This window comes from Homarus americanus, unplaced genomic scaffold, assembly GCF_018991925.1.
Source record: "Homarus americanus isolate GMGI-L3 unplaced genomic scaffold, GMGI_Hamer_2.0 scaffold31037, whole genome shotgun sequence".
Classification (NCBI taxonomy): Eukaryota; Metazoa; Arthropoda; class Malacostraca; order Decapoda; family Nephropidae; genus Homarus; species Homarus americanus.
In genome coordinates this window covers 6837325-6981503 of record NW_024722227.1, presented here as the reverse complement: position 1 = coordinate 6981503, position 144179 = coordinate 6837325, and the positions used below count along the sequence as shown (strand labels likewise).

The 144179-nt window shown below is 41.0% G+C and overlaps 2 protein-coding genes across 6 annotated transcripts in view; both read right to left on the bottom strand.

Moving 5' to 3' along the window:
• LOC121862344 (pancreatic triacylglycerol lipase-like) overlaps positions 1–54479 on the bottom strand; it is a 70205-nt gene extending 15726 nt beyond the window's left edge. The window contains exons 1-10 of one of the 5 annotated variants that reach the window (XM_042360568.1): positions 54409–54479; positions 53596–53743; positions 41250–41328; positions 37536–37681; positions 32350–32598; positions 26233–26357; positions 25937–26045; positions 15284–15452; positions 6454–6554; positions 3553–4231 (exon numbers count right to left, since the gene is read on the bottom strand). In XM_042360568.1, the coding sequence (XP_042216502.1) occupies positions 4035–4231; positions 6454–6554; positions 15284–15452; positions 25937–26045; positions 26233–26357; positions 32350–32598; positions 37536–37681; positions 41250–41328; positions 53596–53740 (1320 nt within the window). In that variant the 5' untranslated portion in view covers positions 53741–53743; positions 54409–54479 and the 3' untranslated portion in view covers positions 3553–4034. The other 4 variants (XM_042360569.1, XM_042360565.1, XM_042360566.1 and 1 more) reach the window with 4 other exon arrangements.
• Positions 54480–76198: 21719 nt separating this feature from the next.
• Positions 76199–133297, bottom strand: LOC121862343. Its single transcript, XM_042360564.1, has 5 exons — positions 132620–133297; positions 108312–108507; positions 84959–85003; positions 84048–84204; positions 76199–81252 (listed from the first exon to the last, which is right to left on the bottom strand). Exons 1-5 carry the CDS (start codon positions 132812–132814, stop codon positions 81201–81203), a joined length of 645 nt encoding a protein of 214 aa, XP_042216498.1. The 5' UTR covers positions 132815–133297; the 3' UTR covers positions 76199–81200.
• Positions 133298–144179: the final 10882 nt, after the last annotated feature.

The window sequence follows — 144179 nt, the reverse complement described above, 5'->3', positions numbered from 1 at the left end:
CATACAGTAGAGTGGTGATAGTTGTACAGATATTCACACTTGAACTGTTAAAAATACCTGATGGTGTAAAGCATTTAATAAACAGAATGTACATGTTATTTCCAAGGTTATGTGGGTTACTTTATAGGTGCCAGTTTTCATTACAATTAGTGATACAGTATGACTTAGAAATGGCAAGAGTCTTGAGTGACATAGAAGATATGATGCAGAAAAGGTCGTGTGACAGAAAAAAATCCTTGAAACTAACAACTGCATACAACTATCACATTTTACAAAGCATTCATGTTAGTGTAAATCTACATGACCACACTTTTCATTTCACATGTATTGCCATGGATAATAAATACTGCTTTCCTCAAGAGAATCATAGTACTACAATGTACAGGTCCAACTGGAGATTGGTCCTCTGGAGGCTGTGCCATCACAGAAGAAAAGGAAAAGAAAGATGCCAGGCAGTACATTTCTAATTGAAAGCTAATAAAAGCCAGCTGATAAGTTTTGTTCTGACATTTAACCCTTGAGAGAACAGGGGTTTCTCTTTGACGAATAAAATACCTAAGTGTGCCACTGCCTTCTAACGGGTGACTAAGAGGCACAAAACTGCTTGCTTATATATATATATATATATATATATATATATATATATATATATATATATATATATATATATATATATATATATATATATATATATATATATATATATATATATATATATATGTATAATGTATATACAGTCTATATGCTATACAAATAATTCCTATTTATATATAAATAATGAATATTTATAATAATATTAAACGAACAAATGATAATTTATATATTTCGGCTCACAAGAGCGTCAGGCGCCATATTGGTTCATTGTGTAGTCAGTGCACCACTGAACTTGTTGAAATTTCGTCTTTTGATGTGGAAATTCGTGTTATTTTTATAACTATTTTGTTATACAAGTGTACAATTGTAACAATGAATCGTCAAAAGCGAGTGAGAAAGCTAATAACCCTTGAAACTAAGAAAGAAATTATAAATAAACAGACAAAGTGCCTGTAAGACAGTCACCAAAGAGGGCTAGGAAGGATGACTCCTCTCCTTCCACCTCTTCTCCATAATTCTCTCCTCCCCCCTCCCCCTCTGCCTCCTGTCCTGCATGCTGAACAACACTAAGGTAAGATAAAGTACCGTATTTTTTACAATTTCCACAGAAATTTTTCAGTGTTAAGTGGTTGTATTTGGGGGCCTGGAACGGATTAATCCTATAACGAACGAGGTTCTAGAACCAATTAGATTCGTTATAGCATACCCCACTGTGTATATATATATATATATATATATATATATATATATATATATATATATATATATATATATATATATATATATATATATATATATATATATATATATATATATATATATATATATATAAAATTCATGTCTTTGGCCTAAAAACAGTGACCCATTGGAATTTTTAGACAAGCTTAATAATATTGTCCCTAATATCACATTCAAAATTGAAAGAGAAATAAATGAATCCCTTCCATTTCTTGATATGCTTATCATGAGAAATGGCCAAAACTATAAATTTAAGGTATATAGAAAGCCCACACAGGTAGACAGTTTCATTCACTTTTTATCGAATCACCTTGAGTCTACCAAAATGTCAGTTTTTTCTGCTATGTTCCTAAGATGTCTGCGTATTTGTGACTCTGAATTTATTGACGATGAATTTAAACACATTCGTTCTATTGCACAGAAACTTGGGTACCCTTCTGTGTTTGTTGATCGTTGCTTTAAAAGGGCTAAAAAATCCTTTCATTCCTCTCAAACCAGACAAGTTCCTACACTTAAGAATATTTTGACTCTGCCCTATCGTAATGAATTTGTCCCGTTAGTTCGGTCCCTCAAGCTTCTAAATATTAATGTTGTTTTCAAGTATGACTCAACCATTACCAATATGTTAATAAGGAATAGCCCAAGTTTGAATGTAAATGGAAGTGTTTATTGTATTCCATGTAGCAAATGTAATTGTAATTATGTAGGTCAGACAGGAAAAACACTGCAGCTCAGAATCAAACAACATAAGTATAATATCAGAACTGCATCTGAAAGCAGTGCCTTGTTCGTTCATGTTAGGAATAATAATCACCCCATTGCTTGGGAAAAAAGCTTAGAAGTATTCAAATCATCTTGTGTCACAGAAAGACTTCTGGTTGAAGCTAGTTTGATTAAGGAATTAAAATCAATAAACCTTAGTGATGGTCAGTTCAAAACTGATAATATGTTACATAAATTTATTTGTCAGTGGCCCAAGGTTAAAAATGCTTTGAAAACCTTTGATCTTGATGTATGATAGTTATTTTGTGGGTCCCTTTTTTCTGACCTGACCTGTCTAGTCACGTCACCACCCTTCTCTTAAGCTCCTCTACGTGTGTGTTGGTGTGGGGATTAGTGGATGTCATCATTATGACCTGACCTTATGTTTTTAGGTCACCCTGTATATTTAAGCCTCTCTCTGTCCATGTAATCCAGTTGCCTCTGAAGATGTCTTGAATAAAGACGAAAGCTAAGGTACTCCGTTGTTTCCATTTTCCCGTGTGATTTTATCAAGATTTATCTTATACATTGTGATATATATATATATATATATATATATATATATATATATATATATATATATATATATATATATATATATATATATATATATATATATATATATATATATATATATATATATATATATATATATATATATATATATATATACAGTGGGGGTATGCTATAACGAACGGATCCTACTACGAATATTCCTATAACGAACGGTTTTACCTATAAAATTGAGAATGCTATAACGAACGCAACTCCTACAACGAACGCGGATGAATACGGGACTATTTCGCCTGGCGCATGAATATTGTTGTACCGCGACCCACAACAAGAGCGTCAGGCGCCATCTTTGTCTCATTGTGTAGCCAGTGCACCACTGTTATTGTTGAAATTTCGTCTTTTGGTGTGGAAATTCGCGTTATTTGTATAACTATTTTGTTATACAAGTATACAATTGTAAGAAAGAGTCATCCAAAGCGAGTGAGAAGGCTAATAACCCTTGAAACTAAGAAAGAAAATATAAAGAAACGTGAGAATGGAAGAAGCATTGAGAAACTTAGTGATGAATATGGGATGGCTAAATCGACTATATGTACGATTTTGAAGAATAAAGAAGAGTTAAAAACTGTGCAAGTGGCGAAGGGAATCTTCAGACTTAGCAAAGCAAGGTGCAATGTGATTTAAGAGATGGAAAATTTACTCTTAGTGTGGATAAAGGAGAAAGAAATGGCAGGTGGTAATATTAGTGAACCTATAATTTGTGAGAAGGCCAGACAATTGTTTGAGGACCTTAAAGCCAAGACTCCCAGTGGAAGTGATAGTGATGTGCCAGTGTTTAGGGGTACCTGCATGCTGAATAACACTAAGGTAAGATAAAGTACCGTATTTTTTACATTTTCCACAGAATTTTTTCAGTGTTAAGTGGTTGTATTTGGGGGCCTGGAACGGATTAATCCTATAACGAACGAATGCTATAACGAACGAGGTTCTGGAACCAATTACGTTCGTTATAGCATACCCCACTGTATATATATATATATATATATATACATATATAGTATAAGACATCTCTATTAGTTCATGAAATAAAGATTATAAGCTGCAGATGCCTAAAGCTCTTAATGTTGGTGGCTGATTAAAATGGTTTAAGGAATGACCACCATCAGACAGAATGGCTGTAAAGGAATGGGTGTCACAGGCAGAAGAACTGACCTACAGTAAATGAGTCTTACTTTTATCCTCTTTGCCACTGATCGGCACGTTAGCCGCTTGGGCGGTCAGTCACGTTTCTGTTACAGTGGCACTGTTGGTAAGTACTGGGCATGCACCGGCTCCTGAATGTATTTGAACCTGCTCCAGTGCTGATCAAGTCTGGTCTTGAAACAGCTCACACTCGGTTCAAATACAATGTAGTGTAGTAAGAAAGTTCAAGTAATAACTTGTTTGTGTTCTTCAGTCAGAAGCTGTGTCGATTTCGATTCTGCAAATCTTTGCCAGGTAACTGCTTCCATTCCAAATGCTGTTCTCACTGTTGTCAGGACTTGTACACCAAAGTACTGTTGTACTATGGCCAACACTACCAGAAGTATCATAAGAGCCAATAATATTGACACTAGTATCAAACCTGTGGGAGAAAAGCAACATTCAATAATAAAGATTACTATACTACTGTAAATATATCCCCATCCTCTCAAAAGAGCAAAATCCCATACTTCAAATCAATTTGTAAAACAAATACCCCCGGTAATCAAAAGGGAGATTTGATCCTTATTAGACATTGTTTTGCTAATATTATCAATTAGAACAATGATTTTGTGTATGTAAGAGAGATAATAGTGTTTTGTGTATATAGGTATCCCTTATTTAACATTAATTCACTTAAGATTCATTCAATTTAGCACCCAAAATTTTTTTGAAACCCTTTCCCACTTAACATTAGGTCAAAATTCGGTTAATCGATAGTTTGATTCACTGGGTAGGGGGAAAACTGGGGATTAGGTGGCCTGTGAGATGGCATGAAACTATAAAAGTTGTGAAAAATCATTACCATACTCTAATGTGGCTTAGAAATAAAGAAAATATAATATTGTACTGCATAAAACTATAAAATAAGAAAAATAAAGAGCATGGTTGTGTATATGTGTGAAGTGTGTGGAGGTAGTAAGATGTAACTGCACCGCCGACTCGCCACCCAGAAGCGGTCTCCTTCCCTCGATGTGACATCACAGCATAGACGCAGCACAGCACGGCAGCAGCCACACACGTCTATGAGTCAGCTGGCTAACTTAACTGCCCAGCTGAACTGTGTGGCATTGCCCAGAGGATGGTTTGAGTGTGGAAAGAGCTATTTTTTGTACATAAAATATGTCCTACAGTATCAATTTCTTTTACTTGTCACAGCAATATTGTTTATTTTTGACATATGCAATTTAAAATTTGTTAAAATTAGGCTTACCCTGTGCTCGCTAAATTGTTTAATTCTGAAAAACATCATTTATATGGAAGTCTGGTACTATATTAATAAATAAATTGTTTAACTTTGAAACCATTTACAACCTCATTTATTATTATATTATTATTAGGGAGTACTGTACAGTACTGTGCTCAGTGTTTACTGTTCTGCTGTTTGAACCTGTTATTCGTCCTCTGTGCTTTGCTGTTATCCCTCATTTTGTGATGCTTTTGCTTAACGTTAGGGTTTTCAGGAACGCAACCCCATAATCAAATGAGGGATATCTGTACAAGAGACTGTACTGAGGTATGTGTGCATGACAAACAGTAGAATGGTGTATGTATATATGGCAGTAAATTGGTGTGTGAGTGTGTGAACCCACGGGACAATACATATGATATAATGATAAGTTTCCACGATTTAAATATTTACCAATACAACAGGAAAGGCAGGAAGTTGGTTCTCTATAAAGGTTAAAATAATGATACTAATCAACAGCTCTTACAGTCATCCAACCAAACCCCCAAAATGTCTACTGCAAAGACATACCACTTTACACACATGTCAATATTTTTAGATCATTCACTGACAGTAAGTTACATTGGTAGAATAGAGCACAAGTATGCATGATGTTTCATCATCTTGTATAAAGATACAAGGCAAGTTTACAGGGCAACTAGCAATTTGCTGGTCTAAAGGACATTATTTTATCAGAAAAATTTGACATGGGACTTGCCCACCATCAGCCAACATGCCATATACTGTAGTTACAATGTGTCAATAAGGAAGATATCAATGTAAAAGGAAAAAGCTATCACTAACTGATATTTAGAGACTTTCCCTGTCTTGCCCACTGACAGAATTAAAAACAGTGCCTGCAAAGCACTTGAAAACCGACTAAAATCACCAATATTCTGTGTCAATAATCCACTGAACAAACCACATATCAGATGGGCACTCAAAATGTTCAATGTGTGCCACTTTTCATGTGATTATTAAATTTAATAAAATATATGTGTGAGAACAGTATAATCAAAGGAAGTTCATTTTCTGTCTTGCTAACTGGTAGCATTAAAATACAATCTCTGCCAAATTTCCATAACTCTCCTTGGCAAGTTTTATTTTAGCCAGGATTTTTCATGCATCTAGGAACCCTGCTAGTATAGTGGTGTAAGTATGAAATAGAGAACAGGGCATGTATGGGAAACAGAACAATTTGTAGCTAAAACATCCAATTGTATAATATGAGCATGAAATAGTGTATGTAAGACAAAAGTCCAGCTGCGTGTGTAATAGGCACATTATAAGAGGTAGTGTACAGTACTACATTGGTGTCAGGAGAATACAAGACAGTAATATGAGATTTGATGTGGTTGATGTAATAGGATTCATACCAATAATCTGGAGCGTAGAGAAGGAACCAGCAGAACACTTTTGGTCCAAGAGAGCATAGGGAGCTGTGATGCTGGTGTTGAGGTAGAAATCTCCCGGGACACTGTAAAGTAATATGAAAGCATTTATAGTTATAAGACTGGTAACAAAATCAAGATACTGTACTGTATACAAAGTACAACCTCTAAACTATGTGAACCCTTGGAACAACTGTAACTGGGTGGTGAACTTGTTAATTTTAAGAGCTCATGTGATTTATGAAATAGCGGTAATGGATGCCAAGACTGTGAACTCAAAAAATCTGGTATGGCAACCACACACATTAACAAAGATGTGAATATTTTCATAAATCTATTTTTTAAATCTTCCATGGAGGGTATTACAAGTTACATTAAATGTCAGTTCTTCCAACATGCTTTTTTTTTCATTTGGTAAAAATATGTTTAGTACAGTAATATCTCCGTTAGCCAGAATCCCTCAAACCCAGAAATCTCCAATCGCCGGGATTGAAATTTGCTCGGAAAACCATTCCCAAACCGGGAATTTTCCAAAAAACTTCCAGCTTTAGGAACAAATTTTCTGAGGTTGAAAATCGAGAGAATTTTCTGAAAATGTCTTGAATAAAGTTGAAAGTTTAAATATTTTTTGGGGGGACCTGACCTGACTCAATGTCAGGTGGAGGTAGGGTGGGGGATTAGTGGTCTCATATTACTGACCTTCTGATGGAATGTCAGGTCACCCTTTCTTGGCTGGGGGATTAGTGGGTCTCATGACCTGAAGATGTCTTGAATAAACACAAAAGCTAAAGTATTTTTAGGTAGATTGTGATATGTATACAGTAAGTATAAATGAGCAAAGTTGTATCCCTTCAACATAACATCACATAACATTTTAAAATATGGAGTGAGAAAGCAGAAAGGTGTGGGTGATTAAAGAGATGGAGTGGAAAGGAGTGATAACATACACCAGTGTTGCCAAGCGATAAGCTCCTCAACAGCTGATCTTTTAATTTGCCTCTATGCAGTCACACAACAAGACTCTCACTGGATGCTTGATGTCTTAATTCCTCTGTGTGTGTGTGTGTGTGTGTGTGTGTGTGTGTGTGTAATAATAATAATAATAATAATAATAATAATAATAATAATAATAATTAACGGTTTATTGAAAGAGCATGGCAGCCGGAAGGCTGAAAATATACAATTACATAATCGGGGAATGGTTCTCTTGATTTACAAATGATGTACAAGTAACATAAGTAATACAAATATGATATATAATAATTAGGTGTTGATAATTTTTACAATGGTTGGGACTGGGCTGTTCTTGTAGCAATCAGTTCGTACTCGTATGGGCTGGATGCGGTTGGGCAGGTGTGTGGCCACGTGGCCAGGACAGTAGCTTGGGGCAATGCAGGTGTGCTCCATCCTTCAGGTTAGGTCAGGTGAAGCCATGAGGTCAGGTCAGGTTAGGTCAGATCCAGCCACAATCAGTATTGCTGTGTTTTTGTGCTTTTCCTTTGAGTTGAAATTGCCACTTTTGTATATCACTTGTGGGTTGATCGTCAATATTTGCACTGTACTGTTGGTGTGAGGATGTTGATAAATCCAGATGGGAAGGCCCGACAGACCGGGCTGGCAGCTGTCTCCATGATCAAGAGACCACGGCCGCGTTAGCGGGCAGCGCCGACTACACACGTCCTTACCCTATGAATGCTGAGAGAAGTGTGTGTGTGTGTTTTGAGCTTGTCAATCACATTGTAGGATTTGAAGAAGTTGATGAAGAGTTTGTTCAGGAGTCAAGTGGTGAGGTGACATGCCAAGACACTTACACAGCACACACATTAACAGCACTACCAAACCATTGTCTTATAACATTTTACTTTATAATTTCTATTTTAAAATTAATTGATACATGATGGCTTGACAGGACTACTTTTGCACTTAGACAACTGATCAATGAATAAACCAGGGCATATGGAGACTCATTATACACTAGTGATGTCATGAAGCTTCGTAACTGCAACCACAACTGCTGAGCAACCACATAAATTATCACGTGTACTCAAATATACAGTACTGTACTAAGCTAATTACTTAAATTATTATGTTTGGTGCAAAATAAGGAATGGTTATACTCAAATTAATTGCTATCTTACAAGGATTCCAACAATACAAGTTATATTCTCCTAAGTTAAGTCAATGGCATTTTATAAGCGAAAAAATAACCCCCTGCCTTTCATAATCCTTGAGTAAGCGTTAATTTCCCCTCCAGGTTGTCGACACCCCACCTCCCAGCCAGAGGGAGAAGGGTTCATTGGGGGTAAAAGTGACTGCACCACCCCTCCTCCCCCAAAGGGTCACCTCACTGTTTGTCTACTGTACTGACTCATTCATGATACAATATTGTTTATTTGTTTTTCATTAATTAGTAAAGATACGTTACTGTAATAATCTGTGCTTATTAATACCTGTACCCTTCATATACAATACAGTACAGTACTATGTATATACCTCAGGTAAAAAATGTCATTCAAGACATCTTCAGGTCATAAGACCCACTAATCCCCCACCCAACACTGGGTGACCGGACACTGCATCAGGTTAGGTTATAATGTGACCCAATAATCTCCCACCCAACCTTCATCACAAGTGTTAAGATGTGATTTGTTATGTATTATAGTCAGCTGAGTGAAGTGTCTGCCTATTCTAGGCCAAAGATGACAGGATCTACAATATATACAGTACACAAGAACACTTGCCAACAGTGCGTAACAGAGACGTGACCGATCGCCCAAGTGAATAACGAGCTGATCAGTGGAAAAAAGAGGATAAAAGTAACACAGCTCTGTTCACCCCACTATCATATTGAGCTTTTTTTTCTGTAATATATTTATTTAGCCAAACGTTTAGATAAAGTATTCAGGATCATTTTGATAAAAAAATGGTGTCTTAACAAAATTAGAACTGATTTTTTTATAAAAGAATAGAATTCCCATCATTATATCATATCAAAATATTTTGTTAAAGGAAGTTGTATTGGAAATGTCTCGAGAGAAATTATTAAGCATCATTTTGGTATCAAATGCATCTCCTTATCACAATTAGCTACTCTTGAGAGAGAGACTGCACGACCCTCACCCCCCAAAAAGTTACACACACACACACACACACACACCTTTAGATAAATTTCAGTGATCCCTCGGTTAACGAGCGCCTTGGTTAACGATTTACCTTCCATAAGATTCTTAACTTCGGTTAACGTGCAATCCCGCGATTAACGAGTTTTTTACGAGCCGACTTCAACATGTTTTCGCTTGCATTTGGCGGCCCACCAGCTGTAGTATTAGTCCGCCAATACAGTAATCAGTTTTAGGGCTTAAATTCCTTACTATTTTAGTAAATATCAAGAAGTTTATACTATTCAATAACTTTAAAAGTTTAATATTAACTTTTTTAGTCATTTTATCAATTATTGAACATAATTGAAGGTAAAGAAACTAGTTTCTGGCGTGCCATCCAGCCTGTTAACACACCAGTGGAGGTAACATCTTGCTTGAGACTCTCTTCAACTAAATGCTTTTTTTCTGTGTTTCCAAGCAAATTATTGGTCATTTTGAAATTTATATATAGTGCAGTGTTGATTTAAAGAAAATAATCTTGAATTACACCAAGACAACTAAAATTTAATGGGTGAAATGGTGCCATGGGGTGACTTCTCTTCCACCCCAATGCCTTCTCTTCTCCCTTCTCCTCCACCCCCATTCTAATTCCCATCATCATCATCATCATCATTCAGGAGCCTTCTACATACACACCTCAAAGTAAGTGTACTTTTCTACTTCTTTTGTTGAATTTAGGCAATTTTCGGTGAGCTGGAACCAATTACCCAAAAACCCATTGAAACAATGGTTTCGGTTAACGAATTTTTTGGTTAACGAGCAACCTGCTGGAACGGATTGTGCTCGTTAACCGAGGGACCACTGTACTCTGGATTTTTATAGTAAAGAAATGGAGTTTCTAACTTAATTAGAACTGCATTTACAGACTACGGTAGTTTAGACTCAAGGAAAACATCCCCAGCATGCAGAAATATTCTTGGGAAGTGGGCTAGTGCCTGTAAGATGTCTAGTTTAGACACTCGGAAACTTTTTCCAATAACCGGAAAAGATTCCAGGGATAAGGAATTTTTCTGGGTTTGAGAGAGTCGTCTCGTTACTCGGAAATCTCTCATCCCCGGAAGTGCTCTCCACCAATTGTTCCGGCTAACGGGGATATCACTTATTAGTCTTATCACAAACTATGGCAACTGCATAATGGTGGCCCCTCACCTGCTTCTAGTGTGTCACCATCAACTGCTGCTGAGTGACAGGACAGAGCAGATATGGTCTTGCAATGATTATTTTTTTTAGTTTGGTTTTTCTAATGGTAATCCCTTAAGTCATTGTGAATAATGAATTTGTGAATTTGGGGCAATTTTGCCCATAAAAATTAATGTATTTAGGGGGGATGCATTCCCAACCGACAACTTTCACCACATATTTTTTTATATACTGTACTGTATACTCAATATACTTGTAATGCAATAAAATAAATATATTATCATAAAAACAATAGAAAAAAAAACACTGCACAAACACATTTTATTAATGAAGCACCTTTAATAAAGTTAAAATAAACATAGAATACTGATTCACCATGTGTGTAAAAAATTCACTTACTGCAAGCATAGACCGATACCAATGTTTGATAATTGCAAAGCTTTGTGATTGTGTGTGTATAAAATGTATGTGTAAAATCTGTATGTATGTATGTATGTATGTGTGTGTGAGTGAGTGAATGGGAGGCATTACGGAAACTTTTGGGATACTCTATCAACGCTACCACACAATGCAACCGATCAAGGCAGACAGAGCTCTTTTGTGTAGCCCGGCGTATGAACAGACAGTAAAAACACCTAACTGCACAGCCTACTCCTGCAGCTTGAGCCACCAAGCACCAGATGCCACACACCTCCACTACATGTTCCTCATTTTGCTTTTGTAGATATATTCCACCACTCCTCAAAGGTTAAATATCATCATACATACAAAACAAAATCCAATATGATGCTGATCCAAACCTTGATGTAATACAGTGTTCAAAGTCCTTCAACATTGCTGACTGCATTACTTATATTCAAGAGGGAACGGATGCAATCCAGCCTGAATCGGCCATTGCATATTGGTGAACCCTTTGGAGTGACCGTGAATAATTTCAAGGGTTTCCCAACCATTGATAATGAAGCGAGACATGTGGGTGGCGAATGTTTCTTTGATATCGTCGAGGGAAGAAATTGAGGATTTAATCAAAAGACACCGAGAAACCCTGACTAATGAAGAGTTAGAAAAACTGATAAAATCATTTACAGAAGAAGAAGGAGACGACAATGAAGAGGAAGAGCCAGCAAGTTGGAATCTTAAAAAATTTTCTGAAGTTTTCCAAACAACAAAACACTTAAAAGATTTACCATATTTGCCGGCGTATAAGACGCCCCACCACATAAGACGCACCCCTAATTTACTAGGATATTTTGTGGAATATTTTTTTTTTTTTAGTATGTTTCACCAAACATTTATTGAAAGTGATTTTAAAGCGGTTTTGTAGGAGAAAACATGATTTTGTGCATGTAAATGCAGCATACAATATACACTGGAATCAAGTAGGAAATCATAAATAGTAACTGTAAAGGCCTTAGTTAAGGACGTTCAGGTGACGGGCAAGTCGAAGGGAATGATTGAAACCCGTCTTTTGACGCATTCAATATTTATTGATGTGGTCAAAACCTGCAGACAACAAGGCGTTCATTAGTATTACATGGTAATCTATCTGATACATAATTAGTTAGTCTCACACAATTTATCTTAATTATAATTGCTTATTCAGCATAATGACATGATACAAAGTTCATAACTCTATTAATCTTAGCTACACTTCATTCCGCGTTGTCTTACTGCTCCAGATAAGGCAGGAACGAGTGGGCATAATTAGTCCACAATATTTCAGTACTGAGGGGTATGTCATCACTTTGGCTGTACTGTACTTACAAGTGCGGGTCAATGCGAACCAGTATGGTGTTCCAAGGGAAGATAGTTCTGTGTAAATTGTTTCAGTACAAAACTCGGCCAGGATTGGGAGTTGTTGTTCACCACTGCTAGCAGAGTGTTGATCCTCACAGCATCACTTGAGGGGGCAGTCTCCTAGAGTCCAGGCGGCCACGCCGCCTTTTAAACCATACATTAGCAGAGTCATGATCTCTTCGCCGTAAACACTGCCCACCCCCTAATCTTTGTTCGGGTAAGGCAGCAAAAGCGTCAGCACTGACACTAGTGTTGACGCCAGCGATGAAAACACTCCTGGCGATGCCAGCACTTACGCCAGTGGTGATGACACTCACGGGGGCAAACACCGCCCCCCTCCCCCCCACATCTGTCGAGGTAACAGGTCGCGTGGTGAGAGGGGGGGGGCATCACTCGAGAGGGCGATCTGTGTCATGAGATCCATGACACCCTCTCAGCGCTCACGCCAGTGGTGATGACACTCCCGGTGGTAAACACCGCCCCCCCCAGTCGCTACATCTGGTGTGGTAACAGGCCGCGTGTGGGGTGGGGGAGGCACGTGGTTGTTGACACCAACGATTAATGCCAGCGGCGATATCAGTAACATTATACTAACCCAACTCTACTTCTGATCAGACCAGCTGTGTGGCTTATTTATATTTTGGTCAAGAGAATTACCGGCAGGATGTGAAACTCGTATATTTGGCTGCGATGTTTTGTGTTGCCGTGATCTGCAACCAGGGTGTAGCACCATCGTTATTGTTTTGGGGTTATCGACACATTGCAAATGGCCGACTTTCTAGGGGCAATTTTCATTTAGATAAAAAACAAATGTTTCTTAAAGGTAACACAGTCCTTAAATAATGTAAGACATGTGTCTGGTGTGGGTTACGTATGCTAGGGAAGAAGGTACAGTGAGATGTTGTGAGCTTCCCTCTGCCGTTAAGCCAATATAAGCCATTATTTATGTCTTTGGCAAATTTGCCTTAAGTTTGTGATAATAGATTGTGATAATTTGACTTGTTTTTCAGAATTTCATTATTAGTAATATTATTAGTAATACAATTTTTGTGCTTAGTGGACTACTGCTCGTCCCAGACTCCCTAGCTAGGCACCTCCGCCTATGGCACTCGGCCTCCCATCCGTAATACGGGCGCATTAGACGCAGGGTAATTTGTGATACATTTTTAGGGGAAAAAACAAGTTGTACACGCCAGCAAATACGGTTAATTTGGACTATGATCCATCTATGGAGCATAGCCTCAAGATTACAAGTTCTTCAACAAATGTTTTAATCCCATAACAAGAAATGCTTCAGCAGCTTAAGAAACAACGGCGACAGTTGCCGATCCCAATGTTTTTTAAGAAAGCACCACTGCCAGAGCCACTCCCTTCACCCACAACTCTCTCTCTGTCACCCAAGCTTCACCCTGTCTCTCCTGCTGCAGCATTTCCTTCTCCTGGATCAACCTCAAGCCCTGACGACCCCCCAATAATGCTGTTGGGGGATGAGGAAGACGGATGAGGAAGACAATCATCAGAGTGCATACAGTACAGCACCTATCATCATCTCATCATTCATTATATGGGCGCTGTACTAATCATCATTGTCAATATATTGTAGCAAGAAGATCCTGGATGAATGGGGAGTGTTCAGATTTATGCTTACAGCAGAGGTGGTTGTGTGGTGGCATTTAAAGTGAAATAGGCCTAACCAGCCATTGCCAGAGGCACTAATGACAAACTTCTCACTGCTCCCACACTTATGATCACCTTCCACACAAAATACACTCCCATGCTCTTCATATTTCTTATTTTATAGTTCTGTTATATTTTCTTTATTTCTAAGTCACATTAGAGTACTGTATTGAAATTATTTTCCACAACTTCATAGTTTCATTATATGTAACAATGGCAACATGCATTACCCTCTCCCTCCCTCCCTAAGACAGGGCTGTATGGGTACCCCTCTCACTCTCTCCCCCATTCCCCACTCATCCTCTACTTTCCCCTCATCCTCCATTTACTCTTCTCTTTCCACCTTCTCCTTCATTCTCACTCTCCCCATTTCCTCTTCCTCCCTCGCCACTCCCACTACCTCCCTTCTTCCTCTTCCTTCCTCCCTGATCTCTACCTCTCTCTCACTCCCATGTATCTCCCCATTCCCCTCTACCCTTCTCCTCTATTTCCCCTCTTTTCTCCCCATCTCACTCCCAATTCTCTCTCCTTGTTTTACCTAATTTTTCTTCCATCTCCTCTCCCTCACCTCCCTACCTGGTTCTCTCCTCTCCCTTCCCCCACCCTCACACATAACCATGCTCCTCATTTTTTCTTATTTTATATATATTTTCTTTATTTGTAAACCACATTACAGGTACATATAACCATGTACTTTAGGAGTGATTTAAGGGACTTTCAAGGGTAATTTTGACTATACACATTTTTGCCTTTACATGCCCTCTAAGAAACATACCCCCCGCGTAAAATGTGACACGAATGTATCATCACATGAGACACATCAGAATATAAGGGTTAAAATATGTTTCCTTAAAATTTTTTTGAATGGAAGCCTAATTTTTTGGGTATGACAAGTTGATTCATAAAAAAATAGAAAGAAAAAGTGAACTTGACATAAACTTAGCTGTTTTGGTGAACTTGAGGTTCCCCTGTACACAGAAATTGTTCCATGAAAACCAATACAAAAAATCCAACACTGGAAAAAAATAAAGCAAACTTACTTGGGATTGACATTGTAACCCATATACTGTGGTGGGTGGCTGCACTCACAAATGTTGTACCATTTCCAGGAACTACACGGCCGTGCCAAAAAATGAGTTGTGGATGTAGGGTATGAAATACTCTCGGTATAGAAGACGTATGCCATCCCATGGTCACAGCTGCTCCCATCTGGAATAAAACATACAAAGCTGAAGACAAATGGTATGCACACTAGCAGAGCAAGAGCTCTTATCAACCTTTAACTTTGAAATTTGTTCCTCATACGGTACTCTCTTCTGAGAACATGTGTGTCAGTGCTGTGTCAAACCGTTTTTCCTGAAATGTAGGGAGATTGTTCACATCTTCTTTTGTGAATACGGAGGAAAAGAATTTGTTTAATGCCTCTGTTGTGCCCTGAACCAAGTCTGTGCAACTACCGTCTTCAAGTCTCTGATCTGATACGCCCACACGTCTTTAAATTCGACTTTGGGTAACGGTAGAAAACTTTTGGGGTTGACTTGCCCTTGTTTGCAATCCGTCTCTGAAGCTCTTTTCCAGCCCTTCTACACTCTGACTTTGCTTGGTTCCTGGACCTGGCATACATCCTTCTGTCCTGTTCATCATTAGTCTTGAGTCAAGACTCTTGACCCACCTCTTGAATTTCTTCTTAACTGTGTCAACCGCTGCATAATTCATGTGTAGTTGTTTCCTTGTTTACCAGCAAGTCAGGCAAGTGAAGACCCCTCATCTCCTCTCTCATCCTGTCATAATTGCCACTGTAATATTTGAACCTTGGCTTGCTCTTAACATGAACCAAGTAAGAGTTAATTCTGAAGGACAATGTCACATGATGGCTGGTGCCAATGGGAGCTAGAGGTTCCAGCTTGACCACTATACCCTCCTCGTTAGTTTGGACCTTTGTTTCCCCCTGTATTGAGTCAGATCTTTAACATTTTGAAATAGAAAATTTTCTCTCAGTCTCTACAAAAAGAGCAGCAGGATTAAATATATTTAGTTCATTGGGTGTAATTTCATTCCTCCAGTTGATGTGCCACAGTTGAAGTCCACCATGACAAGGAAAAAGGCTTTAGTTTGGGAACTATAGATACATCCAACAACGTATGATGATAATGTTAAAAGACATGTAACTTGGGGCTGCTAAGGGTGGTTTTGCTTAACCGATCAGGGCAAGGGGGAAATGAGGACGTGGCTTCCCTGTACTTTTCAACAAGCAACAAACTTGGTGTATCTTACCACACAAGCTGAGGGAGAAGAATTCCTTTATTTCATTCAAGATTCATTACTCATGCAACACATGTCAGAACCCATCAGAGGAAACAACATTCTGGATTTAGTCTTGACAACTGAGGAGGCAATGGTGGACAAGGTCCACGACTGGGAGAGACTAACTTCAACCAGTGACCACTACATACTAAGATGGAATACAATCTTTGATAGTTTGGAAAAAGTTGTAGAGAAATACATGTACTGTACTATACCTTCAACCATGAATATTACCAGCTCATGATGGACAAACTACAGATAATTAACTGGACTGAAATCATTAAAGAGGAATCAGACATAGATGAACCGATGCAAGACCATGGAAATCCTTGAAATAACAGTAGAGGAATGTATACACCAGAAAACAAGGAACAGAGGGAATAAGACTAGGTGGACGAATCACAAATCTAGATTATCCAGAATCCTCGAGTATCTAGATCAATGATTCTTAAAAATTTTCAATGTCCTTATTCACCCTTGAGTCACATCACAAAGTTTCATTCACCCTCTCATTATTTGTTATTTCCCTTTTTCCTTTCTCTGTATATACTTTTACTTTTTTTACTTTACCTCTTCGTCACTGATCGGCTCATTAGCCACTTGGGCGGTTGATCACGTCTTTGTTATGCGCTGTTGGCAAGTACTGGGCATGCACTGGCTCCTGAATGTACCTGAACCTGATTCAGTGTTGGTCAAGTCTGGTCTTGAAAGAGCTCACACTCGGTGTCGACGCAACACTTTCTGGTAGATTGTTCCAAGAGTTCACAACTCTCACTCCGAAAAAGTTTGCCCTCACAGTTTTCTGAACTTGTGGTTTCTTTAACCTTGAGCTGTGACCCTTAAGTGTTTCTTTTTAATTACCACCTGAAGAGAACTGAAAACAAAGAATGACAAGCATCACACATACCAGTGAACATTTAGTTTCTTGGGCCTTCATGGCATTTGATTTGCATTCAGGAAATTCAGGCAGTGCAACCCAATAGCTTTCATAGAAGTACGTTTCAAAACATGCTTTTTGGGTGAACTCATAGTGAAGCTCCATCAACACCTCTGTGATCTCCCTGACGTCAGCTCACTTGATGTAACTGTTGATGAAAGGATTAACAATCCACATCTGATTCTGCATGGCCTGAGCATCCTTCTGAAGAAAACATCTCAAAATTGGTAGAGAGGAACTGCAGATAGTCATAAATAACTTCCCACAGTAATTACTCCAGATCAGGTTGTTTTTCTTCCCACTGACTCTCTTGGGGAAGTTTTTAAAAAAAGAGAGAAATTGGAAAAAATTTCTTTTTGAATGCAAGCATGCCACATGGAAATTTTCACTTTCAGGACTTCTGTTTACCCAAGAACGTTAAAAAGTCACCTCCTTTCCCCCAAGGCAACGAATTGAGCTGGTTCAAATAACTGAAAATTGACGTCATGGATGAAAATATGGCCAGCCAGAAATTATGATTGAAATGCTTTGCTTTCATGCCATTTTCTTCTGTAAAACACATGTAGGTCATTACTCAGAGCCAGGACTCTTCTACACGACACCCACTGAACCTCAGAATGCAGGAGGAGAGTCTCCTAGTCAGCAAATATAACCTTCCACAACACTGATAATAGTCTCGTTTATCTCAATCACCCTAATTGCTTTATTCACCCAAACAAAAATTTTATTCACTCTTGGATAGACCAGTATCAGTATTGGTGAAAAGTGGGCCAATACGAGCCAAAATTTTTAACGAACATCTAAAAGTGCAATACAGTACTGCAATTTAAAATTGTAATAATAAAAAATTAAACAACAATTATACAGTGTCTACTATAGTAACTGTACAGACCGACATGGAGATATTACAGTAACAAAATAAAATCAATACTTTTAGTATAAGTAAAATTCTCATAATTTTAATACAGGGGTATCCTTTTTTTCAGTGTAGATCTAGAAAATTGATATAAAAATTTGAGAAACAACTTAAGTGTCTTTTCGTTTAAGATATTTATTTTTCAAGTACAGTAGGATCTCAAGTTTCGCGACTAATTGGTACCAGTTTAGTCACAAAATTTTACATCGCAAAATGAATGACCAAATTGAGCCATCTTGTATCAATCAAAGGAACTAAATAACATTGCTAGGAAGGTACATATCTTCACATCAAATACTACAGTATACAGTGTGTTATAGTGACCCGTTGTAAGCTGGTCTGTTGAAAGCTCTCACACGAATGCACCCAGAGTGAATACCTTCCGATACAGCTTATCCTTTTATTTTCAAGTCATATTACAAATTACATATTGAATTTTTCTCTATTATTGAAGATGTTAAATTATTCATGATGCGAATAGAATACCGATTCAATAAATAAACCTGACAAATGCGGCAACACCCGATAAACCTCCCTACATACTCAAGTGTCTTGGTTCTCGGTAGGCCTATGGCAAATCTGACTAGACCACTGAACAGTATTCAGTGAACAAGTGTTGTTCTGTTTGTAAGATTTTTTTTTTTTCAATTTCTCCCATTTCTTAATACTTACTGTACTTAGTGGTCCCTCGGTTAACGAATTACCTTCCATAAGATTCTTCACTTCAGTTAACGAGCAAACCCGACATGTTTTCGCCTGCCCACCAGCTGTAGTATTAGTACGCCAATACAGTAATCGGTTTTAGTGCTTAAATTCCTTACCATTTTAGTAAATATTGTTACAACCGTGTCGTATTTTTCTATTTTTTTTTTAATATATAACATGCTTCCATGTTGTTCCATATTATTACTGTAATGATGTGTTATATTTACTATTATATAATCTAGTCACCTTACCCTGTGCTGTTAAGGTTTTAACTGTTATTATTTGTTCAAGCCCATCTTATTTCTTCATTTAGTGTTGTAACAAGCATTCTTTATTCTCTAACGACCATCTGCATCGTTAAACGACCCACCAGCGGGTCGCACTGGCAGGAAAAGGCCATATATATATATACAGTGACCCCTCGTTTAACGAACACCTCGATTAACGTAATTTCGATTAACGAACTGCCTTCCATAAGGATCTTCAATTCGGTTAACGAAAAAAAATTCGGTTAACGAAGTTCTTACGAACCGACCTCAACATGTTTTCGCTTGCACTGACCGGACAACCAGCTTTAGTATCAGTCCGCCAATACATTAATCGGTTCTAGGGCTTAAATTCCTTACTATTTTAGTAAATATCAAGAAGTTTATACTATTCAATAATTTTAAGTTTAATATTCAATTTTTTAGTCATTTTAACAATTATTGAACATAATTGAAGGTAAAGTGACTAGTTTAATGCACGGCATCCAGCCTCTTAACACAGCAAACAGGAGTTAGTCTCTCTCTGTTTTCATTGGAGGTAACATCTTGCTTGAGACTCTCTTCAACTAAACGCTTTTTTTCTGTTTCCAAGCAAATTATTGGTCATTTTGAAATATATTTTACATATTGACAATATATAATGCAGTGCAGTGTTGATTTAAAGAAAATAATCTTGAATTACACCAAGAGAGCTAAAATTTTATGGGTGAAATGGCGCGACTTCTCTTCCACCCCAATGCCTTCTCTTCTTCCTTCTCCTCCACCCCCATTCTAAATCCCATCATCATCATCATCATCCAGGAGCCTTCTACATACACACCTCAAAGTAAGTAAACTTTTCTACCATTTTTGTTGAATTTAGGAAATTTTCGGTGAGCTGGAACCAATTACCCAAAAACCCATTGAAACAATGGTTTCGGTTAACGAACGACCTTCTGGAAAGGATTGAGTTCGTTAACAGAGGGGTCACTGTATATATATATATATAGTAGTCCAACTGATGGAAGGCAGTTCAGTCCTCGTCATACAGTTCACATCCTTTGAGTGACACTCGTCACCTGTTACTTGTACTTAATTTATTTGTGTTGTTCCTGTCGCCACCATTGTGGTATATTTATGTGAGTACCTATTTATGTCTCTATTTATGTCCATCAGTATTTGCTTAGTTACATTTAAGTAATTCAGTGTTGTTTCACGTTAGTTAATTTCAGTGTTAGTTTTTATACGTTTATGCAGTGTTAACGTAATCCAATGCTTTATTTTTATTCTTTTGATGTTTCGATGTTTAGTATCATTTGTGTCTTAAAAGTTTCGATGGCGAATCAATTTGTTGTCAACCTACGAGGCTCTTTATTGTGTTAATATCTAATTAATTAAATTCTTAAAGGTTTACTTTATTTATTTTTATTCTTTTAATTTACTTCTTTTTTTTGTTTGGTTATGCCTAGAACTTGGATATTTAAGTAAATTAAGAGACGGCGTAACAGTTTTGGAGACCTTGCCAGGATTCACTAACGACCTTTTGACACTTGCGATTTTTTTTTCTAAGCATGCTGTACCTCTTAGGAAAGTTACTGCTAAGGCCCTTGTTAAACGTTTGCTTGACCTGTTTAGCCACTTTGGGTTGCCGTACCGTGTTCAAACGGACGGTGCTTCATATTTTGTAGGAAAAGTTTTCAAGGAAGCCCTAACAGAGTTGGGAATAGTTCATTGTGTATCTTCTTACCACCCCCAGACTCAGGGTGCAGCAGAATGTTCACACCAAACCTTAAAAACTATTTTGCTCATGTACGGTATGCTTTGCAGTACGAGTCTTCTTGGGATATAGATTTACCTTATATTTTGTTTGTTCTTCGGGATGCCCCGAATGAAACGACAGGTTTCACCCCTTACGAGCTTGTTTTCGCTCATCAAGTAAGAGGTCCTTTGCACATAGTTAGAGATAGATTGTTAGGTAGTAGTGAAGAGAGCATTAGCATATTAAGTTTAGTAGATGTTAGAGAGAAGCTTTTAAGATGTTGGAGCCTTGCTGCAGACCACTTACAGCAGTCGCAGTCCAAGACATGGTACGACAAGCGTGCCAGACACAGAGTTCCAGATAGGAGATCAAGTTCTCATTCTCTTGCCGAGACATGGACAGCCGCTCCATGCGAAGTTCAGTGGGCCATATAGAGTGGTGAAGAAGGTAAGCCCCACGAATTATATTATCTCTACCCCTGACAGGCGCCGACTACAGCGCTTATGTCACGTCAACACCAACAAGCTGTACCACACACGCCCAGCACCCCCATCTGTTGCTGATGATCCAGTTCCCGTGTGTGCCGTTGACACTTTCTTGGTAGACGGTGAGAAAGAAGAGGAAAAAGAAGGGGGCAAGTCCACTCACCCTGTCATCAGTCAGGGTTTGGCAGTCCAACTCCGTGGAGTTGCAGGAGAAGCTATAGCATCTACCAGGACACCAGAGAGCCGACGTGCTGGCGGCCATCCAACAACATCCTCTTATCTTCCAAGACAGTCCTGGCTGTACCACTGCCGTGGTGCATGATATCGATGTTGGTTCTGCTAAGCCTATCAAGCAAGCTCCTTACCTTATTCATCCAAGCCAGGTGGAGGAAGTAAAGCAGGAGTTGGCCAACATGGAGTCCATGGGCATTATCGAACCAGCGACTGGTGCTCACCAGTCACTCTAGTACCTAAGAAGGACGGCACTCTTCGATTCTGCATCAACTTCTGCAAGGTCAACGCCGTCACCAGCAAGGACAGCTTCCCTCTACCAAGAGTCGACGACTGCATCAAAGCAATCGGGAATGCCAAATTCCTCTCCAAGATTGATTGCCTTCGAGGGTTTTGGCAAGTACCATTGACCCGTCGTGCTAAAGACATCTCCAGTTCTGTGACACTAGGTAAGACCTATAAATTTAATGTCATGCCTTTCGGGCTTTGCAATGCCCCTGCCACCTTTCAACGGCTGATGTCACAAGTTACGGCCAATTTGCCTGGTTGTGTAGTATATTTAGATGATATTGTAATTTTTTCTGGCACTTGGTCAGACCATTTATGTCAGCTAGACGCTCTCTTCACCGAGTTAGAAAATGTAGGACTTGTTATAAACTTTGCCAAGTCAGAATTTGTTTGTGCTCAACTTTTGTATCTGGGACATGTAATTGGGTTGGGAAAACTTGCGCCTCCCACAGCAAGGTGTGACACTATTTCTCAGATGCCTGTTCCATGTAACAAACGACAAGTCCGCAGATTTTTGGGTTGTGGGGGTTATTACCGGAGATATATTTGTAATTTTGCCGAGTTGGCACTACCCCTTACTGATTTGTTGAAGAAGGGTAATATTTTTTGTTGGAATTCAAGGTGTCAGGATTCTTTTCAAAACTTGAAAAATGTATTATGCTCATATCCTATTTTGAGAGCCCCTAATTTTTCTAAGCCTTTCAAGCTAGCCTGTGATGCTAGTGATCTTGCTGCAGGTTCTGCCCTGTTGCAAGAGGATGATGACAGTGTAGACCACCCAGTGGGATTTTATAGTAAAAAATTCAATCCAGCTCAAACCCACTATGCAACAGTGGAAAAAGAATTGCTGTCAATTATCCCAGCTTTGCAACATTTCAGTTATTATTTATTACCAAGTAGGCCTATTGTAATTTATGCAGAACACAAACCATTGCAATTTCTCAAAACATTCAAGTTAAAAGTCCAGAGATTAATTCGCTGGAGTTTGTTCCTTCAGAACTATTATTTATATGTTATACATGTTAAGGGTTCAGACAATGTGCTGGCTGATCTGTTATCTAGACCCACAGAATGAACACGTGTCATATCAAAATTTGTGCGAGCAAAAATTTTATTTTATGGGGGGGAAGTGTTACGACCGTGTCGTATTTTTCTATTTTTTTTATATATAACATGCTTCCATGTTGCTCCATATTATTCCTGTAATGATGTGTTATATTTACTATTATATAATCTAGTCACCTTACCCTGTGCTGTTAAGGTTTTAACTGTTATTATTTGTTCAAGCCTATCTTATTTCTTCATTTAGTGTTGTAACAAGCATTCTTTGTTCTCTAACGCCCATCTGCATCTTTAAACGACCCACCGGCGGGAAAAGGCCATATATATATAGTAGTCCACTAACTGATGGAAGGCAGTTCAGTCCTCTTGTCATACAGTTCACATCCTTTGAGTGACACTCGTCACCTGTTACTTATACTGTACTTAATTTATTTGTGTTGTCCGTCACCACCAATGTGGTATATTTAGTGAGTACCTATTTATGTCTCTATTTATGTCCATCAGTATTTGCTTAGTTACATTTAAGTAATTCAGTGTTGTTTCACGTTAGTTAATTTCAGTATTAGTTTTTATATGTTTATGCAGTGTTAACGTAATCCAATGCTTTATTTTTATTCTTTTGATGTTTCGATGTTTAGTATCATTTGTGCCTTAAAAGTTTCGATGGCGAATCAATTTGTTGACAGCCTACGAGGCTCTTTATTGTGTTAATATTTAATTAATTAAATTCTTTAAGGTTTACTTTATTTATTTTTATTCCCTTTCAATTTACTTTACTTTTTTTGTTTGGTTACGCCTAGAACCTGGATATTTAAGTAAATTAAGAGACGGCGTAACAATATAAAGAAAGTTGTACTATTCAATAATTTTAAAAGTTTTATATTCATTTTTTTTAGTCATTTTAACAATTATTGAACATAATTGAAGTACAGGAAACTAGTTTTTTGCACGCCAAACAGACACTTGACACACCAAGCTTGGCGTCAGTTTGTTTACCAGTTCAGAGGAAGGAACATCTTGTTTGAGACTCTTCAACATAAATGCTTTTTTCTGTGTTTCCAGTCAAATTATTGGTAATTTTGAAATATATTTTACATATTGATAATATATAGCGCAGTGCAGTGATGATTTAAAGAAAATAATCTTGAATTACACCAAGTGAACTAAAATTTTATGGGTGAAATGGCAGCATGGGGTGACTTCTCTTCCACCCCAATGCCTTCTCTTCTCCCTTCTCCTCCACCCCCATTTTAATTCCCATCATCATCAACCAAGAGCCTTCTACATGCATACCTCAAAGTAAGTGTACTTTACTGCATTTATTTTTAGTTTGTATGTAATTTTCGGTGAGCTGGAACCAATTACCCAAAAACCCATTGAAACAATGGTTTCGATTCACGAATTTTTCGGTTAACGAGCAACCTTCTGGAATGAATTGTGCTCGTTAACCGAGGGACCACTGTATTTTTTTATTTTTATTTTGTATTTATTTATTATTATTTCTGGTGACCAGAGCATCTCGGAGTCAGAAAAAGGTGAATTCTGATATAACAGTCTGATTTATCGAGGTTTTACTGTATAAGTAATGAACAAGATCCTAATTTAATAAGTTAAATTAAAGTAAAATTAAGACTTTTTTACTTTTATCCTCTTCACCACTGATCGGCTTCTTAGCCGCTTGAGCGATCGGTCACATCTCTGTTACGCACTGTTGGCAAATACTGGGCATGCACTGGCTCCAGAATATATCTGAACCTGCTCCAGTGTTGGTCAAGTCAGTCTGGCTTTGAAAGAGCTCACACTCGGTGCCGTCACATCACTCTGGCAGATTGTTCCAAGAATTCACAACTCTCACTCCGAAAAAGTTTGCCCTCACAGTTTTTTGGATGGCACTAAGCAATGATTCACACCTACTGGTTAGTAGATAGACCTGTCCAATTCATGCGAGTCTCCTGAAATAGAAAGTATCAGTATCAGCTTTAGGAAGAGTATTGGTATCGCCACAATTTTGGTATCGGCACATCTCTAATTGAAATTACGAAAGTAGACCGAGGGCCTTAGGACTAACAACCCTTCAGACAAGACACAATAGGGCAGACCTCATTGAAATGTTCAAAATCCTGACAGGAACGGAAAATGTGAACCTGGACATTTCTTTGCGAGATCACGCACCAGCGGCACCACCAATACGAGAGGACATTACTACAAGCCTGCCACGTTATCATGCAGAACGAACATTAAGAATCTCTTACACAGAGGCTGGTAGACCTAAAGAATGGTCGACCAGCCCAAGCTGTGGAATCAAATACAGTACTGGACTTCAAAATAACCCTTAACAAAAAAGTCTAGAACAATAGAGGGATCCTACATGAACCACTGGCCTCCTTCCCTTGGCATGGCCACCTCAAGTGGGTGCCCATTAGGGTTAAATAAGTACAGAAGGAAACTGGAGTGCCCAGAGAAAACCTTTGATGATTGGTAGAGTCGCAGTGGATAACACCCTCTTTACATCTGATCCGGGCTGGGGATTGAATACGAGACACAGTAATAAGAGGCACTAAGAAGTTATGAGAAAAAATTCACATCAATATCTATATAAAGAGCCAAAATATTCCAGTTTTCTTGAGTTTTTGCATTTTTACATGCTGCAGAAGTACAGGGTCTTCTGCCTGTGAACAACAAAATTCCCCTTTGAGTTTTCCTTGCAGTATGAGTAACATGAAGCCAGGGTAAACTTTAAATTAGTAAAGATACTACAAACCCTTGACAGCAGAAGGACCATCTCCGCCTTCCATACAAGCAGGTTGACGCTCCCCACCATTGGGCCAGAAGTCTGCATCTCCAAGGTTTTCATTTATCCCAAAGCAGTCCTAAAAGGGAAATGAAATGTTAGGTACTGTGATGACGAGTGAGTTCACTGCATTAACAAATCTAATTTCAATGTAGTATTTTACAATATTGATGGTCTCTCCAGTTTTATTGCTTATAATCTAGAAAATAAGCAGTAATTATCTTTCATTAAAATCTTAAAATTATGAATTCACATGAGTTACTGACCACCCATTGATTCAGGAGAGTAGTGCAACCATGAGTATGGATGATGTCCACAAAGACAGCATCTCTTTTGTCCAAACGATCAGCGGGCTCAGCCGCATGGTACGAGAGGCCAGCTGGATCCAAACCTGCCGGTTTATCCCTGCACTTAGTCAACAACAACTTAAGAGTACTGTATTTATTTTAGTTTTAATAGGCCTTTCTTATATAAATGAGGAATTGATCATTAAGACCTATTTTATAATTAGCACCATCTTGTATTTTCATACAAGAACAGCCATTCTTTCTCTCATATTAGGCACTGAGGTGAAGTGACAAATACTGCAGAAAATGCGTTTAAAGTTTTTTGAAGTTCAAACAACCATAACTCTCTTGTTTTTTAAGCTAGAGGGTTCTTTTTTTTATTGTGCAGCTCATTCCGTCTCCCAGCAAACTGTAAGTTAGTACTGTGAATAGTTATTATTTTATCGTGAGTTGAATGAGAATAACTACCCATGATGTACAGTTGTTTGATCTTCAAACCAACAATAATCACATTTTTCTGCATTTATTTTTATTATTGTGGGCTAATACTGCAAAACAAGTTAATGATAACCAAAACAAGTTAATGATAACCAAAAACAGCACTCGCCTTACACCCACCCCACCCCTCCAAAATGAAATAATAATAAAAAACTCATTTGCCTATCAGTGTTTATCTTACTGTCCCTATTATTAGCCAAAGAATTATAATATTGTTAAGTATAATAGTGTGTAATAATAAACACCACTAAACTCCCCCCCCCAACGTAATTAACATACGAATACAAAGGCGGAGAAAGTTTGCATAATCTTTGGTAAAAACTGTATTATGACAATAGTATTACAATCTCACGTTTTATTATCACTGAAGATCGTAGCAACTTGAAGTTACGTAAATCCTGAGGAGTGCATCTAACTTCAATGAAGTCCTGATCAAAGTCTTTCTCCGCCCCCTCTAAAAAATCGCCACACAGATTCTTCATCAACTAAATCATTGATTATTGATGCCAGCAACAGTTCAGTTTCATTATAAGACTGAGGTATGGGCTCATTTTCACTAGTATTCGTTGGGTCAGGCTCACTTTCATCACTGTCCACTTCTACTTCCTCACAGTCTGTATGTTCTTGTTGTGATACATTAGTGTCACAGTTTGTGTTATCATTTGACTCACTTTCATCATTTTGTATTAGCCTCTGTCACATTAATATTATATAAATATGAGCTAATGACATATATTCATTATATACATTCTATCACCCAGACTATTGAGCATACAGCTACATAAGCATTTGTTCTTTCACACCTTCTCGGGTGTACAGCCCATAAAACTACAGACTCAACCTTCAGTGTGTGGGTAGGCTGTTTAGTTAATGGCAGTGTTGAAGTGTGGTTACTCTCCAACCACCAGTCACCAGACTCAAGAGAGTTCAGCCCAGGTATTAAATATAATACCTGTACATCTATACTTTTATCCTCTTAACTACTGATAGGCTCGTTAGCTGCTACAGTGCTTGTCAAGTCTGGTCTTGAAAGAGCTCACACTCGGTGCCGTCAAAACACTCTTGACAGATAGTTCCAGGAGTTCACAACTCTCACTCCAAAAATGTTACCCCTCACAGTTTTCTGGACTTGCAGTTTCTTCAACCTTGAGCTGTGACTCCTTGTAGGGTGAACGTCTGTCAGTTCCAGGTAAGGACACTCGACTGGATAATGCCCTTTGAGATGTTTACACACCTCAATTAGGTCTCCCTTTGCCGGTCTGTAGTATAAGCTGGGCAATTGTAGGCGCACTAATCTCTCAGGGTAGCTGAGGTACCGCAGTGCTGGCACCAGCCTGGTGGCACTCCTTTGGACATTTTCAATCAACTGACAGTCCCTATCACATTTCGGGGACCAGACGGGGTGACAGTACTCCAGATGGGGAAGCACTTCACTCGAGGATCATTACGAGGGACGGACCGTCTAGATATCTGAACAACCTTCTTATCAGACCTAATAATTTAGTTGCCCTATTCACCCTCTTCTCACAATGGCCCGAGAACTTCAGCTCATTGTCAACATACACACAGAGGTCCTTTTCACATGGTCTCAAATAGTGCAGTTTCTTCATCCCGTTGAAACATATGATACGCCTCCTTATCGTTGGTACACCCCAGGTGCATCCTCTTACACTTCGTGACATTGAATCTTAGCAGCCCATTCTTGGAGCTCACAGAGGTCCTTCTGCAGCTCTTCGCAGTATGCTTGGTTCTTAATTACCCTAAATAACTTTTCATCATTTGCAAACATTTGTATGGAGGAGTGTATAGCTTCTGGCATGTCATTTATGAAGCAAACAAACAACAGCGGGCCCAATACACTGCCCTGTGGTACCCTGCATGTGACTAGTACAATTTCATGCCATTAATCACTACACACTACTTGTGATCATGGAGAAAGTCTCCGATCCACGCAAGGACACTTCCCCGAATCCCGTGCCCGTCCAGTTTAATTTTCAGCCTTTCATGGGGTACACCGTCAAAAGCCTTGGCAAAATCAAGGTATAAATTGTCGATATTACCACCCTGTTCAAGAATTTGGGTTTTTTCATCCACTACTTTGAGTAATTGTGTTAGGCAGGAGTGTTCCGGCATAAAACCAGCTGGGTGGGCTCTCTGCGCTCACCATGTTCCTCCAACCACACCTTCTTGGATCCCCCTGCCCCCCACCCCCCCCTTGATATTCATGGATCTGCCCCTGCATGTCGTCTCTGCCACACACAGTAGGTGAATGACAAGCACTGAATCCAAAATGGGGTAGTGGAGTAGAGGGTCAGGTAACTAAATCATGTTACCCATATCATCAGATCAACCTAATCCTCAGGTAACAACACTCAGGTTAGTTCTTTAATTTTCTTCCATAAATCCTAACAAAACATTTTCATTAAAATACTATCAAATGTGTGCAGACCTCTACTTAGTATATTCATATTTTAACTTTGTTAACGGATTTAATATTTGTTCAATCTTAGCCACCATACCCTCTTTGTTAGTTATGATGAGGTCCAGCGGTTTGGGTGTTTGCTCCCCTCGGCAGTGCGCATGATCTCTAAAATGTTCAAATAGAAATTTGTCTTAGTTTCTATAAAAAGAGTAGTGGGATTATTATGGTCATTTGGCGTGGATTCATTTCTCCAGTCGATGTCGCCATAGTTAAAGTGCCCCATGACAAGGAGGTAGCTAGGGTTGTAAACGGTTGTGCTGTCAATTAAGGCTCTTCAGTTCCTTTGATTGAATAAGTTAAGAGTTTAGGGATCTATAGATACACCCAATAATGAGTATGTCTCTTACCTTTAGTTTAATTTTACACCATTTGGACTCTTCAAAAACATCCTCTCCCTGTACCCTCGCCTGGCTGGCTCTATGGTCTTGCCTAGCATAGATAGCCACACCCCTCTTGCAAGTTTCTTGAGAAAGGTTCGTAAATAAGTCCTATCCGTCAATTCTGAACTCACATTCCTCTGGGTCGATTCTCCTGTCCTTGTACAACAGTTCTACAACACCTACTATATCAGGCTGATGTACCTTCAGTAGTGTTTCAATCTCCTCTCTCCTATCAAAGAATGTGTCTGTATTAGTGTACAGGACGTTCAAGCCAGAATTTGGTCTTGGCAGTGACTCCGGCCTCCATCTATTTTCTGCAACTGTCTCATTACTTACTCCATTGTAGCTTATATAACACTTCTTTAATAACTAATAACCTCACTGCAATTATTTTTATTGATTTCTTGTCCTTAAACAACATTATATATTCCACACAGTCTCTCCTAAGAGCCAAGATGTTTTAATTGTTCTAGTACTGTATCCTTAAACTAGGAAAAGATCTAATGAATTTTACCTTGAAATATCTTAAGTCCATAAGTAGGAAGAACCAGGCTATTTTTCTGAACAAACTTCAATAGTGAAGCCATTTCCTTCAGTGATGCCATGTTTCCTGATAAATATGTTTGTTTAACATTGGACTGCTCAGATCAGCAAATCTTGAGCAGCCAGAGTTACCATCTTGGGTTCATTAATACCCTGGTTGTTCCCAATCCCCACACACCAGGATTCACTCATTCAAAATGCCCTGGATCCAGTACTGTATATACAGGTATTTAAAATATTGCAGGAATACTGGACAAAAAATAAATAGAAATACAAATAAATAAATAAATAATATTATTTTTTTTATGTAATCTGGATAAATTGACATGAAAAATGTATGATAACATTTGAAATTGCAGTAATAAAGTAAAAAAAAACATCAATGAAAATATCATTAATGTTGAAATTAGTGTACTGTACTGTACTTCTTTTCAACAACTACATTTCCTGTTATAATGGAGAAAACAAATAATAAAGTAGAAGTATAAAGACATACACTGATCAATATATTCAAGTAGCATTAATAACAAAAAGTAATATAGAACCAAAATAAGTGTTTGTATTCTAATTATTATTATTTTTAAACTACAACAATGTTAGGTAAGAGTATTGTACTGTACTGTACTGTATTTTTCTGTAATTGTGTAAAGTACTGTACAGCGACACACAGAGCCATTTTCAAATTGTCAAACTTAATTTTTTTTTATTAATTTCAAAGAAGAAACAACAACAATAATAATAAAGTAGTGTTATGCCAAGACAATTTCGTAATACAATTATGTAAACTTGGTGTTTTGATTATTTTCTATCCCAAACAACATTTATTTTGGCAAATTTAGTGAAAACTTTGTGTATATATTGATGCACAGTAAGTCCTCGCTTAACGTCGTGGTTCCGTTCCTGAAAACCGCAATGTTAATGGAAAAATGTTTCCCATAAGAAATAGATAAAATACGGGAGTTACATTCCCCAGCTTCCCTTTGCCTTATAAAATACATTACATATACACAAATTCAAAGGAATTTTTATCGAAAATAGTTCAATATATTTTATACATTCAAAAAGATAAATAAACTAAACCATTTTGTATTGTACTCAATGATGGGCAAAGGTGGCTCTGACTGGGTGAGAGAGGGTGATGAGGCGTACAAAGTAGTCTCTGACGACGTCATACCGAGTCGGCGGTACGTTGTCTGAATCATGGGTATCTAAAGAGTAGCAACGTTATAATGAAACAACGTTGTCGGGGGCAACATTAAACGAGGACTTACTGTATTAATTATGTAAGAATATTCTAGAATGCTGAATAGTGCATCATTTTTGTTGTGATTTACTTCTTATTGTATGCCGAGATCATTCTAGAATTCTCCAGGCGGGGCTCGAGCTGCCTGGTGGAGCTAGTGAATCGCTTCCATTCATAGTGTAAAGAATAAGCCTAGCAGAACAACTGAAGACAATTGTTGTGCAAGCATTGTGGAATTGTTGTGATCAATATAAAGTGAAAAGACTAAGGAATTGTACACTGGTAGTGTGCTGACTACAGTATATTCGAAGAGTAAAGTCCAGCTGTGAAGCCATTACCCTGTTAACAGTGTTGTGAAGAATTATGTTTATTAAAGAAGATACAGTGAAGAGGATAAAAGAAAAGGAAAAGTAATCAGAGATGTGACTAATCGCCCAAGCGGCTAACGAGCCGATCAGTGGTGAAGAGGATAAAAGTACAGTACACAAGTGTGTTTCTGTGACCTGGTGGAAATCTACCTGCCTGTTGTTTGTCTGTACACTGATACCGATTGTCGGAAAATTACTGGGGACTGGCGGGATAGCCAGTGGTAATTCGATAACTATTGAGAGATATCTATCGCCTCTGTGCATACGACCCTAGCTGCTGGTAACCAGTGGAGGAAACTGGGTAGCGGTGAAAGGAGGGGGTCGTAACAATAGTAGTAATAATAATAATACAGTGATACTGTACTATACTGGAAATTTCCCGGGAGTAGTGACAAATTTACTGGAAAATGGTTTATTTTCACCCAAAGATCCTTCTTGATGAACCCTACTATAATGTACCACCCCCTTTTCTTTGTGGAACAAGTTTACCTGGGCATTCAAGAAAACCAAGGATATCTTGACCCTAGTTGGAACAGTATTCATACTTACCTCATTTGACTTCTTTGCTCACTTTTAACTTACCTGTAATTCTTGACAGAGTGCCATTGAGATGCTTTCCAGTAAAACCTGCTGCATGTGCTCCAAGGGAGTGACCTATGATGTGCACCAGGTCAGGTGATAACCCTGCTGCTCGCTCGAGGAATAAAAGGAGCTTGCTTATGTCTTCACCGACACCTGGCACCTTTGACTGTATAGCATAGTATCCGATTGTCATTGCACCTGCTGACCAATTGACGCCGATAACATTGCAGTCCTCTCGTCCCAGAAGAGCTGTGGAGGCATCAAAACTGTAACTTCAGTAGAATGTGAGTAAATGCTCTTTCTGTACACAATTCATAGCAATGTTACCAGTTTGAATAAATGTAATCATGCTTTAGATTGGAGTACATTTGGGGGGACTTTTCTTAGCTGCATTCATGATGGATAATACAGTATTAAGATACACAGAAGAGGAAGAGGTGTCTTTTACATATTTTTATTTGTCATTGTAGATTATGCAAACAGAACCACTACAGTAGAACGTCGATTTAAAGCGATTCAATTTAAGATTATTGATTTAAAGCGACACCCACAATTAAGAACAATGTTTTAATTTAAAGCGAATCTTTCCTATTTTGAGCGAGTCAATCTGGCGCATCATATTTTAAAATTCGTGCCTAATGTTTCTCTGGGCACGCTACACTGTCCTAAGGGCAAAGCTGTACTTTACATGTACTCAAAATAATGTACTAAATGATAACTAAAATTTTTGTCTAGTGCAAACTATAACATGATTATATTCAAATTAATCACTTACTGTATAAGAATTCCAGCAATGTAAATTATATTCTTCCCGGTCACTTCAGTGATACTTTATAAACAGAAAACAAAAACTCAATCTAAAGGACATAAATAAACAAATAAATACTTCACTAGACCTTCGGTGCCAACTGTCAACATGTCACTGTCACCCCCCCCATCTTCCCAGTCAGGGTTGGGTGGTAATAGGCTTACAGTTGTTATCTTATATAATATCACATACTAAAGTGTTAGGAGAATATAATTTGCATTGCTGGAATCCTTGCAAAACAGCGAATAATTTGAATATGGACGTGATATATATTTTGCACGATATAAATTTTTTAGCCTTTTGTAATAAAATTAATTAGAACATGTCTGTTCAGTGACATTTTATAAGAGAAAAACTTAAGTCACTCTTAAGGACAGATAAATAAATAAGCACTAGACCTTGGCATCAACTGTCAAACATATCACCTCACCCCCCCCCCCATCTTCTCATCAGCAAATCGCTAGTAAACAGACCATTTCGCATCCCATAATTTTAACTGTGTTAATTTATGAGTGTTTGTTTTAACATAATACTACAAAAAACAATGTTTTGTTTATTCTAGGAGATGGGCTGAGGTAGACTCTCGGTCTTTTTAGTATTTTGTGTTTCTCTCAAGTACCAAACTAAATTATTCCATTGAAACAACACTTCGATTTAGTGCGAATTCAGTTTAAAGCAACTTCTCTTGGAAAGTATCTCGTGTTGTATCGACGTTCTACTGTATTATACTTAAAAAAATATAGGAGTGTTTAGGGAGTGAATTCAACTTAGGATTATGTATACAAGGAACTTTGAAAGAGAGATCAAACAATGTGTCTTAATATATAGTCCCCAAAAAGGTATTGGTAGAGTTTCCGTTGCTACAATTTGAAACGCTAGACGAAATGCTTTTGACATGATCTCCAGCGCCTGCTTGCCATTATCAGCAACAGTAAGAGATGGGGGTAGGATTGGGGGATGGAATTTTCCTTGTATGGCATACTAGATACTGTACTTCAATGTAACAAGAAATTCATTAAGCTATATTAAGGTATGTATTGTTCGAAAACATATACGGTAGTATATTCATTCATGCTCTAAGGTGGTGGATGTAGAACTACCAACCTTTCAGAAACAGGTCAAGTAATATTGCTCAGAAAACCTCTAATCACATCAACACCATGGCTAATGATACTTTTTTGGAAGACTGCACAAAAGTACCAAAGAGTTATTAGGAAGGAAAAGAACTAGTGAACAAAAGCATTAGTTACATTTGTTGTATAAATCCTATATCAAATGTTTTTGTTGAACAGCCTCTGAAGCTTGTGGGGGAAAAGATCTTGAGGTTATAAAAAGGCATATACAGTAATAAAACTAAGCATACCACTGGAAATGATCAACAGGTAGCCAAGGACAGGAAAATTGGGAATGTGCTAGTGACTATAGAATTGAGAACTTCGCATAGATCGTTTACAATAACACAGATTGATGTAATGAAATCAATTTTAGCATGAAAAGGGAATAAAGTCACAGAACATAATATATGGGGACTGAAAGTAACTTAAATTAATGAGACAGAGAAGATGGAATTGGGATTGGCAGTAGGTGACCTGTAAAGTGACATCTGAAGATGACATGCGAGAGAAAGTTAACAAGGTAAACCATATGATATGGCAACTCCAGCAATCAATCAACCATGCTGATACAGAAAAGTTCAGGTAATGTAGAAGGCCCTGACCTGACCATGGTATTGAAGGCCATGGTCTGACCATGGTGCAGAAGGCCCTGGTCTGACCATGGTGTAGAAGGCCCTGCCCTGATCATGGTATATAAGACCCTGACCTGACCATGGTATAGAAGGCCATGGTCTGACCATGGTGTAGAAGACCCTGGTCTGACCATGGTGTAGAAGGCCCTGCCCTGATCATGGTATATAAGACCCTGACCTGACCATGGTATAGAAGGCCATGGTCTGACCATGGTATAGAAGGCCATGGTCTGACCATGGTGCAGAAGGCTCTGGTTTGCCCATATTTAATGTATGCCAATGCAGTATGGTACTGTACAGTATCTCCCTCAAGATGAAAAGACGCCCAAAAAACTGGGAATGTTCAGAGGAGGATGAAAAACTCACACCCAGGCTAATACACCTTTGCTATGGAGACTGTACGAGAATGATGAAGGTATCATCAATAGCATACCATGGGATATGTTAATATAAGATAAAGACTAAAAATTTTGGATGGAATAGTATACGGTTATATATGTTTATATGTTGCCTTTATTGATTATATATTATGTTACTTCTTACCAAAGTTAGAATGTGTTTAGGCCTGTGTAATCACGAATGTGTCAGGCACATTGTACGACAACAACAACAATAAACCACCTGAGTAAGAGTCAGCATGTAGCTTCTCATTCTCCCATTAAATCATGTAAGATACTACATATACCATACGAAGGTGTGTTCACCATATGTAACCACATGACAGTAATACCAGAGGTCTTAGTTTTAAGTTGTTCAAGGCATCCACACACCAAGCCAAGGCAAAAGAATATCTCCTTGTGCATTATGGATGCCTAGAATAGCTTGCCTGAACAGGCAAGCAAATCTCCAGAAGTTTTAAACTTCAAGAAGACTTCTTTTAAAGTGTTTTGATTATTTGTAATATTGGCATTAGCCCACCTGCTTGAACAATGAATAATGACAAAGAAACAGATGATAACCAGCCTGAAAGCCCTCACCAAGAAAAAGACAATAAAACTCTTTTCAACTAACTAAGTGACCTTGGGCTAGTAACAGGAGTTGCAGGGCTAATGCATGCTTTATTTTTTTACTGGCCCATTGGGTTAATTACCAAGTTCAAATATTTTTCAACTCAGAGCTCTGGCTAAATAGCTACCATTATGAAATGTACCATTGTTGGAAGAAACAGGGGCACGGGGATTCTTTGTAGAAAAGCATTACAGCAGCACCAACAATGACAGTGGCGAGATTAAGAAATAAACACTATGGGAAAGACGGATCTGTAAACCGAGCCAGTTTTTTGTGAATCACCATTACATTGGTTTATAGTGTTACTTTGGTTTATAGTGTTACCTTGGTTTATAGTGTTACCTTGGTTTATAGTGTTACTTTGGTTTATAGTGTTACTTTGGTTTGAGTGTTACCTTGGTTTATAGTGTTACTTTGGTTTGCAGTGTTACCTTGGTTTATAGTGTTACCTTGGTTTGCAGTGTTACCTTGGTTTATAGTGTTACTTTGGTTTTGGTTTACAGTGTTACCTTGGTTTATAGTGTTACTTTGGTTTGCAGTGTTACCTTGGTTTATAGTGTTACTTTGGTTTCCAGTGTTACTTTGGCTTATAGTGTTACTTTGGTTTATAGTGTTACCTTGGTGTATAGTGTTACTTTGGTTTATAGTGTTACCTTCATTTATAGTGTTACTTTGGTTTATAGTGTTACCTTGGTTTGCAGTGTTACCTTGGTTTATAGTGTTACCTTGGTTTGCAGTGTTACCTTGGTTTATAGTGTTACTTTGGTTTATAGTGTTACCTTCATTTATAGTGTTACTTTGGTTTATAGTGTTACCTTGGTTTATAGTGTTACTTTGGTTTGCAGTGTTACCTTGGTTTATAGTGTTACTTTGGTTTCCAGTGTTACTTTGGCTTATAGTGTTACTTTGGTTTATAGTGTTACCTTGGTGTATAGTGTTACTTTGGTTTATAGTGTTACCTTCATTTATAGTGTTACTTTGGTTTATAGTGTTACCTTGGTTTATAGTGTTACCTTGGTTTGCAGTGTTACCTTGGTTTATAGTGTTACTTTGGTTTATAGTGTTACCTTGGTTTGCAGTGTTACCTTGGTTTATAGTGTTACTTTGGTTTTGGTTTACAGTGTTACCTTGGTTTATAGTGTTACTTTGGTTTGCAGTGTTACCTTGGTTTATAGTGTTACTTTGGTTTCCAGTGTTACTTTGGCTTATAGTGTTACTTTGGTTTATAGTGTTACCTTGGTGTATAGTGTTACTTTGGTTTATAGTGTTACCTTCATTTATAGTGTTACTTTGGTTTATAGTGTTACCTTGGTTTATAGTGTTACCTTGGTTTGCAGTGTTACCTTGGTTTATAGTGTTACTTTGGTTTACAGTGTTACCTTGGTTTAGTGTTACATTGGTTTATAGTGTTACTTTGGTTTGCAGTGCTACCTTGGTTTATAGTGTTTCCTTGGTTTGCAGTGTTACCTTGGTTTATAGTGTTACTTTGGTTTATAATGTTACTTTGGTTTGAGGTGTTACCTTTGTTTATAGTGTTACCTTGGTTTACAGTGATGTTAATAAAGTTTCATTGATACAGCAAGGCCTAAGCACCATATACTATACAAGAAGAATGCCACTAACCATCCTTCATTGCAATTATCCAGGCATCGGTGCCAGATCCAAGGAACCCATGGATGATAACATAGGTGCGGCGTGGGAGGAAATGGGTGGCAGTCAGGGATGCTTGTGACTCTACTTTTAGCTCCTGTAGCTCCTCTCGATGATGCCTAGAGGTGGTGAAGAGTAGAAAATTATCATACAGTATAATGGTTGAACATACTTAATGTAACGATGGGCAGTAAAAATTGTTTATTCCTTTTATGTTTTTGACCATACTGTTATGCCGAGGCATAATTTAGTATTATAAGTTTTGTGAACTAGGTGTTCTGATTATTTTCTATTTCAAGCAGTAGTTATTTTGGCAAGTTTTGGGAGATTTCTTGTATATACTGATGTATTACCTATGTTAGAATTTTATAGAATGTGTTGCCTAGATCATTCTAGAGCTTTCTGGGCCTATCTCGTTCCAACCTGGAATGCCTGGATGACACTAGAATGCTCTAGGCAGCCGAGCAGAAGTATATGAACACCAGCTAGTTGCTAGGGAATTAGTCGCCCATTTCTGCTTAGTGTGTGAAGTACAAACCTAGTGACGGCTAAAGATAATTGTTGTTCGAGTATTGTGGAATTGTTGCGAGTGATATAAAGTGAAAAGACCGAGGTATTTCACACTGGTAGTGTGCTGACTACAGTATAGTATTCAAAGTGAGTTGTAGTCCAGTGGTAAAGACACCCTGTGAACAGTTTTTGTGAAGATTTAGTGACTAGTAAAGAAAACTACAGTTCCCAAGTGTGTTTCTGTGACCTGGTGGAAGTCTACCTGCCTGTTGTTTGTCTGTACACTGATACCGATAGTCGGGAAATTACCGGAGACTGGTGGGAAAGCTCGTGGTAATTCGATAACACATGTGATATGTCTACCACTTCTGTATATATGAACCTCGCTGATGGTAACCAATAGTTACTCTGTGCATGTAAGAGAGTAAAAAAAAAAAAATAATAATAAAATAAAGAAAGTTTTGTTTGTCTAGCCAAAATTACAAGTTGAAAATTAACAACACAACTCCCCTCAGTTCATCATGTTATCTTGCAATTAATAATACTACAGTACATACAGTACACTAAGGTGTCCCACAGAATGGGTATGTTTGCTGCAAAATGTCAGCAGCAATTAATCACAGGAAGGTTTGGTTCATAAAATCAATACAGTACTGTAAACTATAGCTTAACTTTTAGTGTCAACAATATTATGTGAAACAATGCAGGTTCTCTTACCTCATATTCATTATGAGGTGGAAAATTCAAAAGAAATTCCAGGTTCATTTATATAGAAGTTTCAACAACCTATTGCCACTCCAAACTGCAACTGGTATTGGTGGTACAGCGGTAATATGCATTTCTCTCATTACCTGTACAGTATTGTGTCCTGGGTTTAATCCCTTACTCGGTACATATGTGAGAAGGGTGTTATCCAGCGTGACCCTACAAAACATCACCGGGTTTTTCTCTGGGTACTCCGTTTTTTTCCCGTACTAATATTGGTAATAATGGTCATAAGAAAATAACAAAGAACTGACTGAGTGTCCAAACAGATAGTAAGCTGATAAATGATGAAATAATGAAGAAATACAAATTAATGAATAAATAAATAAATAGTGGTACAGTAGAAGTCCAAAAATCCGGACTGCTTGGGGATTGGGTCGGTCCGAATTTTCGGATTTTCCGGATTCTCAGGCAGTACTTTTAAAATTCAAATTTAAGGAGGAATAAAGAGATGAACAGGTACATTTTGATAGTTTATTCATTAGCAAATATAGCATGCTTCATTTATCAAAGTGAGCAGTTTTAATGAAAAAGCTGTGAATTTTAGAATGTTATTCTTTGCCTTTTTTATATCATAAATTGTAGACTTTCCAATGTCGTATGTTTCCATTAGAACAGTATTGCTCACACCACGTTCTAGTTTCTTAATTATTTCAAGTTTGTCACTCAATTTCAACGTGTTCTTCTTTCTCTTCACTCAACGAAGTTTATCTACTTTAGGAGCCATTATTATGGGCTTGTACAGTACTCTGTAAATGGAAAGAGTAGGACTCAAAATGTTGTTATACAGTATTACAATGGTATTCTATTCATAGTGTGCTTGATATAACGCATTCACGGAAATGTAATATTTTTGCTGAAATGACGTACGTATTACAGTGGAAAGTGGGATAAAATCATGACGAAAACAATGACTTTTGCTTTCTTTCGTTCAAAAGATGTTACCATAATCGCTTTTCAAATGGTTTTCAGTTAAAAAACTGTTGTATTACAATAATATTCCCTCCCAATTGACTTGAATAAATACTTGAATGGAAATATACAATATTTTTGTTGAAACTACCCGCGTTTCAGTGTAAAGTGTCGTAATAATAAATGGTAAACAATTTGCCTTCAGCACTCGTGTTTCAGGCATGGCGAGCCTCAGTTTATAGGACCTAGAGCATTTTTACTGAAGGTTTTGTTGTTCCATTACCCTAAAAAACGTGGGTCGAACTATAAATGAGGAATATCATAAATTAACGATTTCTTGGTCAAAAAATCAGGGTCGACCGATAAACGAGGGGGAGGGTTATAGACGAGTATATACGGTATGTTGTCACAGTTTGATTGCTCGTTTTAAAGTGGCGACCACATGGTCGCTTGTTGTCACTGTGCAGCTGTGGCACTCACACATGCGCACACACACACAAAAGCCCGCTAAAAAAAAATATATATATATTTTCGAAAAGTCCGGATTCTCGGGTGGTCCGGATTTCTGGCATCCAGATTTTTGGACTTTTACTGTACTGTCATTATGAGTGTTACCAAGAGAATCCATCATACCAAGTCTCTTATCCTAGAAATTCATTGGTAAAACTTGGAAAAAGATTTACCCCTCCAGATATTGATTTTGTTTTATACCCAATCACACTTTGATACCTTACTGACACTTTGATCTCATTTTACCCTCTATTAATAATGTTTTTCCCCTTCAAACTTTGTCTTTTGTGGGGGTTCTCCCTTCAGCCTTTGCTTTTTTGCTCAACCTTTGTTTTTGGTGTTTTCACTACAACTTTTTTTCCACCAATCTTTGTGGTTAACCTTCAGTTAAATTAAGCTGGGGGTGGAGCAATTTAACAACTAAGGTCTTTATAAGCATAATAATTACAGTAGTACTACACCAATAATTCAAAATTATGAGTTATACTGTACTGCAGGACTCGACTTTCTAATGACACTTTGATATTGTTTTCCCCTTAATGAAACTTTTGATTTCATTCTACAAATACTCTTCTGTTTTATCCCCTTATAACAAGTTAACTGCCTCTCTCCCTAAATACAAGACATGAATTTAAGAACAGCTTTAAATTTAAGGGTTCAAAGTTGGCAAGATTAGACTTTTTGGCTCATGGACACACTATGAATGTCTTCATTTTACATTATTTACAGACACCTACTTTGTAAAAAAAAAAAAAAAAAAAAATTATATATACTGTATATATATATATATATACTGTATATATATATACTATATATATATATATATATATATATATATATATATATATATATATATATATATATATATATATATATATATATATATATACACAGCCTTACGCTAACCAAGTGAGAGGTCATTACGGGAGTCAGTGTTGCATCTCGATTACCATTTATTCTATTGCCCACCTGTGACCCACACAGCCTCACCTAGTCCACAGGTAAAAGTTCTTTACATGTTGGAGTGTGGAGGAGGCATCTTCGCTGCTCACTAGTAAGTTCACCAGATCTGTGGAAAAAATTACTCTTATCATTATGACCATCCTGTTAATACAGTATCATGAAGTTTGTGGTTGTAGGCACTAAGAATGATAGAAGTTGGTGGGACTGTACTGTTTTTCATTGATTTATCACACTTATTTATGGCCTTGACCTAATTTTTCTGATCAATGCCAAAGATAAGATTTCATATCAAATACAAAATATCTAGACAACATCTATAGAAAGATCACAATTACCATGGCGCCAAGACTTGACTGTTACCATATCACAATGCCCATAGCAGCAATGTTCATGGTTTTGTTGAGGTGTTTACTCCAGTGACTAGTAAACACAGTGGTTGTGGCGACCTGCGGTGTAATGGCCAGCATGCTCGCCTCACAAGCGAGTGGACCCGGGTTCGATCCCCGGGCAGGGTGAAACTATGGGCAAGTTTCTTTACGCCATTTGCCTCTGTCTACCCAGCAGTAATTGGGTACCAGGATGTAATCGATTTGCGGATCGTGTTCCGGGGTAATGGTTAGCCAGTGCAGTTGGCGAGTTGTCCGGTCTTCTCGGACTATTCCTTAACACTGGGACATGCAACTCATTAACTCGGAGTGTGGTTGTTGTGTTGGCGACAGCTTCGACACCTTAAACAAATTCACGTCTAGGTGGCCCTTGGGCTGGCCATCCTCGTTATACAAGGGGCAACCATTTTACAGGTACTACAGTGGCTTACGATATGTTCAAGTTTCATGAAAAAGTCATTTATCAATGAAGCTTTATTTGTGCGCCTAAATTTATTTATCATTATTTTCTCGATTTAACGAACTAATTCGAGCCACCCCTTTCCATTAAATCGAGCATGATTTCATTTAATTCTGCACCAAACGCGCCACATCAGATTTGTTTACATCCGCTCAGTCTGTGTCCCGCTGCCACCGCTCGTGTTGTTCACTGCTACCTCTTGATCAACTAACTGCACTGGAGCACCTTACCTTTTGTCTTTATTCAAGACATCTTCAGAGGCAACTGAATTTACAGGGACCGAGAGAGGCTTATATACAATGAGTGACCTTACATAACATCAGGTCAGGTCAACATGGGATCCACTAATCCACACCAGGGTTGCCAGATGAGCGACAAGCTTCATGGCCAACACTTGCGCCATCTCACAACCAAATTGGCCAAACCACTTTTCATTTTTGGCTCAAATTCAGCCAAATCTTTTTGGATGAGAAGCATAAGGCTATTTTAGCAATCCACACAAAATAAAACATTCTCCCTTACAATATCCACTTAAAATGTCATAATAAGACAAATTTTCACTTAGAATTGAGAGCCCAATAATTACATAAACATAATATCTATAATCTAGTGAAGATTTACCTTAATCTGAAATGGTGGTGGAGCATGATAATGGTGGAGGAACTTGACAACACTGGTTGACATAAGCAAGAACATCTAGTCTGTCATCATCCCCTGGTTCTTCCTCCTCATACATGTTTGCAGATTTGAATAGCTCCATCATGTGTGGTGTTACTTTGAAATCTCTACAACATTTTCCTTGGAACTGGAAGTGTGAACGAACTCTAATAATTGCGTCCAACATTTCAGAACCGAGTCGATTTCGTGAATTAGTTTTGACGTTGGTTACCGTGGAAAATATTGTTTCAAGAACAGCATTGCTCGTTGGTGTTTTGAGGTAAGCCATAGCATAGGTCCCTAATTCTTCAAAGGGCCGTTTGCCTGTTGAATTCTTGTATTGCAACACCCCAGACCAGAAAGAGAGAGAATCTGTGGGAATTTTGCCATAAAAAACGGACTTCTCCGCCCAAGACAAATGCAGTATTTTTCTGTACTGCTGCTCAATGGTATCTTCTTTTTCATTTGGAAGGTGAGGCAGTGGAAGGTCTTTGAATGGCACTTGTTCAGTCTGGCTCAATAACTTGCATGGAGCAAATACACTCAAGCCTTTGAAGATCCCCGTCGATGCTGGAAGCCTTCTTTCTACTAGTTTCAAGGCCTTGATTAAAAGACCAGCACATCGTTTTTTTACTTCATCTACCTTGCCTACTGCTTCAGCAGATTGATTCTGTTGGTTTATGAAGGTGTACAACTCGTGCATGAATTTGGCACCATAGTCGACCATGTTTAGTGGCAGTGGCTTTCCATTCCTGTCAAGGATTCTATCTTGCAAACTCTTGTGGTGCAGGACCAACTCACTTACCAGTTCTTCAGGATCAGCATCTGTTGTTTGAAAAAGAGAATAAACTATTTCAAATTCTGTAACGATTGGTGACACAGTGAAAGTACAACAGATTGACTGGATCCTCCAGCATACCCAGTATTTCTCTTGCTTTGTAGTGATAGGAAGTATCTGCCCTTGGAACTGCAACAGCAAAGTAGGCTTTCAGTTCCTCCCAGTTTAAGAGGATATTGTAGATGACTTTTCCTCGAACTAGCCATCGCGTACAAGTGTGTCTCTGAAAGGGAAGAGGAGTGCCTTTTTGTTCTTCCTTAGCATCCATTACCCTAAATCAGGGGTTCCCAACCTGTGGGTCGCGACCCCCCCAGGGGGTTGCGGAGGGTTGGCTGGGGGGTCGTGAAACCTTGGGAGAACTTGGTAGCCTTGGGAGAAGAACTTAGTACATCAGTAGGAACATTACCAAAACTTTCATTTTGCTGATACACCAGTAACCTAGCTCACACAACATAATGTTGTGCCGGTGGAGAAGGCACAACATTGATGACTTAATGATTGTTTTCTCTTTCTTCCCCTTTCCTTCTCAGAAAATTTTGTAAAACTGAAATGGCTGATGGCAGGGGAGTCGTGTGTGTTTCGGGGTTTTGAGAAGGGGGTCACGAGTACAAAAAGGTTGGGAACCACTGCCTAAATAGTTCCTTTAATGCCTCTCTACGGATGACGCTCTTACTGAACAACTTAGGAACTTCCTGCAAGAGGTATCCAAGATTAGTTGGCAGCTTGTCTAAAGACTTTTCAATGCAGAGTGCAAGTAAGTGGCACACACATCTGTTGAGCTGACAGTTTGGTGACTGTTCACTCTCAACCACACTGAGTTATGTTCACCAATCAACGAAGATGCACCAATCACTGCTAAACCCGACACAGTCGACCACTTTAATCCCACCTTCCCCAGGGTGTTGCTCAGTGTCAAGAACATTTCATGACCCGTAGCCCCAACAATGGAGACAAGGACACCAAATTCAGTGACAATTCTCTATCTTGAATCACTATAATACCTCACAATGACACAAATATGCTTGTCTGTGGCCACATCTGTTGCTTCATCAACAAGCACAGAGTACTTCTTGCCCTTTGCATCCTCTTTTAATTCCTCAAACAATGCGGGAGTGATTACTTTGGAGAGCAACTTAAAGCACTTTGTACGATGGAGCTGCAGATTCTCTAGTTCACTTCCTTTACCATTCTTTTTCATCATTTCCCCAAGATGGTCTTCACTTGCTGTTGAACAGTGACAGGATATAGCCACATCGAACTCTAACTCGACACTTTTTTGTTTTCATTGTCCCGTTTCCTTCGGTCAATCATCACAGGCAGCGCCATACACATGGACGATGCAGCTACTCTGCTTAAGTGCCCTTTCGATTTTTTGTGATCTGCCAAATGAGATGCTTTGGGAGCTGTGTGTTCTATAAACTTTGCAATAAGCATTTGCACTTCCATCACGGGCTCTACTAACCCAGACGTTTTTTTCTTCCCATGATTTATTATATTTTCTATCACTGTCGTAGGACCCTTTCCATTTGCTAGTGGACATTTTGAAAACTAGCTCTCAGAATTTCAGAAAGTAACTCGGATGGCTTTGTAAGTTCTGAAGCTTAACCCGTATAACTGGACAAGTTCAGCCTGAACAGCTCAAATAGGAGAACTAACAACTAAGGTCAGTCAGCTCAGTAGGTCATATAATCATGTGATGAGGTGAGGACGCTGATTAGGTGAGGTCATGAAAAGGTGAGGTCACTGAGCCAGTGTTGTTTTTGCGAAATTTGAAAATCTGCTAAACTTGTCTTCAAAATCCACTAGATGAGGAATTAATACGTGTTTTAAAAAATTCGGCCAAATAGTTTGGCCGTGACCATCCATTCTTCCACGGACAGGCGAAGTTATTTTTACGGCCAAAGTAGAGAAATTTGGCCGTGAAAACGGGCAACCCTGATCCACACACCACCTCCACTGCAAACGAAAGAAGAGCTTATAAAAAAAAGGGTGACACAACAACAGGTCAGGTAAAAAACATGAGACCCACTAATCATCTCCCCTACATCCACCTTAAATGAATTCAAAGCAATTTTTAACCTTAGGTCAATTATTCATAAATTAATACCCCCAACACCACACAAACAACATCTAAGAGTTTAAAGCCTTGTGCGAGACACTGAGTTAGAGGGAGAGAGGAGGCAGGGAAGGAGGGAGGTGGGAAGCAAAGAGGAGGGAGGGAGGGAGGGAGGGAGGGAGAGGAGAGGCGAGGGAGACTGGCTGGTGTATGTTTTATCACTGATAATATAAAATATTAAACACTATAGAAAAATATTCTATATAATTTGACATCAAAATTACACTCGTCAAATAATAAGGCAATTTTTTCACCCATACCTCTCCACCGAGAGGCTTACACATGTCCTGTACACGATCTCTTCTCTCATGTAGATCCACAATGGTAACGGAGGCGGAGTCCCCGACTAGGGGTTAGGTTAGATGATTCGTTTTCTCCCCCACCCCAAAAACCCCATTTCCCAGGCTCTCCCCATTATTGTTGAGGGGGGGGGGGGAAGAGGGGAATAGCAATTTATGGTAAAAAGAAGGTCAGATTTGTTTAAAACACGCCAAAATACACTAGAAAAACATTTTGATCAACCCCTAGGGACTCGTGTCTTAAAGTAAAAATTTACCCATATTTTTAATATCCAAACAAAAACCGATGCTTAAGTAAAAATTTACCGACAATAGTCTTGATGATAGCCCGGGGGGAGGGGGGGGGGGGCGGTTCTGGGCAACCAGGAAACCCCCTGGGTGCCCGCCCTGCATCTCCGGCTATTTATATAAGATAGAGCATATAGGCTAATATGTATGTATGCATGAATTTATATATATATATATATATATATATATATATATATATATATATATATATATATGTATGTATGTATGTATGTATGTATGAATATATGCTTGTATGTATATTTTATAGCTTGTTACGAAGCACTGTAAACACGTGCAGTCACCCACAGTGACAATATTATCACCGATCATAACACTAGCTTATTTACATGTATATAAATAGGGCAATAATTGATTTTTAGTTTACATATCGATTACAATCTATTAAATACATATACACTATCATTAGTAGGTGCCATCAGTTATAAACTTCTATCTTATAAGTATTTTATCACGCGAAAATCAGACACTTTATCTTAGTTGAAAGACAGTAAACAACTCGACGGGATCCCGTATTCCCGTCTCCCGCGCAGTGTTGCCAAATGAAAATCTAAGATTTGGCTAGACTAGTCCCCCCAAGCCGCTAGGTTGAGGTCCAAACCAGCTCGATTTATTTTCTTTTGAACTGTTACTCCAAAAAACAAAAACAAAATCGTTTTGAATTATTACGAGATCAATGTATTCGAAAGAGAGAACCCCAAATAACCTTATACTGTATACATAACCCAATTGAAAATTTTTATAATGAAAAAATAATAATTTTCATACACTATTAAAATAAGTTACATACACATATCATTACAGACTGCTAACCAGCCAATTATAAATTATTTTCTGCTTCACTTCGTCATAGTAAATCACTGCTATTCCAAAATACTTGTTAACACTAATATCTCTTGACTCATCTCCTAGTAAACTGTGCAGTTTGTCTCTAATAGCACTGGTTATGTCAGACATGAAATGAAGGTACAGCATATGATATTTTTAATTACACCACTACATTTTGATCTTGGAATTTGTGTCAGAGGTGTAATCTTAGTATCAGCGAAACATTTTTTTAGCGTTAGTCTCTAGATCATGTAGCCACTCCCTTCGGAACTTCTGTGAATATCGAGACTTGGGCATTTTGCTGTGTTAAGCAATAATTGTTCAAATTAATGTCAATCTTTCACTAATAAATTATTGTAAACCCGACTTCCAGCAGGAATGCAAGCAGACTGAGTCGTGAGGGAGGTGTATGGGCAGGGGGAGGCCGGAGGGGAAAGGAAGAACCAAGATTCAAGAACGGTAGACTTCCAAATGGGGAGGGAAAAGGGAAACGGCAAGCAAAACGGTACAATTCATGCGTATAGTTGCAATCAGTTATTCTCTAATCGTATTATTGCCGGCAGTCTTCTGATTTGCCCTGCCATCCCGCTGGACAAGCACTTTACAAATATCTAATCCCGTTTAGGGTTCCCGCTAGACGCTAGATCCATTTTCCTCCCGCTAGATTGAAAGCAAATCCTCGCAGATTTAGCGGAAAAACATAAAATGGCAACACTGCTCCCGCCAATAGCATCAGACTTATGTCATCACGAGCCAATCACAGATCGAGAAGTCTTCTCCAAGTTGCACACCAAGGCGGGAATACTCTCTTGCCTAGGGCGGTAAATTCGAATATTAACGGCGCAAAATATAAACAGCAATAAGATCTAAAAAATTATCGCCAGCCGGAACAGCTCTCTAATATTTCAACTCGCCCGCCAGGAATCTTTATGCTTGTGGCGACTGGATTGGCCATTTTGTGCTAGTCTGAAACCCATTACAGAAAGGGCTTATATTTTTGTAAAGAACTTTGTAGGCCTATTTTTCTAGTGGGCCTGGGGCTACAACCCCATTAGTTGGTTTTAGGCTTAAAAGTTTTTATCATATAAAATTTTACTGACTTAGCAGAATATAACTTGCATTGCTGGAATTCTTGCAAGACGGCAATTAATTTGAGAATAAACATCTCAAAGTTAAACAAGATATTTTTTTTTAGTCCTATACCATAGTGCATTTGAGTACAAAATGGGTACAGTTATATGTTGTTGATATTTTGGCTTTTTCCTGACCACCGGGGTTAGTTATACTTACCCTGACTGATTCATTTCGTTTGGGGTCGATGCTGCTTCATTTTGGACGGGAGCGAACTTTGATCTAGACTGTACAGTACCCGGGGGTTGGGCGTGAACAGCCTGCACTAGACACGGAGGTGCTTTTAAGTGTTCTACCAATTCTGTAGGGAACAGAAACCTGCCTTTCAATTTTCGAAAGATCTAGAAATGTGAGTCGTACACCTACTTCTGTCAATGTTGACTGTTCATTACTTTTACCATCTTCGCCACTGATTGACTCATCAGCAGCTTGGGCGATCGGTCATGTCTCTGTTACACACTGTTGGCAAGTACTGGGCATGCACTGTCACCTGAATGTATCTGAACCTGCTCCAGTGTTGGTCAAGTCTGGTCTTGATACAGCTCACACTCGGTGCCATCACAACATTCTCTGGCAGATTGTTCCAGGAGTTCGGCTTCTTCAATCTTGAGCTGTGACCCCTTGTGAGGGCGGGCGTCTGCCAGCTCCAGGTATGGGCACTTGACCGAGTAGTGCCCTTCGAGATGTTTTCACACTTCAATAAGGTCACCCCTTGCCTGCCTGTAGTATAAGCTAGGCAATTGCAGGCGCTCTAATCTCCCTGGATAGCGGATGTGCCGAAGTGCAGGAACCAGTCTGGTGGCCCTCCTTTAGACATTTTCAATCAGCTGACAGTCCCTAGCATATCTCGGGGACCAGACTGGGCGGCAGTACTCCAGGAGGGGATAGCATCTTACTCTTGACAATTGTTATGAGGGACGGACCGTCTACATATCTGAACGACCCACTTATAAGACCTAATAGTTTAGTTACTTGATTCACCTTCTCACAATAGCCCAAGAACTTCAGTTCATTGTCAACATACACACCTAGGTCCTTTTCGCATTCAGTCTCTATTAATGCAGTTTCTTCGCTCCGTTGAGACAGATGATAGGCTTCCTTACCGTTGTTACGACCAAGATGCAGCCTCTTGGGGCTATTTTACACGATCAGTTACCACGTATGGGGGTCGAGCACGCTTCGGATCAGTGGAAAAGCACGGGGTCGGAGCAGGGTACTGACCACTGCTTAATGGACTGTTTACACGGAACTGCCACACCGTCGTTACCGGTCAGTGTGTGGTAGACTGCGGGGCAAGAGGTTCATGGCTCCCAGACAGACGAGTCGGCGACGGACGGCCGCACTGTTGTGTGTTTTGGCCGCTGGTTGGTACTGAAGAAAAAAACAAGAAAACGGACTGTGTGGGTGAAAAATTGGTTAAGGAACAAATCGTGTGGTACTTATAACCAAATCTTTGCTGAAATGCAGCGTGAGGACACACAGGAAATGCAACGATACATTCGCATGACACCTGAAATGTACAACACACTCTTGGATAAAGTACGTCCACCAGAGTACAGTACCAGGTAGCACCTGTTATGTTAATAATGAGCATGAATCGTCTGTGAATGTAGCGGGGCGATTGGGTCAGTTGCTCAGTGTCTGCCGTGATAGAGGCAGGAATGCTATCAATGACGCCAAGAGAATTCGTGAGGAATACATCCAAGTATATTGTCGATAATGCCACCCTGTTCAAGAATTTAGGTCCAAACATCCAGTACCTTAATTGTGTTAAGCAATCATTTACAAGATTGTTTCGTAGTAGATGTTCCATCATGGCATCTCTTATAATACTCTCAAGCACTTTACATACTATGTTGATCATGCTCACTGTTCTATAATTATTCGTGGAGTAACGATCGCCCTTCTTGAAGATAGGACTCACATATGCCCTTTTCCAATCATCAGGGACCTTTTTGCTCATCCAGAAATTTACAGAACAGGATCTTCAGGGGCTCAGCAAGCTCGTTGCACAACTCAGCACTCTGGGATGCACCATGTCAGGGCCGGGACTCTTATGAACCTTTAGCATTGACAGTTTATTTCTTATACTCTCTTCTGAGAACACAATGTGGGTCAGTGCTGTGACAAACCCTGTCCTCAAACATAGGAAGATTGTTCGCATCCTCTCTTGTGAACACCGAGGGGAAAAAATGTTCAACACCTCCACTTTGTCCTGGTCAGAATCTGCATAACTACCATCTTTAAGCCTCAGGTCCAATGCACCTAATGGCGTTTTTAATTTTGGCGTTGCGTCGCAGTAAAACGCCTTGGGCTTTGATTTGACCTCGCTCGCAATCCGCCTTTGGAACTCTTTTTCAGCCCTTCTACACTCTGACTTTGCTTAGTTCCTTGATCTAGCATACACCCTCCTGTCTTGCTCATCATTTTTCCTGACCCACATCTCGAAATTCTAAGTTTTCTTCTTAACTTTGTCGACCACCACATGGTTCATGTGTAGCGGTCTCCTTGTGTTCCTGGAGGCACTGGGTTTGGTCTTGGGTAAATATTTATCGGTCAAATGGTTCACTTTACTGGCTATAATATTCAGCGTAGTGTCTGCATTTTTATATATTAGTGAGTCAAGCCAGTGGATACCCCTCATCTCCTCCCTCATCCCCTTGTAATCACCCTTGTAATATTTTAACCTTGGCCTGGTTTTTTTATGAACCAAGAAACAGTTAAACCTGAAAGACAACGTTACGTGGTGATTGGTGCCAACCGGGGCTGGGTTTTCCAGCTTGGCCACCGTACCCTCGAGGCTAACTTTACCTTTATCTTGCCAATTTTATGTCGTTTCTTAAAATCCAAGTGTTAAGAATCGGTAAAGTACAACCAGTCGAAATTTTGTAGCCTAAACAAAGGACCCTAGATTCATGCTTAACTGTATACCTGTATACTGTACAAGGTATTATTTCACTTGTTGCTACTATACGAATCTCGGGAATTTTTTAGTTGCAATCGGTAATTTGGACAACTCTAAGACACTTTTCTTCAATGGCATTTCTGGCGTTAATTATGCATAAGCGAGATATTTAACATTTTATTATGTATATTCATACATGACGGTACACACCCAGAACAGCGAACGTCTGTGGAGCCCCCCTGTTCGGTTAGGTTCATGTATAAATGTTTCCTGGTCAGTTTTGAACTAACGGGTTTGTCTTGGATATACATTACTCCGTCCAATATTTCAATTGCTCCTTTATGATTTTCCAAGTTGAATCCACATCCATAATGTTTTTCATGTAAGCCAGTCACCGTGACACTATTTCTTGCCTTTTCCCTCACTCTGTTGTAGTCCCCATTGCAATAATTAAATCTTAAGGGGGGGGGGGGCTACGTTCCGAGATGGCCACCATACCCTCCTTGTTGGTTATGATGAGAACCAGTGGTTTTGGCGAGTCGAATCTTTAATATGTCGGAACAGAAAATTGTCTCAAGAGTTTCTACAAAGAATGGTAGTTATTAAGGTCGTTCAGTATACTAATTTTATTGCTCCAGTCGATAACACCATAATTGAGGTCCCCCATAACAAGGATCTGAAATTCCCATTAGTTCAACAAATTACAATTTGGTGGTCTGTAGATGCAATCTACAATTAGTGTATCTCTTCCCTTCACTTTAAATCTTCAAAACATCCCCCCCTGCACACTCACCTGACAGACTCGAAGGTTCTTTCTAGAATAACCACACCCTTTACATGTTGCCTCGGAGGATGGTAATGAGTCATGGCCATCGATATTAAACTCTCACTCATCCGGATCAATCAGACTATTTTATACAACACTTCCACAAATCCTATTCCCACTATATCAGGTTGACGGATCTTAAGGAATTTTCAACTCCGCTCTCTTATCTTAAGGAAAGTGTTAGTGCTTATGTACAGTACATAACTTTAAAACCAAATTTAGTGCGCGGTAATGGCTCCCAACTTGATAACAAGTCTGAACCCCTTGCGTGAATAGCAGCTACCGAATTGTCGTTATTCACCGTATTATATGGGGTGTGGCCAGATAGAAGTGTTTATATACTGACCGCCTCGGCGACCTGTCTACCTCCTCAGACAACTTTGCACACACAAACAGGTCACGTTTGAAAGTATTTAACTGCCGTACTTAAAACAACATAAGGACAATCTCATCTGATGCAAAGAGGCTCCTGTATAATGCAACACAGGGGCGGGGAGTAGAAGAGGATGTGTGGGGCTTGAAGTGGTAGGAAGGGGAGGAGGAGGGAGGGAAGGAGGGAGCGGTGGAGAGCGAGACAGGTGGAGGTAGCAAGAAAGTGAGTCACTCCTGGAGTGCTCATATTATATATTTTTTTTATTTAGGCTAAGGTTTATGCCTATTTATTTGTACGTTACCTCCACTGTGTTTATGCGTTTGTATATGGATACACAAAAACGTTACCACACCTCTGTCTCTGGTGTGTGTGTGTGTGTGTGTGTGTGTGTGTGTGTAAGTCTGTCAGTGCAGTATATTACGCGCGAATTAAACAGGACAAGGGCCTAATTGTGATTACACTATGATTTTGAAATGTATCAGTATATACATTACCATTTACATCTTGAATGGTCAAGTTCATGAAAGAGGAGAAGAATATTTCAATCCTACTGGAGAACAATATCTAAGGTGCAGTTTGTTTTAAGGTCCCCAAATGTATTCGAAATTGACAGAATTTTATACTGGGCCTCAGGCAACTAAAGTAACTTATTCAATCCATATCTTTGTGAAACATCTGTCTCCTAAATAGTGGAAAATTAATTGACACGAACAATTTATTTTGCCAGAAAAATACAGATACAGTGGATAATAAGAACAATATTGGCATGGGTGAGCCAAGTGAGAGCCAGAAGTCTCTTCGTGGCACCATTTAAATTTTTATCTTGGGCTGTTAGTAATAATGCAAAACCCAGCCAGAACGACCACCACTAGACATAACAGAAAACTATTCCCAACTGATGTGATAGCTTAAACTTTTCAGTCGTATCCCAGATGAGTGCGGGAGTGCCAGGGTGAGTGTGCATGAGTGGTCATGTAGTATGTGTTGAGACGCGTAGGTGTGCGAGTGTAAACATGAGCAGGTAGGTACGAAGGTGCATATAGGAGCTTGGGGTTACGTGAGAGAGAGACTTTTCCTCTACATCTTGAATGATCTTGCAAGTATTGGTGTGGTAGAGAGAAGCAGTATACAAAGGCAGGGTGAAAATGGGATGGAGGAAGTTTACAATGACAGGATGGAGAGAGGGTGGGGCAGCGTATACCGGGTGGTCTGGGAGTATGACTAGTAATATGTATAAGCAGAACTTACTTGGATGGAAGACCAGGGCCAAAAAGACAATAAGGGTGGCGAAGACTGCTCGTGGGGAGAGTGGCCAGCCAGGCTCCATGGCGTCTGCAGGTGACTGAGTTGATGGCTCACTGTTATTGTACTCCTTCCCAGCCGCCTCACTCATGGGCTGCTCATGGGAGATGGGACACTGTAGCTGGGGCGAGCACCACGTCCGGTCCTGACTTTATACCCCGTCACCACACAATGTAACATTTATATGAGTAATCCTACCACGTATGAGTGGGCACTAACGCCTTCACTAAGCTAACCACTTGGCATAACTATCACAAAAAAATCATGTTCGTTTACGATCCTGGTACTCTGCCAACCACTCCTAACCCATGTGAACTTCACCCCTTGTCTCTTGTGTGCATATTGTTCCTAACACAGGTGTTCTCTCCCAAGCCGCACCCACCTAAACTTGCCGTGGCCGCCAAACAGTCTCGACACCATGACAGCAGACCACCACCTAACAGCGGCCACACACAATACCTTTTACCCACATGTTCCGTACACTAACTAAATATAAGAAATAAAAAAAAAATAATCACATACGATGGTCGCAGGTTAAATCAAAACAGAAGACGGATGTTCCTTAATCGTTAGCGTACACACTTCACTGAACTTCTGAGGCCGTTATAAAGCAAATATTACAATCTTAGCATCGCCCAACACCAGTTAACTCTGTTAGTACACAAGACACCTTCCACGAGGACCGAAAACTAATATTATATAGCAAAATATTAGGGAGAACTGCCACGGACCGATTTACAACATGCACTTCCTCCTCACCCTTTAACACTAGTGAGTCAGTGAGTGGAGTCAGTCGGGCCAGCTCTCTCGGTCTCTCCGCAGGCGCACACAGTCACGCGCAGACACACCGCGCACCCCACCTCACTGAATTTGTTCTTTGCCACGGGATGTTTTAAGTAACAATAATAATAATATAATAATAATTGCCATGGGATGTTTTAAGTAATAGTAATAATTATAATAAATTGTATTCAGTAAAGTTATCTTAGATGTTTACAATTGGATAACCATGTTTAGAAACTATGCAGTTACGCGTAGCAATAGTTTCCTTTGTTCCGAGACAGTTGGTAACTTGACCAAGGATAGTAGACAAATCTGACAGGTACTTATTTATAGGATGTTCCTTTGCTTAGGCTTGATCTCTAATCAGTAATAGGATGTCCACAGGATTATTGGTGAAAGCTTATTTGATAGAATTCAACAAGCATTACGTTGCGCTTGGACTATCTAAAATTCTAAATCCTAGGGAATCACTACCGTAGTGCTCCATTCGGTGGTCTAATAATATAGAAACTTACTGTAGCTTCATCTATTATGTATTTGTTTTAGATTGGAATTACTTAATACCGTAACTGGTTTTGAAGTGGTCTAGTAACTTGTTCCAGTCTGCAGACGGGCAAGGGGGGAACCTAAGTGATACTTTTATCCTCTTCACCACTGATCGGCTCGTTAGCCGCTTGGGCGCTCGGTCGCGTCTGCTACTTTTCCTTTTCTTTTATCCTCTTCACCAAATGATCGGCTCGTTAGCCGCTTGGGCGATCGGTCACGTCTGTTGGCAAGTACTGGGCATGCATGAGTAACATCTCAAGGGACACTACTCTAGTATTCAGTAGCGTCCATACCAAGGAAAGTATATAGGAAGAAGCGCGTCTGCCCATCTATTTTTTTATAGTGGCCAGGCGTCCCCAAGGAGAACGATTTTCTTTATTTTTACAGGTGTACTATGAGAGAAAATTAATATTTTGCAAAAACCGAGATATACAGTATATATCAGATTCAATAATTTCTTTTAGATTTATTTCTTGTACAATAATTATTATTGTATACAAGAGCATAAATCCTGGGGGATGCCTCTCTCCTTTTAGCCTACAGAAAAAAAATCATGTACTTCTGCGATCAGAAACAAAGTAGCAAGAAAAAAGTACAATATGTTTTTTATGAGTATGTTCAAAGGAATATTTCTAGAAGCTTCGTCATTCTCCTCTTAAATCACAAAATATCCATGCCAGTGGATTTGATTTGTACACACACACACATTATATATCACAGGTATTCTATTCATATAAGGATTAATTGAAGATAAACTTTTATTGTGTTCTTTAATCATTTTATTCAATATTTATAAATAGTCTTACAGACTACAAAATAATTTATCTTTACTTAAATGTGCTACATGTTCTTCAATAATTAATTACATTAAATTGAATAGCTATGCTGTAAGAGCGCCGGTTGCTACTACTTACTGCATGGACCACTGAGGCCACCAATTGTAAGAACGCGCAACACAAGCTGCCACCCTGGAGGGCTTGGCACTCTTACAACTTACGTAATACACTGACCTGATAGCGTGACGTGAGAGGAAGGCCCATGGGTTCATGTAAATATAGTATCGAGTATTAGGGAGAGAACAACGGTGAATACTATAGGTGAATCATAGACCCACATACAAATTAAATGTTTATTAAACACAAAAATGGTTACAGAAAAGACGTTGTATTCACCCAAAACAGGAACTCCTGTTACCATGCCCTCAGGCTCAATTTACTTGCATCACTACTGGGTGTACCCACACCAAAACTCTTACAGCGCCTTAATACCAATAAAACCAGTGGCACCTGCCAGTACAACACTCAATACCCCAGGGGCCATACTCCAGCGGCCACCCTGGGAGTCTCATCACTAGGCTTAGGATAATTATGCACTTAAAAATGGCTAAATATGCATGCAAATATGCAGTAAAACTGGTAAAATATGCACTTATTCCTAAGGAAATTAATATTAGCAGTAATAAGTTAACAATTTTAACTTATTAGATTTAACAATATATCTTATTTTGCAGCACTTTACCCCAAAGAGTTTACTTTCCCACAAAAGCTGTGGCTGAGTGAGACCTTTTCATAAAGGATTAAATTAAAGAACATAATGTACTGACAAAATAATTTACTTGATAATACAGAAAAACACCAATACATTTCCTTATATTAACTGAATGTAGGAATTTGCTACTTTTAAGGTATGTAAAGAAAATATATAAACACTTTCTCGTGTAAGAAGCACCAATACATTTTTATATTAACGGATTGTAGGAATTTGCTACTTTTAAGGTATGTAAAGAAAAATATAAACATTTCTCGTGTAAGAAGTACCAATACATTTCCTTATATTAACTGAATGTAGGAATTTGCTACTTTTAAGGTATGTAACCTAACCTTGTTCAAAATCAATTCCTAAATAACTCCCAAGCTGTCTATGAAAGTGAATTGCATTTGATTACAACATGGTGGAGTAGATTTTCAAACACAAACTTTCGCCTGTTGTCAGCAAGAATGCATTTGTACTGTGAAAACACTCGTTCAACATCGCACGAAACGATAGGAGCATACTGTAACTTAACTATGTCTGACAGCTCAAGTTCTCCTTGAGTGGTAGCATCAAGAGAAGAATTGCTTTGCAATATCTCACTCATTTTCTTCAGTCGGCTGTAACCTTTGTTTTTAGCAAGAACCTGGCTGATTTTTTCAAAGCAATCCTTCTTCTCAAGGTGACTCAAAGAATCAACAACAACTTGTACTACATCCATGCTGCTCTTTAGAGTTAGTCATTTTTTCTCCAACTTGAGGATTGCAGAGGAAATACATGCTAAGTAGGCTCTGATGAAAATTAGATCCTCCCGCAAGCCATCCTTCTTGAGTACATTTTGTGCCTCCTTCATATGTACAGATGCTGTGGGATCAAATGATTCAACTACACACTTGACATTTTCAAAATTGTCAGCATAGTACAATGCTGCCTCGATCCAGGTGCCCCATCTAGTCACTACTGAAGGAGGAAGTGGCACAGTACCAGCATGAAAAGAAGTTACAAATATGCACTTAAGCTCAAAAATAGTTAAAATATGCATTTGCATATGCACATATGCAAATGCATAATTATCCTAAGCCTACTCATCACCAAGTGACACCTTCCAACAAACTCCGATAATTCAGGTGGACTAACCCCACCACACCAACAGCCCTACCGAGTTATGTACTGTACTCATCCACCAATGATGGGGCTGGCAGTAAGTTTGGCGGCTTGAAGATCCGGGTTCACCACAGGGGCAGGGCGTTAGGGGAATACTACCCCTTATGGGGTCCATGGGTGGTAGTGGAGCTTCTGACGGTCGGGGTTCACGGGGACACCCGACTCCACTGGACCTCAGACATCTCCCAAGACTAGTGGATGCGTCATCCACACTACAGACACGTCCTACGATAGGGACCTGTGGGAGGGAAGCGTGGCGGCTCACTGACGGTGTATAACGAACCTCAACGTTTCAAAGGGACATTAACTAAGGACATAAAATACTTCACTCAAAGCGCATCAACTACGTTACTTTAACACTTTTACAAACAAACTATAGTTAGGTCAAATCACTTAAAAATGGCGAATACAACACGGAGAAGGTGGAGTGACCTACCTGATGGAAGGAAGCGTGGCGGCTCACTGATTCGAAAAACCAACCGCCGCCTTCCACACCCCCCCACCCCTAAAGTCACAGATTCCACCTACTCAACCATTTCACTGAATTACGTTACTGTAACACTCTGACGTTTGAAACTGAGACTACTATTATCTTTACAAACAATGCTCTGACTGAGCTATCAAAAGCTAGAATTAAATTGATAACAAAAGGTTGGGTGGCAACAGGTACCAACACGCAACGTCTTGCTGAAACACCCGTGGAGCAGATTTTAAAGTTTCCTTTCCTGGAATATCAACTCATTCCTCAGTTAACATCCCTATCACAATTTCACTATGATTATCAGTCTCTGCTAATCATGGGTAAAAAAAAAAGTTTACAAGTTCTCGGTAGCAGAAAGAATTTACAAACTTCCGTCAACAAACATACATCTTGACGTCATCAAAGAAACAGGGGGGGGGGGATGGAGGACATTCCCACTGGGAGACTCAGAAGGTTTTGTGGACGTGTAAGCGTAATATGGATCATTAGTTTAACAGGTTAACCGTCATTACGATCATGACAATGCTACCTTTATTGTCTAACTATTATATTTACTTGTTACATATTTTTATCAGTTTAGTTAGCAAATGTAAGAACCATTTACAGAGAACATGAACATCATGAAATTAAAAAGACATACTGTACTTGCAAAATATAAGCATACTCATGACAACCAGAGGCAGCAACAATTTAAGGATAACATGAACAAGTGCACAACAATTACTAATACGCATTCTTAAATACCCAAAATATAAAAAGTCAATCATGCATAACTTGCTGAGGAAAATAACTACAGTACTACTGCACATAGAATAAGCAAAAGCAAAAAGAAGCCAGGCAAAACAAAATTGCTTGTGACAAGCATAACCAACAGTAGGCTGCATGAGATTAGGTCAGTATTGTTGGATGTCCAAATCATAAATTTATACATTATAAGGTGAAACATTTATCATTACCTGGTGGACATATGTGTACTGTGGTAAAATTGAAATATTTTGCGTTAGAGCATGTAGGTAGTAGGCAGCTACCGAGCTGGGAGGTACTACCGCCTGGGAAGATATTGGAACCATAATGAATTGTCTAATGGTAGACCCTGCTGCCATATGGCATCACAAAAATTGTGACCAAGTCCCAGGTTGCTGATTTGACTTTCTGCCTCATTTACACACAATTGCAGGGTCTTAATTGTCTCTCTTACTATTGACAATACAACATATATAACCTTTCTCACTCTTGATCTGTTCTTTTCTTTCTATTCTTTTATTCTCCAATGATATCAGTTGACAATAATATTAAAGCGGTGCCTTCTCGGATGGGTCCTACTGGTCGGGAAGGTTGTGGACTTCAGGGCCGACCTGGTCATCATTAAACTACTGGGGCCTCACCGCGGTTGCTGGAAAATCGACTTTTTTCACACTTCCTTTTTCCAACATTCGCGGCCTGAGATCCAATTTTCCTTCTGTGGAGTACCATCTATTGACCTCTTCCCACGACTTCTTACTATTATCTGAACTTCAACTGACCAATGCAGCTTCACCCAAACCTTTTCAAGTCTCCTTTATACCTCTTTCAGTTCTAAGGGAGGTGTATGTGCCTACTGCAGCACATGTACACCTATAGCTCGACTCACGGATCTTGAATCTTCTCTTTATGATATCTGGCTCAAAATATCTTTACCAACTATGATTATTTTTCTTTGTTTCCTATACTGTTCTCCCAACTCTCCTAACTATTTGGAACTCTTTGACAATCTCACTTCTTGCCATGAGTCGTTGCTATCCGCACATCCCAAAACCTAGATCCTCTACCTAGGGAATTTCAATGTATAGTACATCACAGAGATTGGCTTGGCTCTGCAAGGGATGAACCAGGTGGAGCTGAGGTGTAGGGGTTCTGGGTACTCAGATCTAACTACAGGGGCGAACACAAACACCTGTAGAGTATTGTAGGTTCTGTTTGACGGAAGTACAGAGGTGCACAATCCCAGCGCCGGTAGTCCAGATTACAGATTGCCCACGAGGGGGCTAGTTTATTGGGCACCCCCTTACATCCTGTGCAAGGTGAAGCGCAGAAGCGTTTACAGTGCCCAACTGGGAAGCATGCGGAGTTCATGCTTGCCTTTATGACTCCTACATTAAGGGCGTAAAAGGCCTGAAGGGTCATGGGTTTTGTCTGCAAGTTACATAAAGTGACAATGACGAGTGTGTGGGGGGAAAATTCCCGGTACAATTTATCTGTTTATGGCAAAGTGTGGCAGGTCCATAATAATGTCAAGTGCCAGACCTGTCACTAGGAGGAGGGGTATCTGGTCAGGGAGGGAAGAGGTGCCACCCCTGTAGGGGCAGGTCATAGAACAAATGAGGATGTGGTGAAAGAGGATGTGAGAGTCTGTTGACCACAAAGTTTACAAACAGTGCGGCCAGGCTCAGGGTTGCCATGTACTAGGCGTGGCGAAGTACAGTGGGGGTGGAGGTGATATGGTGTGGTGGGGCAGGTACAGTAGGGGTGGGGGTAGGCACATAAGCATTGACAACATTGAGGGACGCACCTTTTAGTGTTATTGTGATGGTGTGTGCGTCGACATGTCGGTGGGGTACAGGTAGCCGGGGGTGGTGTCCTCAGGTCCAGGTAGCCCTGGTGGAGACAGCTCAGACACAGGAGCGGGCGCGGCTTGCGGTGGGTGGAGGACAGGTTGAGGCACCAAGTGTTGTGAGGATGGGGCAGGACTTCGCTCGGGGGCAGCAGGACACACCAGGGCAGGCCCGGTAGGCACTACACCAGTAGTGAAGGCCGCCGGCGGTGGAGTAGGCCGTGAGCAGGGGGGGCTCACAGGGGGACCAACAGCTTGTGTCAAACCAGCAGAGAGGAGTGACTGGGTGGCAACAGAGGGCAGGAGTAGGTGGGAGATGGTGGTACAGAGTGTAGCGAAGAGTTTTTCAATACGGTTGGTAAATTCTTGGAAGAGGGATATGATCTGTGTCATGTCACTGGCGGGGGGTTGTGGGGGGGCACCGGTGGGAGCGCAAGGCCTGACAGCCTCAGAGTAGAGACGAGGAGGAGGCCCAGTAGTAGTTGAGTTAGGAGACGGCCGGGACTGCTGTGTTGTAGCCAGATGAGGCCAGGCAGAGGCAGGTGTTGTTGAAGAAGGCGTTGCTGGAGACACAGGGTACACAGGGGGGTGTGGCCCGGAAGACTGGGGGGTGCGTTGTGGTAGACTTGGCCTTCGGGGAGGCTTTTCCCCTGGGACAGACGGGCGATTGGGGCATTGCCGTGAGTCAGCATTGTGCCGGCCGCCACAGTTACAACATCTGGGATTAATTACATAGCCCACCCCACCACTATTAAGGTGGTCTTTGATTTTCTGGGCACAGGCGGCGGAGTTGTGGTTACGTGAACAGAAGCGACATCTCGGCCGATCACGACGACAGCAGGCAGTGAAGTTGTGACCCCAATGAGAACAGACAACACAAAATGCAGGCTCAGGATGATAGGCTTCTGCATACAGTGGGGGTAAGAGTGGGTGGGCATTCACAGTGGTTGGGCACTCCCTTCCCTTCCACTTGACAATGACAGCGGGTTGTGGAACTCTCCCCCGGTAATGGCGACGTATACTCAGTATACTAGAGTTAAAGTCACGCGCATCTTCGATGTCAGCGTATAAGGGGAAACGTTTCACTAGGATGTGGCAACATTCATCCGCGTCTACAGGGGGGCACCAGGACGGCCCCGTCAAAGCCAACAGTACTAAGTGTTTCCTAGACCTCAGAAGTCTGACACTTGATAAAGTTCCGGTTCTTACCTTGTCGGAATTCAATGCTGAAACCGTGCTGTCTGCAGTACTTCATCATCCAATTAAAGCGTTCCTCTACAGTTTTCATGGTATTGGTGTTTCCACTGTGGCTAGCGTTTCCCATAGAAACATTACCGTCACTGTCATAATCACTGGGGTCTGACTTTTGAAGGGTGTTGGATTCAGTATGACCAGGCGAGTTGGTAATGGCATCAGTATCAGAGATGTCTGCTTCTGCGTCTGTGAGAGAGCCTCTTCTGGGACGTTTATGTCGACCCCCCATGCTGGCAAAACTTGCCAGCTGAGGGGACCTTTGTGGGACGATCGGAAAGTCAAGAGCACCTATATGGGCACGTCTGTCCCCTTGGGTGGTCACGCCACGACTGCGCCGGTAGTCCCTACACTCTCTATGGGTCAACTGAGCTCTCTCTGACCTCTCAGGCACATGTGGCAAGTGGTACATTAGCAGCTTCCAGATGTCGCCAGGCACATTATCTAAGCGTGTGGTGACATGAAAAAGGGGCATTGCCACACGCTACTGACTAGATAAGTAATGTATATAAATGGGGTACATACATAGTATACATACAACATATATAATATACATACACCTCCCCCCCCCGTATACGCTCATAGCAAAGTCTTGAGCGGACCTTTTCTTTTGGATCCGTTCTGAGCGTCAAGGGGCTTGATCCCTGGGGAGGATATGGGACTCAACACTGGTGGCGGAGTCAGCAGAAGGCGTTGTTACGGGGCGGAGAAACGGCGGTTCCTCCACCCCACACGACCACTGGGTAACCGCACCTGGTAGTCCCGTGACCTACCGAGACCCATGACTATGCCCACTTTGTCTCAACGTAGGGAGGTCGGGTCCTGAACACGGACTTGGGTGCCGACACTCAACCTGGGGAGAGGACGGGCGTGGTCGTTGTAGTGGGCGACGGCGTCTTGAACACGTTCGGCGGCTCGGCGATCACAATCCTCTGTCTTGGCCTGCCATTCCTTGGAGAAGTATTGAGGGTGAGCAGGGACACAAGAACGGAGGGGGCGTCCATACAAGACCTGGGCAGGGGAGCGTCCGGTGTAATTGGGTGTGTTGCGGAGTTCAAGGAGACCCTGGTCGAAGGCCTCGCAGTCAATATTCCCAGAAGGGGCCACTTTGAGGATGAGGTGCTTCAGGGATTTGACAGCAGGCTCAGCGTGGCCGTTGGACTGCGGGTTCGAATCCTGGCGGGGTGAGGTGTTGATTATATGTAGAAGTCCGCGTGCTTTATTGGGCTAATGAAATATATATGGATCCTCGTGTTTCGAAGCCGGATTTGGTAAAACGTTGCTCTGATCACCTAAGAGGCACGGGTGGTCCCCATTTGAGGTTCACGGCGCCATAAGCTCGTTGAACAGGCTTTGTGTGAAATATAACAGAGTCTAGGACTGCTTTTAGTGTCCTGGTGTCCCAGAGGTAGCTTTCCCCGGTCACAATTATAAGACCGTGGGTTCGAATCCTGGCGGGGTGAGGTGTTGATTATATATATATATATATATATATATATATATATATATATATATATATATATATATATATATATATATATATATATATATATATATATATATCGTCACATGTCAGCACTATCCACATTACTATCACTCATTACCATCCACAACCATTATCACACGCCACCATCATCAACAGTATCACATGTCACTACCATTATCACAATTACGCATCACCAACATCACTATTATACATTACCACCACTCTCACATTCACCACCATTGCCACTACAACCACTCCACATCATAACCACTACCTTCACCACACATCACCATTTATACCAAAGCTCACTTCGCCCCACATGTCACCATTAGCAAACCTCACCACCACCGCCTATCACCACTACTACATACTGTAATATAAATTAAATTCAACACCACTACACATCACTGTTACCAGCACTTTATACTCAAGACAACGTAAATCTCCACCACCACCACACATCATTACCGTATCACAAGTAGACACCATCACCACCACTATCACATATAACATCAGTGGAATAACACCAGCTTTATTACACCATGTCACCACTCCCATCATCACACGTCAGCACCATTACATCTCACCACTACAATCATCACACTGCAACCCCACCATGCATCACCACCACACGTCACCACAACCACCACAATTAAAGGGACACTCTTCATCAACCGATCAATACTGTGCAATCCCGAGAGTCATGGAACCTGGCAAGGTCCCGTGAGCACTGAGATTACCGTACTATCCGCATTTTGACTTCAGATCTTGTTTAAGCGCGGTTTGGACACAAAACAAATTCTTGGTCACATTTTCCGCCATTTTGAAATCAAAGATGGCCTACCAAAAATCCCCAAAACATAAATGGGCTGAACATAATCAGTATGCATATAATGTTGAAGGTCTGGGTTAGCAGAATGTATAATCCAGAGGGCTTTCCACATTTAATGAATTTGTTACAAAAAAAAATAAAAAATTAAGTACTAGAGTAAATATTAACCTATCTATTACCTCTGCTAAGAGACCTGATTCGTCAACATAGAGAAGGAAACTGGGAGTTACATTTGTCTGCTGTCCAACGGGCATTACCACTGCTCTTTTCTTTTGACAAGACACACTATTCACGATGGTGAACAGTATAATCTTCATATTATTATGTTGATTGTTTGCAGTTGCCACACAATTTCCAATCTATCTACAGTATGCCGAGTTTCGTAAAGGACATTTTGTTGTGAAACATTTTACCCGCAAATTCAGTAGTCCCCCAATGAACCAAGCACTTGAGCACATGTACAGTCACTCAAAACTCTGTATTTGAGGGAGGTTGATGAATTACGGTAGGGTTGTCTAACTCCTTCGTCTGTTGTCATAATTTTTTTTCAACACAATTTTGTATTGATACTTTTTTGAGTGACTGTATAGTGTACAGTAAACCTGCCAAAGGCCATGGAGGGGGGGGGGGGATTGTGGGACTCACAAGAAGGAAAGAGGCAGTAGTAATTTAGCATGATTTGATGAAGCAAGAGAAAGTGCAGACATCGGTGTTTCTTCATCGGTTTTGTGGTCTAAATAATGAATATGAGTACTAGTGTGTTTTTTTCAAATTTTTTTTAATTCCATCCCTTTCTGATGGAAATTCAATTCACAACGTCCTGTTACACATTCTCCTGACTAAGTCCTTTAAAGCGATAGGCATATTGGTGGTAGATATATGAAACGGTCCACCAGCCAAAGCTGTGGAATCAAGAAAAGGAATAGGCTTCAAAATAGCCCTTGACAAAATTATCAAGAAGAATGGTGATATCCTACACAGGCCACTGGCCTCCTTCCCTCGAGAATAATAAGGTATTATTGCGTTTTCACATTCCACATTCCTACCACTAATCTATTATCATATTCTAATAAGACGTCTAATTATAAGATCATTTTCATCCATTACATTACCGCCGCAAATGTATAATAACGGAGATAGCATATCCAAAATTTTCTCTTTTATTCTTCCAATTATTTCCGCCATTATCGCCTACCTCACCTCCCACACTGCGTGTCTCCTTCATAAATCATCACGCGCATGCATTCCCGTACACGTCACGCTACCAATCAAAAGCGTTTTTTTTTGCAACCAATTAAAATGATTTTTGGTTAAATTTGCTGTATTTTTGGCCCAATCAAAATCGATTTTTATTTTGGGTCTCTCGTATTTCGAAATTCAAATTCAGTTCCGACCATGGAAGTCTGCGATGGGTGTCACTTAAATTTTATGGGGCTTATTGCGAGTTTTTGGAAAAAAAAACGAAGAAACTGTAGCATTTTCTCCATCGCATGGTGTTCTTCCAACCTCAGTAAAGTGTCCTAAGTGCAAGACTGAAAGTAAATATCGCAAAAACCAACATATGTGACGTTGTCCTAACTCGTCCCTTATCCCAAAGACAAAGAAGAGACGGCAATAAGGTAAGAAATAGGTGATTCCATCATATGGTGAGAGTCAGTTAGGTTAGGTTAGGTTTGGTTTTTGTTCTTCTATTTTTTTTGTGTGTGTTTTTTATTCGCTTAGCCATTATTTTTTTTCGGAAAATGTCCCACGAAAAAAAAAATCGATAAAAAACCCCTGCCAATTTCCGACGGAAATGAAGGTCATATTCGGTTTAAACACACACAAATACTGTACACTAGAAAAATATATTTTTTACTTTCTAACAGAGTGGGATGTGCAAGTGCAAATTTACCAATAATAAAGATGGCCACCTCTAGTGAGTGGCCATTAGGTAACTAAGGTAGATACTGACTATATTCAAGCCATTTGTAGATTTTTTTTGTAAGGTGGCCATCTTTGATTTCACAATGACGGAAAACAGGCTACAAGTGACAAATTTTATATATTTTTTTTTCAAATCGCCCTTAATATACAAGATCTGAAGTTAAAATGCTGGTACATCTCAGCCCTGCCCGGCTCCTTGATTATTGAGTATGTCGTGAGTCATCATCACCTTTTACTTTCGCAAACGTCATCACCAACACCACACCTCCTCCTTATCATCATCACCACCACGTCATCATTTCCACTACCACATGTCATCAAAATCATCACCACCATCCCCTCACGTCACCATATCCATCCCTCGTCAGCACTAGCACCATCACCGCCACTAGTACCCGTCATCTACCACCACCCGTCGCCACTAATAGGCTGTATGTCACCAACTCCATCACACAAGGAACAAACCGACCTCCTGAACGCTTAGGACGCTGACAAGTGGTGGAAATTGTAAAGAAAAGCACATGTTGATATCTCCGTCACACATCAGCAACTTCACAACATGTCACCTTCTCCTTAAGCATCATTACCACCACCACCATCACACGACATACTATCGCTATCACCACACATTAAAGGGCCGAGTTTCATCAATAGAGTGTGAGGCAGGGTCATGCTTTTCACCTTCACACACACACACACGAACTGATCGCTATAAGAACAGCCCAGTCCCAACCATTGTAAAAATTATCAATAACTTGTAATAAATCAGTGTATTCACTCCCGGTAAACACTGCTCCTTACACTGTCACTATGTTGAAATGAACTGTAGTCTGAGCTTTTCCCCATCTAGTTATTATATGTCTTATTTGTGTCACTTATGTTACCTGTATATTATTTGTAATTCGTAACCCATTCCCCAAATATGTAACTGTATATTTTCAGCCTTCTGGCTGCCAAGCTCTTTCAATAAACCGTTAATTATTATTATTATTTATTATTATTACACCAAGAGGCTGAGGGCGAGCCACACCCTGCTCTTAAGTTTATTAGGAAGGGAAGCACCTGTCCACCCCTAAAATTTCGTTTTTGTGACAATGGTGGGATATATTGTTGCTTACTGCATTAACATAAGAACATAAGAAAGTGGGATACTGCAGGAGGCCGACTGGCCCATACAGGGCAGATCCCTTTCACACCCATCCCAGCACTTCCATGTGCCTATCCAACTTCGTCTTGAAGCTCCCTAGCGTCCCCGATCCTACTATAGCACTCGGTAGCCTATTCCACATATCCACAACTCTATTACCAAACCAGTGCTTGCCTATATCCTTTCTGAATTGGAATTTATCTAATTTAAAGCCATTTGTTCTAGTTATTTCGTTATTACTGAGCTTCAGAACATCTTCCATTTTACCCTTGTTAATCCCACTTACCCACTTGAACACCTCTATCATATCTCCCCTAACTCTACGCCTCTCTAATGAATGCAAGCCTAAGCTTTTCAGTCTTTCTTCATATGGAAGGTTTCTAATATTATGGATCATTTTTGTCATTCTTCTTTGTACTCTCTCCAAAGAATCTATGTCCATTCTATAATAAGGACACCAGAATTGAACCGCATAATCCATGTGTGGCCTCACTAATGCTAGGTAAAGTTTCAAGATAACGTCAGCAGTTCTGTTACTCACACTCCTAGATATGAACCCAAGAATCCTGTTTGCCTTGTTGCGAACGCTAATACATTGTTTTCTAGGTTTCAAGTCGTTGCTAACAAATACACCTAGATCTTTTTCACAATCTGAGTTTTCTATTTCCGTGTTACCTAGTTTATACTTAACGTTTGTATTCGTCTTCCCTATCTGTAGTACCTTGCATTTATCAGTATTAAAATTCATTTGCCAGTCTACTGACCACTCATGTAAGGTATCTAGATCTCTTTGAAGGTGTTCAAAGTCACTGTCTGAATTTATCACTCTCCCCATTTTGGTATCATCTGCAAATTTACTAATCCTACTAGTCATACCTAAATCAAGATCATTAATGAATATAACAAACAGCAGAGGGCCTAATACAGATCCCTGGGGAACTCCGCTTTTGACCGCACCCCAGTCTGACTTAAATCCATTTATGCTGACTCTTTGTTTCTTACCAGTTAACCACGACCTAATCCATTTTAATAATGATCCCACCTATTCCATGTGCTTCTACCTTCCTTATCAATCTCTCATGAGGGACTATCGAATGCTTTACTGAAATCTAAATAAATTATATCATATGACTTATCATTATCTACCGCTTCATATACTTCTGAGAAAAAGCTAAGCAAATTTGTGAGACAAGAACGTCCCTGGGTGAACCCGTGCTAAGAAGAATGAATTAAGTTGAATGTTTCAAGGTGGCTTCAGATTTTCGTAGCAATAATTGACTCTAGCAACTTGCCTATGATTGACGTGAGACTAATGGGACGGTAATTTGATGCAATTGATTTATCACCTTTTTTGAAAATCGGAACTACATTTGCAAGTTTCCAAGCCTCTGGCACTAGGCCCGATTCTAATGACTTATTAAATAAAACTGCTAATGGATTACTCAACTCATCTCTACATTCTTTTAATATTCTAGCATATACCTCGTCTGGACCAGGCGATTTATGAGGCTTCAGTTTGTTAATTTTTTTAAGCACATCGTTACTAGTAATATTGATATTCATCAACATATTTTCTATACTGTCGTTATATACCTTATGAACTTCTGGAAACTGTGCTAGGTTTTCATTTGTGAATACGGAGTGAAAATGACTATTTAACGTACTACACATTTCGAACTCATCATCAGTCATTTCTCCTGTCGTAGTTTTAAGGGGACATATTGTATCTCTAACCTTTGATTTATACAGTTGATAAAAAGCTTTGGGGTTATTTTTCGATTCGTTTGCTACCTTGATTTCATAATTTCTCTTTGCTTTCCTAATTTCTGTTTTTACCTGTCTTGTTAGGTTCTGATAGTAACCAAGTAAGTGATTTTCGCCTTTCTTAACTTTTCTATATACTCCTTTCTTTTTCCCTAGAAGATCTAAGAGTCTATTATTCATCCATTTTGGTTGGTTCCGTATCGATCTGAATTTTCTTTTAGGGATGTGTTTATTTTGAGCATTATGGATTGTCGCAATAAATTGTTCATAAGTAGCTGCTAAATTAAATTCGGGGTTCTCCCGTCCTAAGTTGACAGTTTCCGGAGGTGTGGGGGGGATTAATCTTTTGACCATAGGGTCATCCCTTAGGTCTCTCCTTAAGCTACCGTAATTAGCCTTCCTAAAATCCGGGATCAAGGCCGAATTTTCCTTCTTCCTGCCATTCCATATTATGTTAAAATATATGGATTTATGATCACTGTTTCCTAGTTCGTCTCCAATCCCAACATCTTTTACTAGATTTTCATTATTACTGAGAACTAAATCGAGGATATTATTTCCTCTAGTGGGCGAGTTTATGAATTGATATAAAAAACTATCTTGTACTACTTCTAGAAAATCTTCAGATTCATTATCGCTAAGTTGATTTTTCCAATCTAAGCCTGAAAAGTTGAAATCGCCTAGAATACATACATATCAGGATAGGTTAAAGAAACTTAACTTGCATTCCCTAGAAAGACGAAGAGTGCGGGGAGATATGATAGAAGTATTTAAGTGGGTGAAAGGAATCAATAAAGGGGATATAGATAAAGTTCTTATAATATCCGAGCAGGATAGGACTCGGAGCAACGGAGTCAAGTTGGATAAGTTTAGGTTTAGGAGGGAGATAGGAAGAAACTGGTTCACAAATAGGGTGGTGGACGAGTGGAACAAGCTTAGCAACTTTGTAGTAGGTGCTGGAACTCTGGAAAGTTTCAAAAGGAGGCTGGATAGATTCATGGATGATAGAGAGTGGTAGTAACTCTCGACAGGAACTGCCATGCACAGGCCAACCGGCCTATTGCAGACTCCTTATTTTCTTATGTTCTTATGTAACAAATAAGGTTTTCCTATTGTGGAGTTTCAAGATAATCTGACCCGTTATGGAGGTATGACCCCCCCCCCCCATTACCAACAATATTGGCTGCACAAAGTGGGCAGAGGGCTTTGAGGTAGAGGGAAATTGAAGAGTAAGAACACGCAAAAAATCCTGACGAAACGAAACCTCCTAACCAGAGAAACCAGAACCTGACCTGACCTAACCTCCTGACCTGTGGGGGACCCCCATTGTGTAAAAAACTTACCTTAATTAACAGATGTTAGAGGATAATGTGGTGCTACTTGTCTGAGGAAGTGGTGTAGTAGTCTTCTGATCGTTGTATTCAGCTTGGAATATGTACAGACCAAACTATTATCAGTAATGTTCCTTCTTATTGCCGGCATGAAGCACCCAACTCTTGTTATCCTTCCACAATCGTTCTATATTTTACGTATGAACAACTGTAACACTTGTAGCACTTCGCAGAGGTTGACAGAATACCGTGAACCTTAAAAATGTCAATGGCAGCGGCTTCATTTTCAAATACACGATAAACAGTTTGCCAAGCTGAGACAAACACACCAGTACAGAGCGACGCCATTTTGCTACTGGCTTCATCAAGTTCAAATGCGCATCGACAGCAACGCTGATTGGCTAGACATAGTCACGTGACACCGTGAGCAACGCTGATTGGCCAGGGCTGCCGTAATTCCAACTGTGTTTTACCAAACGCTCTGATTGGTTATCTTCCTCGCGTTGTGACTGGCTACGAGACCATGACGTCATAAAAACGTTTTCTTTGTTAAATGTGTTCATGCCTGTATATAGGATATCAGTAACAATAAATATCCTTTTTACTATATATATATATATATATATATATATATATATATATATATATATATATATATATATATATATATATATATATATATATATATATATATATAATATCACATCTTCAGGGGTGGGTACAGTCTGTACTCACCCCTGAAGATGTGAATTACACGAAAGTGCTTGGGAACTTCGTGTTTTCTTCTTTCCTTGTGGTTATCAGCATATAACTAGATCATGCGCACCTACAGTGATTTACTTGCATATATATATATATATCTTGATAAAATCCCACGGGAAGATGGAAACAACGGAGTACCTTAGGTACTCCGTTGTTTCCATCTTCCCGTGGGATTTTATCAAGATTTATCTTATCCACGTTGTCATTGTGGATTTACATGAAATATATATATATATTTCATGTAGATCCACAATGAAAACGTGGACAAGATAAATCTTGATAAAATCACACGGGAAAAGGGAAACAACGGAGCACCTTAGCTTTCGTTTTGAATAAAGACGAAAGCTAAGGTGCTCCGTTGTTTCCCTTTTCCCGTGTGATTTTATCAATATATATATATATATATATATATATATATATATATATATATATATATATATATATATATATATATATATATAGTATGAAATATTGCACTATAGATTCCATCAAGAAGTGGAAAATGGAGTGATGCCACGAGTGTATATCATGGAAAATGCACTGTTAAAAAGGATAAGTATTATCAAATACCCTGTATATAATTTTAAAATGACTAATAAAATAACATAAAAAACTAACAGTAAAGGACTCGCCAAAAGTCGATGTATAACGGCGTGTATATACTTTTGACAAAGGATCTGCAGTGAAAGTCATATGAAAGGTACTGAACTCAAGGCTGATCCAGTGGGGTGCCCATTTTCATCAGAAAACTCCAATACTTTTCCTTATTGCAGTATTGTACACAGGCATTTTTGCATAGTCAAAATTAAGTACTATTGCCCTCAGAATATCTCAAATATCAAGTGCACATGGCTTCAAAATGGCTTCAAAATGCCCATGATATTGGTCAGATTTAAAAAAAAATTCAGGGGGGGGGCTTACAGCTAACACCCCCCCCCCCAGATGGATGGGCTCGCTTTGCTTGCCAAGTACCCACACCCAAACTTCTTGGACCCTCCCCCTTTTGATATTTCTGGATCTGCTCCTGGAGCTCAAACATTGAACAGGACTTGTCTAACAAATCTGCTGACGTTTTTAAGGAAAGTCTTCGAGGTAGTAGATAATGACGAAAATTACGATGTTATTTACTTAGACTTTAGCAAAGCATCTGACAGAGTACCGCATCAGAGGCTTCTGAGAAAAGTAAAGGCTCATGGTATCGAGGGGAAAGTTTTAAATTTGATAAAATCATGGCTCACCGATAGAACGCAGAGGGTCAGCGTAGATGGTGTTAAATCTGAGTGGGGCTGTGTAACCAGTGGGGTTCCCCAGGGGTCAGTACTAGGCACACTCTTGTTCATAATCTACATAAACGATCTAGATACTGGGATCAGCAGTGATATAAGCAAGCTTGCGGATGACACCAAAATAGGGCGGCAGATTAATTCAGGGCAGGATGCAAATGCACTACAGGAGGATTTCAATAAACTGCAGGAGTGGTCAGAAAAATGGCAAATGAAATTCAACACCAGCAAGTGCAGCGTACTTAATATTGGAAGAACAAATACTGTCAATGAATATAGCCTTAACAACATCAACCTAGAGAAGTCGACTTGTGAAAGAGACTTAGGGGTACTTGTAAGCCCGGACCTATGGCCTAGAAAACAGTGCGTTAAAGGCAAACAGAGTATTAGGCTTTATATCTAGAAGTGTAAGTATTAAGAGTGCAGAGGTCTTATTGCAACTATATCTTGTGCTAGTCAGGCCGCACCTCGATTATGCGGTTCAGTTCTGGTGCCCTTATTATAGAATGGATATCAATTCACTGGAGTCGGTGCAGCGAAGAATGACGAAAATGATTCCGGGACCTCGAAACTTACCATATCAGGATAGGTTAAAGAAACTAAACTTGCATTCCCTAGAAAGACGAAGAGTGCGGGGAGATATGATAGAAGTATTTAAGTGAGTGAAAGGAATCAATAAAGGGGATATATATTTTTTAAGTTTTGGAATCAGTAGTTAAGACAATTCTAAGACACTTTTCTTCTATAGCATTTCTTCCGCTCATGATTACTTTCAGAGAAAATCGCAATAGATAGTTGGAAAATCGAAAACAAAAAATAATTAACATGTTGGAGGATACAGTGAGACGACCTTTCGTCTTTTCGCACACAACCAAAGGTTCTTATCATGACGGTAACGACAGTCCGAACAGCACTTTCCACTCATCACAGAGGAAGACAAAAATGCTCTGGGCCTAAAAAATGTCAATGGCAACGGCATCGTTTACAAATACAGATAAATCGCTTGCCAAGCCGAGGAAAAACATGCAGTGCACAGTTCAGACATCTGGGTACAAGCCAAAAGAATTTACAAAAGTCAAGCCTCAGAGGATTGGGCAGCTCACGCGACACCTTCCGAGAGCACCGCTGATTCGCGGAACATAATCACGTGACTCACAAGACTCACGGTGATTGGCTATGGAAAAGTCCAAAATACTTGAAAAATATAAATTTGCGACAAACACAATTTGAAATTTCTTTCCTTTTTCTCTGTCTCCCTATATGAATATAAAGTTCCGTGTTGGTCCTAAAACGAATATTAAAAAAAAAAAAAAAGTTGTGTGGGGGTGGTATTACTAATTTTAGGTTAGTTTCGAATGACAATTAAGATACCACCTTAGAACAGGTAGACAGGTATCTGCTAAGAGTTTGAGTGACTGTTTAGGACATGCCAGCAGTAGGAACAGTTTTTGCTTTATAGTATATCAGAATTGCGATATATTACATCCACCAAGGATAATTACCCAAGAAAATATTATATTAAAAAAAAACTAAAACAATAAAAATATACGTCATTTAGATATTAACCAGACAGAGCTTCACTTATTAAGATAGGAACAGTAAATCTGAAAAGGATCAATGCGAAAGGGGAAGAAAGAAGGCCATTTGTTGAGGATAAACCATAACAAATCTTCGGCAACAGCATGTTGTGATGTCCCTCCTTGCTACCCACAACATTGAGGAAAGGCAAAGTTGACAATTAAAAAATAAGAGTGAATAATCTAGGGGTTGAAATACGTAGATGCAGCAAGTAAGGAACACACACACAAGAATCATTGTTATCGTGACAGACAAATTTAAGTTAAGAAAGGAATAAGAAGATTATAAAAAAAACCCGAGTAATTTAATAACATTAATAATAAGTATTGATTAGGGCAGTTAATTAGGTACAATACATAACACAAGTATAACAAAATATACAATTATCAAAATAAAAGTAACAACTATGCATGTACCAAAACACACCAGAATATTACCCAATTATTCTTACTTTAAACATTAAATACACAAACCATATACAACACAAAAACCTGATAGAAATGGCAGCTCAGGTAGCAAGTCTAGGTTGCGATGACCAACCACAAGGAACCAGGGATTACCGCCGGAGTCCACTACCACCAGACCATCACAACACCACCAGCAGTGGTCCTTGATACACTTCGTCGTCCACACCCCGGGAGAAGAGGAACACTGTAAGCCGCAGAGAAGAGAACAGCTTACCAGGCAGACACACTTGCCTCGATACCTCGGTCTCATAGTCAGATGGGAAACTGGTCCTGAATCGGTGCTCACTGGGGTCGAGTAGCTTCGTGAAGCAGTTTCTTCTCCTGGTGTAAAGTTGGAGCAAGTGGTGGTTATGGTGGTAGAGTGAGGGGGGGACAGAATCGTCATTGGTAGGAAACAAAGAGTCAGCATAAATGGATTTAAGTCAGACTGGGGTGCGGTCAAAAGCGGAGTTCCCCAGGGATCTGTATTAGGCCCTCTGCTGTTTGTTATATTCATTAATGATCTTGATTTAGGTATAACTAGTAGGATTAGTAAATTTGCAGATGATACCAAAATGGGGAGAGTGATAAATTCAGACAGTGACTTTGAACACCTTCAAAGAGATCTAGATACCTTACATGAGTGGTCAGTAGACTGGCAAATGAATTTTAATACTGATAAATGCAAGGTACTACAGATAGGGAAGACGAATACAAACGTTAAGTATAAACTAGGTAACACGGAAATAGAAAACTCAGATTGTGAAAAAGATCTAGGTGTATTTGTTAGCAACGACTTGAAACCTAGAAAACAATGTATTAGCGTTCGCAACAAGGCAAACAGGATTCTTGGGTTCATATCTAGGAGTGTGAGTAACAGAACTGCTGACGTTATCTTGAAACTTTACCTAGCATTAGTGAGGCCACACATGGATTATGCGGTTCAATTCTGGTGTCCTTATTATAGAATGGACATAGATTCTTTGGAGAGAGTACAAAGAAGAATGACAAAAATGATCCATAATATTAGAAACCTTCCATATGAAGAAAGACTGAAAAGCTTAGGCTTGCATTCATTAGAGAGGCGTAGAGTTAGGGGAGATATGATAGAGGTGTCAAGTGGGTAAGTGGGATTAACAAGGGTAAAATGGAAGATGTTCTGAAGCTCAGTAATAACAGAAATAACTAGAACAAATGGCTTTAAATTAGATAAATCCGATTCAGAAAGGATATAGGCAAGCACTGGTTTGGTAATAGAGTTGTGGATATGTGGAATAGGCTACCGAGTGCTATAGTAGGATCGGGACGCCAGAGCTTCAAGACGAGTTGGATAGGCACATGGAAAGGATGGGGTGTGAAAGGATCTGCCCTGTATGGGCCAGTCGGCCTCCTGCAGTATCCCACTTTCTTATGTTCTTATGTTCTTATACGGTGGACATAAATCAATGTTTATCGAAAAAAAAACACCCAAATCCTATGTTTCTCCTCAGAAAGGATGTGCTTTTTGTATGTAAATGATGCGTGAATGTGTCAAAGTCTCAGTTTGCCATGTCCCAACTTTACGCACTTGAAACATAATATTTAACCAGAATTATAAATGATGCAAAGCTGACCAAGTCACGAGTGCTGTTGCGAAATGAAACAAATTCCTTTTATATACCTTTATTTTCGTTTAGTCCATAGTACCTGTTAAAGCTTCATAAGCTGCACTTGGCACAACAAAATAGTTATTGTACAGATTTGACATAAATGCACAGTCATGGATCCGAGACCCACCAGGCCTCGCATATATTATGTGGCATCAACGCTCACCTAACCTGACCGTCAAGCAGCTGCCACAAGAGGGTTGATGAAATAATATTTTAATATTAATATGAATATATCACATTTATACATATAACCTCCAAGTATTCGCTTTCTTTCCTAAGAATTGATAATGATCCAAGTCGGGAAAATATAATGATTATTTAGACTTGGATCACACACAGTATTTACACATATCGTAGTACTATCGTGATTTGCTTCAGTCGATGAATCGGATAATTAATGAACCGTCGATATACAGTACAGTATTTATAAATAAAAGATATTTCGGCATATCTTGTGAAGATATAAATCTGTCATGAAGCAAAACCCATGGTGATTCCTAGTTTAAAATGTCACATTTTATTTTATGTTAATGTAAGCAAATGATAAAAAAATAATATTTTAAAACACCAGCAAATGTCACCGTCCTAAACAGCCTGACAGAGAGCATCAAAATGTCCCATTCATCGTCTATCACCAGACAAACCACAAACAAGCAGCTTTATATATATATATATATATATTTTAGAAAGCACAAGACAAAATATATAGCAGTGCATATCAAACTGAATTTAACCATTTGTTGGAGGATTTAAACAGCAAAATAGTTTCAACGAATGACCAGAAGTAAAGATAAAATATAAAATATCACAAAAGAGAGAGTACACAGATTAATGAAAAATATAGCTACATAACGTTAACCTTTAAGTTACTTTGGTCACAGTAACTCAACACATGGGTGCCGTCCCGGACCAGACTATTATCTGCCTGGATGTAGTTAAAGTAGGCCCACAGGGACAGTGCACATACAAGAAGCACACTGTATACTGAGCCTTTCCTCGGTTTACACTTCCCTATATGTAAAGTTGGGTACCCATTCCTAGATGATTCGACTAGAAGTTTCCTCTGATCGCGAACCAACGATAATTTGAAAAGGAGGCGAGTACTGTATCCATCTGGCAGCCTAAAAGGCACCTCTTCCAAACTAAGTACCTTGACGATGATTAGGCACAATCTTTCATGCTAATTAGGGGGAGGGGGGGGGGGACAAATGCCTTCTAAATGGACGGAAACAAACATTTTCAGCGAGTTTTAGCTATTATTAAAGGATAAAATAAGGTACAGTCCTCCACCCTTAGTGGACGAGAACACTATCTCCAGTGATTGAACGAGATTACGAACACTTCCATGGTTCTTAAATGGAAACATAGGTACCTTCTTGCTTATAGGGAGAGAACGTATAAATTACCTTTATGCTGATTGGATGAAAATGCATAGATCTTTACACTAGTGGGACGACTGCTCAACTACCTTTCTGGACCAAGTAAGTTTGATCCAGTTGACGCTATGTACAGAGTTTATCATATAAGTTTATATAAACAAATGTAACCTAACTCTTGCTGTATCTACTACAAATAAATATACCGCAGGCCTAAATTAATCTGATTAATAATGAAATAGTGAAACAGGTGATTCTCAGGCAATATCTAATTAATGATTCGAAACAAATTAGTGTAGAAAATATGAAATTAATGTGATTTGACGGAGACAAATTTTTCTGCAAGAATTAAATTAAGCACAACCTGCATAAAATAAGTCGAGTAGACACAAGCACCAGGCTAATTTAGGATAACAAGAAATATATTTAAGTACAAACATAATTGTGTAAGACGAGCAGACAAAATATAGGCACAACTAGTCTAAGTTAAGATGTAAAGAAACAGAGTTAAGCCGTCAGTCTAACTTAGGATAAAAGAGATGAACGTACAGAAGTTGCATGCCCACATACGAGAGAAACAGCTCTAAGCACAGACGGAATAAATTGAGTTGAATCATCCCAACTTAGGAGTAACAGAAAATCTGGCACAACAAGCCTAAATTAGGACGAATAAAAGTCACGTATACCTAACCTGATTAAGGGCAGTGGAAAGGTTTGGCAGCACCAACCAAAGTTTCAAATAAACAGACAAGGTTAGGTATGAGTAGTTAACCTAGAATGAGCAGAGAGGAAGTTAAGGGCAGAAAATTTGGTACACTTAACCTAACTTGGGGAAAGTGATGAAATTGGGACACAAAAAGACTAAGAGGAGAGACCAACTTACACACACGAAGATTTGCCTAACTTCACATGGATACAAATGTGAACACGAGGCCAAACTTGACAAAAACAATCAATGCAGATCCTGTCACTCATCTTCAAATTTAACCTCATACAAGCTACTTTTTGTTTTGTTGGATTAATTTGTTCTCTTCCAACACACCAGGGAAAACCTACTCGGGTCCAGCTCCAACATTTACTTCTACCTATATTAAGTTGGATCGAGTTACTGTCTGTAAAATTGGATTCTCCTTTGATATAAGCCAAAGTGGGTCAGTCCCATTACTAACCTGAGATAGGTTATAAGAAACTTGCTAATAAAGCTCTTGCACACCATCAACATCACCATCACAATCATCATCATCATCATCACCACCACCATCATCATCATCATCATCACCATCATCACCACTACCACCACCACCGTTCCAAGGTCACATTTTCACGCTTGCCTGGGTTAGTCATGATTACTGTACCTGATGGCCCGGTTGCCAACAGACACATTTGACTTATAGACAGCTGGATGTTTATATCGCCAACCCACTTTTAAAGAGTAGAAACTGGGTATTATATGTAGGATTCCAAGCGCCCTCTTAGCTGGCAAGGCAGGGTCGCGACTTTCTGAGATAATGAAAGATTACCCGTCTACCTGTAAAAATAGTCACCGGAGTAGACAGGATCGACCTTCAGTAGGCTATCCCAAGACTAAAGTGAGCGGAAATGATTACTAAGCATTGTGTGGGCCTACCGATACACACGTTAAGCATTCAAATTAATGAAATTGTAACACTTGTATCCGAATAGCAGGATACAACTGCTGGCAGGAAGGCTGTATTAGGAGAAGTGGCTGAGAGTGAGGATTTGACACCTGAAATCTACTATGGCAGATCCATAAAGCTGATTGGGGTAGTGAGTACGTGCTCGTGGGTCGTTATGACGGATTAGCCTCACTCAGTTTTTAATGGCGACGTTTACTTCCATATTTTCTTATAATAGGGCGATGGTTCTAACGGGGAGGTAAACTAATCAACAGATCAGGTCCTAACAACTAATGTGTGGGGTCTCATGGGTGTACGACCCGCAGGCTCTGTGAGCGCATTACACCAGTCGCGTGGAGAGAGCATTACACTCAAATAACATTCACAGTGAGACTAATAACAAGTTAAACAACACGGCCATAACTCTGGATAATATTAAAAGATAATACTCATCAAACTTACAGCAAAACATTTTGCTGTTAGTGTATATATTTACAGAGTAAGTTTATGTAAATCTTCTGTAGTTTCTTTAAGTTATTGCATTATCATTTTATTGTAGTCATTAAATTACAAAGAATTTGTATTACCAACCTTTAGCATTATCAGGTTATTGCGTTACCAAAGTTGGATATGTATACAACAACACACACACGGACCCAACACTAGTGATGCCCTGCTGTGGTGGGGCAGCAGTGGACAGTAAGCTCAAGTCTACTCCAGGGCACCGAAGGCGACTCCTACTGTTCATCGCCTCCTGCCGTACACCGTGTAAACGGAAAGAAAGACTGGAGTCGTTGGTGTAACTGCATTCTGACTTATTTTTGGTAAATCTTACTGAAGTAGTAAAGCAAGAAAACAGTGTGGGTGTACGAGGTCTTAGTTACCGAGTCGCTTGTGCTGATAAAACCCTGTACCAAGCAACAAGTATTATGAACATGTACTGTAAATTCACGCGTGTACAATTACCCACGCGCGTGTACATTCGCATACGTATGTTTACTTCATGTATGTACTATGTGTGTACAATTAACAAAGTGAGTGTGATGAGACACACGTGAATTTATGTTCATTCACTTAAATGTATAGACAATGAGAGTGTACATTTACCCCTTGAGAGTGAATATCTTACCCACATGTGTGTATATTCACACGTGTGTGTGTGTGTGTGTTCAGTACATTCATTCTCGTGGGCGTTTGCTATCAACCAAGACGAGTGTTTTGTTAAGTATTATATACAATAATGCACGACAGCACAACTAATAAATTTCTTTGCAGCTCATGACAATTAAATGTCACATCATTAAGGCCTCTTGATACAACCGCCGTTATAAGGTCACGTCACCATTAAGACCCATGTAAAGTCTTCTAACATCACCAAGACCTCCTTTAGAACCAACTGTCATAACCATAACTACTGAAGACACTAGAGTACATCCGCCTTTAAGAGAGATTCAGCGCACTGCCCAATTTTCCCTTAAATGAACAATAAACACCAACTAAATACCGTGAAATAATGGTGCACCTTTAAAGATGGCATCACTGTCAACACTCACACTAGGGAGGAGGGAGCTGTGTTGAGGACAGCATGTTGCTCTTCTCACCTCGGACACCTCCCGGTCCTCAGGTTCCATGGACACAAAAATACATGTAATATTTCTTCAATATCCTACAGGTTTCTGAGAAATTATTTATGCAAAAAATATATATCTGTTTTTTTTTACATAATATATACACCTGATTCTAAGCTACGAATCCTTTGTTACTGTATTTACAATTTTCTGTAGTAGTTGGACTTGGGCTGCAGCCACACACAAACATCAACGAAGGATCCTCGTCTGAGGAAGTTTTCATGTAATCATGTTGAACCTTACTTCTTCATTCGTCAGTGTATCTACAGCAACTGTTCTGCTATTCGTCCTAAAGTATATCTTGACGAGGGTTAAAGTGTAGCAGGGGAGGGTGGTCCTCGCTGCAGGTTGTGGCCCAGCACTACGACTTGAACATCTTGACGGCGCACACCACCTCACCCTGGTTACACATGCTGGAGGAGGTAATAAACTTAATTAACAACTATTATAACAATAGCTGATGAGACGCACCCACTGATGGGTCACCAGCACATATCACCTGTGGTAAAAAAGTGAACTTTCCACGTATCATGACACCATAGAAATAGGATATATATATTGTTGGATGGTTCAAAATGCATTTAATTGCAACAAAATGTTTATTGTTCTATGGAAATTCAAATTACTTATGTTGAAAAATGGTACTCTTAAGACGGTGCCCTCCAGAACAACGGCACTCGTGACATTGAACCAGTCAGTACATTGTTCATGACAGCTCGGAGGAATGTCTGCTGTGATTTCATCAATGCACTGCCGAATGTTCGCTTTTAGCTCCTCCAAGTTTGTAGTTCTGTGGCAGTAGACTTTACTTTTCAGGTACTGTACCCCCAGAAAAAAAAAATCGGGTGGCGTTAAATCAGGGGATCGTGCTGGCCATGCGATATCCCCGAAACGAGATATGTTTTCTGGAGGGCACCGTCTTCAGAGTACCATTTTTCAACATAAGTAATTTGAATTTCCATAGAACGATACACATTTTGTTGAAATTTGATGCATTTTCAACCATCCAAACAATATATATGTGGGACATATATATTGGGACACTGTATATCTCCCATATTGAATTGAATTGCATTGAAACAGTTTATTTAGCCAGAAAAACACAGATACAGAGTGGATAATAATAACAATATTAACATGGCTGAGCCAGTTGAGAGCCTGAGCTCTCTTTTAGGCACCTGATATATACTGTACATTTATCTCAAGGAAGTATTATGTAAAATTTAGTAACATCTGGAATAGTACAATAGCATGGTGGTAATAAGAACATCTAATAATGTTACCACAGTTATCACTTCAATATTTATTTATTTTATTTATTTATTATTATTATTTTTTTTAGCTTATTTTTTTTATTTATATTATACCTTGTAAGTATATACATAAATTACAGTGGAATTGAAAAAAAAAACATAAGTATAATGGGGAAGCAGTACCACATGGGTTGTACAGTATTAAGGTTGAACAAGAGGACAGAGCTGTCAGGATTATGTCTAGTTGGCAATTATGTTTATTGCAATGGTAATTTCTTATCTATTTACATGATAATTTCCGATAAAACGGTTTTGATGGTACAATAAAAGCAGGTACTGTAAATACAGTAGGTATTACAAGAAATATTAATACTTAGACAATAGATATTTTTTAAGAGATGATTTAAAGGAAGGGAGCGTAGTCTTTGCTCGGAAGGAGCACATGGGGGGTGGTCTTAGTAGCTCTGGGTGCCTTAAGTTGTATCTCTGATTTTTCCGGCACTGGAAATAATTATTGTCAAGCAAGTGATTGACAGATTTGTAAACAAAGAGGGCACAGCAGTTGGTGTTAATATCTTTGAATTTTAACGTTTTCAATTTATCAAATTTTTCGTTTGTGTGATCTGTTTTTTTTAAGTAGGTCATTGTCCGTACAACTCTCTTTTTTGCAGTAACCAGAGATTGTGTTTTTGAAGAGAGAGAGACCACCCATAGAGTGTGACACTGTATCAGGTGTTGGTAAACAAGATCATGACAGATTTCTTTCATTGCTGTGAGAGTGAGTGACTGTCGAGTGTGATACATGATACCGCACTGTTTATTGACTTTACTGTGAATGGCTTGCATGTGGTTTCTCCAGTTAAGTTTCTCATCAACAATAACTCCGAGGAATTTAGTATTTTGTTCGCGTTTGAGGACTGTATTACCAAGGTACAGGGGGTCCAAGTCTGAGGGTAAGTTTTTCCTTCTGTGAAAGATCGTGTAGTGGGTTTTCTCAAGGTTTAAGATCAGTTTATTACTTATTACCCAGGTCCTGCCTGACTTAAGTCAATTCAGTGTTCATAGTTGTCATCAAGGAATGGAGGTCTGAGTTGCTTGCATAGAGATTACTATCGTCTGTAAATAAGTTGTATTTTATGAGTGTGCTGGCGTGGACTATGTCGTTTACGTACAACAAAAACAGTACTGGAACGAGAATGGAGGAACCTTGGGGGACGCCATACAAGATTGGCGAGGAGTCAGATTGGTGATTATTATAGCAGACATACTGCATCCTGTTGGACAGATATGAGGTAAACCAATTGTGGGACAGGCCCCTAATGCTGTAATGTTGAGGAGGATGGTATGGTCGACAGTATCGAAGGCTTTAGAGAGGGCCAAGAATATTCCGACTGTGAACTGACTGTCATCAAAGGAATTTTAGATGTCATTAGTAAAGGATAGCAGAGCACTCTCAGTCGACCTTCTAGCTCTAAATCCAAACTAGGAGCCTGTAAAGATGTTATTGGCATTGCAGAAGGAATTTAGTCTACTACATGCTAGCTTCTCCAGTATTGTTTAAGCGAAATTTATTCGACAATGAATTAGTCATTATTGATATTAAGTTTTAAAAAAATCTGGCTCAGCGGAATTCGTTAGTAACACAAATGTCCTACTTCTTCAACCCCAGTCCACCAAGTATAATCCGAGTCACCCCGGGCCAGTGACAGATCAGGAGAGTGTTACTGACGGTTAATAATGATACCTGTTAACATTGTTATAATCTACAGTATGTTTGTCGTTATAGCCTCCACTTACCCTCAGTTCTCATGCACAATAGATAAAGTTCTAGGCAAGTTTTCACCGGTTATAAGTTTCTCGCACCTAACCTGTAGTGAGGTAAAATTCCCTCGTGTTTCCGGCACTTCAAGGTACTCTTAACACCCACTGAGGCAAAGTTCCTTATACATTCTTACCAGTTTTCGATACTGGGAGCCTTCATAAAGTTCTGGAGCTGGGAGTACTGGGAGCCAGATATCGTACACCCGCCAGGGAGGTGAACTGCCTCTCCTCTGCCTTCGGCGAAAGACAAGTCCTCGTACCGCACTGGGAGCTTTGGTGGCGCCGACTCTTCTGCAGGAGTAAGAGACATTATAGAAATATAGAAATACGATGTTGTGGTAATATATAAAAAAAAATGGAGAAAAATACATATGTACTGTATAGTATGTAGATAAATTTACTTAAGCTGCAACCCCAAATCTTGCTTAAGACTGAAGTCTTTCTGCATATGTTGGGCTCAATGAACGAAAACTAACCACAACGCGTTGTGGTTGTTTGGAAAATATCCAGGAGGGAGAAATTTTGCTACAGGTTAGGTAAGGTTAGTTTAGGTTACCTTTGTTAGGTTAGGTTAGATTGTATCTATTGGGAAAACCCAAGACGCAAAATTTCGCTTTCTGGTTCTTTTGAAAACACCCACAACGAATTGTGGTCGTTTTCAGTCTTTGAGCCCAATATATATATATATATATATATATATATATATATATATATATATATATATATATATATATATATATATATATATATATATATATATATATATATATATATATATATATATATATATATATATATATATATATATATATATATATATATATATATATATATATATATATATATATATATATATATATAAACTTAGGATACCTGGTACTTCCTCAGTTTATTAAAGATGCCCAGTACTTACCCAGTATATGAAGGCTGCCCAGTGCCTCTCCATTATATGAAGATACCAGTTTATGACAGATGCCCGGTACTTACCCTGGTTACCCAGTATATGAAGAATAGCGCCTATTTCCCCAGGATACTCGGTACTTACCCAGAATAGGCAAGATGGAGCCCGTGTCCTCCAGCCAGTCTATCACTGAAATGAGAAATATTGTACAGTTTAATGGAGGGCTGTGATGGACGGCATGGAAGGGAGGGATGGAAAAGGGAGGGAGGGAAAAGGGAGGGATGGAAAAGGGAGGGAGGGAAAAGGGAGGTAGGGAGAAAAGGAAGGTGTGATGGTGGAAGGGAGTGCGACAAAGTTTGAGAGAATGAAAGAAGAAAGGGCGCAAACTTGACAGAGAAAAAATTAAATGACAATTATTCTACTGTGAGTGAGTTAAACGCAAGAAATAACGAAATAAATATGAAATTATTATACACAAATATCAAATTAAGAAAATGTGTTTTCTTTAAAGTTTGTATAAATTTAATGAAGAATTATCAGACGTTTAAAGTTTGTTTTGTAAATGTCTTATTATATGTTTAAGTGTGTGTGTGTGTGTGTGTGTACAAAATAAACCTCCACACCATGACTTCAGGCAAGAAGAAAATTTTAACCTGGTGTGGGTAACGTCTCACTCAGCCTTTCCTCACAACTTCCAGTTCAAGTCTCTGAACAATAATAAAAAATAACAATGGTTCTTTTCGGAATTTTTTTTTCCTTTTACTTTTTACTTTTATCCTCTTCGCCACTGATCGGTTCGTTAGCCCCTTGGACGGTTGGTCAAGTCTCTGTTATGCACTGTAGGCAAGTACTGGCTGGGCATGCACTGGCTCCTGAATATATCGGAACCTGCACCAGTGTTGGTTAAGTCTGGCCTCGAATGAGCACACACTCGGCGTCGTCACAACCCTATCTGGCAGATTGTTCCAAGATTTCACAACTCTCACTCCGAAAAGTTTGCCTTCACAGTTTTCTGGACCTGTGGCTTCTTCAACCTTGAGCTGTGATCCCTTGTGGAGGCGGACGTCCGCCAGCTCCAGGTATGGACTCTCGACTGAGTAGTGTCACCCTGAGATGTTTATACACCTCGATTAGGTCGCCCCTTGCCCGTCTGTACAGTATAAGCTAGGCAGTTACAGGCGCTCTAATCTCTCTGGTTAACTGAGGATTCGTAGAGCAGGCACTATGTACATTTTCAATCAATTGACAGTCTCTAGCATATCTCGGGGACCAGACGGGGTGACAATACTCTAGATGGGGAAGCACTTCACTCTTGAAGATCGTTACGAAGGACGGACCGTCTAGATATCTGAACGACCCAATAATTTATTTGCCTGATTTACCTTCAGCTTTTTTTTTTTAAATATTATTTACTCTTACTCTCTATTCCAGTTCTCATCAACGAATTTTGTCTCAGTTACTCCCAGGCAACTGTGCCTGTTTGCTTATCCCATTTTTTTTTCACTTCAATTTATTTACAACCTGCACCACAGTCATTGTTGTCATTATGGACTGTCTTAGCTAAAAGCACAATACTTTACTCTCTGGTCGGCCTTTGGATGGTCATTCACAGCCATGAGCACAACTCATTTAAAATTTTCTGAATAAAAAAAAAAGAAAAAAAAGAAAAGAATTAATATTGTTGTATGGCAATGATTTTGTGGTTGTATACCTCCCGGCCTATTCCTCCGGTCAGTAAAAAGTATTTTTCAATATAGAATGGCGAATAACGTTAAAAATCCTACACCGATTTACTCATTCACATCACTAAGACGATCTTGATGTTCTTATGTAATCACTGTCCACTTACCGCTGCTCAACAACACAGACCAGAGTGCCAACACAGACCAGAGTGCCAACACAGACCAGAGTGCCAACACGCTTTGTTGAAGAGACACAACACGACCCGACCCGCACGACCCGCCTAATATATATTTTAATTTTTGCGGACCGAAAAGACCCAACATAATTAAAACGGATTCCCGACGAACCAAAAATGAACCCGACGTGTTACTAACAGGGGGGTGGGGGGATAAGGATGGTGAATGCAACTGTTAAAAGAAAATAAGAGAGTTAGAGAACGAAAATTCTCTCTTCCTCAAACATTTTCTATGTTACCACATGTTTCAGCGGTGACGAGTAACCAGGCCAAGCAATTCATCTTTTTCTGAGTGAGTAAACTCCTTCGTGTGTGAAAAATCTTGAATTGAAAAGTATATCAGGGTTAATATCTTGTAGTTGCCAACAACTACTTATATATTGAGTCATATATGGAGAGGAGAAAAAAAAATATAATTTATTGTTTCCGTCACAAATTTATAGTTTTCAAGTTATTTTCACTTTAATAATTTAATTTCTTGGCCAATCAGTGAGTGTCGATGTGACGTGATAGTCGTGCGCATGCACTTAACTCTTCATTGGCCAATTAGCGAGAGTCTCGATGAGCATTTGCGTGTGAAGGTGGTTGTACTTTGGCTGACTGACGCATTACTCAGCGCGTTTTGGAGAAGGAAGCCGCGGCCATCTTTAGCTCTTACACCATATTAACTAGTTCAAATTTCGTTATTATCATCATAACAGCAAAGTGATTCATACTGGATAAAGATTGATCGTTGTTTATTTTCCAGTTTCAAATTGCCGTCATCGAGGGCAAAAGAGTATTTCTACAAGCTGTGACAAACCGCATGCAAATAGGCAAAAATACTTTCGCTAATTCAAAGAGAACAGTGATTCTCTTAGTATATAAGCCCACTGTTGATAATGAAAATATGATTTCAATCTTTTAAGTGTACATAAATGTCTGAAGTTCTCCAGAATGCAAAATGCGCATTTTTTTTCTTCTTCGAGTGGAACATGTTCCCTTCCCCAAGTGGACACTACTTAACGTTGTGTTTTTTTTTTTACCGGATTAGCCCACCAGGGCACAGGTCAATGACCTACATCAGGGCCTGGGGCGAAAATATTATTATAATAATAATAATAATAATAATAATAATAATAATAATAATAATAATAATAATAATAATAATAATAATAATAATAATAATAATAATAATAATAATAATAATAATAAATAATAATAATAATAATAATAATAATAATAATAATAATATAATAATAATAATAATAAAAAAAAAAAAAAAAAAATAATAATAATAATAATAATAAATATAAATATAAATCTCCCAATTTGGCACCACTTAGTGACGAAAGGTATGAATGACTGTTTCTGATCTCTCGTATAATCACTGCCAACATGGAGTCTGTGCCAACATGGGGTCTGTGCCAACATGGGGTCTGTGTCAAAAAGAAATCTGTGCCAATATGGTATTTTAGCCAACATGGAGACTAAGCCAACATAGAGAATGTGCCAACACGAAGACTGTGTCAACATGTGTTCTGTGCCAACATGTGGTGGTCTATACCGAAAAGGGATCTGTGCCAACATGGCATCTTCGCCAACTTGGAGACTATGGCAACATAGAAACTCTGCCAACATGGAGACTGTACCAACATGGAGACTATACCAACATGGAGACTGCGCCAATATGGATACTGTGCCAATATGGATACTGTGCCAACATGGAGACTTTGCTGGCATGGAATATGTGCCAACATGGGGCCTGTGTCAACATGGAGATTGCCAGCATGAAGACTGTTCCAACATGGGATTTATGCCAACATGGGATCTTTGCCAACAGGAGATCTTGGCCAACAAAGGACCTGTGCCAACATAGAGACTATAACAATATGGAGAACATAGGATCTATTTCAGAGCAGATACAGTAACTTAAAGGTTCCGTAAAGCGGATGGAAGTTCTGTTTTTTGGTAGACAATTATAAAGATTAAGGTTTTGCGATGGTCACGGTGAAGGTTCATCATGGTAAAAGTTAAGTTGAAGGTCTATCATGGTAGGTTAAGTTGAAGGTTCATCATGGTAGGTTAAGGTGAAGGTTCATCATGGTAGGTTAAGTTGAAGGTTCATCATGGTAGGTTAAGGTGAAGGTTCATCATGGTAGGTTAAGGTGAAGGTTTATCATGGTAGGTTAAGGTGAAGGTTCATCATGGTAGGTTAAGGTGAAGGTTTATCATGGTAGGTTAAGGTGAAGGTTTATCATGGTAGGTTAAGGTGAAGGTTCATCATGGTAGGTTAAGTTAAAGGTTCATCATGGTAGGTTAAGGTGAAGGTTCATCATGGTAGGTTAAGTTGAAGGTTCATCATGGTAGGTTAAGGTGAAGGTTTATCATGGTAGGTTAAGGTGAAGGTTCATCATGGTAGGTTAAGGTGGAGGTTCATCATGGTAGAGTTAAAATTTGAAGGTTCATCATGGTAGGTGAAAGGTTCATCATGGTAGGTTAAGGTGAAAGTTCATCATGAGTTAAGGTGGAGTTCATCATGGTAGGTAGAAAGGGTTCATCATGGTAGGTGAGGTTCATCATGGTAGGTGAGGTTTCATCATGGTAGGATTAGGTGAGTTCATCATGGTAGGTTAAGGTGGAGGTTCATCATGGTAGGTGAAGGTTCATCATGGTGGTGAAGGTTCATCATGGTAGGATTAGGTGAAGGTTCATCATGGTAGGTTAAGGTGGAGGAGTTCATCATGGTAGGTGAAGGTTCATCATGGGAGGTGAACGTTCATCATGGTAGGTTAAGGTGAAAGGTTCATCTTAGTGGGTGAAGGTTCATCATGGTAGGTGAAGGTTCATCATGGTAGGTGAGGTTCATCATGGTAGGATTGAAGGTTCATCATAGTGGGTTAAGTTGAAGGTTCATCATGGTAGGTTAAGGTGAGAAGGTTTATCATGGTAGGTTCAGGTGAAGGTTCATCATGGTAGGTGAAGGTTCATCATAGTAGATGAGGTTCATCATGGTAGGTGGAGGTCATCATGGTAGGTTAAGGTGAAGGTTCATCACGGTAGAGTTAGGTGAAGTTCATCATGGTAGGTTAAGGTGAAGGTTCATCATAGTGGGTTAAGGTGAAAGTTCATCGCATGGTAGATGAGTTCATCATGGTAGGTTAAGGGTGAAGGTTCATCATGGTAGGTTAAGGTGAAGGTTCATCATGGTAGGTTAGGTGAAGGTTCATCACGGTAGGTTAAAGGTGAAAGGTTCTCATGGTAGGTGAAGGTTCATCACGGTAGGTTAAGGTGAAGATTCATCACGGTAGGTTAAGGTGAAGATTCATCATAGTAGGTTAAGGTGAGGTTTATGCGGTAGGTTAAGGTGAAGATTCATCATGGTGAGTTAAAGGTGAAGATTTATGTGGTAAGGATTAAGGTGAAGGTTCATCACGGTAGGTTAAGGTGAAGATTCATCATGGTAGGTTAAGGTGAAGATTCATCATGGTAGGTTAAGGTGAAGGCTCATCACGGTAGGTTAAGGTGACGATTCATCATGGTAGGTTAAGGTGAAGATTCATCATGGTAGGTTAAGGTGAAGGTTCATCATGGTAGGTTAAGGTGAAGATTCATCGCGGTAGGTTAAGGTGAAGATTCATCATGGTAGGTTAAGGTGAAGGTTCATCATGGTAGGTTAAGGTGAAGGTTCATCACGGTAGGTTAAGGTGAAGATTCATCATGGTAGGTTAAGGTGAAGATTCATCATGGTAGGTTAAGGTGAAGGTTCATCACGGTAGGTTAAGGTGAAGGTTCATCATGGTAGGTTAAGGTGAAGGTTCATCACGGTAGGTTAAGGTGAAGGTTCATCACGGTAGGTTAAGGTGAAGGTTCATCATGGTAGGTGAAGGTTCATCATGGTAGGTTAAGGTGAAGGTTCATCATGGTGATCCTGGGGTCATCAACCTCAGAGTGCCACAGGTGCCAACAGATAAATTGTTTATCTCAGGAGGACAGGACAGAGCGTGGTGGCTGTACACTGTTCAGTTTCAGTGACAAGAAATGCTGTCACGTTGACTTGTAAGTTAGCCCACCTGCAGTGATAATATCATTATAGTCTCTTAGTTAAAGTTCAGCAATTTTTATATAAATGTAATGTATGATAAACACTTGTCAATTACCGCCGTCGCTTGTCTTAGTCTTGCCTGGAGTGTTATAGGGCATAATTTCCTTATTCATCGGGAGGAGACGGTGATCCTGCCGTACTCGGATTTTATGCCTGAAAACGGCGATTTCAGGACTTAGAAACAAATGGGAATTTCCGGTGCAAAGCGACGGGATTTTCAATTCACTTCAGCTATTATAATATCTAATGTTGAAATACAATGGTCAAATTATAAATGTTCACTAAAAATAATCGTATATAAATAAAATGCAAAATTTTTATTGGTATTAGCAAAGTGATCACCCTTATAATCTATATATAATGTCTTTGAATGGCCATTTGACATTTGTTTACGTCAACCAAACCACAACCCATAACGATACATATCAACAAGATGGATTGTGAAGCTACCAGAATTTTGTGGACAAAAGATGCTGAAGCCACACCCGTTTTCTCACTAATTCTTCTTCTCTGTCTACAAGTATTGCAATTAAAGTCCGAATAATTTTTATTTATTTTTGAATGACACAGAGCTTATATCAACTTGACGTGCAGCCATCTTTCTTGTAATTCGATTTGAGTGACATCGGAGTAAGAACGTTAGTGTATATTGGGGATATTTTTATTTATTTATTTATTTATATATTTTTTTTACGCAGGAATGTTTAATGAGACCAACGAGTACCGCGTGATGTCTCCTTAGCGAGTCTCGACTACATTGGTTCTGATGAAACTCTTTAACACCGTCGCCAAAGGCCACTAGCAGTTACCGACCGTCACCAGCCGTCATCGAGCACCAAGTAGCAGTCACCATTATATTGTTAAATGAGAGGAGGACGAACATAAATTTCTGAGGAGACTTTAAGAGATAATTTCACTTTTCGTTGTACTGAGTCTTAGTGAGTGAGCGAAGAGAAGAGGAAGGGAGGGAAGGAGGTAAGGGTTGAATAAGTGAGAAGAAGAGAAGAACTAGAGAAGCCAAAAGAGACAGAGGAGAAACGGAGGAAAGGAGGCAGAAAGTGGAGAAAAGGAAGAGAAAAGGATAAACAGGTGAGAAGGAGAGAAGGTGGAGAAGAAGAGGAGGGGTAGAAGAGGTATAAAACACCTGGAAAAAGATAAGAGATCTAAAACAAAAAAGAATACCAGAAGAATAGGAGACAAAGATGACAATAAAATATATAAAAAGTGTAAGGAAATAAAGAGAATAAAAATGAGTAGAACAAAAAGCAGGAGAAGTAAAATACACGAAATTATACCAAAAAGAATGAAGACAAAGAAAAGAACAAAGACAAAAAGAGAAAGTACAAATAAACGGGGACGGAGAGTGTGTGGGTGAAAGGAGAATAGACAATATTGATATTTAGAGAAAGTAGATAACAAAGAAAGTAAAATAATAAAAAATGGAGAATAGGAAGAAAAAAACGGGAAGGGAAAGGAATAAATTATTGGAGAAGAGAGAAGGATAAAAGAGAAATGGGACAGAAAGATGAGAACAAAAGAAGCAATAGGATGAGAAAGAGAATAGGATAGGAAAAGGAAACGGGGAACAGGACTGAAAAAGTATGAACGGGGAGAATGAGAAATTATGAAAAAAATAGGCAACAAAGAAAATGGCTGGGAAGAGAGAGATGGAATTTCTCTCCTGAAAACGAAAACAAAAACAAAAAACAATAAATGCCAGAGGATTATGGAGCTCAATAGAATTACAAATCATCATCACTGTGGGTTCTTTTCCCCTCAAAAAGTTACATAATTCTATCTCAAATTAACGTTTACTTCGTTTGTTTATTTACCTCTGCTTTCCCTAAGTCTTTAATGCCTTCCTAAACCTCTAAAAGTTCATTTGCCTTTACTTGTCGTAAATATACTTCTACGTGTAGTAAATTTACTTCTTGTAGTAAATCTATTGTTACCTGTCATAAATCTACCTTTAATTCTTCCCTCAACTAAGCCTTGTATAACCACAGCCGTCTGGAGACACCGTCAGTCAGGTTGGAGTTGGCTGGTGGACATGACGTCATGTTTCAGAAGCAGATTTAACCTCTCTAATTTTACTTCACTAACTTTAATCTAAACTAAATCTTGGTGTTTCACAAACCTCAGATCTGTTTATAGAAATACACGTCATACGTTCCAACCAACCACAGCCTGGCACACGAACGCTCTCTAACTTTGCGATTGTGTAAGGTACAATAGCCTAGCTCCCAGCCCGGCGACACCACCATCCAGACAATATGAGTCGTTCATGATGATATACCCCACCTCTACCGCCTTTGTTATGTGTTTATTTACTTTCTGTTTCCGTAAATCATGTTGAGATGCTACTGTATGGTATATCAATAAAATATGGTTTTCGTGACGAGGAAAGGATTATTAATATATATATTTTTTATACCTCCTGCAACTGTGTGTGTGTGATCTTTCGAGCAACAACCCAACGTTTGTGGGAGAGCTACAAGGAGGTGAGCAAAGAATGACCTCAAACAAGACATTTCTTGATTCCCTTAAAATGGAAGATCAAAGAGGAGTCGCCGACATTCTTTCCACTTGTTTTATATCTCCTTTGTTGACCTCCCTCCTTTATTAATTTACTTTTCATCGCACTGTCTTTTTAGAAAACACTGCATAGCTGACTAAATAACTGTTCTAATCTCAACTCACTGCTTAGCCTAGTACGAGTATATATATATTGCCTTCAAGAGCACTCGAAAGGTTCAACCATGCCAATATAATTGTTGATGCATAATTTTTTTTATCTGTATCTGCTTAAACTGTTGATATTTCAGGAAGCCACGGATATTGTCACACGTCACCCGATAAGTTTCTGAGTGAAATTAAAATCATTACCACAGAAAACCATCATATATATTTGCGCCACAGCCGTCTTCACCAGGTGCAGACTAGGCCAGTGTCACTACGCAAGCTGTATATATATAAACCTTAAATTGGGTCCTGTAGTGCAAGGCTTTTTTTTTTCCTTTCCTTCAGGCTTACTTGTTTCCTTTCTCCTCTTTCTGATCGTCATGTTTATGGAGCAGCACCGCCAGGGTCCGGATTCATAAAGGTTTGTTAAGATAAATATTCCTCGATATTGAAGCAACAAAAATGCACAAAACTGGTAGACTTAAAGGTGCAGAAATAATCTCCAAAAACATAAATAAAAACTACACATAGACAATCTTAAAAGTTATATTTACTGTAGGGATAAAATTAAGGTACAGGATCTTGGTTTGTTTGGGGATTACTGGCCAATTCGCCTTTCGGCTATTTCTCCCGGAGCTGATGTCTTCTTTCTTCTTTTGGATCATTCTTGAGCTTTTTATTTTCATTTTTGGTTTTCAATCTTGCACTATATTACTCTGATGGTCTTAAATCTTCTTTTTTCTTGGTATTGTAATTCATGAGTTAAGATATGAATGGGTGATATAATGGTGAATCAATGACAGTCCAGATGAAATGGTCAATCAGGTGATGTTTCTCTTTTTTTTTGTGATGGTGTAGCCCGTGTCTTTTTGTTTGTACGGTGTTATTAGCTGTCAGTTTTACTTTACTTATGTGCGTGTTGTATGTAATGAAAATGTCTGTGATATGTGTCTTGTGTTGTATATTTTTCATTTTATCGTATATTTTTATTTTTCCTCCTAACTGATGGTAAGTGAACATGTCTAATTAAGGCGGGCTCTCACTGTACTTTTGTATTTTTTGTATTATTTTTGTACTGTACTTTCCTTACGCCAGTTAGCTGTATAAATTCTTAAATCTTCAGTTACAAGGAAGTCACCCTGAAGTCCTTTGTGAATCTGGACCGCGGCACGGGTGCTGCTCCTAGTAAAACCTTCATTTTTCAACTACTTGACAACCCTACCACTCCAAGCATCTTACTCAGTAAATAAGTCTCCCTTTTGTGGTTTAAGTTCCTACTTCCTGCTGTGTCTGCCCTCAACGTCTCTCCTAGTGACCACAGAGACTTGTGTCTGGCTTTACAATCACTTGCTGAGTCACTATGGTCACCCAGACATACCCTGAGTCTGGCCACATCACTGCACACTCTGGCCAGGCAGACAATATTATTAACAAGAGATTATAGACCCTTCTAACAGATAATTATACGTTTACGCAACAGGAATGGAATTGAATTGAATGTTTTACGAGGGCGACTGTGCCCACGTGTAGGTGTTGTCACTGGGTCTAGGACAACTGGCCGCCGCCATCTGGCCGCAGCCTCACTGGCCGCGGGAAACTCGCCGCTTTTTACTGGCCGCCATATGGAACTTTTTGTTGACAACCTAACCTAACCTAACCTAACCTAACCAAACTGGGCTGCGGCCAGATGGCGGCGGCCAGTTGTCCCATTCCCGTTGTCACTACCCTGTGTCCATGTGTAGGTGTTGTCACTACCCTGTGCCCACGTGTAGGTGTTGTCACTACCCTGTGTCCATGTGTAGGTGTTGTCACTTCCGTGTCCATGTGTAGGTGTTGTCACTACCCTGTGTCCATGTGTAGGTGTTGTCACTACCCTGTGTCCATGTGTAGGTGTTGTCACTTCCGTGTCCATGTGTAGGTGTTGTCACTACCCTGTGTCCATGTGTAGGTGTTGTCACACCCTGTGTCCATGTGTAGGTGTTGTCACTTCGTGTCCATGTGTGGTGTTGTCTACCCTGTGTCCATGTGTAGGTGTTGTCACTGCCCTGTGTCCATGTGTAGGTGTTGTCACTACCCTGTGTCCATGTGTAGGTGTTGTCACTACCCTGTGCCCACGTGTAGGTGTTGTCACTACTCTGTGTCCATGTGTAGGTGTTTTCACTACCCTGTGTCCATGTGTAGGCGTTGTCACTACCCAGTGTCCATGTGTAGGTGTTGTCACTACCCTGTGTCCATGTATGGGTGACTTTGTGGTTATCAGCATCTATATTGAACATGTGATTTGTCAGCCTTTATGTACATAGCATTTAGTAGATTAAAATTTTGAATCCTGAGAACCCAGCGTTAAGAATCTCACGAGTCCCACTGGAAGGGACTAGTCGTTGCGTCTCCCGCAAGATAGCAGCAGCTGCGTATAGAGTAGGTCTAACTCAATACAAACATATGCAAAAATGTAAAAGGGAGGTGTCCTTATCAATAACTATTTAACACAGCTAATACTAATATGATGAACACAAGTACCATATCATCTATTAGCTTTTCATCACTCACTTTTTGCGTGGGTTGGATCATGATGGAGAGAGACTTTAAGAAAAGGAAGAAATGGCGTAAGAAAGACGTGGAAAGCGACAAGGGACTAAAATACAAAATAAATCGAAACTCTGCACACCAGCGAATTATAAAGTGAGTCCTGAAGCTCCATATTAGGTCACTGTCTATACTATCCTGTTAGACTCATTCATGGTATGTTACGTACTGTACAAAATTCTCCCCGGTGTAGATGATCCACAGCTATTTTTCTGAAATAATTTAACCTGACATCTCTACAACTTACATTTCGGAACACACAATCATGTATTGCGTGTGAGTTGAGTTGAGGAAATGTGAAAATGTCGCTAAAGTTTTCAATGGTGTCAGTAAAACGTAGCCATATTGGCTCGGGGCAGACCCTTGCCATACTTAGGGCTGGGTGACCATTTTCGAGAAATGTAAATTAGGGTTTATGAATACTGAAAAATAAGACGGCGTGATAAAAAATCCATACCAAATCAAAAAGGTCGTTATTCTGAGAAAATATAACAGATGGTGGTGCTATCAGGTCAGAGTACAAGTGGTAAAAGCCTACTGACTCCAGCCACAACCAATAGTCATCACACGACCTCACATTGTCGCTGTCCCAGCTTGGTTTCACTCAACCGTCTCCATTAATGTGACCCGAAATAGCCGAAGTGTCGCTGTTCTTTATTGACTTCACATGGCCATCCTCATCACGTGACTCAGAAAAGATGACGATTTCGATGTCACAATAAGCGGGTCGGCTTGTGATCTCCGTGTTAAAATAACATTAATGATGGAGTCACGGGGCACCTGAGTGCGTTTTCTCACTATTTACATGGCTGTTCAGAATCCTGACTTCAGAATGCTTCTCGCAAAAATGTCCATTTAGGTCCCACAGGGCTCCGTGTGTTAACTCCCGAGGTCCTCAGTTATGGATCAGTCAATTTGAACTCCATGCTCAAGTATACAAAATTTAACCTTCTTGACACTTCTGGGCTGCATGTGACTCTTCATGCCAAATTTCAGATCCACACAGACGCATTGCATCATGTACTTACGACTATATAGATTGTAAATATTAAACTGTTTGAGCAGAGGTACTAGTGCAGTAGAGAAACTAGTGGAGTAGAGGTACTAGTGAGCAGTGGTACTAGTGAAGCAGAGGTACTAGTGAAGCAGAGCTACTAGTTGGGCAGCGGTACTAGCAGAGCAGAGGTACTAATGCAGCAGAGGTACTAGTGCAGCAAAGGTGCTAGTGCAGCAAAGGTACTAGTGGATTAGAGATACTAGTGGAGTAGAGCTACTAGTGGAGCAGAAGTACTTACGGAGCAGAGGTACTAGTGGAGTAAAACTACTAGTGGGGCAGAACTACTAGTGGAGTAGAATTACTAGTAGAGCAGAACTACTAGTGGAGTAGAGATACTAGTGGAGCAGAGGTACTAGTGGAATAGAGATACTCGTGAAGCAGAGGTACTAGTGGAACAGAGGGGATTGTTGAGCAGAGGTACTCGAGGAATGTAGATACTAGTGGAGTAGAACTATTTGATGAGAAGAACTACTGGTCGAGGGTGGTGGTGATATCAGCCAGCACCTGAGAGTGACTCATAAACTGTGTACATTATGTCAATCAATTTCCTTCTGGGAGTAAGTCATATGAGGAAACACTGAGACGTAAACACAGTTACAGTAACGGAAGTGAATTATGTTAAGGTCAAGGTTATGGCGGGTGAAGAAGATTTTACTTCTTTATATATATATTAACGAAACATCATAACAGTAAACACAAAAGAAAAACACATTTATTTTTGGGCACGAAAAAACAGTCATATCTTGTTATATATAAACAGAGATGCCGATCATGATAAATATATATAATCTAAAGTCGTAACCACATTTATTATATTCATAGTTGCATTTGACCAAGAAATCTGACTCATATGAGGCACGTAGACTAGGCAAATAAAATCCAAATAATTTTTTTTAGAATCGCTATAACATTCACAGATAATGATGTTGTTAGTTTAAGAATATCTTAATAAAATAAACATTTACTAGGAATGCAAACATTATAAGTACAATATAAAGAAATTGATAAAGAATTGGTGTTACGTACGAGGTTGGAGAAAGTGAGAGTGCAGACACTGGCTGGGTCACAAGTGAGCCAAGTCTCCCGCTGCGTTAATTTAAAACGTTTCTCTCATCAGGCAGCGAGAGACGCAACACCTGTTTTCCCAGTAACTCTTGGGTTTCGAAATATGAAATGTAAAGATGGACGGACATTAATGTAAGACTTTGTTAATTTTACTTTGGAAGTGAAGAATAATTGAACGCATGATGGCGGTCACTGTGTGGAGGTTATGAGGGAGAGGCCACCCCGGAGTATAGGTGAGGCGGTCGAGGGGGGAGGGGGTGACCCAAAAGGAAAACATAACATATGCAGACGGGCATATGTTCAGTGTCCTATACGTATAATTGTGTATATGAATACTGAAGAAATCCTGGTATAGTGTCTTTTTAACAGCTGCATGTATGGTAGTACAACTTTACAAAAAATTACTACAAGAAACTTAAGATGTACGGCGGAAATTGCACTTCTGGAAGACATGCTGGCATCATTATCTCGGACACGTTTATAGCGAGCCCAATAAGGCGCCAGAGTAGTGTGAGCGAGTGATAGAGTCACTGAGAGTCCCCAGACTTGATTATCAGCGTTGTGTTGACGCCTTTTGTGGTGCAGCGGTCGTCCTTCACCGGAAATTCTCGCTTAGTTACCAAGGGCTCGAACCTCCCTTGTCAGTTGGCCAAAAGTGACGTCACCACCTTCCCCACCTCGCCCACTACCACGATTATTTGCACTGCTCACTGGAATCGATTCTTTGCTCTGGTGAAACTTATTTCGTTAGATCGTAAACCAGGACAATATATGTCACCACAAAGATATTTATAGTTTTTTAAAGTATGAGACAAATGTTTAAATTCGGACGTAACAATATTTTAAAAGAGTAACCTTACTAGCTCTGTACAGACTTACCACGGTCAGCCGAGCTGGAGGACTTAATCTACAGTGACATGTAAGCTAATACTGTGTACAAAAGACCTCATGCCGCACCCTCGACCAACACACACACACAGTGCAGGAAGTGTTCTCAGTATCACCACCGCACATCAATAAGGACGATATAATAAGGATTTCTACCATTCAAATGTTTTTGAGTTGGAATTCTTCTTTTTTTTTATCTAAGTAGAGTTGTGAGAAACCAGACTATCTTGCAAACTTAGTACTACGGCAGAAAACGATAGTTAATATACGTCGAAATTGTACTGAGACTACTTTACCTGGGGTCCGGACAAAAGCCCCCAGGACAAAAGCCCCATCGGACAAAAGCCTCCCGGTCAAAAGACCCAGGACAAAAGACCCCGGAGTTAATTAAAGTGCAAAGTAGGACAAAAGCCCCTCAGTTAAAGTGCAAAATAGGTTAGTTAGGGTCATAAACTGTAAACTAAATAATTAAGAATAAAATAATGTTATAAATATTCTTATTATTACTTGTGCTGGAAGCATTTGTCTGGGGGCTTTTGTTGTACACTCACTGTACCTGGTCCCTGGATACTTCTCCCTTTACCAGATACGAGATAAAACAATAACAGCACGCGGACCAGGGAGCTCAGCCAGTGTCAAGTCTCGAGACAGTAGACTCCCCAGGTGCGAAAGAAATGCAGAATTACAAAGTGGTGTCTGCAATTCATTCAACATTGTACAACAGATCTTGCTAGTTACTTCTAGAAAAATATTTCATCCTTAATAAATCTTAAACCTGGGCTGGTATGCTTAATGATCCTTAAGTGATTGTTTTGTCCTAACTACTGATGTGAAATTGTTTCTACTCGGCGCGCGAAGACAGGCGCCGACGTCAAACATGACACCTGAAATACACCATGAATTGTTTTATCTACACTTAGGGGTGAAACTGAAGCATGTAAACCTATAAGAAATTGAACCTTCACTCAAATATTCTCATAAACTCTCCCAACTTGTTAGCTATGTCCTGGAACGCATTAATTTTGTACGTTAATTGACTCCTGCCACTGGAGATACGTGAACATAATTTAGTACTGTAACGGGAGTCTCTGTGTTTCTTCAACGCCATTATCTACCGTCATCTTCGTGTAGTAACATAAGAAAGCCAGCTAGATACAGTCTCATATTTCCAGTTGAGGAAAAATTTTAACGTGAGGATCTTTGTAACTGTGAGGGTTGATCAATACCGTAAGCTATCATCTATAGAAAGCAATAACTATATTCTAGGCCTGGATTATGTGAGGCTCTTATGGTGAAATTACCTCGTAGGTGAAGATGCAATAATGTCCCTAACTGGTTAACTCAAAACACGAGATACTCTTACATAATGACATCAAAAGTACACCAAGACTCTACGTTCAATAAGCATCATTTAGGAAACAGAATTAAAGCAAAGAATCTTTAGGAAAATATTATATGATTCTTAAACTTAACTACTAACTGATGCTAAGTGAGGGTAAAGTAGAATCTGTGTAATTCTGATGTTTTGAGTTAACTAGTTAGGAGCATTATTACATCTTCATTTACGAAGTATTTTTATCGTACGAACCTCAGACAATCCAGACCAAGACATCATGACAGGCAGTGATGAATGTTGAGTTAGACGCTGTCTCTATTGTATACTTCTAGGTCAGACCCATAACAGCGCGCGAGAGATGGCGGGTCACTCACCCCAGCAGCTGCGCAAATGTCACCGCGCGCCGCGTCTCCCCTTTTACTGCGCATTTACAAGTTTTTTGTGTACACGTGCACTTGTTGTAAGTGCACATTAGGGTGCTGTGTGGATATGAACGTACCTTTTGAGTGTGACTCCTGTGTGTATGAGTGCAGAGTTGCGTGTGCACGTGCGGGGTGATGTGTACATGTAATAACAGGTTATCTGTAGGTCTTGTGCGTATATGTAAGAATGTATATATACATACCTGTACCTGTAATTACTTTTCCGCAGATACGTGTAGCTGTGTGTACACGGGAGGAGTGGCTGTGAGTCCAAAGTACACACGTAGAGTTTGGAGGGGTAGAGGGAGGGGAGGAAGAGGTTGAGGGTGGGGGAGGGAGAGGATGGAGGAGGGTAAAGGGAAAGGGGTTGGGGGGAGAGAACTCGTTGGATGGAGGGGAGGGAGGGATTGGAGGGCGGGGAACGGGGTTGACAGCTGAAGGAAGAGAAGGGGAAATGAGGTGGTGTTGTGTGAGGGAGAGAGAGAGAGAGAGAGAGAGAGAGAGAGAGATGCAGGTCAGAGTAATGATGATGGAAACAGATTGTTGACAGTCATACCCCTCCCTCCACCGGCGACGCCAGACTCCCCACCCACGCTCGTGTTGCCACACACACACACACACACACACCATGCCGGGGGAAACACAACACTAGTATCTCCCCCCTTTGTGGTAAAGATCTCGTAGTCTCACCATCACTCAATATGTGGCTTCCATATCTGCAATTCTTAAAGCATCGGAAGGCATATTTTCCTTCTACCTGAAGACCCGGAAATATTTCTAGACTGGCTCACTTTAGTTGTGTAATAAAGAAGGTGGAGAGAAAACACTAGGTCCAGGAATATATCGCAACTATCTCGGAGGATCTTTAGGCTGTGACCCACAAATAATACCGCCATCACCCACTTGTATTTCACTCTCATATATCATACTCAAATCTTTAAGGGTATAAATGATAGTGACTGGCAAGAAAACTACCGTATGAGTGTCAATTAATGGCTGGGACAAACCCCCGTAGAACTTAAACCAAACTCATAAATTATTCTACATCTTGCAACATGTGGCAAGGTTTGTTTTATCAGGATAACCAGGTGAATGTATAAATAAACGCAACACACAGCTAGATGAATGAACTGGTTATCGCGCACGAGGAAAGTATAAAGCTTTTATACAGGAGACGGTTGTTATAAACTACTTGTGACTTAAGTTGAACTGTGATGAATTATGTTACATTACGCTAGACTTGATAGGAACATTGAGTGACTATAGACTGCTTTCTTATTGTTTATACATCTACGGCTGTGATTGACTCAGTAAATTATACTATCTGTATTTGGTATGTACAGTACATCACGACTCACAAGTCTCAGGAATGTGAAGGTTTAGATAATCTCCACGATGAATGTCGATGAAACCTTTACATAAAAATACAACTTACTGCCGCACACCAGCCCGAGTGTCTCGCTGGCTGACCTACAAAATAATAATATTTCACCTGACTCAGTTATGTTTATAATTATTCTGTGAAATTTTACATTAATAATAATAAATATCGTGAAAATTGTTAAATTAGCATTCAATCTTGATTTTATTTCATAATGAATGAAATAAGAAAAAACTGTACATCACCACGATACTTTCTGTTAGCGAATCGGTCAATCAGCGGCAGTATTTCAACAGACGAATACCTCTTGCTGATGTAGCAACAAAAATGAATTTAAGATTGCAGTGAACATCTAAGTTAAAAAAAATTCGTAAATTTAAGCATTTCCCCTAACTGGAGAAAAGAGAACCTATTTAGTTACAGTACGAGGTAATTACGAGTCCCTTTGTGTTTGTGTTTACAGAGTCCCTTAATGTTTGTGTATATAGAGACCTTAGAGGTTTGTGTGTATCGAGTCCCTTGATGTTTGTGTTTGTCTAAACCGTAATGTATCTAGCTCAAGTGAGAAAGTTAGACACGTTCTCATGTCACTAAGCTTGAGGAATGCGGACCCTAGTTTTGAGGACAGAGAATGTACATACATGGTGATGGTACATGCGTCAGGCGGGCAACTCTTCAGTTCATCACTATCTGAAGGTTGTGTGATGATTATTCCTCGCAAATAAAGATGTAAAAATGCATCATCACGCACGAGGACTATTGAGCGCACTAACCTTTTAATAGGGGAATTTCATTGCTGTCTTATCCTACTTAACAAGAATGAAAATGCAAATATCAACGCCTGTCAGTAATTACCGTATCCTAACCCTAACCACGCATTATTTACATTAGTATACACAGGATAACTACGTCTCCATTATGTGACTATAGTTAACCACGTGTTTGATAATGAGTGTAGATTGTCTTTACTATTATTTGTTGCTATTGTAATGGTTTATGTATATTACTCTGATTATTGTGCAGAAATAAACCGTGAAGAATTATTATTATTATTACTGTTGTTATTATTGTCGCTATTATGATTGTAATTGTAGTTGTTGCTGTTATTATTAATATTATTATTATTAAACTACATATATAACTGAATTGTATTATTAAGATTAAAACTAGGTTAAGTTTACGTACATGTTAAGATAATGTTTACCGAGGGATCACACAACTCCCCCAGCCCAGGGACCAGTCTGGATTATTCACATGGGTGTGGTTAGGTTAGGTTAGGTTCTCTGTCCAGGTATTATATTATTCCCAGTTCTGGATAATTAACCTGTGTACAGTCACACAACTAAAAAGTATTTAACTCACTTTATCCAATCTGGTACATATCAGCATATAACCCACACCGTTATATGCATATAACCCCAGTGTGAGTCATTAACCCACTGTGAGTCATTAACCCACTGAGTCATTAACCCACTGTGAGTCATTAACCCACTGTGAGTAAACCACTGTGAGTTATTAACCCACTGTGAGATATTAACCCACTGTGAGTCATACACCCAAGCAGACGGCGGTCAGCTGTTTCAGATTTGCCGCGACACAGCTGAGAATTAAATTTTTGTGGCGCCAAACCGCTTCATTGGTATACGACTGACCTCGATCAGGATGTGACACACTAGGAGGGTTTTGTGACACATCAGGAGGTACATTATGTGACACACTAGGAGCATTATGTAACACGCGAGGAGACACATAATGTGACATACTAGGATGATTTTGTGACACATCAGGAGATACATAATGTAACACTAGGAGGATTGTGACGCATTAGGAGATACATTACGTGACACGCTAGGAACATTATGTGATTCACTAGGAGACACATCATGTGACATACTAGGAGACACATCATGTGACATACTAGGAGACACATCATGTGACATACTAGGAGACACATCATGTGACATACTAGGAGACACATAATGTGACATACTAGGAGACACATCATGTGACATACTAGGAGACACATCATGTGACATACTAGGAGACACATAATGTGACATACTAGGAGACACATCATGTGACATACTAGGAGACACATCATGTGACACATGAGGAGACACATCATGTGACACTAGGAGATACATCACGTGACACACGAGGAGACACATCATGTAACACTAGGAGACCAATCATGTGACGTACCAATAGACATTCCATGTGCCACACTAAGAGGCACACCATGTGAGAGTCTAGGAGACGGACACCTTGTGATATACTAGGAAACAAACCATGTGACACACTAGGAGACGTGCCATGCGGGTCGAAGCGCTAGACAGGGCGGGGTACAGTACAAGTAAACAGTTGGCCTCGTGCCCAGTGTGTGGGGCTGCTGACGCCCTCCATCTCTCCACGCTCCTCCCTCCGTCCAGACCCCTTCCCTCCCTCCAGAATCCATCCTTCCCTCTACACTCCCTCACTCCACCCACTCTCCCTCTACTGCTCCTCCCACCTTTCCTCCACATTCCCTCCCTCCATCTACACCCACACTATCTCGCCCCTTCCACATTCCGTCTCCCGCTCCATCATTCCTCCCTCCCCCAGTCCCTCCCTCAACACTCCCCCTCTTGCCCTAACCACACTCACTCTTTCCTTCTGTCTTTACTCCCGCCTTCCCTCCACTCAAACTTCCTTCACTCCAGACTACCCTCCACAATCTCTCTCTCCCAACTTCCACGTTCCCCGCTTCCTTCACCCTTCCGCCTCGCTCCTCCCCTACACTACAATGTCTATTACTGTTAGTACATTTTACAAATCTTTTCCAACACGAGTGACTCGATACTAAGGGATACAGGGCACAAAAGAGTTATAAACCCTTTCACCGCGTGTCACGCACTTGCCATTTTATTCTGGCTACCGCCAGATGATTTTATTCAGCTTAGGGTAACCTCCCGCTGGGAAAGGGTTAATGTTAATGTGTGTGTGTGTGTGTGTGTGTGTGTGTGTGTGTGTGTGTGTGTGTGTGTTTGGTGTTAAAAAACGCGAGGTTTTCTTTAACTTTCAACAGTGTCGAACGTTGACAATTTTTTTTACTTAATCGTTATATTACGTCCTTTTACAGTGTTGATTTTCAGGGATGAACTTAGTGTAGTGTTGGTGGGCGATGGTTGAGTGTCTTGAGACAGTCATTGTACTACAAACACCACACAGTTAGCTTGGGTGTGGCCAGAAGCGTCAGGACATAGTCAGCAGCTTGTTGTTTGTTTGTCAAGCAACGTTGATATTCTGCCTTGTCAAAGAGTTGTGTGGTGAGTGGAGACAGACAGACAGGAGTGTTGCTGGTTGACTGGAATGTACACCCACTAAAACATTATTCGACACCATTACGGCGTGATACAATATGACACGGGTGCCGAATAATTTTTTAGTGGGTGTACAACTGAAACAAAATTCCGTATACAGTGCATTTTTGTCAGTCCCTGGCATCATTTACCTGAAGGTCATGTAGGTAAGGAAGGTTGAGGTTCTAACATCTATATACAATACTCGGATTTGTCTTTGTATTACGGTATAGTGTTTTTGTCATGTTGTTGGCAGACTACAGTATAATCACTTATCTGGCGTAAATTATGATAAAAGAAGAATTCAGCAGTTATAAACCAATCATATAAATGACCCACAAGTACTGTACGTATCAGATATTACCAAGTACCAAGGGAACTTTGACCATGTCTGTATATTTGTTAAAAATAGGTGCTTAAACTGACCACAAACACGACTGCCATCCAATAGTTTCATTAGTTGTAATAAATCAAGAATTTAACTATAAAGCACATCGGTAGAGGGCGTGGGGGTGGGGTAAATGATGGGCGTGGTGGGTGTGCATGGTGGGATGCATGGTGAGCGTGGTTGGGTATAATGGTGTGCGTGGTGGAGTATATGGTGGGCGTGTTGGGGTGGCATGGTGGGCGTTGGTGGGCGGGGTGGGGTGAACGGTGGGCGTGGTGGGGTGAATGGTGGGCGGTGGGGTATGGGGGCGGGATGGGGCGGGGGCGGGTGGGGAGGGGGGCGGGATGGGGTGTATGGGGGCGGTGGGTGTATGGGGCGGGGGGGAATAGGGGGCGGGATGGGGGCGGGATGGGGTATGGTGGGCGTGGTGGGTATGGTGGGCGGGGTGTATGGTGGGCGGTGGGTGTATGGTGGGCGTGGTGGGGTGTATGGTGGGCGTGGTGGGGTGTATGGTGGCGTGGGTGGTGGGTGTATGGTGGGCGTGGTGGGGGTGTATGGTGGGCGTGGTGGGTGTATGGTGGGCGTGGTGGGGTGTATGGTGGGCGTGGTGTGTGGAAAAAACAACAACATGTCAACCACAGCTCACCTACACCGTGACGTCATCTCACCAGCAGAATCAAGGCAAAGAATTTTTTTTTTTTAGAAACATTGAGTAAGTGTTGGTCTGTGTGTGCTACTCTCCAATGGTGACATCATCATAAAGTGACGCTTTAACCAAAATGAATAGAGCGGTATTTACCCAGATTAGTGAAGAATTGGTTACAAGATTGCATAAGCGCGGGATAACCATGATGTTTCCTCATCAGCCAGTGAATCACATAACATTATGCGCCAGTTAATTAATTTAGATAATCAGCTGTTTCACATGTAGAGCTGAATAAGCGTGTTTCACAATCATGTCGAACGGACACTATATATGGAGCTAAATTAACCACAGCAAAAACCATATTCTTCAGCAGTCGACCAACTCTCTCTGTCAGCGGTTTGGTGACGTCACTGTTGACACACGACATACTCTGCTGTCTTGGCAAGTTGTTGATAAATGCAACCCAGTAAGCCTAAGCTGTACACCATTACTGTATTGCTCATGCCAAGTAAGTTACCTGACATGTGGATGTATTTAAGGGTTGTCACCATGATCCATGGGTTTAATGGGCTTTATTAGTACAGTAGAGGCATTGGCTGGGCACATTTCTTGTTTGTGAACTTATGTGTTACAAAACAATGGCGTCATTGTCACGTTACTGATGCGTTCACTTGAGCACTTCTTTGCTATGGTCCTGGCTCACTCTTCCTCATTTACTATTTTAAATATTCGCTCAACTTGAACACTTGGATGAGGTTCAGGTCCTCCAACAAATACACAACCATACACGTGCTGACTCACCCACACATGAGGTCCCTGGCGCTGGGGTGTGGAATGCCCTCTTTCCTTCTTTCACTTCAAACATGTATTTCACTTCATCGATCAGTCGTGCGACGTTGGTCTTAATTAGAAAAAAAAAGTACTGGTACTTAATGGGGTTGTTATTAGAACTTATGGGTTAATATATCATACACAAAGGGTTCTCATGATTCATGGGTTAATTATTAAACTCAAGGGTTTGTGATGACCCATGGGCAATATCATTACACTCACCAAGTTGTTGTGATACATAAACGTAATCTGCGCATTCAGAGGTTTCATCAGGACCCACGCACTGGTCATCGTACTTCAAGGATATGAGGTGTGCTCTCATATTTTAAGTCAACAATATAAAGTTTAACGTAAGAATTTCTGAGGTCAGAGGTCAGGGACTGAATTCACTCCGTGTAACACCTCGTAATCATCGTACTGAAGGGAGTCAATTGTCTTACTCGTGGGGTTAAATTACCGACTTTACTATATCTCAGCCAGGACGTAAAAGGATCTTGCTCTGACACCTAAATTATCGTTCTTAAGGGGAGAACTTATCGTACACCGTCCATTAAATCATCGCTGTTGAGAGGTGTAGTATCTTACTCTAGACACAATATTATCTACAAAAGACTTGTAAAAATCGCATACCAAATATGTAATTGTTGTAATCCATCGGTGAAATATTTCAATTAAAAGACACGAATTTTTAGTACCAATTATCAATTCATACCACTATGTTATTATTAATCAATCCCGCTATTTATCAAACTGTGCCTTACATTATCAATTCGTTCCTCTTTGCACAACGCAGTATATCATTATTCCTCAGAAAAAAATAATCCCAGGCAGGAGATAGACGCCAGGAAGAGGCTGATACCAGACACATGACTTACCTGGAGGACTGTCCACCTGGAGGAGGCAGGTGTGAAGGCAGCCGTTGAAGCAACAGGCGCGCCCCTGTGAACACTGGTGGTGGTGGAGACAGGCGGGGGCGCTGCACATCTCTCTTTCGAAGGGTTTCATCGGGGGCGGGCACTGGGGATCATCCACAGCCTCGCCCACAGGGATTCCCTCGCTAGACTCTGTGTGCTGCAGGGGAGGAGGAGGCCACGGTCAACTGCTCCCTCGTTATCCTCTCTCCTTACATACTATTTTATACTTTATTATGTGCATTATTATTATAATCTATAGTCCATAATCTCTTACTTTACATGAAAATATTTTCAGTCATGACAGTATTAACTAAAAATATCAGACTGTTACATAGCTATTCCAAAAGAATAGAAATGATTTTATACTCAAACTGGATTAAGCGCCGTCAAAATAAGCAGAAGCCAGGAGCTGTTGATACACACTCAGGGGAGACCCTTGTACAGGGGGGTGGTTAAAGGTTACTCTATACAGTATAACTAAAATCTTCTCCTCTCACAGCTATCTAGATATAAGAACACATTTACGTACAGATAATAATAAATACGGAAGAGGAGAAGAACACAGCAGAAAGAGAAGGTACACCAGATTAATGTACTGCTGTAAATGTCAAAGAACTAAAAACCAAACTCCTTCCTTGCTCTTCACCTCACGCCAAAGTCACCAGTTAAGCCGTTCTTACCTCCAGCCACCCTCTGACACCTCTTATGCAAAAGCCTCACAACACAGTAATTATCTGTTAGGTATTAAGTTATTGTCACATCGTCCAAGTTTATATGGAAAACCTAATCATGAGGTTTCAAACGCAGCCCCTATGTTGTGAACGGTTATTCTCCGAGGATGGTGTGAGCGGCAGTACCGGTACACTCCCATTGAAAACATAACTTTAGCTTCCCCTATTCCGCCGACTACACAGGCGTGAATTTTTGTTTTCAATATAGGGTTTATATGACCCAGTATTCAGGATTAATTTATTTTCACTTTCTGGGTTTATTTAGCTTTAATTTTAGGATTATGTTGTCTGACGTATTATTTTTCTTTTTGATTCACACTGGATAAAATGGGATATCATGCTAAACTGAAGAGCGACTAGGAGTAATTAAAGAGAGAGAGAGATCTGAGTACGGCTGTGGGTTGAGTGTAAGGTGAGTTTGTTTAGTTTTTTTTTAACACTTTTTTTTTACATAACAAAGAGAAGTGTTGTGATGTACGATAATAATCTACAGCTTGTGATGGCTGGACGACGACGTATATTTTCCCTGATAATAACCTGTTTAAACACAGCAGACAGAGGCGTGGGCCAGCAGACAGGGGCGTGGGGTAGCAGACAGGGTGTGGGCCAGCTGACAGGGGCGTGGGGCAGCAGACAGGGCGTGGGACAGCAGACATAGGTGAAGGGCAGGAGGCAGGGGTGTGGGGCAGGAGGCAGGGGTGTGGGGCAGGAGGCAGGGGTGTGGGGCAGGAGGCAGGGGTGTGGGGCAGGAGGCAGGGGTGTGGGGCAGGAGGCAGGGGTGTGGGGTGGAGGCAGGGGGTGTGGGGTGGGAGGCAGGGTGTGGGGGCAGGGGTGTGGGGCAGGAGGCAGGGGTGTGGGGCAGGGAGGCAGGGGGTGTAGGGCAGGAGGCAGGGGTGTAGGGCAGGAGGCAGGGGTATGAGATAGGGTTAAGAGGCAGCAGACAGGGGCATGTAAATTGGATGATGTAATACTGACATTATTGATGTCCGCCATCTCTCTGTTGTACCTGACGGGAGACAAGAGAGTTGTTCTCTCATTACCAGTGAGGTAGTGTGGGGGAAACTGATACTGTGAACCTCTCAGAATCTCTCTCTGGACGAGGTCACACGCACGCACATCTGTGTTACTCTGGGACCTGAGAACCTAAAGCTCGCAAGATGAATATTCCTTGTATGTGATGCTCTATCTATTTAAGTTAGAGTTCACTGTACAGGTATTTGTGCATTTGTTAAGTTATTTATTTAACGTCATATTTATCTTCGGGCTTCAGTTAACTAGTTAGGCACACTCTTATATCTTCATTTACTACCATACGAGTCAGGTCACAAAAAAATCATTGATCAAGGTCAAACTTCTGGACGTCTTGGTGTGCACTCTGATGAGTACTGTCAGGTGCTGTTCATTCTATCATCACTCATTATCTCTCAGTTTTATGACAAGGGCGGGGAGGGGGTCGTGTTTATCTGCTTTACGGGCTTATCGAAAAAGAATGCCCAGACTTTTAATAAAACAATGAAAATCTAGGTTTTGTCCACAATCCTGTTTGTGTTTGTCTGTGTGTGAACTATAGATACCACAATATGGTTTATCTATTTTCATAACAGTTTGGAGGGTTGGTGAGAGTACAGCGTATTGATGGAGGAAGTGCGTCAAAGGTGAAGGTCAGTGATGGAGGCCGGAGAGCACCCAACGCTACCTTGCACAGGATGTAAGGGGGTGCCCAATAAACTAGCCCCCTCCGGGGCACTTTAAAAATCTAAATCTACGAGTGACAGATTTTTGTGAGACTCAACAGAAAGGTCGGCTGTTAAGCACATCAGCTCCATCCATGTACACTTATCCGTCATATAGGGTGGAATAAAGTATTTCGAGTTGGTTGAGCTGGATCTTACAACTGCGTGTACTGCACAGTATGTTACATTACTCGGTGCGGTTTTGAGATTTTTGATTTATGGAGATTGTGGGTGACATGTGTAAAGGGTTAAAAGATTGATGATTATTTTATTCATAATTTTTATAAAAACATAATCTAGTGAGGCCTGGCAGACCTGTGTGTGTGGGCGTGTTGATGACGTCACAAGGTTGCCTGACGTCAGAGCCAAGGAGCAAAACTGAGTTAAGATATCAAAACATCATTATCTAGAGCACAGAGAAAGTAAACAAAAATCAAAATAATATTCTACATACCGGTATTTGTTTGTCATACTACTTTTCTTATTAATAATATTATGTCAAGGGTTTCATTTCGACTCATACATTGTTAGATTTCTTTAATTATATCGTGAACAATTTACAAAACCGAAAAACTCACGACTCCCACTTATCAGTTGCTTGTAAGTAGATAATTAAATAGCTAGTTAATTATCATGTACAATGAAAACAAAAGTCGTGTCGTGAAATTTGGTGAAAACATATGCCGAAGGCTAAACTTTTGGAGCGCTCTGCCTTGTGGTAGGGGGCTGTCATAATGTTTTACGAGTTATATTTAATCTTCGGACAAAACTGCGACACGACTTTTGTCCTTGATTGTAATACACCAACTATTATGAGTCACCGCGAGCCTAAAATAATATGTCACCTCGCTGAATATAATACAGTAAGTCGTGTTTAATAGAGCTGGTGGAGGGAGGTGAGGACTCAATACTTTACTATACCCCAACATAATTAATCATCCTGGGAGAAACAAAAATGTGTCGGGCGGTCGCTGCTGGTTACTATAATGAAGAGCTAGTAGTGACAGGCAGCCCCTACCACTTTCACCAAGGCAGGAGCGGTGCTGACCTGCCCTGAGGACCACTGACTAACCCAGCTATCTCTCTCGCTCTGTCACGTACGTCTCTCTCTCTCTCTCTCTCTCTCTCTCTCTCTCTCTCTCTCTCTCTCTCTCTCTCACACACTCTGCGTAATAGTTTTGCTCGAGTATTTTATTTCCATTAGATCTACTGAAATAAATCAAAACACATCTTATACAACAATAAGATGACAGAGTGGCAACGAATGAAAGAAAACGTGTATGCAGGTTTGTTTTTGCTTCCCCTCACATACATTAGTGAAAAGAAGAGCATAGATTCCTTTAAAATATATAAATATAAATTCTCACATTACGTCAGTTAATGTTCGTCAGTCGTCTTGCCTCACACAGTTCGTACCCCTTCACTAAACAGTGTTGTGTTCACCTCGCTCGACAGCATTGATTCACCATTCACCACCGCAGCCTCACTGTCGTTGTCACCACAAATCCACACTATAAACACCATCAATCCATTTAACCGATACTTACCAAAACCTATACAAACTTAACTATCAGATAACACAATTATATTTGCTTGTTTAACTACGAAGAATAAATATTATTACACTTGGGGTAATATACATTCATCTTTTTTAGTCTTCACCGAATTTCTGGTTGGCGTGCCATCGTGCCTTGAAACTACACGGTGTACACAAAGCTTCTTGATGTTTGTGTTTACAGAGTTTCCCCGTGGAAAATATATATGTAAAATATCAGTTTGTACTCCATTATTTACTGCACACGACAATATTCTTTATCATGTTATTTAGACTTGTATGCATTTGAAACAAGAACGGATCATGGGTGTTCTTTATAATTACTGTACACACCAACTCGCTCGCGTCTATAACATCAGGAACGGATGCAAGTGTGTGTAAGGAAATATATAAATTTAGATCAGAGACTTTAAACTTAATAATGAAAGACTATAAGCTGAGTCATGCAGATTACATACGGACAATACACTTTTGTGATCTGAATAATATTTTCAGTAATCGTGTTTTTTAACATGTATAATAATAACCTGGGTCAATCACTTATGACTGAAAATATGATATTGATTTCACGGCCAACATACCAAACCACCTAGAGTGTTCCTATTGGTTCTGAAAAGGACCAATAATCTTCTGTTATTAAATGAATGATACTGGGGGCGAAAACAGTCACCCTGAGACAGCCTCCTTCACACTACAACCCAAGGCGGATCTCAGCGGCCAATTCCAGCCCACTGCAGCTGTACATTAATATTAACTTTCTTGACTAGATAAAGAAAATCGTAGTTTTGAAATCGTTACAGACAACACTTCAAAAGGCGTCTCAATGAATAATTGTGCTTAAAGACTAGTAACTGTTCTGTGGTCTGCCTGTGTGTCGTGAGGTAACCCAGCTATGGGATATGCTGTTCTAAGTTTCGCTACTAGTTACAACGATCACTGACGTTCTTGATTACCTGAGGGATACACCTGCCCTAAACTATATACCGTTTAAATTAGTGTCTGGGGAATGAGCAAAAAGGATACACTGAAAATGAATTAACGTATAATGAACATATAATGGATTTACCTTGGCTATCCATCAATTGACTTTCTCTTTCCCATTGTTTGTATACCTGATCTGTCTATGTACAGGCTGAATCAATATCAACTCGTAAGGCGATTTTTATCTATGTATCTATCTGTCTATCCATCTGTCTATCTTTCTATCTGTCTAAGTTGTGATCATTACCTCACTATGTCACCATCTCCATGGATGTCGTCGTCACCTACCATTGTGTATGTGTGTGTGTGTAACCATTAACGTTGACCAGACTTATATCAGAGAGAGAGAGAGAGAGAGAGACTACTAAGAGCAGGGTTCAGATTCTCAGAAATTCTCCGTAACTGGTGATGTGAGGACGTAGCTGACTGGGTCCTTCTCACTGCCATAATTACGATGGCCTAGAAATTGTTCCCGCCACTGAACTATAATTGGACTGCCTACTGTACATCCTCTCCTGCGGTACGAAGGGGAAATAAATCTTAGGAGTCCTTGCGAATTAGAAGCAAAGGGTTTGTTGTTGCTCACTGTGGCGTGGCTGGTGGTGGTGGAGGAGAGAGAGAGAGAGGGACCGAGGGTGCTGGCGGAGTCCGCTAGCGGCCTGGTATACCACCTGCCTCTTGCCTTCTGACACCTCGCACCCCAAGACTACCACCTCCCCTCCCCCTCATCTCTCTGGTTCTGGTTATCCCCCTCCCCCTTACTAGTCACAGAAACCCCTTACCCCCTTCTCCTTCCTACTGATTAAAGACTCCCCTCGCCCCCTTCCTCTCCTCTTTACCCTCCCCTCCCCCCGCGCACAACAACGCGTCAATGGTATTGAATTTCGACTTCTTTAGCGAGTTACAATGGCGGATTTTTAGCAACCAATAGTTTAGTCTGGCAGTGTCGACGAGGTGAGGAGGAGGAGACATAACCAAACTAAGTGTCGTTAGAGTTTAACATAAACAAACGACGATATTCAATAATACTATCGGAATATATATATATATATATATATATATATATATATATATATATATATATATATATATATATATATATATATATATATATATATATATATATGTATATACATTATTATTATGGTGGCGTACACATAGACAGTGGTATAGATTTACATAATGGGGTGGCGTTCCTGTGCATCACTTGAATTTTGCCGCGAATAGCAGCTAGTTTATTGCGCACCCCATACTCATCCTGTGTGCGGTAGCGCACAAAGGTTTACAGAGCAGAGGCCATAAAGAGTGTTAATCAATCTCCGGTAGTCAGGATAATGTGGTGTTGAATGTTAAGAGTATTTCTAGTATGGCAACACTGTTTAGTTCTGTATATAGGTGTTTGTTTAGCTATCTAAATGTCACATGTGGATACAGTCTTAGTATATCAGCTGTCTTGCCATCAGAGATAAAGTGCTGTGCCATTGCATATACTGTACAGTGTGCTTGGATCTGTCCCTATATGGTTCTATTTTTTCGCAGTTCTAAACGTAGTGTTGGAACAGGACACATGTCTGGCCGTACACTTTAATTCAATTTTGTTTACATCTGCTTGAGGGACAATGCAAGCAAACAAGTGCAAATGGGCATTAGTCAACCCATTGTCTACCATGATGAGATGTATCAAGTAAAACATGTACAGTATATGGAATAAGGTACACGACAACTAGACTACAGGATGTTGCAACCTGCGAAGCTGACATAATTTTAAGAGCTCCGACTTTCTTTAGCTTTCACACGTCTGGAGAAGCAGTGCACTCTCCTGGGATGACTTTTCCTCGGGCTGGTGAAAGCATAGTGAAAGTCTGCTGTACCATACCAGAAAAGAGCTATCTCTGCACTGGTTTGTATTATAAACACAAACACACACGTAGACAAGCACACATGCACAAAGACACACACATGCACACACACACGCAAACACATGGGCTGGCTTAAAAATAAACCCTTTGAGTGTGATGACTTAACTCTTTGAAACGATGACTTTCACCCTTGAATACGATGAATTAACTCTTTTAAGTAAAACGACTTAACCCCTTGAGTAAGATGGCTTAATCGCCTGTGGACGATGACTTTGCCCTTTGAGTACGATGGTTTAATCTCTTGAATGTGAAGACTTGACCTCTTGAGTACGATAACTTACGTCCTTGTGTTCGAGAGTTTAACCAGTAAACAATACATGCTCTCGCACATCCGGGAGCTTCTGCTTGACAACAACAGGCAGCCGCGAGAGAGACAGGAAACAAACGCTTAGTAACGCCAGTGTTATCTGTTGTCAACACGGGCTTTATTTTGCCTTCTGAACTAAGATGACAAAATACTATATTGCTTGGGGGTTTCTAGTAACATGGCTGACAAGTAACGCAGCTGGCAAATAACACGGCTGGTAAAGGAAAGTTGATAATTCTTTTTATGACAGTGAAGGGAGAAGGAAAATGCATGTAATGGAGGAGTTAGTGGTCAATAAAACCATTATGGCCTGATAATGTGTGGCCCATACGACAACACTGGCTCTGATGCTACGTCTTAGTTTCCCACTCCCGTTATGATGGTGCGCGATGCTGGGAATCCTGTGACATCATCGCGAAAGTATGTATAGAAACAACAATTTGTCCTTAATGTACGACATAAAACTTCCATACGTACGATCACAGTTTTAACCTCCATGGGGCGATAATTTCACAAGCCCAGCTTTTAGATCTTTCAATTTGGGATATAGATTCGCCTTTGAATGGAGAATTGCTCTCAATTCTCTTGAGAGTACTGTAGTCGCAACAGTGCCCAGAGTGGAGACACAGGAGCGCGTCTGTCTTATTATATGTCAGGTCTACAAGAGTCTCTCTACATATACGATGTGTCAGCCGTCTCAAGTGGGTTGATTTGACCCAATCATAAAGCGACGGGAAGAGGGAGAATGGGAGGGTCATAGCTCGAGCCAAAAGAGTGAAGACACACTATTATTAATACGACCCTTCTTGTGAGACCTAATGTGAGTGCGTTGTTAAATATCAGAGTATTACATCACAGTAAACTATTTACGTCAGTGAAATGTTAGACTATATTAGTTAGGTGATAATTCTGCTAGAATACATAACTTACATCAGAGATTAAAAAAGTTGGCAAAATGATGTTTGCCGCCACCACCACTCACACTATCACTGTCATTACCACCACCACTCACAATATCACCATCACTACCACCACCATCGCACCACCACACACATATACCGCCGCTCGCCACTAAGGCCAGATAAGCTAAGTGGAACACATGCAAATGACGCAATGAGGCGAGCTAGCACCCTACACCCTACTGTATGTAATACTTGCTATCACCCTCGCACCCTCCCTAGCTACCACCACCATCATCATCACCACCACCCCCATACTCACCCTCCCTAGCTACCACCATCATCATCACCACCACCCCCATACTCACCCTCCCTAGCTACCACCACCATCATCACCACACCACCTCACCCTCCCTAGCATACCACTCATCATCATCCACCACCCCATACTCACCCTCCCTAGCTACACCATCATCATCACCCCATACTCACCTCTAGCTACAACCATCATCATCACCACCACCCCATTCACCTCCTAAGCTTTGTGTCATCTACCACCACCCCCATACTCACCCTCCGTAGCTACCACCATCATCATCATCACCACCCCCACACCCACCCTCCCTAGTCGCCGCCCTTCATAACCATCATCATCAACACCTCCCCCTCCTTAAGTACCACCACCACCCTTCCCAACTAGTGTACCATCACCACCACCTCTCATACCATCAATGAAGGCAGAAGATGGTGTCCACAAATATTTCGTTACGTCAGCGTAAAACATAAGAACATAAGAATGGAGGAAACTGCAGCGGGCCAATTGGCCCATACTGGTTAGTCCCGTTTACACCCAACCCCTATCGCTCATGTATCCATTCAACCGTTTGAAACTATCCAGCGTATTTGAGTTAATGATGATATTTGGTAACTTGTTCCACTCGTCCACTACTCTATTTCCAAAACAATGTTTACCTATTTCGCGCCTAAATCTAAATTTGTATAATTTAAAACCATTTTTACGAGTTCGCTCCTGGCTGGATAGTTTGAGTACCTTTGTTATATCACCCTTGTTTAACCCTGACTTCCATTTATACACCTTGATCATATCGTCCCTCACGCTACGTCTCTCGGGGGAGTGCAAATTAAGATGCTTTAACCTGTCTCTGTACTCAAGGTTCTTAATGCCCGGGATTAGTCTTGTCATTCTCCTCTGAATTCTTTCTAAGGATTCTATATCCATCCTGTAGTACGGTGACCAGACCTGAACTGCGTAATCCAAGTGAGGTCTCACAAGCGCTAGATATAGTTTTAGGATAACCTCGCTAGTCTTGTAACTAACACTCCTTTGTATGAACCCAAGTACTTCATTAGCCTTGTTTCGAGCAAATGCACATTGTTGACTTGGTTTAAGATTCTTACTTCTCTTTACTGTTAAATCTTTCTCACTGTCGGGTTTCTCTATAACAACGTTGTTTATCTGATATCTGGTTTCTCTGTTTACTTCTCCTAGACTAAGTATACTTTACATTTGTCCACATTCAATTTCATCTGCCATTTTTCAGACCATTCGAAAAACTTGTTTAGATCTTCCTGTAGTTTTGCGGAATCCACGTCAGATTTAATTACACGCCCTATTTTAATGTCGTCAACAAATTTACTTATGTTGCTGTCTACGCCTATATTTATGTCGTGTATGTATATAATAAATAATAATGGTCCAAGTACTGAGCCTTGGGGTACTCCACTAGTGACGTTGCCCCAATCGAATTTAGTGCCGTTAATGCCCACTCGCTGTTCCCTGCCCTGTAACCTCACCCTAATCCATTTCAGAATATCTCCTCCAATTCCACGAGCCTCCACTTTTCATATAAGTCTTTCGTGGGGGACTCTGTCGAAGGCTTTGCTAAAGTCGAGGTATATCACATCATAATCGTGTCCGTCATACGCTGATTTGAAAACAGTTGAAAAGAATGTTAATAGATTTGCCAGACATGAACGCCCACTTGTGAAGCCATGTTGGGAGTTATTGATCAACTTGTGCTTCTCCAGGTGATTTCGAATAGTGTTTGAAATATTGCTTCCAGCAATTTGCCTACAATCGGGACCTAGTGATTTATTAGGCTTTAGCTTGTCTATCTGCTTACTAACATCGTTACTAGTCACTACTCTCTCGCTTAATCTATTTTCTTCACTATCTCTGTATATAGTCGGCACCTCGGGTATCATGTTTAAATTTTCGGTGGTGAAAACTGTTGAAAAATAAATGATTGACTAAATGTCTTTCTGTTGTTAAGCTTACAGGCCTGGTGGGAAGTACCGAAAGATCATTACCCTTCAACATATTAACAAGACTACAACTACTACTACTTTTTTTTTTCAAATGGCCTCCAGCCTCCCCCAATAGCCATACCTTCGCCACCATTTTATTACCTTAATATTAAATATCCTAGTACATAAGTAGCTATCCTAGCTGTGTTGAGTTAGTTGAGCCGCAGATCTATGCGGCATTCAGTGACTGTAGCCTCATAGTCAATATCTGCAACTGTTGTCGGCTTTGGGGCCGATCCTCGGCAGAGCAAAGCCGACCTAAGGAGAGAGAAGGACAGTCGACATCTCATCCAGGCTGTAACATAACTTCTGGGCAGCTGCTTCTGTTCGGATATCACCTCCGCGAGTCTGGCGTAGAAGCATCTTGCACTTGGTCCCATCCCACCAGAGGTTGTGAACACAAGAAGAGTGAAGCTGCCTTGATCAACGTTCTGAATTCTCTCCCCATATGCCCTTATCTTGTCGTTCTCGTTCCTCCTGAGTGCAGCATCGAGAGCTAAGTTACGGTGACATGCGGCTATGGGATCAAAAATCCTGATGTCGTCGACTACTACTACTACTACTCATATTATTCTCTTAAAACGAGTCAATATTTCAATTGTTTCATCAGGTAAGACAATAATGACAACGATAACATTAATACCTCTATGTCACACCTTAACACTCACGTCTTCATTTACTTCGAGGAAATAAATCTAACTGGAATTAATAATATTTTCATAGGTGATGAACCATAAACGTTTTTGGAACTATAAATGAATTTTAAAGGAATCAATTTGTATATGTACAATTTTATAAGACGCCCAAGTTTTATATTTCCCTTCATTATATATTTATTATTGCCGATTAGTCCCCGGCCTCAGCAAGGAACCCTATACCCGTATACTTGGCTATAAGCATCTGATGCTCACCTTGGTTGATGTGCCTTACAGTTTACCATTGTTTGTATACCTGCACTGATTAGGTACATTGTTTGTAAACATGCGCTGTCTGTGTATACTGTTTACCTACATTGATTTTATACATGCTGAATTGTATACCTGCACTGTCTTATGGCTTATGCATACTAAATCAATGTAAAATGTATGGCGGTTTTACCGAATTATCTATCTATCTGTCTGTCTGTCTGTCTGTCTGTCTGTCTGTCTGTCTGTCTGTCTACCTCTCAAGTGTTTTGTTGATTACAGTATGTATAGGAGGAAGGAGTCTGACCTTGCATAGTCTAAGTTTGTCTTTGATGACTTCAGTTGTCTGTCAGTGGTGTGATTAACGTAGTGGAAGGTCGTCGTAACCAGACCACCATAACAGTAGTGTAACAACTATGGATATTAAACATACATAATGACCCTTCACTTTCGTGCAATAAACGGCAGATTTCCAAAGTTTGTGTTTTGGAGTATATATGTACGATATACAGAAGTTACAAACATAAATGTTCCGTATTTGAACGTTCAAACTATATGAACTCAGCCAAGCTCACAAGAATGGAAAAAATAAATATTCAAATATTTGTAGTTTCGTCGCTTGTCGTACACAGCCCGTCAGTCCAGTGACGTCATAGTGTTTACAAAATGACCAAGCCAGTATCATGGGCAGGAGGAGCGCACGTAACTATCTTACACCAAGCATTATTAACACGGAGGATGAGAACTCTGGTATAACTATATAAAGTAAATTGTGATTACATGGAAAAGAATGCAAGAATGTACCCCCACCCCCAAAAAATGAATGTAGGTGAAAGAATCCTCAGTATTATGACAAGGACGAAAATATACTTTACTTAAATAAATTAGAAGAAACATATTCAAGAAGCACATTTCCTCAAAATGTCCTTCATAACGTGGTGGTGTGGCCGACAACAGTGTGTGAACCACCTCAGGAAAACTTACAGACTCATTCCATGATTTCTCTCTATAGTTGGTGGCGTGACAACAGTGCAGGGAAGTACGTCCACCGCACAACACCACAGATTCCCACACGACCTCACGACAATTTTTCCTCCTACCTGGGAAAATATAAGCTGTACCTGTGGCACTCACTCGGGTAGTGATAACAAGACAGTGGTGAGAACGGCGTTGATATCTTAGCGAGAATATACTTCAACTAAAGGAGTTCTCTTATCATCAGTTTCCAGGGAAAATAGATTTGACAATCGTCAAGGCCCTGAGACCACGACCGTATGTTGTGTCCAGATCCTCAGAGGTTCATAGGGCGATATTATACAGAACCTCGTCTAGTCATAACTGAGGATACTACGATGCAACTGACTGGTGCACGTAAGATGAACGGTAACGCATGTATCTCCCAACATTATGTCATGGGTTCGAGTCCTGGTTCGGGCACACGTGGGATGGGTGTTATCTAGTGTGACCCTACAAAATATCACAGGTTTTCCCTAGATATTCCGGTTTCTTCCTGCACTAACACTGGACAATAAAGTTCATAACAAAGTAGCAAAGAACAGACCAACCACTCGAATGGCTAGTAAATTGATAAGTGGTGAAATGATAAAACAAGTTACAAAATAATAATAATTAACGGTTTATTGAAAAAGTTCTGCAGCCCGAAGACTGAAAATATGCATTGGACAAAAATGACTTACTACATACAAAGACATGGGGTGGGTGGGTCGTTTAACAAAAGTTTTCATTACTGAAAGGAGAAGGAACGTGAATTGAACATACAAATTATTATAGTTTACAGTTGATGGCCCGGTGTGTGTGTGTGTGTGTGTGTGTGTGTGTGTGTGTGTGTGTTTCGATGCATGTGTGCATTTATGTGTATGTATGTTTCTGTGAGTGTGTGTGTGTTTTAGAGCATGTGTGTGTTTCTGTGCATGTCTGTGTTTCTGTGCATGTATGTTTCTTTGCATGTGTGTGTTCCTGAGTATGTGTGTGCTGCTGTATATGCGTGTGTTCCTGAGTATGTGTGTGTTCCTGAGTATGTGTGTGCTCCTGAGTATGTGTGTGTTCCTGAGTATGTGTGTGCTCCTGTATGTGTGTGCTCCTGAGTATGTGTGTGTTCCTGAGTATGTGTGTGTTCCTGAGTATGTGTGTGTTCCTGAGTATGTGTGTGCTCCTGTATGTGTGTGCTCCTGAGTATGTGTGTGTTCCTGAGTATGTGTGTGTTCCTGAGTATGTGTGTGCTCCTGAGCACTGTATGTGTGAGTTCCTGAGTATGTGTGTGTTCCTGAGTATGTGTGTGCTCCTGTATGTGTGTGCATTTATGTTTCTCTGCCCATGTTTGTTTCTATGTACAGTATATGTGTGTTACTGTGTGTTTGTATATGCGAATTTATGTACTGTACAGGGTGGTCCAAAAGTACCATCATGGCCAAATGAACATGGCCTCTTAATGGTCGTTGTGAAGGCCGTTGACTGTACATCTGATTCAGTGTACTTATTTTCAGTACATTACTGAACATGTGTTTATAAATGTGTGCGTGTGTGTTTCTTTATATGAATTCTTGCAATTTTCTGTATACTGTACGTATTAGCATGCATATTGGTGTACAGTGTACGTATTTATTTCTGTGTACGTACGAGTGTACAGTATGTGTGTGCGAAATTACTGAGCATTCTCTCTTATATACAAGTATAAATATAGTAGAATGTAAAATTAGTATAATATAAATGCATTAAATACATGATTAAAGAGAGAGAGAGAGAGAGAGTGAGAGAGAGAGAGAGAGAGAGAGAGAGAGAGGACACGTCACACACATTGACAGACCTAAGGTAAGTACAATTGTATTTCGAGACAGAAAGCTGGTGTGAGTATTTTTATAGATATGTTGTGGCACTTTTACAACTGACTGTAGTACCATACCGCACGAGCTGTATCAACCAACTGTTGTACCATACTGCACTAACTGCATCAACTGACTGTTGTACCATACTGCACTAGCTGTATCAACTGACTGTTGTACCATACTGCACTAGCTGCATCAACTGTCTGTTGTACCATACTGCACTAGCTGTATCAACTGACTGTTGTACCATACTGCACTAGCTGTATCAACTGACTGTAGTACCATATTGCACTAGCTGCATCAACTGACTGTTGTACCATACTGCACTAGCTGTATCAACTGACTGTAGTACCATGCTGCACTAGCTGCATCAACTGACTGTTGTACCATACTGCACTAGCTGTATCAACTGACTGTAGTACCATACTGCACTAGCTGCATCAACTGACTGTAGTACCATATTGCACTAGCTGCATCAACTGACTGTTGTACCATACTGCACTAGCTGTATCAACTGACTGTAGTACCATATTGCACTAGCTGCATCAACTGACTGTTGTACCATACTGCACTAGCTGTATCAACTGACTGTTGTACCATACTGCACTAGCTGTATCAACTGACTGTAGCACCATACTGCACTAGCTGCATCAACTGACTGTTGTACCATACTGCACTAGCTGTATCAACTGACTGTTGTACCATACTGCACTAGCTGCATCAACTGTCTGTTGTACCATACTGCACTAGCTGCATCAACTGACTGTAGTACCATATTGCACTAGCTGCATCAACTGACTGTTGTACCATACTGCACTAGCTGCTTCAACTGACTGTTGTACCATACTGCACTAGCTGTATCAACTGACTGTTGTACCATACTGCACTAGCTGCATCAACTGACTGTAGTACCATATTGCACTAGCTGCATCAACTGACTGTAGCACCATACTGCACTAGCTGTATCAACTGACTGTTGTACCATACTGCACTAGCTGCTTCAACTGACTGTTGTACCATACTGCACTAGCTGCATCAACTGACTGTTGTACCATACTGCACTAGCTGTATCAACTGACTGTTGTACCATACTGCACTAGCTGCATCAACTGACTGTAGTACCATATTGCACTAGCTGCATCAACTGACTGTAGCACCATACTGCATAGCTGTATCCAACTGACTGTAGTATACTGCACTGGCTGTATCCAACTGGCTGGTACCATACTGCACTAGCTGTATCAACTGACTGTAGTACCATACCGCACAGCGAGCTGTATCAACTGAGCTGTAGTACCATACTGGCTGTATCAACTGACTGTTGTACCATACTGCAGGAGCTGTATCCAACTGACTGTGGTACCATACTGCGCACAGCTGTATCAACCCGGCTGTAGTGCATACTGCGCCTAGCTGTATCAACTGACTATAGTACCATACCGCACAGGCTGTATCAATTGACTGTAATGCCATACTGCACCACTGGCTGTATCAACTGACTGTTGTACCATACTGCACTAGCTGTATCAACTGACTGTTGTACCATACTGCACTAGCTGCATCAACTGTCTGTTGTACCATACTGCACTAGCTGCATCAACTGACTGTTGTACCATACTGCACTAGCTGCATCAACTGACTGTTGTACCATACTGCACTAGCTGCTTCAACTGACTGTTGTACCATACTGCACTAGCTGTATCAACTGACTGTTGTACCATACTGCACTAGCTGCATCAACTGACTGTTGCACCATACTGCACTAGCTGCATCAACTGACTGTTGTACCATACTGCACTAGCTGCTTCAACTGACTGTTGTACCATACTGCACTAGCTGCATCAACTGTCTGTTGTACCATACTGCACTAGCTGCTTCAACTGACTGTTGTACCATACTGCACTAGCAGCATCAACTGACTGTTGTACCATACTGCACTAGCTGCATCAACTGCTGTTGTACTATACTCTAAGCTGACTGTTGTACCATACGTACCGCTGACTAGCAGCATCAACTGACTGTTGTACCATACTGCACTAGCTGCATCAACTGACTGTTGTACCATACTGCACTAGCAGCATCAACTGACTGTTGTACCATACTGCACTAGCTGCATCAACTGACTGTTGTACAGTACCATACTGCACTAGCTGCATCAACCAACTGTTGCACCATACTGCAATAGCAGCAACAACCGTTTGTTGCACCATACTGCACTAGCAGCAACAACTGACTGTTGTACCATACTGTACTTGCAGCATCAACTGACTGCTGTACCATAGTGCACTAGCTGCATCAACTGTCTGTTGTACCATACTGCACTAGCTGCATCAACCAACTGGTGCACCATACTGCAATAGCTAGCTGTATCAACTGACTGTTGTACGATACTGCGCTAGCTAGTTGTATCAACTGACTGTTGTACGATACTGCACTAGATAGCTGTATCAACTGTCGTATTATTTATAAAGATTGCATGTTAGCTTTACATTTCTTTGTTCTCCCAGTCAGATGTGGGTTTGTTTACACGCCGCCCCCTTCCATCTCGCGGTAGCCACCTCGTCCCCGCTCCCCAGGCTGCTCACGTGTGTACCCAATATCACCCAAATATCAACGTCCCAAGCCCCAGTGGAAAATCCATGTCTGGATGATATACGTAAAAAACAATAACAAACTGGCATTCAAACTAAGACAATGTAAAAAATTAACGGGTAAATGGAGTTTTTTAACACTCACCACAGAACAAAGCTGGTGGTAAATGGTGGCGCAGGGTGAGTCAGTTACCGGGGGAGGTGGGCAGTTGTTTCTACAATGTTTTTCATGGGAAATATTATCTCTAATAATAATTAACAAACTGGAACACCTCCAGATCAAACAGGTACTTATATCCCCACGCCACTACCCACGATCCATACGTCGACACACTTCCGGCAATTAGACAAAATACACCATTAAACTTTGCAAGAGTTTTCCAGAAAAGCGCCTTGATCAGGGGTTCATTCCTGCTAAAATCAGACATATAGGTACTGTAGTTAGACGATAGCTTTTTCTCAATTCGCCGAAGTCGCGTAGACAGTGACGTTATAGAATCTATATAGAGAGTACTGTAAGTGTAGACGAGGTGGAGGTAGCGTGCGGATCGGTAAATTGCAGATTTGTAAATTGTAAATAGAGAAAAAACTTCCATTAAATAAATATGTTTCTGGGGCACTTTGCAAGGAAGTGGCTCTAAAATAAGCGAGGGTTACTGTCCTGGTTACTATTGCCCCCAGAATTACCACCAAACTTTCTTCTCAGTTAATGATAAATTTCAACCTACAGTAGGCATTAAACTCTTGACTCCTCGTAAAGAACAGAAGCACTATCATACCCGAGGACTTCTGAACGTAGTTAAGGATGCTTCTTACCGAGGTTCATCCAGGGCTGTTTTTCTTCTTGTATATTAAGGCTGTAACGCTCTCTGTGTCGGTGATGCCTCAGATTTCTTACTACGCAGGATCAATGAACACTGAGGCCGGGTACTGGCCACCTCCACTACCAGGGTACTGACCGCCAGTGTGTGTTGGTCAATGGTCAATACTGTAGGAAATTGATAAGAAATAAGCCAAAGACTATTGAGGTATATATATATATATATATATATATATATATATATATATATATATATATATATATATATATATATATATATATATATATATAATATGAAACTCTCAGGTGCAGTCTGTACTCACCCTGAAGATGTGAATTACACGAAAGCGCTTTGGGAACTTCCTTCTTTCCTTGTGTTATCAGCATATACCTAGATCATGCACTTACAGTGATTTACTTGCATATATATATATATATATATATATATATATATATATATATATATATATATATATATATATATATATATATATATATATATATATATATATATATATTACACGCAGTATTACAGTTGTGGTGTTACGGATTTGCTTACGCACTGTATTCATTTATATCTTCCTTTGTTTTCACTATATTTTTCACTGATACGAGAAACTGAAAGTGAACAAGAAGAAGATTGTGCGACAGGTAGATTACCTCGTACTGTACGTTAGCATTGGAGACAACAATACACTCATGGGCAGTGTTTTATCAGCCACGCCTGATACTTTGTTCAGCAGCTTAATATACACACTGTTACTTGTTCTGTGTATTCCTTTACTCAGGCCTCAGAGATATACACCTGGAGGAGTGTATACCTGGTGGTGGAGAAAATAGCAAATGATGGATGAAGGTTATCGCCCGGCAGTTGATGATTAAGGAATTTGTGGTATTTCCTGTTGAAGGAATAGGGATGCGTTACACAGCTCTAAGGTACTCAAGATTCCTACAAAGAATTCTAAGACCTAAACTAAAACACAGAAATAACGTCGAAAAATAATGTCACAGTTACAGTGAAACTCGATCGTATAACCAACCTAGCGTTGACGGCGGCGTTATGTTATTACTGCGCTTCGATAACTTATAGTAAGTACTCAAGTGCGTAACGCAGTTATTAATCACACTAGTCCATCAAAAATTAACTAGCTACGGTCACTTACCAGTTACCATCATGTAGGGAAAAACTTACGGTACTGTACTGTTGCTGACCTTTGGGAAATTGTCAATAATATTTTTTCTGATCACCTGATGATTAACCACCCTAAACCTAACCTAGTATGAGGGTTGTACGTGAGAGTAACAACGTCTGCCCTATAAGACTCACATGAACCCTCCCATCTATGGTGACTCATGAGCCCTCCCATCAATGGTGACTCATGAGCCCTCCCATCAATGGTGACTCATGAGCCCTCCCATCAATGGTGACTCATGAGCCCTCCCATCTATTGTGACTCATGAGCCCTCCCATCTATGGTGACTCGTGAGCCCTCCCATCTATGGTGACTCATGAGCCCTCCCATCTATGGTGACTCGTAGCCCTCCCATCTATGGTGACTCATGAGCCCTCCCATCTATGGTGACTCATGAGCCCTCCCATCTATGGTGACTCATGAGCCCTCCCATCTATGGTGATTCACACAGACCCTCCCGGCCATGGTGACTCATACGGACCCACCTGGCCATGGTGACTCACATAGACCCACCCGGCCGTGGTGACTCACACGGACCCACCTGGCCATGGTAACTCACATAGACCCACCCGGCTATGGTAACTCACACCAGGGATGGAGACGAAGCCAAGCCTCCGGCTCCGAAGCCGAAGTCACTAGAATGTCCCGAGCCAGACATGTCCAAAAATCACGGCTTCCAGAAGCCGAAGCCGGCTTTCGCCTCATAAAACATAAGCACACACAAAGAGCACCCTTACTAAGTTTAACAGAACAATAACTATGTACTGTAGTCTACGAATATATTGTAAGTGATACGGAGATGAACGATCTTCCTTCGTGGTGATCATCGACACAAAAGCGACACTTAAGTTACTATATATGTGATCTTGGGGGCGATGGTAGGGGTGATGGCAGCATGTTCGTATAGAGTAACTCAAGTAGTTAGAAATGCCAGACGTAGCTATAATACAAATAAGCTCCAGTCAGCATCAAGCGACGGTAAGAAAACCTGGAATGTCACAAATACTATTCAGAACAGGAACACTCAGCCTTTGGCCCCCCACTCAGCTTTTATGACAAATGATTCAGTTGTAACGGAACCCTCCCCCATTGCCAACCACTTCAATGAATATTTCATTAATGTTAGCAAAAATCTTGCAGAGAGCATCCCTAAACACCACGAGAAATTTAGAGCCTACCTGCAAAACAGACAGCAAAATGAGCTGTTCTTATCCCCTGTCTCAGCAGATGAATTACTGGCTATCATAAAAATGTCCAAAGATGCAGCAGCAGGCGAAGACAATATACCAATGAGCATCATTAAGAAAGTAGCCCACTTATTACTACCTGTTCTCCTACACATTTGTAACTCCTCCTTCACTAGTGGTGTCTTTCTGGATAAACTGAAAATTGCTAAAGTTCACCCAGCATATAAAAAATCTGGGGACAAAGGTCTCTTCAAGAATTACCGCCCATATCAGTCCTCCCAGCTAGCATGTAGTAGACTAAATTCCTTCTGCAATGCCAATAACATCTTTACAGACTCCCAGTTTGGCTTTAGAGCTAGAAGGTCGACTGAGAGTGCTCTGCTATCCTTTACTAATGACATCTTAAATTCCTTTGATGACAGTCAATTCACAGTCGGAATATTCTTGGACCTCTCTAAAGCCTTCGATACTGTCGACCATACCATCCTCCCTTCAAAGCTTAAATATTACGGCGTTAGGGGCCTGTCCCACAATTGGTTTACCTCATATCTGTCCAACAGGATGCAGTATGTCTGCTAAAATAATCACCAATCTGACTCCTCGCCAATCTTGTATGGCGTTCCCCAAGGTTCCTCCATTCTCGGTCCAGTACTGTTTTTGTTGTACGTAAACGACATAGTTCACGCCAGCACACTCATAAAATGCAACTTATTTGCAGACGATAGTAATCTCTATGCCAGCATCTCAGACATCCATTCCTTGATGAGAACTATGAACACCTACTATATTTACAATACAAGTACCTGCTTTTATTGTACCATCAAAACCGTTTTATCGGACATTATCATGTAAATAGATAAGAAATTACCATTGCAATAAACATAATTGCCAACTAGACAATCCTGACAGCTCTGTCCTCTTGTTCAACCTTATTACTGTACAACCCATGTGGTACTGGTTCCCCATTATACTTATGTTTTTCAATTTCACTAATTTATGTATATATAAAAAAAAAAAAAAAATAATATATAAATAAAATAAATAAATAATGAAGTGATAACCGTGGTAACATTCTGAGATGTTCTTATTACCACCATGCTATTGTACTATTCCAGATGATACTAAATGTTACATAATACTTCCTTGAGATAAATGTATAGTATATATCAGGTGCCTAAAAGAGAGCTCAGGTTCTCAACTGGCTCAGCCATGTTAATATTGTTATTATTATCCACTCTGTGTCTGTGTTTTTCTGGCTAAATACACGGTTTCAATTAAATTAAATTCAATTCAATACAACGTGAGGACACAGGGTGGGTGCTCGGTGCATGCGACAGTTGGCCCTCTGCCATAGCGTCATCAGGGACACAAGTTTGTTCTGTTTCCCCCCGTGGCACCCGCCAGCTCTCTCTGGGAAACATAAACACAAGAGAGGCTATATTACGCACTAAATAATATGTCATTTGCAGGCGCCAAAAACACATGTTAACGCGTGCCAAAACTGTGCCGTCTGCTGTCAACCTCTGAGTAAACAAACCTGCCGACCAGCCGGGGTCGATAACCCAGGACTCACCCTACCCTCTTCCTTTCCTGATGAATAGTCATGTGTTCGCTTACATAGCTACCGCAGCCAGGCGACCACTGCCAAGGGCGGGTCAGCTGCACTGTATTTCTTGCCAAGGAAACTGAGCAGTGTGTAATGGAGAAATGTTGGGTTGCGTCACACTTAGCACATGAACTCGTTCAGGATCATGCTGCAATGTTCCCACATGGACTGTGTGAACGCGGTTGATAGAAACAGAGCACAATACGACAGAGAGACAGTCAGGCTGCTTTACTTTACCAAGACATAAAACGAGATAAATGCAAGATTATGTGCTACGTAAATGACTAAACACCATCAGTTTGCATGCACATCAGTGAGCAGGTCTCGTGCAGTGCCAGGCTTCTGAAGAAAGAACTACGAGAAGAAAGTGTGCGGTCATTCAACAAAGACCAACTTTGGGGTCAGGGGTCAGCCTTAGTCGAAAACGCATACTGCACGAGTGAACGCCGCCTCCCTTCTTACACTCGGGCTGAATCTATCATCAATTACTTCGTGGTTCCTATCCTCTATGACGTGGCTGAGTTGTTCCCTATTCTCTGTGACGTGGCTGAGTTGTTCCCTATCCTCTGTGACGTGGCTGAGTTGTTCCCTATTCTCTGTGACGTGGCTGAGTTGTTCCCTATCCTCTGTGACGTGGCTGAGTTGTTCCCTATTCTCTGTGACGTGGCTGAGTTGTTCCCAATCCTCAGTGTCAAGAGCTATTCTCTATCCTCAGTGACTTACCTAGAGCTGCTACCTATCCTTAGTTGTTTGACAAGAGCGATTCCATATCGTCAGTGAAATGGCTGATTGGCTGGGTTGTTTCCTATCCTCGGTTTCAAGAGTTGTTTCCTATTCTTAGTGGTGGCTTGGGTAGAGCGCTTTCCTATCTTCAGTGACTTGACAAGAGCTGTTTTCTACCCTTTGTGACTTGGCAACACTGTGTTAGTCTAAAAACCCTTTTCTGGTAGCACTGAGTCAGACACTGGCCAAGGGCGACTGGGTATTTTTTTCCCCAGGCTGAAGGATGACGCACTAGCCCACACCTGGCCCGGACGAACACCCGGCTATATGTGAAAGTGAAACGAATACTCAAGGCAATAGGCACTTAACCCTTAATTATCGGAATAAAAGTAGCGACGAAAAGTATTGGTTCATTGATGGGTAATGAGCTGTCACTGTTTGTCCTAGTAATTCACCAGGTGAGTGTATGGTGAACGTGTTGACCAGGTGAGTGTGTGTGATGGAAGCGTTGACCAGGTAAGTGTGTGTGGTGGACACGTTGACCAGGTGAGTGTGTGGTGGACACGTTGACCCGGTGAGGGTGTGGGGGACGCATTGACCAGGTGAGTGTGTGGTGGACGTGTTGACTAGGTGAGTGTGTGGTGGTCGTGTTGACCAGGTGAGTGTGTGGTGGACGTGTTGACCAGGTGAGTGTGTGGTGGTCGTGTTGACCAGGTGAGTGTGTGGTGGTCGTTGACCAGGTGAGTGTGTGGTGGACGTGTTGACCAGGTGAGTGTATGGTGAACGTGTTGACCAGGTGAGTGTGTGTGATGGAAGCGTTGACCAGGTAAGTGTGTGTGGTGGACACGTTGACCAGGTGAGTGTGTGGTGGACACGTTGACCCGGTGAGGGTGTGGGGGACGCATTGACCAGGTGAGTGTGTGGTGGACGTGTTGACTAGGTGAGTGTGTGGTGAACGTGTTGACTAGGTGAGTGTGTGGTGGACGTGTTGACCAAGTAGTTCCCTTTACTAAACATGTGAGTTTATTCCTTGAGTCTCTTTACCTCTTTCCCTAAATTGACAGACAAGCGCAATGTTAGTGTACAATATATGTGCGTGCGAGTGAGTGAGTGTGTGTGTGTGTGTGTGTGTGTGCGTGCGTGCGTGCGCGAGTGTGTGTGTGCGCGAGTGTGTGTGTGTGTGTGTGTGTGTGACGAAGTTCAGCCTATTAAAACCTACTAAAGCGACTGATCTCGATTTTATATATTCAGACTTTGTGTTTTACTACAAGAATCGTGACATCAAATATAAGGGTTCACTTAATTAAGGGGTCATGTCAGAGGTTCAGAATTGGAATGACATTGATTTATAGGTTCCGTGACTACAAACGTCTTCCTTGTTTACATACACAAGTTCCAAACACATTAATGTGAACCTCTGATCGGAATAGTGAGAATAAAGGCCAAGGGGTTAGTTTTTTTGCAATAGAAAACGTGTGGGGAATAACTCGTGTTGTCTTGCAGTGCTGGGAGAAAAACTTTGATTATAAATGTAGATTGTAACCCAAATATAACTTTAAGCTGTCCCACATACTTATAAGATGTTGATTATAGTGACTGTAACAATAATATCATTGTCTGCCACACACACACACACACACACACACATCCACTTGCAGGTCACCAGTCATGCTTAAATCACAGTTATAGGCCAAGTATAATTTGTGGTTGTTTGTTAACTGCGCGGATAGAGAAGTACAAAGTTCATAATATAAGAGTCTACACACTTTTCATAAATGCACGGATAAAAATTACACTGGAGCTTATATTACACTACAAATTAATAAAAAAGAGACAGTACACGATACAATGGATACAGTAGATAGGATAGAGTACAAAGGACATACACAAGACGCATAAGTAAGGCACTAGTGACCAAGGTTGGCGTGGTGTGTCAGTCAGTACTCACCCTGACAGGCGTGGGCAGCGTGGCATGGCGGATTCGTCTGCGCCGGAGCCGGAGCTCTCTGCGAGTGTCGTGGCGGTGATGGTCGTGGCCATGGTCGTTCTGACGTTTGAGTACACTCCTCCGACGGGCGTCAGCCTGCGGGACCATCACCATCAGCACCAGCAACAACAGCAGGAAACCGCGAATCAGCAACATGTTAGCACCAACAACGGCAAGCTTCCCAAGGCTCCTGTCCTCTCACGCGTCCTTCCTCACACCTCTCTTGGTAGTTTCCCTCATCAGCAGGCAACATACATCATGTGGAAAACCCGCATCGAAGTGGAGAGAATGTATGGATGAATTACTGTTACTGCCTCCACACACTCACACCGGCACTCCCCCCAACACAACTTAACCAAACGTTTGAGGAATATTGAAAAGGCGATAAAGTTTTATCCAACAAATGTTGAAATGATAGTTAGCGTCACAGAATCTACACCAGGACACGTCGAAATATCATCACTTTGAATTATGTTAGTTGACGAGAACAAGCGAAGTGAAGAAGTAGGTGTTGGACACGTGGCGAGTGATAAACGGTATGGTGAGGCAGCGAGGCACCCGTACTACGCGGTGTCTAGCAGCAGACTGGACGATATTGACACTGGGAACCCTTGCGGCAGCCCCCTAGTGGTGGTGACTCACACTGGCCGCAATATTGTGCACCTCGGTAATACCCACCACTGTTGTACACCCCAGTAGTACCTACCACTGTTGTACACCCCAGTACTACCTACCACTGCTGTACACCCCAGTAGTACCTACCACTGTTGTACACCACAGCAGTACCTACCACTGTTGTACACCTCAGTAGTACCTACCACTGTTGTACACCCCAGTAGTACCTACCACTGTTGTACACGCCATTAGTAACTACCACTGTTGTACACCCCAGTAGTACCTACCACTGTTGTACACCCCAGTAGTACCTACCACTGTTGTACACCCCAGTAGTACCTACCACTGTACTACCCTGCTCTACGCCTCCAGTAGTACCCTACCACTGTTAGCCACACTTTAATAGTACTTACCACTGTTGTACACTCAGTGGTACCTACCCACTGTGCTGCACCCCAGTAGTACCCTACCCAACCTTGTACGCCTCAGTAGTACCTACCAATGTTGTGCACCCTAATACTACCTACCACTGTTGTACACCCCAGTAGTATCTACCACTGTTGTACACCCCAGTGAACCTACACTGTATGCCACCACAGTAGTACCCACCACTGTTGTACACATCAGTAGGTATTCCACCACTGTTGTTACACCCCAGTAGTACCTACCAATGTTGACACACCACAGTAGTACCCTACACCACTGTTGTACACCCCAGTAGTGCCTACCGCATTTGTGCACCCCCAGTAGAACCTGTTATGCACCCCAGTGGTACCTACCACTGTTGTACACCCCAGTAGTACCTACCACTGTTGTACACCCCAGTAGTACCTACCACTGTTGTACACCCCAGTAGTACCTACCACTGTTGTACACCCCAGTAGTACCTACCACTGTTGTACACCACAGTAGTACCTACCACTGTTGTACACCCCAGTAGTACCTACCACTGTTGTACACCACAGTAGTACCTACCACTGTTGTACACCCCAGTAGTACCTACCACTGTTGTACACCCCAGTAGTACCTACCACTGTTGTACACCCCAGTAGTACCTACCACTGTTGTACACCCCAGTAGTACCTACCACTGTTGTACACCCTAGTAGTACCTACCACTGTTGTACACCTCAGTAGTACCTACCACTGTTGTACACCACAGTAGTACCCACCACTGTTGTACACATCAGTAGTACCTACCACTGTTGTACACCCCAGTAGTACCTACCACTGTTGTACACCCCAGTAGTACCTACCACTGTTGTACACCCCAGTAGTACCTACCACTGTTGTACACCACAGTAGAACCTACAACTGTTGTACACCACAGTAGTACCCACCACTGTTGTACACATCAGTAGTGTCCACCACTGTTGTACACCCCAGTAGTACCTACCACTGTTGTACACCCCAGTAGTACCTACCACTGTTGTACACCACAGTAGTACCCACCACTGTTGTACACATCAATGTCCTACTGTTGTACCCAGTAGTACCTACCACTGTTGTACACCACAGTAGTACCTACTGCTGTTGTACACTCAGTAGTTCCCTACCACTGTTGTACTGATGGTACCTACCACTGTTGTACACCACAGTAGTACCCACCACTGTTGTACACATCAGTAGTGTCCACCACTGTTGTACACCCCAGTAGTACCTACCACTGTTGTACACCCCAGTAGTACCTACCACTGTTGTACACCCCAGTAGTACCTACCACTGTTGTACACCACAGTAGTACCCACCACTGTTGTACACATCAGTAGTGTCCACCACTGTTGTACACCCCAGTAGTACCTACCACTGTTGTACACCTCAGTAGTACCTATCACTGTTGTACACCCTAGTAGTACCCACCACTGTTGTACACCCCAGTAGTACCTACCACTGTTGTACACCCCAGTAGTACCTACCACTGTTGTACACCACAGTAGTACCCACCACTGTTGTACACCTCAGTAGTACCTACCACTGTTGTACACCCCAGTAGTACCTACCACTGTTGTACACCCCAGTAGTACCTACCACTGTTGTACACCCTAGTAGTACCTACCACTGTTGTACACCTCAGTAGTACCTACCACTGTTGTACACCCCAGTAGTACCTACCACTGTTGTACACCTCAGTAGTACCTATCACTGTTGTACACCTCAGTAGTACCTACCACTGTTGTACACCCCAGTAGTACCTACCACTGTTGTACACCCCAGTAGTACCTATCACTGTTGTACACCCCAGTAGTACCTACCACTGTCGTACACCTCAGTAGTACCCACCACTGTTGTACACCTCAGTAGTACCTATCACTGTTGTACACCTCAGTAGTGCGAACCACTGTTGTACACATCCAGTAGTCATCACCACTGTTGCCACACCCCAATGGTACCTACCACTGTTGTGTACACCCCCAATGGTACCTACCACTGTTGTACACCCCAGTAGTACCCTACCACTGTTTGTGCACCCCAGTGTTCACCACTGTTGGCACCCCAGTAGTGCACCCTACCACTGTTGTACACCCCAGTGAGTACCCACCATGTTGTACACCCCAGTGGTACCTACCCTGTTGTAAACCCCAGTGGTACCTGCCACTGTTGCTGATAGTACCCACCACTGTTGACACACATCAGTAGTGTCCACCACTGTTGTACACCCCAGTGGTACCTACCACTGCTGTACATAGTAGTGCCTACCACTGTTGTAAGCCCCAGTGGTACCTACCACTGTTGTGCACCCCAGTAGTACTCCACCACTGTTGTACACATCAGTAGTGTCCACCACTGTTGTACACCCCCAGTAGTACCTACCACTGTTATAAACCCCAATAGTACCTACCACTGTTGTACACCCCAGTAGTACCTACCACTGTTGTACACCCCAGTAGTACCTACCACTGCTGTACACCTCAGTAGTACCTACCACTGTTGTACACCCCAGTAGTACCTACCACTGTTGTACACCTCAGTAGTACCCACCACTGTTGTACACCCAAGTAGTACCTACCACTGTTGTACACCTCAGTAGTACCTATCACTGTTGTACACCTCAGTAGTACCCACCACTGTTGTACACATCAGTAGTGTCCACCACTGTTGTACACCCCAGTAGTACCTACCACTGCTGTACAACCTCAGTAGTACCTACCACTGTTGTGCACCGCAGTAGTACCTACCACTGTTGTAAACCCCAGTAGTACCTACCACTGTTGTACACCCCAGTAGTACCTACCACTGTTGTACACCCCAGTGAGTACCTACCACTGCTGTACACCTCAGTGGTACCTACCACTGTTATTTTACCCCAGTGGTACCTACCACTGTTACACCCAGTGAGTACCCACCACTGTTGTACACCCCAGTGGTACCCTGTACTGTTGTACACCCCGGTGAGTACCCACCACTGTTGTACACCCCGGTAGGTACCTATCCTTGTACACTGATGAAACTACCACTGTTGTACACCCCAGTAGTACCTACCACTGCTGTACACCTCAGCAGTACCTACTATTGTACACCCCAGTGAGTGCCTACCACTGTTGTACACCCCAGTGAGTACCTACCACTGTTGTACACCCCAGTAGTACCTACCACTGTTGTACACCCCAGTGGTACCCACCACTGTTGTACACCCCAGTAGTACCTACCACTGTTGTGCACCTCCAAGTAATTCACCACTGTTGTACACCCCAGTAGTACCTACCACTGTTGTACACCTGGTAGTGCCTACACACTGTTGTACACCCCAGTGAGGTACCTATCACTGTTGTACCACCCCAGTAATTTCTACTGTTGTACACCCCAGTGAGTACTACCACTGTTGTATACCCCAGTGAGTACCTACCACTGTTGTACACCTCAGTGAGTACCTACCACTGTTGTACACCCCAGTAGGTACCCACACCACTGCGTTGTACACCCCAGTAGTACCCACCACTGTTGTACCCCAGTAGTACCTACACTGTTGTGTACACCCCAGTGATACCTACCACTGTTGTACACCCAGTGAGTACCTACCACTGTTGTACACCTCAGTGGTACCTACCACTGTTGTACACCCCAGTAGTACCCACCACTGTTGTACGCGAGTGGTACCCACCACTGTTGTACACCCCAGTGAGTGCCTACCGCTGTTGTGTACACCCCAGTGGTACTACCACTGTTGTACACCCCGGTGGTGCCTATCGCTGTTGTACCCCCAGTGGTACCTACCACTGTTAGACACTATTGGTACTACCACTGTTGTGCACCTCAGTAGTACCTATCACTGTTGTACCTCAATTATGCCTACCACTGTTGTACCACCCCAGTGAGTACCTACCACTGTTGTACACCCCAGTAGTACCTATCACTGTTGTACACCCCAGTGAGTACTACCACTGTAGTACACCTCAGTAGTGCCCACCACTGTTGTACCTCATTAGTACCTATCACTGTTGTACACCTCAGTAGTGCAGACCACTGTTGTACACATCAGTAGTGTCCACACCACTGTTGTACACCCCAGTAGTGCCACTACCACTGTTGTACACCCCAGTGAGTACCTACCACTGTTGTACACCCACAGTGGTACCTACCACTGTTGTACACCCAGTAGTACCTACCACTGTTGTACACCCCAGTGGTACCTACCACTGTTGTACACCCAGTAATTGCCCACCACTGTTGTACACCCCAGTAGTACCTACCACTGTTGTAAACCCAGTACCTACCACTGTTGTACACCCCAGTGAGTACCCACCACTGTTGTACACATCAGTAGTGTCCACCACTGTTGTACACCCCAGTAGTACCACTACCACTGCTGTACACCTCAGTAGTACCTACCACTTATTTGTAAACCCCAGTAGTGCCTACCACTGTTGTACCCAGTGATGGTACCCACCGCTGTTGTACACATCGGTGGTGTCCACCACTTTGTTGTACACCCCAGTGGTACCTACCACTGTTGTAAAGCCCCAATGGTACTACCACTGTTGTACACCCAGTGGTACCTACCACTGTTGTACACCCAGTGGTACCTACCACTGCTGTACACCTCAGTAGTACCTACCACTGTTGTACACCCCAGTAGTACCTACCACTGTTGTACACCTCAGTAGTACCACCACTGTTGTACACCCCAGTAGTACCTACCACTGTTGTACACCTCAGTGAGTACCTATCACTGTTGTACACCTCAGTAGTACCCACCACTGTTGTACACATCCAGTAGTGTCCACCACTGTTGTACACCCCCAGTGGTACCTACCACTTATGTACAGCCTCAGTGTGCCTACCACTGTTGTGCACCGCAGTGGTACCTACCATATTTAGCCAAACCCAGTGGTACCTACCACTGTTGTACACCCCAGTAGGAAAGTACCTACCACTGTTGTACACCCCAGTAGTACCTACCACTGCTGTACACCTCAGTAGTACCTACCACTGTTGTACACCCCAGTAGTACCTACCACCACTGTTGTACACCCCAGTAGTACCCACCACTGTTGTACACCCCAATTAATTCACACCTATTACTGTTGTACTGTTGTGCCCACCACACTGTTGTACACCCCAGTAGTACCTATCATGCACTGATGGTACCTACCACTGTTTGTGCCCCAGTGAGTACCTACCACTGCTGTACACCTCAGCGAGTGCCTACCACTATTGTGTACACCCCAGTGAGTACCTACACTGTTGTACACAGTAGTGCCTACCACTGTTGTACACCCCAGTAATTACCTACCGCTGTTGTACACCCCGGTAGTGCCACCACTGTTGTACACCCCAGTGAGTACCTGCCACTGTTGTACACCTCCGTGGGTACCTACCACTGTTGTACACCCCAGTAGTACCTACCACTGTTGTACACCTCAGTGAGTACCTACCACTGTTGTACACCCCAGTGGTACCCTATCATATTTGTGTACACCCCAGTGGAGTACCTACCACTGTTGTACACCCCGGTAGTGCCACCACCGCTGTTGCGCACCCCGGTATTTTCTGCTGTTGTACCTCGGTACCTACCACTGTTGTGCACCCCAGTAATTGCCACCACTTTTGTTGTACACCCCAGTGAGTACCCACCACTGTTGTACACCCCCGATGGTGCCTACCACTGTTGTACACCCCAGTGAGTACCTGCCACTGTTGTACACTTGTGAAGTGCCTACCACTGTTGTACGCCTCAGTGAGTGCCTGCCACTGTTGTACACCCCAAGTGGTACCCACCACTTTCATTTTGGTAGTGCCCGCACTGTTGTACACCCCAGTGGTACCTACCACTGTTGTACACCCCAGTAGTACCTACCACTGTTGTACACACCCCAGTGGTACCTATCACTGTTGTACACCCCAGTGGTACCTACCACTGTTGAACACCCTAGTAATTACCTACCACTTTCCATTTGTACACCCCAGTAGTACCTACCACTGTTGTACACCCCAGTGAGTACCTACCACTGCCAGTACATCAGTAATTACTTACCACTGTTGTACACCCCAGTAGTGCCTACCACTGATGTACACCCAGTATTACCACCACCACTGATGTGTACACCCCAGTGAGGTACCCCTCACCACTGATGTACACCCCAGTAGTACCTACCACTGTTGTACACCCCAGTAGTCACCTACCACTGTTGTACACCCCAGTAATTACCTACCACTGTTGTACCCCAGTAGTACCATATCACTGTTGTACACCCCAGTGAGTACCTACCACTGTTAGCGAACACCCAGTGAGTACCTACCACTGTTGTACACCCCAGTAGTACCTACCACTGGTATACCCAGTAATTATACCACTGTTGTACCCCAGTGGTACCTACCACTGATGTACACCCAGTAGCACCTACCACTGATGTACACCCCAGTAGTACCCACCACCACTGATGTACACCCCAGTAGTACCTACCACTGTTGTACACCCCAGTAGTACCACCACTGATCTTTGCACCCCAGTGAGTACCTACCGCTGTTGTACACCCCAATTACCTACCGCTATTTGTACACCCCAGTAGTACCTACCACTGATGTACACCCCAGTAGTAACCACCACTGTTGTACCCCAGTAGTAACCACCACTGATGTACACCCCAGTGGTACTACCACTGATGTACACCCCAGTAGTACCTACATTGTACACTGATGAGTACCTACCACTGATGTACACCCAAATTAGTGCCACTGATGTACGCAGTAGTAACCACCACTGATGTACACCCCAGTATTACCTACCACTGCTGTACACCTCAGTGGTACCTACCACTATTGTAAACCCCATTAGTGCCTACCACTGTTGTACACCCAGTGAGTACCCACCACTGGTGTACACATCAGTAGTGTGTCCACCACTGTTGTACACCCCAGTAGTACCTACCACTGTTGTAAACCCCAATAGTACCTACCACTGGTTGTGCACCCCAGTGGTACCTACCGCTGTTGTGTACACCCCAGTGAGTATACTCACCACTGCTGTACACCTCAGTGTTACCTACCACTGTTGTACACCCAGTAGTACCTACCACTGTTGTACACCTCAGTGAGTACCCACCACTGTTGTACACCCCAGTGAGTACCCTACTGTTGTACACCTCAGTAGTACCTATCACTGTTGTACACACCTCAATTAGTACCCTGCTGTTCGTACACATCAGTGGTGTCCACGCATTGTACACCCCAGTGGTACTGCCTACCACTGCTGTGCAACCTCAGTGAGTACCTACCACTGTTGTGCACCCGCAGTAGTGCCTACCACTGTTGTAAACCCCAGTAGTACCTACTGTTGTACACCCCAGTGAGTACTACCACTGTTGTACACCCCAGTAGTGCCTATGCACCTCAGTGAATTGCCTACCACTGTTGTACACCCAGTGGTACTACCGCGTTTGTACACCCCAGTAGTACCCACCATGTTTGTTTTTGAAGTGGTACCTGTGCTGTTGTACACCCGGTGGTACCACTGTTGTACACTTTGGTAGGTACCTATCCTTGTACACCCCGGTAGTGCCTACCATATTTGTACACCCCAGTCAGGTACCTACCACTGCTGTACACCTCAGCGGTACCTACCACTGTTGTGTACACCCCAGTGAGTACCTACCACTGTTGTACACTGAGTAGTGCCACTACTGTTGTACACCCCAGTGGTACCTACCACTGTTGTACACCCCAGTGGTACCCACCACTGTTGTACACCCCAGTAGTACCTACCACTGTTTGTGCACCTCCGTGAGTACCTACCACTGTTGTACACCCAATGGTACTACCACTGTTGTACACCTCAGTGGTATACTACCACTGTTGTACACCCCGGTACCTATCACTGTTGTACACTGAGTATACCACTGTTGTACACTTGGTACCTACCACTGTTGTACACCCAGTGGTACCTACCACTGTTGTGCCTCAGTGGTACCTACCACTGTTGTACACCCCCAGTAGTACCACCACTGTTGTACACCCCGGTAGTGCCCACCACTGTTGTACACCCCAGTGGTACCTGCCACTGTTGTACCCCAGTGGTACCCTGCTGTTGTACACCCCAGTGGTACCCTACCACTGTTGTACACCTCAGTGGTACCTACCATGTTGTACACACCCCAGTACCCACCACATATTGTACACCCCAGTGGTGCCACCACTGTTGTACACCCCAGTGGTACCACCACCGCTGTTGTACACCCCAGTGGTACCTACCACTGTTGTACACCCCAGTGAGTACCTATCACTGTTGTACACCCCAGTGAGTACCTACCCTGTTGAACACCCTAGTGAGTACTGCTACTGTGTTGTACACCCCAGTAGTGCACCTACCACTGTTGTACACCCCAATTAATTGCCTACCACTGCTGTGCATCCCAGTAGTACTTACCACTGTTGTACACCCCAGTAGTGCCTACCACTGATGTACACCCCAGTAATACCTACCACTGGGTAAACACCCCAGTAGTACCACCGCTGATGTACCCAGTAGTACCTACCACTGTTGTACGCAGTAATTGCCTACCACTGTTGTACACCCCAGTGGTACCTACTGCTGTTGTACACCCCAGTAGTACCTATCCTTGTTGTACACCCCAGTGAGTACCTACCACTGTTGAACACCCCAGTGGTACCTACCACTGTTGTACACCCCACAGTGGTACCTACCACTGTTGTACACCCCAGTGAGTACTTACCACTGTTGTACACCCCAGTAGTACCACTACCACTGATGTACACCCCAGTAGCACCACCACTGATGTACACCCCAGTGGTGCCACCGCTGATGTACACCCAGTGAGTACCTACCACTGTTGTACACCCCAGTGGTACCTACCACTGATGTACACCCCAGTAGTACCTACCGCTGTTGTACACCCCAGTGGTACCTACCACTGTTGTACACCCCAGTGGTACCTACCACTGATGTACACCCCAGTAATTAACCACCACTGTTGTATACCCCAGTAGTAACCACCACTGATGTACACCCCAGTGAGTACCTACCACTGATGTTACCCCAGTGAGTGCCTACCACTGTTGTACACCCCAGTGGTACCACCTACCACTGATGTACACCCCAGTGGTACCTACCACTGATGTACACACCCCAGTAGTAACCACCACTGATGTGCACCCCGGTATTACCTACCACTGATGTACACCCCAGTGGTACCACCTACCACTGATGTACGCAGTGGTAACCACCACTGATGTGTACTTGTGGTACCCACACCACTGATGTACACCCCAGTGAAATTTGCCACCACTGTTGTTACACCCCAGTAGTACCTACCACTGATGTACACCCCAGTAGTACCTACCACTGTTGTACACCCCAGTGGTACCTACCACTGATGTACACCCCAGTCGTGCCTGCCACTTTGTTGTACACCCCCAGTAGTGCCACCACTGTTGTACACCCCAGTAGTGCCTACCACTGTTGTACACCCCAGTAATTTACCTACCACTGATGTACACCCCAGTGGTACCTACCACTGTTGTACACCCGGTAATTTACCCTACCGCTGATAAAGCGCACCCCGGTGAGTGCCTACCACTGTTGTACACCCCAGTAGTGCCTACCATATTTGTACACCCCAGTAGTGCCACTACCGCTGATGTACACCCCAGTGGTACCTACCACTGTTGTACACCCCAGTAGTACCTACCACTGATGTACACCCCAGTAAGTGGCCACCACTGATGTACACCCCAGTAGTACCCACCACTTGATGTGCACCCCAGTAATTGCCCACCACTGTTGTACACCCCAGTAGTACCTACCACTGATGTACACCCCAGTGGTACCCTACCACTGTTGTACACCCCAGTGAGTACCTACCACTGATGTACACCCCAGTCATTACCTACCACTGTTGTACACCCCAGTGAGTGCCCACCGCTGTTGTACACCCCGGTAATTGCCACTACCACTGTTGTACACCCCAGTAGTACCTACCACTGATGTACACCCCAGTAGTACCTACCACTGTTGTACACCCCAGTAGTACCTACCACTGATGTACACCCCAGTAGTACCTACCACTGTTGTACACCCCAGTAGTACCTACCACTGATGTACACTCCCAGACTCTGATAGATGAAGTGATCAAGTAGTACATGTTCATATTAGAGATAGAGGAGAACATCGCTGTACTTTAACAGGATATGTGAGCGTGGTTTAGCAGAATAAATAAGCGTGGTTTAGCAGAATAAATCAGCATGGTTTGATATATTAAGTCAGTGTGGTTTAGGAGAATAAATAAGCGTGGTTTAGCAGAATAAATCAGCATGGTTTGATATATTAAGTCAGTGTTGTTTAGCAGAATAAATCAGCGTGGTTTAGCAGAATAAATCAGCATGGTTTGATATATTAAGTCAGTGTGGTTTAGCAGAATAAATAAGCGTGGTTTAGCAGAATAAATCAGCATGGT

Coding starts and splice junctions, on each gene's coding strand:
- LOC121862343 (XM_042360564.1), bottom strand. CDS start 132,814: ATGTTGCTGATTCGCGGTTTCCTGCTGTTGTTGCTGGTGCTGATGGTG. Junction 108,508..132,619: donor CGCTGCCCACGCCTGTCAGG/GTGAGTACTGAC, acceptor CCTCCCCTGCAG/CACACAGAGTCTAGCGAGGG. Junction 81,253..84,047: donor GCTCCCAGTATCGAAAACTG/GTAAGAATGTAT, acceptor TACCTCCTCCAG/CATGTGTAACCAGGGTGAGG.